The sequence below is a fragment of the Lacerta agilis genome, chromosome 15, assembly GCF_009819535.1.
Source record: "Lacerta agilis isolate rLacAgi1 chromosome 15, rLacAgi1.pri, whole genome shotgun sequence".
In the NCBI taxonomy this organism is placed as follows: Eukaryota; Metazoa; Chordata; class Lepidosauria; order Squamata; family Lacertidae; genus Lacerta; species Lacerta agilis.
In genome coordinates this window covers 11,814,423-11,930,063 of record NC_046326.1, presented here as the reverse complement: position 1 = coordinate 11,930,063, position 115,641 = coordinate 11,814,423, and the positions used below count along the sequence as shown (strand labels likewise).

General features: G+C 44.9%; 4 protein-coding genes across 5 annotated transcripts in view; 2 read left to right on the top strand and 2 right to left on the bottom strand.

Moving 5' to 3' along the window:
* Positions 1-5,835: 5,835 nt before the first annotated feature.
* On the bottom strand, positions 5,836-19,323 carry SIAE (sialic acid acetylesterase). Its single transcript, XM_033172018.1, has 10 exons — positions 19,224-19,323; positions 18,017-18,175; positions 16,040-16,212; positions 13,353-13,491; positions 12,813-12,996; positions 11,253-11,362; positions 10,667-10,800; positions 9,393-9,547; positions 7,432-7,627; positions 5,836-6,245 (listed from the first exon to the last, which is right to left on the bottom strand). The coding sequence occupies exons 1-10, from the start codon at positions 19,267-19,269 to the stop codon at positions 6,009-6,011; spliced, it is 1,533 nt and encodes a 510-aa protein (XP_033027909.1). The 5' UTR covers positions 19,270-19,323; the 3' UTR covers positions 5,836-6,008.
* Positions 19,324-21,317: 1,994 nt separating this feature from the next.
* On the top strand, positions 21,318-33,785 carry SPA17 (sperm autoantigenic protein 17). Of its 2 annotated transcripts, none has more exons than XM_033172212.1 (5): positions 21,318-21,493; positions 25,997-26,176; positions 30,346-30,416; positions 31,068-31,133; positions 33,458-33,785. In XM_033172212.1, the coding sequence occupies exons 2-5, from the start codon at positions 26,023-26,025 to the stop codon at positions 33,668-33,670; spliced, it is 504 nt and encodes a 167-aa protein (XP_033028103.1). In that variant the 5' UTR covers positions 21,318-21,493; positions 25,997-26,022; the 3' UTR covers positions 33,671-33,785. The 2 variants fall into 2 exon arrangements, with proteins under 2 accessions (XP_033028103.1, XP_033028104.1); XM_033172213.1 differs by having other exon boundaries at positions 25,991-26,176.
* A 28,932-nt stretch (positions 33,786-62,717) lies between these two features.
* NRGN (neurogranin) lies at positions 62,718-108,503 on the top strand. The gene is made up of 3 exons (XM_033172211.1): positions 62,718-62,993; positions 83,639-83,842; positions 108,390-108,503. Exons 1-2 carry the CDS (start codon positions 62,979-62,981, stop codon positions 83,837-83,839), a joined length of 216 nt encoding a protein of 71 aa, XP_033028102.1. The 5' UTR covers positions 62,718-62,978; the 3' UTR covers positions 83,840-83,842; positions 108,390-108,503.
* Positions 108,504-114,495: 5,992 nt separating this feature from the next.
* Positions 114,496-115,641, bottom strand: part of VSIG2 (V-set and immunoglobulin domain containing 2) — a 23,862-nt gene continuing 22,716 nt past the window's right edge. The window contains exon 7 of the mRNA XM_033172513.1: positions 114,496-114,876. Within this exon, the coding sequence (XP_033028404.1) occupies positions 114,729-114,876 (148 nt within the window). The 3' untranslated portion in view covers positions 114,496-114,728. The remainder of the gene's footprint in view (positions 114,877-115,641) is intronic.

The window sequence follows — 115,641 nt, the reverse complement described above, 5'->3', positions numbered from 1 at the left end:
CATATTTGCTTGCACGCTATCCTTAAGCTGTGCACCTGTTCCTCCAAACACCTTACTCAGCAGCAGTATTTGCTGAAATCCAATGAACTCAGCAACAAGAGCAAGCTGTTCCTTCTTTTCTGCTCTGGTTAGCACAACAGGAACAGTCACAGTTCTTTGGCGTGCAAAAGGCTGGCTCTGTGCTCCTGTAAAGCAGATATGCAATCAGTTCTACTTCAGTGGTGAAGTCAAGTTTCTCAGGATCAGCTACTGGAGAAACTTCTACAGCTTTTGGCTGCAGCCAGGTCCCCCCCCCCCCACCGTGGTGACAGAAAGGGATGTACATCCTAATGTTCCCTTTTCGAAGATGAAGCCCAGTGACAAATTAGGGTATTGCAATACACAATATAACCCAAAAGGAACAGAGTCACTCTGAACATTTAATGCTTTTTTAAAAATAAATTAAATTCAGTTTTACAAATAATATTTACATTGAAATATCAATCATAATCTTAAACAAAATAGGATTCCCTGAACCCTTAGACTCCCCCCCCATGGGTTCCATCGTTAATCTTTTTCATCTGCATCTTACAATTTCTTCCATTTTTCTTAAAAACTCTTATGTTTGCCAGTGTTCTTGTTACATGACAAGTGTTATAACAATCCTGCCAATGTTTTTAGCTGTTTGCAGTGTTCTCCAAGGTAACTTAATAAGTTTTCCCCATTCCTTATTAAAGTTCTTCTCTTCCTGCTTTCTGATCCTCCCGGTCATTCTCATGCTTTTTCATTGAGAGGTATATGCAGTGCTATTTTTTTTTAGGGAAAATGGTGCCGGAACTCCATGAACACCTCCCTTGTGTTATAATGGCAAAGGCACCCACCTGAGAGGAACCAGAACTGAGTTCCTGTGAGTTCTGGCTAAGAAAAAGCCCGAGGTATGATTTATTGTACCTCTGGAACAAAGGCTGCAAGTCCTCTGAAGTGCCAACTCAGCTCTGTTCCAGAAGCAATGAACAAATGTATTACGTTGCACTACACATGTTTTAGCCCAAAGCCCTAGTTGATGCCTGCCATTTTCTAAATAACATTGTGATCCTGAGAAACAGTCAATATTATGTTGTTGCCAGGATCTCCGTAGCCTCATATGACCAGGGCCGGATTTAGGTTTGACGAGGTACAAAGCTACTGAAGGTAACGGGGCCCTTTTTATGTCCAGCTGTCCTAGGTCAACAACAAATTGTCACCGTTTTGTGCTGAATATATGCTATATGGTAATTTATGGACCTAATAGGTATCTAAAGCCATTTTACTTGTTTTATTATCTTATATTTTGGAAATGTACATCCAGTTTTAAAATTTTTGGGGGCCCCCTGAAGAGAGTGGGGCCCTAAGCTATAGCTTGTTTATACGTAAATCGGGCACTGCATATGACGGCCTGACTCGGTTGCTTTTGCAGCACCATGTGATCGCCATAATAAGAGGCAAAGTGAAGTTTTGCACCTGGGAGAACACAAAATGTCATGACATTCTTGTTAGTAGTTTCTCTGGAATGTTCCTGTGGGGAATGGGCTGATCAATGGTTAGATCCCTCCCCCCCCCCGACTGCATAAATAGCTGCCAGTTTTTATCGGGTTGCCAAGGAAGCCAAGTCTGTTGCTGAAAAGAAGAACGCATCCTCAGACATTTTCTTCTCCCTGAACTGTTTTTAGAGTCTTGAAATCTCTTTCAGGGCATATGCATGCTTCTCTTGTCTTTTTGGAAAACAACAACCCACACCCAGGATGTATCTGTCCCCCCCCCCCCCGATTCTCTGATTGCAGTTGCCTCGGACCTATACTTTAGATTTACTCAGGAGACAAACGAACTTCAACAATCATGATCAAAGAAACAGGGGGGGGGGAGAGATTCTATATATATTTCATAATGAATGCCCAACATTCAGTGGATGTTAACAATCTGAAGAAAGCCTGTCTGAAAACAAACACACATTTCAAAAAGCATTTACTGGTGTCTGAGAGCTTCAAAGTAGCTACTTGCCCTCAAAGATCTCAAAGCCTAAGAAGGCTCATTACAGGGAAATATAGGGGAGGGGGATTATTGCCCCCCCCCCGGTTCTTCTCTTAAATATGTATTTTCTGCTTCTTTCTTGTACTTTTATGTTGTGAACCACACTGAGATCTATGAAGGGCAGTATAATTAATTAATTAGTAAGTAAGTACATAAGTAAGGAATGGGACGTGGGTGGCGCTGTGGGTTAAACCAGAGCCTAGGGATTGCCGATCAGAAGGTCGGTGGTTCAAATCCCCGCGATGGGGTGAGCTCCCGTTGCTCGGGTCCCTGCTCCTGCCAACCTATCAGTTCGAAAGTCACAAAGTGCAAGTAGATAAATAGGTACCGGGCTCACCGGCGAGAAGGTAAACGGCATTTCCATGCGCTGCTCTGGTTCGCCAGAAGCGGCTTAGTCATGCTGGCCACATGACCCAGAAGCTGTACACCGGCTCCCTCAGCCAGTAAAGCGGATGAGCGCCGCAACCCCAAGTCATCCGGCGACTGGACCCTATGTCAGGGGTCCCTTGTATCTTTACCCTTTACACAAGTAAGGTTCTTCAGGGTAGCCCGGCCCTGAGCCATATAGGACTTGGGGTCATTACCAGCACTTTGAATGGTGCCAGGAAATGCGGTAGCCAGTGAAACCATTATAGCAAGTATTTTCTGTCCTTGGAAAACCGGCTTATCAGCTCAGGTAAGTACCTGGACCTAGTGCTTTGTACCTGCCCACCCCGGATGTCGCTGGGTGGAGATAAGACGGACAGAAGTGCAGGGAGCCATTTTGTGAAGTCATCTTCAGGTTGGGCGGGAGAGGGCGAGCGTTCCTGAGCATGGACAGAGTGCCTTGTCCACACGAAGGGGCAGCTAACCCAGGCAGTGGGGAATAAGTGGGTCTATGGCTATTCCTGGCTGTTGGCCCTTCTGGTTTGCGGCTGCTGGGACCTGGAGTCCAGCGACGTTTTGAGGGCCATAGAATTCCCCCCCCCCCGGTGCTTCCACTGTTGCAACTTGGCCGATGGGATTCCGCCTCAAGTGGCCAAGTTCAGGGTGCGCCTTTAAAGTGGATTTAATAAACTTTGTGGGAGTTCTTTGCGCTGAAGAAAGTGAGGGGGAAATGCACTGGATTGAAAAGTACGGGATTAAAATTGCTTCAGGCGACATCCTGTTGCCTCCTTGCAAACAAATCAAGATGCACATTCAGTGAACTGGTTGTGTGGAAGTGACCAGGGGCTGTTGCTCTTGCATCTGAAAGCAGAACATCTGTCTTTTATGCTTGTGTGTGCAGATTCCCAGCAAATGGGAGACCCAGGGCACTTCCAGACGACCTATTTATTGTGCATTTATTCACATTTGTTGGCATGTGATTGCACCCCACCTGAAATTGGTGGCAGTCTGGAACCTTTCTCAGCTCCTCTCATTTCAAGCTCTGTATAAACACTTAAGTATTAGATAACAGAGTTGAAAAACAAGTCACTAATACCTAATGAGACAGTCCTTACAAATACAGTAACCCGTTTTTAATATTGTAGTTTTAAATTGTTGTAATCTGCTCTGGGACCTCACCTGAGTGGCTGGCTAAGAAATCAAGAATAAATAATAACAAAGAATATCGTGCCACTTTGTACACCAACATGTAAACATTAGAGGAACATAACGGGGGTGTGGGGAAATGCTAGGATCAAAGTGTGAAGAACAGTGATATTTCTATGCAGAACCCTGTTAAACAAGTTAAGCAAAGTGCCCACTAAACTACACTGCTCTGGAATCCTATCTATGTTTTAAAAATAAAAGTAATGGTCATTCAGCTTATCTTCTATAAGTTCTGAGCTGGCTGTGCCTTTTGCATTTTGGGGCATTTTGGCTCCACTGCTAACTATTTCATTATTTTGTCACACAACAGAGAGTCAGGATTTGCTGAGGTTAAATCTTCTGCCTGTTTTGTCAATAAGGCTGCCACGTTCACAATATGTGCATATTCACTAGAATAAGTCCCATTGGGTTTAGTGGAGCTTACTCTCAGGATTGCATACAGCAGTTATACCACAATTTTTAATGTTTTCCAATATAAAAGTTAAAAATCGTGTATATTTTATAGTGTGATCCTTTGCTGGTCACCAGAAAGTTCTGATTGCAATCACTATTATATTTATATAAAATGTTTACTGTGAAGTCCCACTATGTTCAGCGGTGCTAACTTTTAGGTAGGGAACATAAGATTGCTATCCTATACACACTTAGCTGAGAGTAAGTCCCGTTCTACTTTCTATGGAGAAATGTATAGGTTAGCAAATGTGTGTGCAAATGTGTAAGATGTGTTAAGTCTTCTGTTTCCAGATCGGAGTACTTACGCCTCTAAACACATCCATTAGGGTAATGAGAAATGCACAAACTCATGTTTGTAACCTCACTCAAGCTGCAAATGTAAACTGTGACTGTATAAAATGGCAAGTGTTAGATTTTAATATAGGTGTAATACACTCAGAATAGAATGAATACGGCTACCTCTAACTCCTAGACTCTGACTTTGTTTGCTGTTAAATTCACAAGTACAACATTACAACAACACACTGTTGGCATTTAATTTCCTAAATTTTATTTTTAAAGGCACAATTGAGGAAACCGAAGTGCTGTATTTCCAACTTTTGAATTGACTCCTTTAAGCTGTGCCTGAAAACAGCTGTTTGAACTGTTGCAATTTGCCAGTGAAAATATTTAACCTCACATGCTGTAAAAAGTTGTGCCCACTTAACAAAATCTTAGTGAGTTAAATGTAAGAGTTTTAATAACATAAGCATGTATGAATATCTGCATATGAGAGGGGGGGGAAGTTCTACCGAAGACTTTATTTGCATTTACATGATGCATTCAAGGATCACAGCAGTCAAAAGGCTGGCTCTCTGTTTCTCTAAAGTAGACATGCAATAAGTTCCACTTAAGTGGTGAAGTCAATCAAGTTTATCACGATCCTCTACTGGAAAAACTTTCATAGTTTCTGGCTGTGGCCAAAGATTTTTTTTATAGTGGTAAGTGAAAGTGATGAACATCCTAGTACTCCCTTTTTTGGGGGGGGGTGCAGGTGGCACCGTGGTCTAACCACTGAGCCTCTTGGGCTTGCCGATCAGAAGGTCGGCGGTCCCGTTGCTCTGTCCTAGCTCCTGCCAACCTAGCAGTTTGAAAGCACGCCAGCACAAGTAGATAAACAGAAAGCTGTCTGTGGACAAACGCCGGCTCCCTCAGCCTGAAAGCGAGATGAGCGCCGCAATCCATAGTCACCTTTGACTGGACTTAACCGTCCAGGGGTCCTTTACCTTTTAACTTTACCTTACTCCCTTTTTCAAAGTATAAGCCTGGTAACAAAATTAGGGTACGGTGGTACCTCAGGTTACATATGCTTCAGGTTAGACTCCGCTAACCCAGAAATAACGCTTCAGGTTAAGAACTTTGCTTCAGGATAAAAACAGAAATCGTATTCTGGCAGCGCAGCGGGAGGCCCCATTAGCTAAAGTGGTGCTTCAGGTTAAGAACAGTTTCAGGTTAAGAACGGAACTCCAGAACGAATTAAGTTCTTAACCTGAGGTAGCAAACACATGTATTATGTCACACTACACCTGTTTTAGTCCAAAGCCGTGGTCTAAATTAGGCCTTTTCCTTTGAACAGCTGCACAGAGAGAATTCTGAGCAGGTTTGCCTTGTTTCACCAAGATGATGCAGTTTCTGCAAAACTTCAGAGCAGGCAGTGAAGAAGGGACCATTAAAGGTTCATGCAGGTGCTAAGTGCAATGAAAGTTCCCAAGCAGCAATGTAATTATTTTCTGAGGAGTAAGCAACCACAACCCCCAATTTTAAGGTTTTTTCTCTCTCTGCCAGAGAGGTTTACTACACTGAGAAACATAATCTGCCACAATTTTTCAGAACTTCATAGGGCAGCCTGTGAGGCCAAAATATAAGATCGTCCACCCATCTTTCTGCTGTCACCCCACTCATGATACATTCCAACCAGAGTTCTTCTGCGAAAATGTGATGAACGGAGGGGCAGGCAATCCTTGTAAGTTGTAAATGGGACATAGCTTGTAGTCACATGGCCACTCATTCCACGCATAGCGGAGGCCGACTGTGCTATTTGGGCACGCTGGGTTGTGCAGATGCACTGTGTGGGAAGTGCTGGTAGCAATGGTTACTGGACTCCAAATGCATGATGACTTTTCAGAGCAGCACACCTGCCAAAGAGAGAGAGAGAGAGCACTTACCCAAACTTGCTCCAGATGAAGCCCTAGGAACTAAAGTCATAGAAAGGTAGTCATTCCACACATGTAGCTCCTTTTCAGCTTGTGGAAGATGTGCTTGGCACCAGACTCTGGGCCAAAGTCCACATTATTCAGTGGAGCCATGATAAAGCATGCTAATGTTTTTCACCACCCCCACCCCCCAAAAGCAGCCACTGGGGAATAGAAATTAGGAGCAGCAGTGCCAGGCAAGAGGCATGTAACCCCTTCCCCACTATGTTGTGTTCCTCATCTAATCCCAGGGTGGGATTTGATTTAAATCAAATCGATTTTAAATCACGATTTAAATCACTAGACAGTAAGACTTGATTTAAATCATTTTTTTTTTACAGAAAGACTCATTCCTTGCTGGTATAATCTTAGTATTTACAAGCAGATGAAGGTTTCATTTTTGGAATAATCAATTTTCAGAGCAGTTTTTACAGTTGCATCAAAAATTACGGATATGGCTATACTATTAGAAATACATAGACAGATAATTATGAGGTTTAATAAGTTAACTGTTTATATTTGGACAACTTTTCTGCTGTGCTTTATTGGAAGGAGAAAATAATCATTTCCTTAATAACAATTTAAACAATTTATTTATAACATATGTACATCATGTTTGTTAACTGATGTGGTTAAACAATTTTTTCAAAATAAAGCTTAAACACACCCTAATTTCCTGATGAATAGCCTTGGACAACAATGTAATTTAAAAAAAACTATCTTTAGAAAGATTTTTCCTCCAGAAGCATTTTATTTTTTAAAAACCCGATTTAAATAAATAAAAATCCATTTTATTTTTATTTTTAAAAAACCATTGGTTTTTATCCACCCTGTCTAATCCTATTCCTCCACTCCTGAAGTTGCTACAAAGCCCACTTAAGGGGAATGATATAATACTGGCATCTAATATTGATATCTGAATTATTAAAACATAAAGGACAGAAATATAGCAGGGTCCACATCTGTTCAGTCTATTCTTTCTTATGGGACACAAGCCAGGCTGGCGCTGCTGGAATCAGGAATGAGTTAACTGAACGAATGAACGGCTTGTCTAATGGGCAGCACAACTCCTTGCTTTTCCCACATGGTACACGGCAGAAAGAGTACCCCTTTCCCCTGTGGTTCTTACCTCAAATGTGTTATTGGTCAAGCGGCGAAGCTGGATATCTCCTTTATAGGAGACATTGATACTTTTGTGGGCTACATCCACCTCCACTCTCTCAGGGTATGGGCCTTGGAAAACGATGGTTTTATCACCGTAAGCTAATGCCAAGGCACCACGGAGCAATCGAGAGGCCACTGTCTGCTTATCTCGAGGATGGATGCTGCAAAGCAAGGGAAAGTAGCAGGGGGAGGGAAGCAAAGAGGGGATTACTACCAGGGTTCTGTTCAGTCCCCAGCCCTGCAGATTTACTGAGTTAAGGTAGGTAATGGGTGCAAAATATGAAACCAACCATTTTTTCCAGTTCTTATAAAAATCCCATTTAGCTCTCATGGATGTAGAGAAAATTTATGCTAGCTGAGAACAATTGTGTTAGTTGAGGTTCATAACAGTTGTCTGAGAAAGGAGGGCAACAGATTGAGGAACGCGCCCCCCCCAGCTCTTATTTGTCCACCTACTGCCACTGTCACTAGTCTTCTTTTTCCTCTCCCCCATCTCTATACAGTCTCCATCCTTTGGCTCTGCCCCTCTCTCCATGCTCTTTGTCATTCCATTCTCCCCCTAAAATCCCAAAGAGATAGCAAGTTATGCAGTACATGCAAGAATACAGCAAAAGTGCTTAATCCAATTTACTAGAGGCTGCCACTTAGCAACCAATCAGCAATCTCTATGAAAAGCTTTTCCATCAAGTCCTTGTTGCAGTCTCTCAGCTGATTGTCTTTTTCTATCTACTGTTAGACAGAAGGAGCATAACTCAGTGTTGTAGCCACTGCAGTGCTAAGTAAGAGTTCCGTGGGCAAGGACTTCTGCTTGCACAATGGGAGCTTCCCCCTCCCCACACATGCCTCCTTAATTTGTTCTGAGTGTTCTCCTTACCCTCCAGAACAGATTTGAGGGTACAGGGTGCTAACAGAACAAGTCCTTTGCACACCACTCAATGGGTTCCATCCTTAGTATTCCCAGGCAGGGTAAGAATAGAGTACTGTCTGATGTTCAGGAGAGCTGCTGCCAGTCACTCGAGAGCTACTACTGAGCTAGATGAACCAATGGTCTGACTCAGTTTAAGGCAGATCCCTATGCTATCTACTCCTACCTTTTCTGCCATGCTTCTCTTATACATTGACCACTTCCCTGTCTTATGTGTAATAAATAATGATAGTATTTATACCCCGCCCATCTGGCAGGGTTTCCCCAGTCACTCTGCATGGCTCACAGCACATATCAGAACATACTAAAACATCAAACATTAAAAACTTCCCGATACAGGGCTGCCTTCAGATGTCTTCTAAAAGTCAGATAGTTGTTTATTTCCTTGACACCTGAAGGGAGGGTGTTCCACAGGGAGGGTGCCACTACCAAGAAGACCCTCTGCCTGGTTCCCTGTAATCTTGCTTCTCACAGGGAGGAAACCAGCAGAAGACCCCCGGAGCTGGACCTCAGTGTCCAGGCTGAACAATGGGAATGGAGATGCTTCTTCAGGTATACTGGGCCAAGGCCGTTTAGGCCTTTAAAGGTGAGCACCAACAATTGTGCTCAGAAACACACTGGGAGCCAATGTGTTATATGGTCCCGGTGGCAACTTCTAGTCACCAGCCTAGCTGCTGCATTCTGCCAACAGCTGGACCACACCCAGCTGGGGCAGCAGCTGTTCTCATGTATGGCAGCAGCTGTACCCCTTTCTCCTTTCACTATTCCTCTCTCTCTCCCCCGCTGCACCATACCTCTGCCTCCCAGGCTACCCATCTCCTCCCTCCACCTGTCTGAAGAGCATTGGTGTAGATTCTAGGTCATCTTAGACTCCTGGCCAACAAGAGGCAAAGGTTTCCATCTCCAGATGCCTTCTGTTATAGAAGAGATTTGGCTACCTGAAAATCTTTATGGATGGTTTGGGTGGTTTTGGACAAAGATAGAAAGTGGGCTTTCTTTACCTTCCATAGGGGGAATCTTCATCACCAAGATCTATAGTCACAGCCATGAAAGTATTGAGCATTTTCTTATTAGGGACAAAGCCATAGTCTGCTGTTTGGTGCCATCTGATACGTGGAAAGTTGTCGTTATGTTCCTCAGAGTGAACTGTACATAACTGCAACACAGAACAACATTTGATATTCTGAGATGAAACCTATCTCCAGCTGTGTATGTCATACCCGGTGCAAAGAATTATTTTTGTTTGTGCTTCCTGACAGCATCCACAGCATACATCTAAAGCATTCGTATACTTCTTTAGCAGCCACAAAGAATTTAGGGTGTTGTAGATAGTTAAGGCTGCTGGGAAATGTGGGTCTGTGATGTAAGCACCCTTAGCAAACTACAGTTCCCAAAATTCTTTAAAGGAGGTCATGCCTGTTGAATCAGAGTAACAACTCTAAGCAAACAGTGTGCATGTTGCCCATCAGGAACATATGGACTGTGGAAAGTAGGACACTTACACATTTTGGGATCAAAGTTATGGCAGTAGTGGGAGAAGCAATACAGGTCAGCAGAAAAGGAACCACAGCTGGAAATATCTCTCACAGCAGACCCAGAACCTGCATTCTGATCCAGGATACAGAGAAGGGAGAGTTTTCTACAGCATGGGTGGTTAGCTTTTCCAGACTTGAGGACCACATCACCACCTTGCCTACCCTGTGGGAGGGGCATGCCAGTGGTGGTGATGCTCACACTGTGAACCATAAACACATCACATACACACCAGATCACAAACGGGCAGGCGACTCGGCTGGCTGCATTAGACCCACAGACTGCTTCTGCGTTACAAACATAGATAAAGGAGTCAACTGTCATACTGCTAAGGAAAGACATTGGAGATGCAAGGCCACACAAAGAATTCATCTGAATTACTCTGTTATCCAAGACTCCAGCCTGCTCCTAAAAATAGCATCCACATTCCAAAGCCTACCACCCTGTCTTCCATCATTTGTAGAACCCCTTAACCACCAGCAGTATTGAAGGGTGTTGAGAAACCCGCAATGTGATCATGTCAGGACATGGAGTGAGTGGTTCTACACAATAAGTATTGGGGAGGGGGCTGAGGTCCAAAGAGATGTGAGCAAATACTTGGTCATGGTTAAAGACGTAGGATATAGCTAGGATGGGAGACAAATTGATACCGCCTCCCGCTGCTTGCACAAAGTGCTGCCTTCCTGCAGTTGTCTCACAGCTGATAGTTCAGGGCTCAAGCCACCACCCTACAGCCACTTACCTGGACGAAGCCAAAGGGAAAGTACCGCTGAGTTTGCCAATCAGACCCTTCGTGGAAGGCTTTCCGCCAGTCTTCTATGAGTGTGGGAAATGTACAGTTGTACAGATTGGTGTCTATAAGGGTGTTCGCTTCACCTGTGGTAGGGCACACAGAGCAGGAAATAGCCCAGATGTGGTAGCCATAGTGACACAATGCCTGCTCAACTCTGTTGTGGGGCCTACCAGTAAACCTGAAGGAGCGTCTCCACCCCCATCGTTCTGCCCGGACACTGAGGTCCAGCGCCAAGGGCCTTCTGGCGATTCCCTCCCTATGAGAAGTGAGGTTACAGGGAACCAGGAAGAGGGCTTTCTCGGTAGTGGTGCCCGCCCGGTGGAACACCCACCAGATGTCAAGGAAAGAAACAATTATCTGACTTTTAGAAGACATCTTAAGGCAGCCCTGTTTAGGGAAGTTTTATCGCATTATTATTATTATTATTATTATTATTATTATTATTATTCTGTTGGGAGCTGCCCAGAGTGGCTGGGGAAACCCAGCCAGATGTGAGGAGTATAAATAATAATTTTATTATTATTAATAATACTACCTTGATACCAAATAACACCTTGGAGGGTCATGTTGAGAAAAGGGTGAATCATGGCATTCCAGAGCACCGATAACCCTTTGGGGCCAGAATCAATGGATAAGGAAGCAGCCCTGTAACATACGAGATCGACCAATTAGAAAAGAATTTACAGCAGGCAGCCAATGCTTGATTTCTGGCTGGTGAAGCACTTTTCTGAACATCTGTGATCAGAGAGTGCTGAAGGATTAAGCACGCGTCTACACAGCTCAGGCTACACTATTGCATTGTTCTGGCTTTTAAATGTAACCCCTAAAAAAAAACGTTTCAATGGTTTTTCATAAAGTAGAATACATTAGCAACATCATTTATTTTGCTATGGTATCTATACACCTCAGAGAAAATATGACCCTCACTGAACTACTCCTATTTGTGCAAATATCTTGTTACATACACCTCTCTCATTACTGCCAGAATAAAACAACAAAACTGTAGAAAAGTTCTCATGCTGATAACATGTTCAAGGACTGAACCCTTTAAACCATGTTAGAACCAAACCAAGAGAAAACACCAGCTTTCCCAGGTCATGGAATATGCTTCCACAATTAAAAGGTAAAGGACCCCTATATGGTTAAGTCCAGTTAAAGGGAACTATGGGGTATGGCGCTCATCTCGCAAGGCAGCCGGTGTTTGTCCACAGATAGCTTTTCCGGGTCATGTGGCCAGCATGACTAAACCACTTCTGGCGCAATGGAACACTGTAATGGAAACCAGAGCACACAGAAACGCTGTTTACCTTTTCGCCCCAGTGGTACCTATTTATCTATTTGCACTGGTGTGCTATCAAACTGCTAGGTTAGCAGGAGCTGGGACAGAGCAATGGGAGCTCACTCCGTCACGGGGATTTGAACCGCTCGCCTTCTGATCGGCAAACCCAAGAGGCTCAGTGGTTTAGACCACAGTGCCACCCACGTCCTGTTTCCACAATATGTGCCAATGGCTTAGACAAATTCATGGAGGATAAGGTTATCAATGGCTTCTAGTCATGAGGGCTACACTGCTGCATTCAGGATCAGAGGCAACATGCTTCTGAATACTAGGTGATGGAAGAAAGCAGTAGAAGGTTATTGTCCCTGTATCCTGCTTGGGGACCTCCTAAAAGTAACTGGCTGGCTTCTGGGCGGGAGAAGTATAATCTTCTTATATTCCTATCATAATGATTGCAGGGTCCAAGGTTATTCATCCAAACTGTAAGAAACTAGGCACAAGTCAGGCACATTGGACTGCCTTTTTGGTGCCAAATGGAATTACACCAGGGGTACGGAAATTTGCAGCCCTCCAGATGTTGTTTGACTCCAACTCCTATCAGCTTAGCCAATGGTTAAGGAAGATGGGAGTTTGAGACCAACACCATCTGCAGGACTTCAGGTGTGGCCACTTGTGTGCTGTTTCCGCACAGGAGGGAGGTTCTGCAAAGCCAGCAAGCACACAAAATTCTGTAATAGTGGAAAGCATTCAGTGTACTGAGGAACCAGCCTAACACGGTTGGAAGGAACAGAGCATACTGTCATTAGCCCGCCTTACTTTTTAGAGTATCCTGAGATTGCACATTCCCGCAGTGCCCTCTTGGAAGACCAGGCTTCTATTGGTGTCCCTCCCCAGGAGGAGTCTATCAGTCCTATGGGATACCTGAGCTCCTCGAACAAATACCGGCCAAAGAGCCAGCACACAGCAGAGAAGTAACTGAAGTCGCCATGGCCAAGGTTCTCTGTTCAATGCAATGTTAAAAGAAACTTTAGAGCATATACAGTACAAACTTGCAAACAAATACAACTAAATGTAATACAACTAAATGTTGTATTACAAAAATAATTTCTGCAGCTGCATTTTCATATATTAGCCATTGTACAGCTGTGATAGATCAGGGAATGGAATACTGAAGAACTACTACATGCTCTGTTGAAGCAGCTAATGTTGGCCACTCTCAGAAACTGTGTAGCAGGCTGTGTGGCTCATCATGTATCTGAGCCAGAATGAAAGTGCCCATTGATTGGCAGAGATATTAAAACCTCTGCTTCAGATGGTTTGCCGGAGGTTTTGCTTAAAAAAAAAAAAGGCTCTTACTGGCTGTTGGAATAGACCATGGCAAGCTGACGCTGGCAAGGTCCTGCAGTTCCACTTCGGACTGGACAAGACCAGCTGCAAACACACGCACGAGTGAGTAATGGGAAGCCTCTGCAAGCTCCTTACTGGCATTGAATATCTAGGAAACAGGGCAGATTCTGCTGAAATAGAATTAAGCAAAGTTCAAAACAATCAAACTGATCTTTTAACTTGGGAGTGAGGATTGTAATGGTGGCCCCTTCACAGGAAGAAGAAGAAGAGTAGAATTTGATATCCCGCTTTATCACTACCCGGAGTCTCAAAGCGGCTAACATTCTCCTTTCCCTTCCTCCCCTACAATAAACACTCTCTGATATGAGTGGGGCTGAGAGACTTCAAAGAAGTGTGACTAGCCCAAGGTCACCCAACAGCTGCATGTGGAGGAGCGGAGACGCGAACCCGGTTCACCAGAATGATTACGAGTCTACCGCTCTTAACCACTACAGCCAGCCTGGGAATTGACTACTATTCATTCTGATTTATTTGTGGGGATACTAGATAAAGTTGCATCAAGCAAGTGTATTCTCACACTCCAGTGCAATTTCCCATTACTTTCTTCACATCATAAAGTCCAGTGTCTTGGGGAGCTGGGCTTGTTTCACAACAGCTCCAAATGTACTTTACTTCCTAGTTAGCTGCTGATCCTGAATTTCCTATTACACAATCGATTCCCGTCCCAAAATTGTGAGTCTGGAAGCATCCACACAGTGTATCCAAGAGGGAGGCAAAGAGGTTCAATGTCAAGCTTGTCAAATTATGCCAGTCAAAGAAGTGCAAAGGCAATGCATACCACTCCTGGTGCTGATCTCTTCTGTGCAGTGGCCTTCAGCTATGCAATGTGCCTGTGTAATATTGCTCCTTTGCTGTTTTGTCCTCAAGCTGAAAGTAGCACGCTAACAACTAGGCCACAGTTTCAAGAAGACAGTTATTTCCTTTGACTGTGTCATTACACCCAGGGCATGAGGGACGCTAAGTAAAGTAACGGAGCAATATATTTTGTTGGGCCAGTATATGTGGATGCACGTTTTGAACACAAATTTTAGGCAAGACAACTGTATATGGTAAGCAGTTTTAACAGAACTGCTTACCTATTTTAAACCCTAAGGTCCCAAGGCAGGCTATAAAAGTTTCAAATAAAACCAAGTTAAAATTATGATTTCAAAAAAACACAATCACAAAAAAATTGTGTGCGGTTTTGTTGCCTAGTGCTCAATGCAGAAACACCTGCTAAATGCTGAGATATTCAAGAGTTCACAGCAGTCATTAATTACAAGCAAGGACATGAAAATTGACAGATAGTGTCTACTAGAGCAGGGATAGGGAACCTGTCTAAATATTGTTGTACTGCTACCCCAATCTATCTTCAATGACCATGCTCCCTGGGCCTAATGTGTGCTGGAGCTCTACAACAGGCATCGCCAAACTTGGCCCTCTAGAGTCTAGATGTTTTGGGACTACAACTCCCATCATCCCTAGTTAGCAGGACCAGTGGTCAGGGATGATGGGAACTGTAGTCCCAAAACATCTGGAGGGCCGAGTTTGAGGATGCCTGCTCTACAACATCTACAAGTTCCTCAAACTTGTACTAGAGGCTTACAAATAAGGCTGGGGTTTCTATATACTGCAAGGGCTACATCTAAAGGTAGATATGAATCTACCTTTACACTTTAGACATCTATGGGGGTCCTGCTACATATCCCCCAGCCAGCAGATGTGTGGTGTATGGCTATGCAGCAGCAAAACTATGCAACTCTCTCCTAAAGAGGCTTGTCGCACTCTGACCGTACTAGACTGGTTGTTTTGCCTTTAGATGGCGTATGAAAATAGTTCTGCTCTGGAGGGCTTGAGAATGTGACTGGGTTAAAATGATCGTGTAGCAGTTATGAGCATGGGCGAAGCTAGGATTTTTGTTAGGGAGGGCAGACCTTTTGTGGGGGGGGGGGCAGAACCTGTTTTCTATGTACTTTTATTGATTTTTATTAATGGGGGGGCCAGCTGCGCCCATGGTTATGGAAAATATTTTGCCTGCTTGAGACCCCAGATATCCACTGACAGTGAGAACAGACAACACAGAACTAAATGGACAAACAGTGTGACAAGGTGGAAGGTGTTATCATATGGCCTTATGAGGTTGTATCCCTCAACATGTGTTGCCTTCTAATCCATATATTTAGCCGTCAGCCTGTAAGCTTATAAAATTTATTCCTATTTGCATGCGCAGCAACCTCCTGAAGCAAAGCAATGGCCCTAACTGCAACCTGTGAATTCAGACATAATAGCAAACCTGAAAGAAAGCCTGAACTCATGGTTCCTGATCTGGATTTGTCAGCAAAAATCAAATCAAAGTTTGGGGGGCAGGCTCAGGTTTAGCTCAAGGGTAGAAACCTCTAGCCCTCCAGATGTTGTTAGACTCCAGTTCTCATCAGCCCCAGCCAGTATGGCCAGAGGTCAGGGATGATGGGAGCTGTTGTTGAGAAACATCTATAGGGTCATTAGTTTCCCACCCCTGCATAAGCAACAGAAATCATGTCTTTGCATATCGTCTGAGCTTGGCCTATATCAGTACTTTTCCTCCCAATGGAGCATATGCTTCAGTTCTTCAAAAGATGCTCAGTGCTTGTGCTGCACTCTATGGTGATGTGGCTTACCTGAGAAACTGTCATCTCCATGTTACTTTGTCCACTACAAAACCATACATCTCCAAAGTAGACATCCTTCAACGTCACATTTGATACCTTTCCCTTCAAATACTGCCGTATGTGTATATTGAAAGGGCCGCCATGGGCCATAGGACTCAGGAGTACTTTCCAGATCCCAGAGCCTTTTTTGGGGGAAAGAATTTACAAAGATATCAGGCTTATTATCATATGGAATCTATTACAAGGAAAGTATACATGTCTAAACCAAGCCTACAGATTGCCAGAATCTCGGACCAACAATTCCTCCATTTTATCAATGCTTAACTTGTCACAATAAACATTCCCTCTTTATGGGATCCCTGTACCCTACTGGTACTCACAGAAGTATGCAATTGAGGCAGAAAGAAGCCAAATAAAGTTGTGCCATTCAGGATTGGGCAGCGGGGGAAGTTTTTTTATACTTTAAGAATGTAAGAACCCAACTGAATCAGACCAGGAGCCATGACCACAGTGGCCTATAGAGGCCTCTGGAAAGCCCACAGGCAGGACATAAGCACAATAGCATTCTCCCACTTGTGATCCACAGCAACTGGTACTCAAGAGACATATTGCCTCCAAAACTGAAGCTAATATTTGTTTATATGAAATATGTTCGTGCCACCTTTAACATCTAAAAATGTTCTCAAGGTGGTTTGTAAAACAAAAACATGGAGCAATAATACCGTATTTTTCGCACCATAAAACGCACCTAACCATAAGGCGCACCTAGTTTTTAGAGGAGGAAAACAAGGGGGAAAAATTCTGGCTCTTCTGTGAACCCCAAGCTAGGGGCGATGGGAGTTGTAGTTCAACAACATCTGGGGACCCACAGGTTGAGAAAGGCTGATATGGTATGTGAGGTGGGGCTTACCGGCCCTTCCTAATATTTTATGCAAGTTGGAAGAGGACAGCTGCATTGCAGGGGGTTGGGCTAGATGACCCTCGAGGTCCCCTCCAACTTGACAATTCTGATTCTATGGCTTCCATTTGCGGGGGGGGGCACACACACATCTGTTTGGCCTCTCTTCCCCCACAAATCATGCTATAGAGTTTATGAATCTCTCCCCTTAAACCAGCTGAGCTGGGGATCTCTTGGCGATGCTTCTCCCCAACCCCAAAAAGCACACAATCTCTTGATCTCTCCCCTTAAACCAGCTGAGCTGGGGATCTCTGGGCGATGCTTCTTCCCCACCCCCAAAGGACATTATCTCTTGATCTCTCCCCTCAAACCAGCTGAACTGGGGATCTCTGGGCGATGCTTCTCCCCCCTCCCCCCCAAAAGGACACAATCTTTCAGTCTCTCCCCTCAAACCAGCTGAGCTGGGGATCTCTGGGCACGCTTTTCCTCCTCCCCTCAAACCAGATGAGCTGGGGATCTCTGGGGGACGCTTCTCCTCCTCTCTTCCCCGCCCCCCCAAACAGCACAGGATCTTTCAATCTCTCTCCTCCAGCTGCAAGCAGGGGGTGGGGAGGAGGTGGAGGCAGCGGCTCTTCTCCAGGGCTAAGCCTGGCTCCTGCGCCTGCCATGCTTACCTGCCTTATCTCCCTCCCGATCAATCACTCAATCAGCTGCTTAGCAGCTTCCTTTTAACACCCTGTTCCTCTTTCTAAAAAAGAAAAGTACAATCTGCTTTTTGCCCTTGGCCAATTTGGCTCCAGGGACCACACATTCGCTCCAAAAGACACACAGACATTTCCCCTTACGTTTTAGGAGGAAAAAAGTGTGTCTTATTGTGCATAAAATACGGTACATAGTTGGATGCAATCCCACGGCTAGTAGCTTTATCCTCCATGAATCTGCTTAATCTCTTTTATAGCCACCCAAGCTGATGGTCATTACCACATCTGCTGGCAACATATCTGAGAAGTTAAGGAAGCAATGTGTAAAAACTACAATTCTGCTTTTTGTTCGCTCTGAATCAGCCACTTGAATCTGCCTTTTTATACCTTTAATGTCTGTCACTTTTTCCATAACGTTGTGATCCTTAGAAACAGTCACTATTATGTTGGCGCCAGGATCCCCATAGCCCCATATGACGGCCTGACTTGGTTGCTTCTGCAGTACCATGTGATCGCCATAATAGGAGGCAAGGCGAAGCGTAGCACCTGGGAGAACACAAAATGTCATGACATTCTTGTTAATAGTTGGGGTTTCTCTGGAATGTTCCTGTGGGAAATGGGCTGCTTTGCAGCTAATCAACAGTTAAGATTTTTTTTCTGATTGCAGAAACAGCTGCCAGTTTGTATCAGGTTGTCAAGGAAGCCAAGTCTGTTAGTGAAAAGAGGAACAGATCCTCAGACATTTTACTTTTCTTCACCCTAAATTGTTCTTAAGATTTCAAGAAAATCTTTCAAATGCAGGCTTCTTTTGCCTTTTTGGAGAACACCTCCCCAGGAGGCTTTTTCTTTCTTTGTGTGTGAAAGTATTTTTTACTGAATTATTAGCCATATAACCCAAATAACAAAATAAAACTTAAGGAGACAAACACATAAAAACTAAACACAACAAAAGCAAGCATGGTAGGGGGCATTACGTTCACATCAAAAAACCCGATGAAGCTGGTTAGCTGGATATCTGCAATATGATACACAGACAAATAAACCTATTATTGAAACCTTGCATGCAACTTTTCCCAGCATCCACAATGGCATCAAAACTATCCCCATTTAATACAGATACATTCTTTCCAGGGAAAATCCAGTAAGTTTAAAACAAAAAAACCTTTTTCCGGTCACTGGTTAGCAACATCTGAACTGTTTTATTAATATTAAGCCCCTGAAATGCTGAAAGCACAGGGTAGTGACAGTTACATTGCGAAAGCTGACTTTTCATTAACAAATGCACTGGTGAGGAAGCAAATATTCTGGATTTTTTATTGTGCTAGGAATCATGGTTCTGGTTGTTGTGCTCCAACGCTTCCCACAAAAAAAACCCTCTCTCTGTCCTTGCTATTAGTTTTCTTTTTTGAAAGAACTGCAATCCCTTCACATACAGGAGATTCAAACAGGAAGGAGGTGAATAAACAAGAAAGGTCTGTGACTAATGTGAATACAGTTCCTACCGTTTCAAATTCCCCCACTAGCCCTTTTGTGTACATGTCTCCTAGAAAAGGATATTTTCCTGTGTGGAGCAGCTCCCACCCTCCGCACTCACCTGCAGTCCAAACCAAAAGCAACACAAGCAGCACCGAAGGAGCCATGGCCCCTCTGACCAAACAAAAGCAGGAAGTAACATCACATGATTCTAGGGCGTGCAGAATTCCAGCAGCCGTTTTTATGTTAAAGAGGCGAGGTTGCATGTGATCTCACAACTGACCTTGGGGCAAAAAAAAAAAAAGTGGCATGATTTCCATTGAAAGCTTAGTACAGAAAAGGCAACACACATTTTAATAAATGCCCTCCACCAGCTGGAATGCTATATAACACGATTTCTGCTTTATTCAGCCATGTGTGGCTTCAAGTCTGTCTGCCACAGATAGGCATAGGTAGCCTTTGCAGTACCGTAGCCTAACATTTCTTACCCCAGCCTCTTACCACCCCTACCAGAAATATATACACGACTCCCCAAATTTGGGCTTCAGGAGTAGCCTCTTGTTGCAGAGCCTTTGAGCACATGTCTAGACCAGTGTTTTTCAACCTTTTTTGGGCAAAGGCACACTTGTTTCATGAAAAAAATCACGAGGCACACCACCATTAGAAAATGTTAAAAAAATTAACTCTGTGCCTATATTGTCTATATATAAAGTAATTCTCTTGAATTTTTCAATTTTTCCCACGGCACACCAGGCAGCATCTCGCGGCACACTAGTGTGCCACGGAACAGTGGTTGAAAAACACTGGTCTAGACTTCTGCTCCTCCTGAAAAATTACCTGGACACATTAGCAAAGAATGATCTGTTGAGCAATGGATTGCAGGAGTACATAGCATTGCAACCACTGACTGTCTACAAATTTCATGTCAAATTGGTAAAATATATTAATATTACTCTTGATTTAACCATGCATTTATATCCCACCTTTCCTCCGTAGAGCTCAAGGTGGTTTTCACAACTTCCAACAACTTTATTCCAGAACCTTCGGAGCCTAAACTAGACTATGGCGAATAATGATTTTGATAATATTTTTTATTAGTTATCAATTACAACAATCCAGTAAGAGCTTCATGATAACAATGCCAAATTATAATACAATTTCTAATACAAATCATTCAAATACCAAATTATATAATTTAGACGGCCCTCCGCGTGCTAGGGTTTCTATAATTTCTATAAAAAGTGAATGATGATTTTGACTCAAGAGTCTGTAGCAGTAGCCCAAAGGGGCCACAATGAATATAATGTGAACCCCAATAAATCATTGAATATGCTATAATAGAAATGCTATGGTAACCTGTTGCTTTAAGGAAACTGATGATTCTTTGCAAGAGACCTTCCCTACTGGGAAAGAAGGACAGCAAATACGTCAATCACATTCATAAAGCTAGTACATAAGTTGACACATAGAACAAAGGCCTAACACAGATTCCCATGCATGCAAACTAACGAAGATGTAACAGATCGGTGAGAACCAAGGTTCAATTAGAAATGCTTATCGCGCATGCGTATTAGATTAGGTAATGTACATGCGTACTAAACTGAAATGATGTAATGAAATATGATTGGTTAATTTGAAATGCTTTGTCTGAAATGTTATAAATACCCCTGCCCAGACCTTTGGGCGGGCTTGCAGGCTTGCGGAAATGATTTGACTGTAACCCTTATTGCTTTGCAATAAAGAAAACAAAATGGACTCCTAGCTCCTCTAGTCTCTGAGTTTTATTGGCGTAGCTCAGAAGGGCCTTTTGCCCAATGCAACAAGTCCTTTATGACAGATGGGGACTTGGGCTCTCCTGGCCTCTTAACTCCTTCGGCCAGAACAATCTCTTTGCATTTTATTTTTATCCGGCCTTTCCTCCCCAAGATCGAAGCAACCTATGGGATTGCTCACAACAACCCTGCGAGGTAGGCTCGGGTGCGCGGCTGGCCCAGAGGAAGCCCGCGGCCTACCAGGGAGTGGCGCCCGAGTCTCCCTTGGGCAGCCCCGGCACCATAACAGGACGCACCGGCCGGCGAGTTTATACCTGCCTGCGCCCTACTGAGCGCCATAGGGCGCAGCTTAGGCCGCGGCCCTGAAACCCCGGATGTTGCCGGGCGGAGGTGGGAGGGGGGCGTCGCGTGACGACGACGCCGTTTGTTGCGTAAGGCCTTCGCGAACCCCTGAGGCGGCTGCCGGCTCCCGCTCTGCCCCGCAGAGTCCAAGTCAATGGGCCCTGACTAGACGCGATAGGAGCGCTGGCTCCCCTGCTTCGGCCAAAAGGCTTGGCCTCAACACCGCCTCCTTCTCTGGCCACGCCGCGAGCTCCCCCTTTCGTAAACGGGCAACCAGGTGAAACCCGAGAGCGGCGCTGAGGCAATTTCAATAAGCGGAGGCCTCGAGTGGGCGGGCCGCCGTGGCGGGGGGGAGGGCAGAAACTTTTGCTTGAAAGGCGTGTCCGTCGTCCAATAGGTGGGCGGCTCCGGGTATCCGAGAGGCGGGCCTTGGTTTGGAGAACGAATCTGGGGCCGCGCGAGAGTGACCGGCCGACCGATTCGCTAACGGTTCGCTCTTGTGTCCCTCCCCGCTTGTCGTCCCGTTTCGGGTTGCCAAGGCAACTAACAACAATCGCAGAGCTTTTCTTTCAGGCGAGTTGAGAAAAAGGGGCGAGAGGTGGGATTTCGTTATCTCTCCCGCCGCTTCCTCTCCCGCTCCTCGCAGTCAAATAGGCTGAGGTGGGATAAGACTGATAGGAGTGCGAGGAGCCGCTTTGTGACTGTATCTTCAGGTGGGGCGAGGCGGGAGAGGGCGAGCGTTCCTGAGCATGGGCAGAGTGCCTTGTCCACACGAAGGGGCGGCTAACCCAGGCAGTGGGGAATAAGTGGATCTACGGCTATTCCTGGCTGTTGGCCCTTCTGGTTTAGGGCTGCTGGGACCTGGAGTCCAGCAACGTCTTGAGGGCCACAGCAACTTGGCCGATGGGATTCCGCCTCAAGCGGCCCAGCTCAGTGTGCGCCTTTAAAGTGGATTTAATAAACTCTGCGGGACTTCTTTGCGCTGAAGAAAGTGAGGGGAAAACGCACTGGATTATTTATTTATTTATTTATTTATTTATAACCCCTCCCATCTGGCTGGGTTTCCCCAGCCACTCTGGGTGGCTTTCAACAGAACATTAATATCAGAATAAAACTTCTAACATTAAAAACTTTCCTAAACAGAGCTGTTATCAGATGTCTTCTAAAAGTCAGATACCGTAGTTGTTTATTTCCTTGACATCTGATGGGATGGCTTTCCACAGGGCGGATGCCACTACCAAGAAGGCCCTCTGCCTGGTTTCCTGTAACTTCTTGCAGGGAGGAAACCAACAGAAGACCCTTGCAGCTGGACCTCAGTGTCCAGGCTGAATGATGGGGGTGGAGACGCAGGCAGTTTAGGGTTTTAAAGGTCAGCACCAACACTTTGAATTGTTCTCAGAAACGTACTGGGAGCCAAGGTAGGTCTTTCAGGACCGGTGTTACATAGTCTTGGTGGCAATTACCAGTCACCAGTTTAGCTGCCACATTCTGGATAAATTGTAATTTCCGGGTCACCTTCAAAGGAAGCCCCACATAGAGTGCATTGCAGTAGTCCAAGCGGGAGATAACTAGAGCATGCACCACTCTGGCGAGACAGTCTGCAGGCAGGTAGGGTCTCAGCCAGTTCGGGATTAAATTTGCTTCATGTGACATCATGTTACCTCCTTGCAAACAAATCAAGATCAAGCTGAACACTCAGTGAATGGGTTGTGTGGAAGTGACCAGGGATTGTTACTCTTGCATCTTAAAGCATAGCACCTGTCTTATGCTTGTGTGTGCAGATTCCCAGCAAATGGGAGACCCAGGGCACTTCCAGACGACCTATTTATTGTGCATTTATTCACATTTGATGGTATGTGATTGAATTCCACCTGAAATTGGTGACAGTCTAGAAGTGGCCCAGCTCCTCTTCTTCCAGGAAGTGCTTTTTTAAAAAGACCATTATAAAATAATGGAACTGGAAAACAGGTCACTAATCCCTAATAATAGGTATAGCTCATTACAAGTAATATTTTAATATATTTTTAGATTGTTGTAACCTGCTCTGGGACCTCATGGTGAAGGGAGGTTAAGAAATTAATCATAAATTAATAATATCAACCATGTTGAATGGTAACATGTTAAAGATAGACAAGAATAAACCGAGCTGGGGGAATTGCTGGGGCAAAAGATGTCTGTGACTTTTCTATGCTGATCTCAAAGATAGAACAAGAAAGCACAGTGACCAGTAAATTGTACGTTGCCCTAGAATCCTAAACAAAATGAAGGGTGCTATATACAGTAAGGGTGCTATATGTGCTTTAAAAATAATGGTCAGTTGTCTAGGGGAGGGCATTCTGCAGGGTGGGCACAACTGCCGAAAAGCCCCTCTGCCTGGTTCCTGTAGCTTCACTTCTCGCAATGAGGAAGCTGCCAGAAGGCCCTCAGAACTGGACCTCAGTGTCCGGGCTAAACAACGAGGGGGAAGATGCTCCTTCAGGTATACAGGACTGAAGCTGTATACTCATTGAGTATAAATCCCACTGAGTTCAGTGGAACTTATTCTCAAGTAAGTGTTCTCAGGACTGCATGCAGCTACAGGCAGTAGTTATACCACAATTTAAAATATTTTCCCAAATAAAAATTACAAATTTATGGAAGTTTTGCATTCTGATCCTTTGCAGGCAGTTCAGAATGCAGAACGTATTGAGGTCAAGGAGACTTAAGTATAGTTTGATTGCAATCACAGTTACCGTATTAGCAGTACATTATTATGTTTACTGAGAAGTAAGTTTCACTGTTGTCAGTGGTGCTTATTTCCAGGTGGTTAGCATAGGATTGCAATCCAATATGCACTTAATTAAGAGAAAGTCCAATTCTGCTTGCTGTGGAGTACTTAGACATGTATAAGATTGCACTGTTGAATGTGTTTGCGAATGTATGAGTTTGTTTCCTGTTTCCAGATCTGAGTACTTGTGCTTCTAATTACATCCATTAGGGTAATGAGAGGTGCACAAACTCATATTTGTAACCTCGCTCAAGCTGTGAAGGTAAACTGTGACTGTATAAAAGGCAACTGAAATTTTAGCAGAGGTGTAATATGTACTGAATAGAATGAATTAAGGCTTCTATCTCTGCTGTAACTCCTGCATTCCCTGACTTTGCTTGCTACTAAATTCATAAGTAGAACTTCACAACAAACTGTTGTCATTTAATATCCTAGAGTTTATTTCTAATGGCAGAAATGAGGAAACAGAGGTGCTGTATAGGATCTCTGACTTTTGTATTGACTGCTTTGCTGTGCTTTTAAACATCTGTTTGAAATGCAATTAGCTAGTGAAAATATGTACTGTACTCCCATGCTGTAAAAAGTAGGGCCCACTTTATCAAAGAGTTAAGTGTATGAACTTCAATCACATAAGCAGATAAATTTGCATATGGGGGGATTCTTACGGAAGATAGCATACTTTTTGTGTTTAGATGATGCATTCAAGCATAGCATATGTACAACAGTGCTTTCTTCTGGGGGGATGCAAGGGGATGCATACCCCTAAACATTTTGTGAATCTTAAGTTTGGCATCATTGAGGGGCAGTATTTCAGTATGAGTAGGAAAGTGAGAGTACCCCTAAACATTTTTTTTTAAAAAAAGCACTGTGTACATACATCAATAATTTTATTTGTATGTCACCTTTCCACAGTTCAAACCATGCTCAAGGTGGCTTACAACATGAAAAGTATACATAATTACAACATAACAAAAGTAGCCATCAACAATAAATAAAACATTAAAAATAAACAACCAAAATGAACAATTTCATAAATCGCAACAAGATACATAATTAATAAATGAACTCTGCTTGAGGAAGGTTGCTTCTCTCTCTTTAGGCTAGCTTCAACACAGACACTCACAGACCCCACTCTCTGCGCTCTATCTAGACACACAAGAGTCATTATCAGTAGTCAAGGGCACATTCCAGCTAGGGGGAAAATATTTACAGATGGTGCAGCTGGGGAGAGTGTGTAGGCTGGGGACATTCTGATGGTTAGCTAGAAATTCTTGAAGGACCACATCTGGCCCAGCCCTGCACTAGGGCCTCCCTACACAGCAGCCCTCTCAGTGTCTGACCATTCACCATGAAGGCAGGAGGTCCCTCCTCTTACAGGAAGATCTGAGGCTGCCTTCCTAGCCTTTCTTCATGCTAGCTGCACCCCCTTTCTTGAAGAAAAGGGGAGTTATTCATGCAAAAAAGATCATGTTAGAAGAGGAATATATCTTGTCTTTCATTTGTGGGCATTTTGCCTTGATATGGCACTTGCCATATAAGTACCTGTATTAAAAATATTTTTTAAATTACTCCCCCCCCCCCAGCATGGTTTCTCTGGTCTCATAGTATGGCAGAGAAGGGAGTGCAGTCTGTGCTCCTGAAAGAAAATTATTTTAAATTAAATACCTTCTCCCTGGTTAAATGAGTGCTTGTTTTGGGTTGATTAAATGTTTTTCATCAACAGATCTCATAAATAAAGCATTGCAACCCCAGAGCAAAGCTGCCGTTGCAGATTTCTGAATATCTGATAGCAAATTGCAGTGATGATTATTGTTATTTTGTGCTCTTTGTGCCTTAAGTATAATGTAGGCACTTGTGTTCATGCTTCATTCAGTAAATGATGCAGTGGGTGGGGAATGTATGAGTTTCATAACTTCAGTTGTAATACCTGTAACACCTGTATGTATTAGACCAACAAAAATTCTGTTTTTCAGATACAAAAATAATGCAATGCTCTTGTTAATGAAACTGCAGGTGGAATAGAAACCTATTGAGAGACAATGTCCATTCCATTCTCCAACACCACTCAACGCATTCCTCCAGGATTTGCAAATCTGCTCGAAGGGCTTGCCAGGGAAGTCTTGAGGAGCCAGCCTGCGGATATACCAAGCTTTGCAGCCAAGTATTTTGAAACTCTTCTCATTGAAAGAGAAAGTGAGCATAAACAGATAATTTCACATATGTTTAACGTATATGTGCACACATTCTTTTCCCTTAGGAAAGATCCAAACCAACCTAATCCTATGCACAGTTACTCAGAAGTCCCACTGTGTTCAGTGGGACTTCCAGGTAACTGTGTACAGGAACCTTTGTCAACTGGTGCCCTCCAGATGTTTTAAACTACAGTTTCTATCACAGTCTTTCAATAGTCAGGGATGATTGAAGCTGTCCATAGCATCTGGAGGGCAGATGTGGAAGTCTACTGTTTGTGGTAGCCACCATAAAACACTACCCAGTACTAGCTTTACACAAACAGAGGCATTTTCTTTAGGTCATGGGAAACCTAGATTGGTGGGATAGGAAGAAGAAAATGCACTGGAAATCTGAGGGTGCAGAGAAGACATGTTCCTCTTTCCCTTCTTGGCCATTTGGTGTGCAAGTACAGAGTACATGGCTTGCTCTATGAACAAGGAGCAAAGATTCCACATCTTTACACTTCTCTTTCCCAAGATAGAAGGTTTCTTACACACTATTGCCTTTTGACCCTCTGCTAAAAAGCAGGTGTAGGACTTTCCTGTCTACTTTATATATAGGTACTATCCAGGAGGGATTGCGGGTGGCGCTGTGGGTTAAACTACAGAGCCTAGCGTTTGCTGATCAGAAGGTCGGCGGTTCGAATCCCCACGAAGGGGTGAGCTCCCGTTGTTCGGTCCCAGCTCCTGCCCACCTAGCAGTTCAAAAGCACGTCAAAGTGCAAGTATAGTGGTGCCTCGCAAGATGAAATTAATTCGTTCCGCGAGTGCTGTCATATAGCGGAAATTTCGTCTTGCGAAGCATGGTCAGAGGAAGCGAGGTTTTACCAACCCCCCCCCCCAAATGCAAAACATTTTCGTTTTGCGAGTCATGGCCATAGGGAACTTCATCTTGCGAGTCACCCTTTCGTTAGCGAATGCCTTTCGTCTAGCGAGTTTTTCGCCTAGCGAGGCATTCGTCTTGTGAGGTACCACTGTAGATAAATAGGTACCGCTCCGGCGGGAAGGTAAACGGCGTTTCTGTGCGCTGCTCTGGTTCACCAGAAGCGGCTTAGTCATGCTGGACACATGACCCGGAAACTGTACACCGGCTCCCTTGGCCAGTAATGCGAGATGAGCGCACGACTGGACCTAATGATCAGGAGTCCCTGGATTGCTGTCAAGTAGCTTCAAATGAAGCCCCTTTCTTCATTTGAAGCTACTTGACAGCAATCCAAGTATGATTAATTTCATGTTGTTGTGGCCTTCTCTTGATAATGTGGGACTCCTAGTTCTCTGGGAGAATTTTTATGAAGCATTTTTTAAAAAAATAGCTGGCTGGAGGAAGCAGTCTCGCTGACTGACCAAGCTACAAACATGTGGTGGTGTTTTTAATTGCAGGATGACTCACAGTGAAGCTCAGAGCTATTTGGCCTCTTTTTTGTTTTTAAAATGTCTACTAAATGACACTTTTGGAGAAGGTTTATAGTGTTATGCAAGGAAAGTTAGTGAGCAGTAAATGTTCTGGGTGCAAGAGAAAGAACCCCTTACCATCTCATATAATTAGTTATTTTTCCTCTTTTCAGTGGCAAGACTCAGTTGTGCCTCAGAGCTACAGGTGGAAGCCTACACTTTTTTGCTTGGAATGATACCCTCCTTTCAAAATACACTGTTCTTTAGCAGACCTTCAGAATGTAATTGGTTCTATAAGTGAAGATGTTGCTAGGCAGACAGACATTCAGGAGGGTTATTTTAATTTTATAGGGCACACAGCACCAGCAGTTTCATAATGGGGTTCTGTGAGTTCTACACCTTATCCACCTGGCCCCGAAACATAAATTGTGAAGCCAGATTTTATTATGCAACTTAAGGACACTGTGCAGATCTGTTTGCATAAGCAGGACAGGAAAAATATTTCCAGACATGGGGAGCCAGGCTAAGCTGCTTACGTTTGCTTTTTAAGAGTCTAAAAAGTCATGTTTAGGACAGGGATGGAGGTAGAGCATGTCACCCTCCAGTTGGTGTTGAACTCCAGTTACCATCAGTTCCAGCCTGCATGACTCATAGGCAGGGATAAAGCAAGGGCCGGTCCAACTGCACATTCCCCATACATACATGGTTAGGGCACTGCCCTACGTAGGACTGGAAAAACATATGTGCCGTAATGACTTTTTCAGCAAGGTATAATAATAATAATAATAATAATAATAATAATAATAATAATAATAATAATGATAGAAACAAACAAACAAATAATTTACTATTTATACCCCGCCCATCTGGCTGGGTTTCCCCAGCCACTCTGGGCAGCTCCCAACAGAATATTAAAAACATGATAAAACATCAAACATTAAAAACTTCCCTAAACAGGGCTGCCTTCAGATGTCTTCTAAAAGTCTGGTAGTTGTTTATTTCCTTGGCATCTGATGGGAGGGCGTTCCACAGGGTGGGCACCATTACCGAGAAGGCCCTCTGCCTGGTTCCCTGTAACCTCACTTCTCTCAGTGAGGAAACCACCAGAAGGCCCTCAGAGTTGGACCTCAAGTGTCCGGGCAGAACAATGGGGATGGAGGTGCTCCTTCAGGTATACTAGGCCGGGGCCGTTTAGGGTTTTTACGGTAGTTACCAGCACTTTGAATTGTGCTTGGAAACATCCTGGGAGCCAATGTAGGTCTTTCAGAACCGGTGTTGTGTGGTCTCGGCGGCCGCACCCAGTCACCAGTCTAGCTGCCACATGAAGACACCATTATATATCTGTTCTTGTGAATCACCTAGACTCTTCCCCTCCCACCACCTTGATTGTGTTGACCCCCCCCCCCCTTTCTTGAGTTCAGTATTTTTTAAAATGGGATTTAATTTCTATCCTACTTTTCCTCCAAATAGTTCAGGGTAGTGCACCCACTTTATCCTTGCAACCTGTAATGTTGCTTTGTAGCTGGGTGGATATTTGAACCGATATCTCCTTGGTCTGAGACAATGAAATATAACATTGTGAGCATTTGTTTTGTTGTTTATGTTTTTAAAAATATCTTACGGTCTCAGAATGGAAACCGTTGAACTATATGAACGTCCTAAGCCTGTTTGTGTATTCCAGCCCAAAAGCAGGCTATGTATCTAAAAAGAAATAAAGAGTTTGGGCCACAGGACACTGAGATTGTTTCCCGCCTGTGATTAATGTACCTGTGGAAGTTGTCTGCTTAGGATGGGTGATGATGAACAGAGTGGAATAAGCAGTTGTACGCAAGATGGGGTTGGTCTTCCAAAGTAGTATGAACCAAGTAGCAGTTCTCAGTTTGTGGGACCTGAAGTAGTTGCTGAAAACAGATTTAGGCTGTAATACTATTGATAATTTCTTGGGAGTAAATGTTTATTTCTCAGGAGACGTGCATAGGATTGCAATGTACTAACTCCTTTTTGCACCATCTGTTACTTAAAATGGTATGAGTAGCCAGTATAGTCACTTCTCATTCTGCCACAAACTGTCCTTGATTACCATTCTACTTCCCACTTATTCATGCAAAATTGGATACCTTAACTCGGTAAGACTAGGCAATTGTTTCACGACATGTATCATTCCAGCTCTTACTCTACATTTCTTTTATTATCAGATCCCATTTCCCTGTCAAAAACAAGATGTTTTAAAGCTTTGTGTTGCTCATTCACTCATTTACTGTAACCCATCATCTTGGTTGTTTCTACTCTTTTCTTGGAAGGAAATACATGAGTTCTGACTTACCATCCTGACTCAACTCCATAGAGAATCTTGCAGTTGCTTCCCCCTTTCTTTTGCACTTGGCTGTATATAAGTACACAGGTGTAAGTATGGGCGGGGTATAAATAAATTGTTGTTGTTGTTGTTAAGAGATTTTTTAAAAGAAAAATGATCCTACAATCCCTAAAGCTGAAAGTGCATAACTAGACCAAGACATGTTGTTTGATACCTGCATTTCATTGCAGCTGCTACTCTAAATACTTGAATGGGTGACTTATTTTGGTTTTGTCCCAACTAAACTGTACTTAGAGTAGTAGACACACAAGAACAATAGACCCAAGTTAGCTATGTCTATTTAATTTTGGTGATTAGCACTGGATACAACCCTTATACCCTTATTTTTGTATATATAAAATAATTCACTGTGTATTTTCTTTTAGAAAGTGGTTATGATCCATGTGAATGGGGAGCAAAAATAGAGGACCGATACTACAATAACCATGCCTTCAATGTAAGTCTTATTTTATGGTGGCCATATATTTTTCAACATGCAGAACTTGGGGCCAAAGACATGACATTAGAGATCAAAGACCGGGGGGGGGGGGGACTAATGGCCCAGAGGGGGTGGGCAGAGAGAGCTTAGTGGCATAGGAAGCACTGTGGTGATTTGGAAGGGCAGATTAAACACCTGTATCCCCCCAATTGTTATGCCTGAACTGAATCAAAAGCTCAGAAATAATTCCAGGTGCTCATTTAACACTTGAATGTGTCAATTGTGTACTATGGAAGGTGGTAGAAAAAAACAAATAAATGTGTTTGTTGATTTGGTCACAGAAGCTGTCAAGGCATGTACATAGTCCACCCCTTCCTAGACAGTGGGTGAGGAACTTGTGACCTTCCAAATGGTGACACACTTCAGTTCCCATCAATCCTGACTCACGTTGTTTGAGGAAATGGGAGTACGACAGCATCTGGAAAACTACAAATTTCCTGCCCCGATCTAGAGAAAACCACACACCCAAATGATTGTGAGCAACTTCCTGACCCTTCTCATCCCACACCTTGATTGGGCCAAGTGATAAAATTAAATATCACCTGTACCACCAGACCTTGGTGCTCTTCTTGCAAGCAAGTGCATTGAAAATAGCCTTTGTTTTTGCAGGAACTTGCACCACCAGGAGGTGGTGATAAAGCAGAGGAGAAGAAGGAAGGATCTGATGCACAGCCAGTAAGCAATCTTCAATGAGTTCACTGTATATTTTTTTTAATCTGAAGACCATTCTCAGCCCTTTGCTAACATAGCTAAATCACGGCTGACCTTGCCATGTCCCAAAGCTTCCATGAGACAGTGTAGAATCAGTGAGGCCAGAGTTAACCTTTGCAGAGAGTGCAGCAACAGTCAATTTGTCAAGATCTTTTCACTTTTCGAAATAATTTCCATTGCTTTTTACAGAGGGAGGCATCCAATCGAAACAACCCACCTCTTCCCACCATGCGCACACTGTGCCTTCCTCAAATATACTCCAGAGGGTTAGGGTAACTGAGAACAGATTGGGGAAGGGGCAGAATCTGTTGCACAAATGGAAATCCTTGTGAACACAGGACTGTGACGTACCAACTTAGCTCTACTTTGGATACAACCCAGAGACTCTTACCAGTGGCAATCTATGGAGTCTCTTCTTCCCTGCATGGATTCCAGTTTCAAATCGCTGGTTGCTGATCCACCCAAAATAATCCTTCACTTGAAGTTAAATGAGGAGAAAGAGCAAGAGAGAGCTTAGTCACATAAGTGAGAGCAGTTAACACATCTCCAAATCTGCTTTGGATAAAGTGGCAGACAGTGGCAATGTGGTGTGGGGAAAATTAAACAGAAAATTTTCCAATGGAAAATTTTCCCATTTCATAAATTAATTAGTAACTGAATGGATGCCAGTTGCAAATGCAATATTAGGTAAGCTTGATGGTGTCAGGTAGAATAAACATTCCAAATCAGCTCCTTCTCACATGCAAGTAGCAGGGTGGTGGTGGGCAGTTGTCTCACTCAAATCAAGTAAAGAAATAAAAATATTTAACTAAGTAACATAAAGCCTGCCCCCCTCCCCAAATAAATCCTGGCTATGCCCATGCCCTCTCCAAGGCACCAGGATATTTTCCTAAGCAAATTGCCTTAATCTGCATAGAAATCTTCTGGAAATCCAACATCATATTTCAGGCATAGACAAACTCCGGCCCTCCAGATGTTTGGGACTACAATTCCCATCATTCCTAGGTAACAGGAGCAGTGGTCAGGGATGATGGGAATTGTAGTCCCAAACATCTGGAGGGCCAGAGTGCCTATGCCTGCCCTATTTCTAACATTTCCCCAAGACACTTGGATGTTTGAGTTGGATCTCTGAACCTGCAATCAAAGGGGGCAGCACAGCACTGAGAGCTGTGTTACACTTTTGTTCAACAAGTTCCATCTGGGAAAATGTAGGCACAGCCCAACCAAATGTTTAAAGTCCCATTGCTTTCTATACAAAAAAGGCTTGCAGTATGAACACCATAGGACTAAGGTGAAACTGCCATGCTTCCTTGTTATTTCTGCTGTTGCTAGAAGGTGTAATGTGGTTAATTTAATCTTGTTATATTGATACTCTAGTATTGAAATACTGCTTTCTGCATGCAGTTATAGTTGCTATTATGTTGTTGTTTTATGATGTTACTGTGAAATTGTTCTTGCAATGTTGATTTTGAGGTGTAGTACTCTTTTCTTTTTGGGACACACACACACACACACACACACAACATGATTTGCAATATATTGGCAGGTCAGAAATTATGAAACTGGTATCATGATATGGACTTAAAGCTGGTTTTGGACAATATATTGGTATATTGCCCAGCCCTGATGATGATGATATGTATATTTAGTCAGAAAGAAGTCCTGCTGTGTTTGTGGGGATTATTTCCAGGTAAGTGTGCAGATATTTGCAGGCTTAAGCTTCTGTTCTATTCACTAATTAAATCACTGGGATTTGAAACTTCTTAACTATGGATGAAGTGTACCCTCTGTATTTTGTAATGCTTGAATGACATTGAAGCCTTTGTCCATTGCAGGCAAACAGATTAGGCAACTGCAGCCTATGGCATTGCTCCCCTCTCTTCTGGTAGGGAATTTTTTCTTCTTGCATCCCAAGGATGAACAGTTGGTAATATCTAAATTCTAAGTGCTAAATTCTCACATTTTTAGCAGACAAAACTTCCTTTGAAAAAATGATGGAAAGTTGCCCAAGTGACATACAGAACATCTAGCACTAAAAATAGTCCTGTGAATATATTGTGGAAAGTACATATTTTAAAAATGACAAAACAAGTTGCATTTTGTTTTCCCACCCACCCTAGGACTCATAAACCACCTTCCAAAAGACCTTTGGAATAATGGAGGTTTGAGTTACTTTTAAAGCTCTCGCTCTCTTTTTCAAAGAGAGGTCTGTATATCTCTTCAAACCCCTCAGTTGGTTAAAGGCAAAGCTTAGACATGTACATTTGTTTTTCTTTTCCATTGTAAAGGAGGGAGGAGTGGAGAAACCAGCAGCAGGTATGAGTGTTATGAGCCTAACTGAAGAAGAGGCTGCTACAAAAATTCAAGCCACATACAGGGGATACAGGACAAGGAGGAACACAAAAGGCACAAAAGAAGAATTGGAAGAAGTGAGGGAGGAGGAGAAGGAACCGGGGAAGGAGGAAAAGCCAAGTGAACCGGAACAGAAAGAGCCACAGTAATGCTACACAGCAACCTGCCAGCAGTCAAGTTTAGAAGTGGTGTAAGGCAAAGCCCCTGGGTCTGCTTTAGGAGCATGTGTCACGTTTATGAAATAAACAATAACCTTCAAAAATGCACCTTGTCATTCTTGTTGCTCATAAGCAGAATGGCAGCCTGAATCTGTTTTAAGGCACAAATAGTGAGTCTCCTACTACATCATCCTTTTGGCTACATTGAGGAGCAAAAGGAGATATATGATCTTATGGCTCTGTTAGTATTTCATTTGCTAAGTGTTGTGGTTCTCTGGATGTAAAATGCAGAGCACTTTCATGAACGTTGTAGCCTGTACAATCAGACCTTGCTCTTGTCGTCTCCTTTTGTGGTTATGTCAGTCTTGGTGCCTCAGGTGGCTGGGCGGGGAATCATTAGTGTGGGTTGGAGATTTTTATTTATATAGTAAGCCCACAACTTGCATGGGGGTTACATTCCGGGGATCGTGCCTAAAGCCAAAATTGAGTATGGTAAAAACCCTTGGGGTTCAGTGGCAGGCAGGATTGCCAAAGTCATTTCCCCCATAATTCTGCACCCTTTGCACCTCCTTTTAATTTTTTAAATACTTCTTGGCATGCTCCTAAAGCTGAATGCACACAAGTTAAATGTATTTAAACCTGTTTGCCAGTTTTGACCCAGGTCTATTTTTTCTTTGAATCTGAACCATGAACAACAGACCAAAAAATGTCATGGATTTTGGTAAGTACTTTAACTTCACATCCAATGGTGGCGATGCTGAGTTTCAGTTTTAACACCAATACTGATTTTCAATTTTAACATGGTTCCTTCCATCCCTAGAACCAGGGGGTGGTTAAAGTTTTAAGTATACATACATATTTGCCACAGCAGTCAAAGGGAAGAGAGGGTGATCCACTCTTTAAGCTTAAAGAGAAATACATACCGGTATATCTTATTTCTGTTTCTCAGTTAATATCCTGGACTCTTGACTTTTACTTCACCAGTCTTAGAAACATAGATCATAGAATCATCAAATTGTAGAGTTGGAGGGGGACCCCCCCAGGGTCATAGTTCAACTCTCTGCAATGCAGGAATCTCAACAGCTGTCCAGCTTCTACTTTAAAACCTCCAAGAAAAGAGAGTCCATCACCTCTCATGGGAGTCTGTTCAATTGTTGAACGGCTCTTATTGTCAGAAAGTTCTTCCTGATATTAAATCGGAATCTCTTTTCTTATAACTTGAATCCATTGGTTTGGGTCCTGGTCTCCGAAGCAGGAGAAAACAAGCTTTCTCCATCCTACATTAGATATTTGAAAATGGCTATCGTTTCTCCTCTCAGTCTCATCTTTTCCACTGAGTAAATGTGTGTTTAAGATTGTAGCTTCAGCCTGATTCACAAGGCCAGTACATATGTGAGGAAATATTTCTGAAAGGTGAGACAAATTTCTTAACTAAATAAAAGAATGTATATATTGAGAGAGCAGACTATACCCTTGGTAAGGTTCTAGTAACAGCCACACTGCTGAAGAACGAACGGAAGACAAGAAGAGAAATGCATGGTTGCATTTCTATCTTACTGATACATATTATAAATAGCAGTTGTTGGGGAGAGGGTAAATGCATTTAGGGACTATAGCATGGGGTTTACCCTCCTCCCTGGAGATGCTATTTACCCTGGGAGGAAAAATATGCATACCACCATGTATCCTACTGGTAAGTTTTCATTGCATGCTTGCCCTGTTTATTAAAAATGCTTTTATTTTTGCCTTGTACTTCTTTCGAGACTAGCTAGCTGCTGTTGATTCCTGTATGCAGTATATAAGCTTGTTCTCTCTTAGTTCCTTTTCTATATCTGAAAATCTGTAGTCAAGCTATTTTGATATTTTTGTGTCAGAACATACTCCCAGATAAAAGATGGAAAATGTAAACATTTTGGCTACCTTGTTAGTGCAGTTAATGAGTGTTCCTGGTTAGAAGCTAGAGGAATACAACACAGTATTTTCACACCAGTAATTACTGGTGTCACAGGTATTAATGTTGCAATATTGTTAATAAAACTACAACCACTAGATGACCCTCAGGGTCCTTCCAACTCTACAATTCTATGATTCTATTATTCTAGTTGGGTAAAACAGCAACACTTCCCTTGCAGTCAACATAACACTGTTGTTTTGGTGTACTATGAAAAAATGTGGGACATTCTATGAATTCTGTGGAGTTCACATTGTGCAACACAGTAAAATACAGCATCAGAAATTCATGGGAAGGGGCGGATTTTTGGAACCATTGTTCTAGAGAGTATCTTTCTAATTGATGGGCAAGGGGGAGGGAAGACATGCTTCAGTCATCCAAGCCTTGTGGAACGTTGTTCTAGACTGGGGATGAGGAACCTGCAGCCCTCCAGCTGTTGTTGGACTACAACTCCCATCATCCCAAACCTTTGACCATGCTGGCTGGGGCTCATGGCAGTCCAACAACATCTGGAGGGCCACAAGTCCCCCAGCCTTGTTCTAAATTTTTGTGTGTGAGGGTGTATCTTATTAAAAAATAATACCGTAGTTATGTTAGGACACAGCCTGCCAAAACAAAAGTGGGGGGTTGTCATTTTTTCTTTGATCGAACACTTCCCTTTCCACTCCTCCTTAACAATATGTCTAAACCAATGATTGAAGAACAAAAGAGTTCCTTGCCTCCTTTGTGTGCTCGTGGGGTGGAAGATTAGCTCATCAGGAATCTTGTTTAATGCAAACTTAATAAATTGTCGCCAATAATTGGATATATCCCCAAGGTCTCTGCAATTATTACATGTGATCACCTGAGAGTTCTTACTCATAGCTCTGTGAAGGGTGTATTAAAAAAATTTTTTAGGGTAAGAACATTTGTGCTGCCCTGCTCCCATGTCTCTTAAGGAGAGAGAAAAGTGATCTACATGTGCTTCTCTCTAGATGATACTTAACGGTTCTAATTTTAGTTCCCCAGCATCCCAGGAGGCTGTCACAACTCCCTTCATGAGGGAGGATGTGGCATCTGCTATTATCACAAGCGTCATGAATATGCAATAGTGAAAAGGAGAATAAAGTGCTATCGTGAGGAGGTCAGAGTAAAAACTCTTGGGCATGTGTCAAGCTGATTTCTTCTAAGCTGGTAACATCCACTGTGTTCCAAATGGATGAAGGGCAAAGGATTTCAAATACAGGTTTTCCTCTGTGATATGGAGTAAAAGGAAAAATTCATCAGATAACCTCTCTAAACTTCTCCCTGAGGAATAGCCATGTTAATTTCTCACTATGACAAATGTCCTTAAAGCAGGAGTGGGGAACCTGCTTTACACTTGATGCCCTGTATGATGTCGGGCAGGGGTTGGCACGGTTTACTTCGCCTGGGCTGGTTCACTCCAGCGGAGATCCCTCTGTGGGCCAGATCGTGTGCATGCCCATGATTTCCAGCATCTGCGTCTGTGCAGACGTGATTTCCAGTACCACAGCAGCAAGCCCCCACACCGCACTGTGCCAGTTTAGCGCAACGTGCAGGGACTCACCAAGTGGGCGGCTCAGTTTGGGGGCGGCTCACGGGCTGGTTAAACAACCTTCGTAGGCCGCTTGTGGCTCATGGGCCTTAGGTTGCCGACCCCTGATGTAGGGTGTGGCACAGGTAAAGACACTGCAGGGCCAAAAACAGATTTGCAGGCACAGCCAATCAGCTGAGGTCAGGTGTTATTTTTTTTAATAACAGTGTAAACAAGCCTGATGCCTTTTGTTATGTATGTGGCTGCTACGCACTTCCTCGTCAAAGACGTAATATAACAACATTTGTGAGGCATGCCTGTTGTTATAAACAAAATCTGCCCTTATTCCCTTACGGGGTACATAAGAGCCCTTATAGAGTCCTTTGTAGGTTTTCCATTGGTAGGAGAAAATAACAGAGGCCAACCAGGGAATATTGAGACGCAAAGCAGCTAGTAAGCCTGATCTTTATTAAAGCTGTTGCAACAGGGTGCTCCCCTCACATGCAGGAGAGAGGAGGAGGACCCAGACCAAAGGTGTGCCTGCCTTTATATAGACATTTTGAAATTCCCTGCCCTGGAGCTCAAGACCACCCCTCCATACATCATACATACATCACAGAAGGGGTGTAGACCAAGACCACCCCCCAGATTCATCATATCTACATCATAGAAAAGGCAGTCTACAACAGAAATTTGAATTTTGTTGTTTTTCCTGTCTGCCAGGTTATCTGATAATGCCTTATCTGATTGCCTTTCCTGGTAGTCTGGCCATTCCTTTGAGATGATAATTACTTAATTCCTGAGACAATGGGAAGGTATCTTTCACCTCCTCCCTTCCTTGCAGAGAAACATTTGTTCAGTTTGGGAGTCAAAATGGTTTCAGGACTGTCTTCCTGTACCGTTTCAGACATGTGGTTTATATATTTATGTACGTGTTTGCTTGGTACATTTATGAACATTTATTATATATCTATAATAAAATTCTTATAACAACACATTTTTGTCTACTTGAAGAAGCCATGGTCCGATCTGAAAAATACAAATATTTAGGTTACAAAACTATAAAAATAAAGAAAAATTAAGTTTGCAGAACAATAATTACCATGTGGTTAGGGTAGATCAACGTGTCAGTGTCCACTTATCCCCAGTGTAAATATGACATATTGGCAAAAGTCAATGTACACGAAAATCGTTTTCAGATTTGAAATCAGCATTGAAAGAACATATAAGAACAGTAGAAAAATCTCATGCAACAGAAATGGAAAAAAATGTTCCCCACTGTTATGCAGGGTGGGGCTCCCCCCCCCCCGTTTTATTCAAGTTAGCACCCCTGGCCACTGGAATTTAATTTTGTTTTGAAACAGTTTAAAAAAAAAAACCCAAAAACAAAACAACCAGGCACCTCACATGCATGCACAACTCTGGAATGAGATAACTAAAGGAATAGTATAAGTAGCTCACTAATTATATCATATAGAATTGATATAAAATGGCATACATCAGTGAGGACCAAACTTGGCCCTCTAGCTGTTTTGGGACTACATTTCCCATCATCCCTGACCACTGTCTTGTTAGCTAGGGATGATGGGAGTTGTAGTCCCAAAACAGCTGGAGGGCCAAGTTTGGCCATCACTGGCATACATGAAGATGTTGCCAGGCAGATTGACAATGAAGAGAGTTATCAGCAGCTTTGTAATGGGGTTCTGCGAATTCTGCACTATATTATCCTTCTGACTTCAAAACCCCAATTCAGCATCCAGACTTTATTATGCAGCTTACGGACAGTGTGCTGCTGTGTCTGTTTGCAGAAGCAGGGCAGGTGAAATATTTCCAAATTTTAGGAACCAGACTAAGAAGTTGCATCTAGCTAAGTTCTACTGAGAGGACCGACTGAAATTAATGAACCTAACTTTCTTATTTCCATTAACTTCAATGGATCTGCTCTGAATAGAACTAGCAATGGATACAGCCCTAAGATGGTTGTGGGTGGTTGTTTTTTAAAGAGGCCAGAAAGCCATGTTTAGGGCAGGGATGTGGAACCTAGAGCCATCCGGCTTCCAACACCCTGGTCAACTCCAACTAGCAAAACCATATAGAGAGCCAAAGCTTCCCCACCAAGTCCTTTTTTGTGACAGTACTCCCTGATGTAGAATTGCACCCCTTTTCCTGATGGCTGTGGCACCCACATCATTTTTATCAAGTCATGCATATTTCATACCAGAAACCTCCATAGGCACCTGGGCTCAAGTGGCATGTGAAAGACTCCCAATGAAAAAAATACAGTAAATGGAAACGACAGTATCGTAATAATCATTTTAAAACAAGAATTCCTTGCTTGCTGCACTTGTTGAATAAGTTTGCACATGATCATAATCGCTCAAGGGTTATTAATCCTTTGCTATGCAGATGGTTGCTTTGGAGACTTCCAATTACGTGATACACACACACACACACACACACACACACACACACACACACACAAAGACACCATTTCACTATATATATATGATTGCAGGGAGCCATTGCCAACAGGTTCAAAATGCTGAAGGGACATAGCTTTGAACATTATCTCTGGTCTAATGCGGATAAATTCTTGGCAGTAATCTGCATCTGTGTTCCCAAGCCTCTTTGTACTGTTGTAAAGGTAAAGGGACCCCTGACCATTAGTGTCCAACTCTGGGGTTGCTCATCTCACGTTACTGGCCGAGGGAGCCAGCGTACAGCTTCCAGGTCATGTGGCCAGCATGACTAAGCCGCTTCTGGTGAACCAGAGCAGCGCATGGGAACGCCATTTGCCTTCCAGCTGGAGTGGTACCTATTTATCTACTTGCACTTTGAGGTGCTTTCGAACTGCTAGGTGGGCAGGAGCTGGGACCAAGCAACAGGAGCTCACCCCGTTGCGGGAATTCGAACCACCAACACAGCAAGCCCTAGGCTCTGTGGGTTAACCCATGGTGCCACCCGCGTCCCTGTTGTATATCCCCATAAAAGATGAAAGTAGGAACAGATCTGACCACACCCCTTCCAACAAAACTGGTGTGGGTTATGGTAGGTGTGGGGCACCTTTGGGCCTCCATAGGTTGCTGAACTACAACTCCCAAAAGCTCTGGGCATTGGCCTTGCTTGCTTGATCTGATGCGAACTGTAGTTCAGCATCTTCTGGAGGGCCAGAAGTTCCCTGCACCTACAGGGTATAGGCACAGTCTAACATTTTAAGGAAGCGGGTTTTTTTTTTGTCTGAGATCAGGCAGCGGCGTAGTTTAGCGAGGGCACTGAGGCAGTTGCCTGAGCTGAAAAATTGCTAGGGGCACAAAATTTTGACACCCGGTGCCACCCTAATACAGCTCTGCACTTCAATCACTGGGCTCTATTGAAAACGGCTTCTCTATGCGAACCAGGAAGTGACGTCTGCAGACAATGGAATGCCTCTCCTTTTCTTATATTTGTAGCTGTGATCTCCTGGGTGATGCAGACACTGTTAGGAAGTTGAATGCGAATGCATATTCCATCCCCCCCCCCCCGTGGCCCTGGGCACTGGCAACCCACGCTATGCCACTAGAATCAGGTATTCCATAGATAGATTAGTGGTTCCTAAACTGTGTCCTGCCTACTGTTGGTGCTCCCTTCTGCCCTATGTCAAAGTGGGCACCAACTGCTGCTGGGAAAGAGTTGCCCTGCCTCTTGCTCCACCCATTACCAATGTGCAGCTCCTGGAAGAATTCCCATGAGGGGACGCAGCCCTTCAATTGGGAATAAAAAATGTCTCCCACCCCTTCCTTAAGTGGGTATTCCAAATCATGACAAGACATAGAGAAAGCAGCTTCCGGCGCGATCGCCATGGCCGGCGGTTGGGAGTCGTCTCGGGTCTGAGGCGGCTCCGGTTTTCTCCGGGGGTAGGAGCTCCGCAACCGCTTAGCGGGGCTCCGAAACCACGGGAAGAGCGTCCCGTGGCAGGGTCTTCCAGCTGGCCCGTTTGGTGCCGTCCGGTTCTTGAGCCTCCCTTGTAAAAGGGGGGAGCGAGTGAACTGGTGTCGGCACCGGGCTGAGGAAGCAGTTCCCCAACCGGAGAAACTAGCGGCAGCCGCCGGCGGCGCTGAGCGATCCGTGCTTCCGTAATTGGCTTTAAAAGAAGAGATCCGTAAGTAATTAAGTTGGATCTAATTTGGATTAAAAAGAACAAAGAATTGGCTTGCGGAGAGGGATGTAAAAGAGGAAGTCCGTCCCTCTCCATCGCGGAAGATAGAAAGTGACACCGGAGTATGCTATTGCTACTTTGAACTGATTTGAAGTTTTCTGGTTGATTCTAATTCTGACCATTTTGAGTGCTGAATAACCTTCCTTTGGAGGGTGAAGTTGGAGTTTGTTCTCTTCCGATGGACAAGGAGTAAAGTCTTAGAAAAATTACCCTCTGGGGAAGGGGAAAATGGCGGCTGAATTGCGAAGGAAGATGGAAAAGTACTGAAACTTTGTTATTTCCTGTTCACCCTCTGCTAATCTACATTTGGTTCCCACGGTCATCCCAGATCCGGCAATGGAAGAAAGAATTTCACAGCAACTAGAACTCTTGCAACAGAATATCACTGGAACATTTATTGGACTTCAAAATATTGTTAAAAACTTGGCTGAGGAAATCAAAGTAACAATGGGAAACTTTAAAGATTTACTTGTAACTAGAGAGGATGGGTCTCCAGAGAATATACTTGAAGAAGAGAAAATACATGCATCAAAAGAAGAGAAGCCTCGATGTGAGAGATCGGAGGTTGGTGGTAATGACATTATAACGGCTTTCTGGGGTGGGAGCCCAGAAATGCAGGACTTTAAATCTGGAGATCGGAAAAAGGATTTGAAGGCTGGACGAATGACATTTGGTAACATTGTAAAGATAGTTGACAAGTGCTCAGCAAAGAAGTTTGACTGTAAAGTTTGGTTTTTTTTGTTCCAAGGGGAATGTGATACTCTGGGGGGAGGAAGATTGGGATTGGGACTGAGAAAATGCTGGTGGGAAGACTGGTGGGAGTTTGTGATGGGAGGTAGGAAGATGGCAAGGAGGGGGGTGGGGTAAGAGAATTTATAAGCATTATTAGGACGGCTAACCATGGCACCGGACCTCAGAGGGAAATGAGTAATTGAGAGAGGAAGGAACTTTTTAGATTTCTTTTTTATGATATAGTTTGGACGATATTTTAAGGTAGGAATTAGAATTAATAAGAGCAATAGCTTTACCAAGTTAAGAGACAAAAAATACTAGAAGTTAAGATTGGGAATAGGGTGTTGAATGTGTTATAAATAAGTTAAAGATGATTTGGGAAATTAGCTACAAAGTCACTAAAGTAAATTAGAATTGAACGCGGAGGGGGGGAACGGGGGAAGTCCCCCTGAGAATGATTTGAAGCAAGATTTTGATTAATAGAATGGTGTGATGCTGTGTTCCTGTGGGTTGTTAGGTATGTATATGTTATTTTCGTTTATTTTTTGTTTGTTTTTGTATTTTGTAGTTTGTAGTTGTTTTTGATATGTCTGATTTGTGTGGAAATACCAATAAATTTTCTTTTTTTAAAAAAAAAGAGAAAGCAGCATACAAATATCACTGAGGTGCTCTAAGGCAACGGTCGGCAACATAATGCCTCCAGAGAAGTTGCTGGACTACAACTGCCATCACACCCACCGTTAGCCATGGTGGGAGCTAAGAATCTAAGAAGATCCATTCTGTTTCAGACCAGCAGATCAGGTGGGACATTTTAAGGGCACCCAGTTTATCTGCAATTAGCTTGTCCCTCTCCAGTCAGCAAATCCAAACAAAGAAAGACTTGTGGTTCTCTGGCAGGGAAAGAAAGCTGGAATCAAGTTAATAGCAGATTTGAAATGGTTTGGATTAGGGGAACAAAAAGGCACTCGTAGGATTTTTCTTTCTCCCTCAGCTCAGTGGGAAGCCATCAAATCATGTAATCGCGATGAGTAATAAGGAAATGCATACTTGGGAACAAGTTCAACATTTGTGTGGTAAAAAAAAAAAGGTAAAGGTTCCCCTGACTGTTAGGTCCAGTCGCGGATGACTCTGGGGTTGCGGCGCTCACCTCGCTCTGTAGGCCGAGGGAGCCGACATTTGCCCTCAGACAGTTTTACTGGGTCATGTGGCGAACCAGAGCAGCGCACGGAAACATCGTTTACCTTCCCACTGGAGCGGTACCTATTTATCTACTTGCACTTTGATATGCTTTTGAACTGCTAGGTGGGCAGGAGCAGGGACCAAGCAACGGGAGCTCACCCTGTCGTGGGGATTCAAACTGTTGACCTTCTGATCAGAAAGCCCTAGGCTCTGGTTTGGACCATAGTGCCACCCGCGTCCCTTGTTTGTGTGGTAGGAAAGCCTTAACATTTGAGTGTCCTTCGCTTTTGACAAAAGTGGCTCCAGTATTTGGAGGGTGGGGCAATATGTCCTGGAAATTTAACAAAGGGTGCCTCCAGACTGTCACTGCTTTGTGGGACGGATTGAAGCACATACCAGGGATTTTAGGGTTGTGCAGTGAAAGTGGGTCAAAGGAAAGTGACCATGAAATGCATTTAAAGGTGTGGAATGAACAAATGATTAACAGGAAGACATATAAAGACCCCCAATCAGAATGAATGCTCATTGTCATATAACCTCCCCGCAAACAAATCAGAATGAATGCTCAATAAAGACTAGATACAATCGAACCTCTGCACAGGTTTTGTGCAAGCAAATTACGATAAATCCTCAATAAGCAGATTGTCTAGAGCAGGGGTAGACAACCTTTTTATACCTGTTGTTGTTGTTTAGTCATTTAGTCGTGTCCAACTCTTCGTGACCCCATGGACCAGAGCACACCAGGCACTCCCATCTTTCACTGCCTCCCGCAGTTTGGTCAGACTCATGTTGGTAGCTTCGAGAACACTGTCCAACCATCTCGTCCTCTGTCGTCCCCTTCTCCTTGTGCCCTCAATCTTTCCCAACATCAGGGTCTTTCCCAAGGAGTCTTCTCTTCTTCTAACCACCACCTACAAATGCATCTTTCTTGATGGTACAATTTCCTTACCGCCCCCCAGTGCTCTAAAGAAGGAGGATTCAGCTTGTGCCATAGACCACCCTACCGCCCACCTAGAATCCTGAAATGCCCAGGTCTAGAGAAACCCTAAGGCTGCAATCCTATATGCACGCTAGCTTTGAAGTAAGGGCATTGGAGAATTCTGACAAAAACTTCAAACAGGAGTAGGAATTGCTGGCGTTTGCTTATTTATCCCATGTCCAGAATGGAAATCAATCCAGTGAATGCAATCAATATCCCCTGCTGTTGTTGCTTTCAGTCTGCAAACAATAGGTAATGATTACGTTTCCTTCCTGCGTCCCAATTTGCACGGTTTCCTTTGCATTGAAACGAATGGGGTAGAATAATGTAGTGACAACCAGACAGGCCAAGTAGTGGGGGTCCAGGAGGCCAAAAAAAGTTCAGTGGCAGCCATGCAGGCTTGTACAGCACAAGCACACCCCACAGCATGCTGACGTCATGCGAACACACTGGGGTGTGCGTGCGTGCATGGCATGGTGATGTTGCACAGCCCCGGGCCCCCTCAATCGCGGGGGCAAGGTGGCACATGTGATGACAATTTACATTCGTAATTTTGTGACAACAGACAGTGAGAAGAATATCACATTTGTTGGTTGAAGACAGACTGCAGTGGAACAGAAACAGTGCTGCGTGCGATGAATACAGGGCAGAATGTGTATTGGGCTCCCGGTTGGGCTGCCTGTCTTCAACCCTGCAATGGGCATCAGCTACAACGGCTAGCTGTTGAATCTTATTTCAGCATTGACCATTAAATCTTACTCCTCCACTGACCCTGAGGACAGTTGGCTGGTTTAACAGAGTCTGAGTGGCACACATTGGAGGTCCTCCAATACCTCACTGCCACTCCCCGACCTCAGCATCTTCTTCAAACTGAAGCAGCTGCCCCACTGATCCACGCTGCCTCTCCCCATCTATGACCAAGCTCACGTTTGCGGCACAACCTCCTCCTTCCAGAAGATTAGTAACGCCAGCAGTTCTGTTTTCTCTGTGGTGGTTTTCTGAGTGGAACGAGCAACACATTAAGTTATCCTTACTTCAAAGCTGTAATTGGTACTAAGGGGGATTAAAAAGCCTCAGATCGATTCGAAACTTGGAAGATCAAACAAGAATACCGCTAAGGGGTTTGAAAACCACCACTGCCTTGAATATTAGCTTTGGGTGAGTCAGCCTGTGTGGATCAAGAAACAAACGTATCTTCCATCACTGGACTTGTGACTCCTTCTGCGTTGCCAATCTACACAAGGTGCTTGCATCGAATGGGTGCTTATTGTGGGTTTTACAGATACATGCTAGGGTTGCTGGGTGTTTTATTCTTTCTTTGCAGCATCCACATGATATTGTTGGCATCAAAATGCCTGCCGGTATTTCCACCCTCCATATTAATAAGTTTTAAAGAAAACTTGTTGCCAACAACCCATAGGTGATATTTCAGTAACCCTTGTTATCTGTTCGCTGAAGTATATTTAGCATTTATTTGAATTGGAACTGGAAAGGGTCACAGCTCTGTGGTAGAACATCTGCTTGGCATGGCAAAGGTCCCCTTTCAATCTCCAACATCTCCAGGTAAGGTAAGGTGGGGTGAGAACTGTGCCTGACATCTTGGAGAGCCACTGCTACTCACTGTGTAGGAATAATAATAATAATAATAATAATAATAATAATAATAATAATAATAATTTATTTATACACCGCCATACTGAGCTAGATGGACTAATGGTCCGACTCAGTATAAGTCAGCTCCCCATGATCCTATCCTAGTTCCAGTTTGATGCTTTAATGTAGGGTTGCCATACGTCCGGATTTTCCTGGACATGTCTGGAATTCCAATGATGGAATCAGTGTTTGGGGGGAATTTTGGGAAATCGTCAAAATGTCCAGGTTTTTGAAACTTTCCCCAGAAAGCTAAACAACAACTTTTCGTTTCAGGATTTTTTACTTCTTGAAATATGGCAACCCTGCTTTAATTAGAAACAGGAAGCAGGGTAAAAGGTAAAAGGTAAAGGACCTCTGGATGGTTAAGTCCAGTCAAAGACGACTATGGGATGCGGCGCTCATCTCACTTTCAGGCCGAGGGAGCCGGCGTTTGTCCACAGACAGCTTTCCGTGTCATGTGGCCAGCATGACTAAACTGCTTCTGGCACAACAGAACACCATGACGGAAACCAGAGCACACAGAAACGTCATTTACCTTCCCGCTGCAGCAGTACCTATTTATCTACGTACCTGCACTGGCATGCTTTTGAACTGCTAGGTTGGCAGGAGCTGGAACAGAGTAATGGGAGCTCACTCCATCACAGGGATTCGAACCGCCGACCTTCTGATTGGCAAGCCCAAGAGGCTCAGTAGTTTAGACCACAGCACTACCCATGTCCTCAGGGTAAAAGGAGAAATCCAGCAGTGAAGATAGGCTGGATAGCAGCAAATCCAGGAGGGGTCCAGAAAGCGACTGAGATACCTTCTGGTTAAGATCAGACAGAAAATTAGTCTCCCGTAGAGGATTACCATCAAGGTTTGAAACACCCACTGAAAGCAATAAAACTCACAAGCACCAAAACCACTTTAGTTTGAGCAGAGTTGGGATCTGAGCCACATAAATGGAAGAGTCTTTATTTAGAAGCTGAAAGATGATTTTAATGCAAATGTTATTGAAAACAGTGGCAAGACAAAAGCTTTCTCCATACCAGCACAAAGGGGGTGGGGGTTGAAAAGCAACATTTGCAGTAGATAGAGCCTTATGTTTGCAAGACAGAGGCACCAAGACAGACGATGAGGACTTGAGAAATGCTATAAAAGCCTCATGTTCCAAAAACAAACTTTCTGGCTGACAAACACGAGAAGGAAAACACACACATTCGTCTCACTTCAAGCAATCTAATTAAAAGCAGTCTTGAACATAATAGCATAAGAAGTGTGGGATAACCAACCTCACATAACCAGCATGCTTAAGTCTAATTGATGCATGAAGGAGTTAATGCCATAGAGTAAGCTGTCCTGCCAGGATTAGCTAGGTCACTCCCCCTCTGAACTCCCTCCATGCAGACTGAAGGTGTAAATTGGTGTATAAACTATATTTCTTAAAGGTACAGCAGTCTCCTCAACGTCTCAGTTCTCCAAAGGACCACCCTGGGTGAGTGGTACCCAACCTTTGTAATAATAAAGTACCATGTCTGCCCAGCTGCTACAGACATGCTCATGGGAGAGCATACAGTAAGAAGAGTCCGGCTGGATCAGAGCAAAGATCCATTTACTCCAGCATTATTTTTCCTACCATGGCCATAAGAGATGCTTCTGGGAGGTTCACAAGCAGGTAAATGAATACATTCTCCTGCTGTTGCCTCCTAGCAGCTGGTATTCAATGGCATAAGTGCCTCTAGACACCAAGGTTCTACATAGCTTTTGTAGCTCATAGCCATTGTCAGGTTCCATCGGTAGTATTGTGCCACTAGAAATAATGATGATGATGATGATGATGATGATGATGATGATAATAATAATAATAATAATAATAATAATAATAAACTTTTATTTGTATCCTGCCCTCCCTGGCTGAAACCATGCCTCCCCCCCAGAGAATATCGAGAAATGTATCTTGATTTGAAATTCATGGCATGCTGTACGTTGAAATAAAATTATATGAAAATGATGTATCGGTGGTACCAAATGCCTAGTAATTTAGCAAAAATGAATAAGACAGGTACAAATATCTGCTGGAAATGTAAAGAAAAAGAAGGCACCTTTTATTACATGTGGTGGAGGTGTAAGGTAATAAAAGCATTTTGGGAAATGATATATAATGAATTGAAAAAAATGTTTAGAATAACTTTTATTTAAAAAAAAAAAAACCCTGAGGCTTTTCTATTAGGAATTGTAGGTGCTGAAATTCCAAGGGAGCAGAAAAGACGTTTTATGTATGTGACGACAGCTGCACGGATGTTGCTAGCCCAGAGATGGAAAGAAGATAAAGTCCCTACCAGAGAAAAATGGCAAATAAAATTGTTGGACTATGCCAAAATGGCAAAACTGACCAGGAAGCTCAGAAACCAGGAAGACCAAAACTTTAATAAGGGAAAAATTACAACTTACTTAGAAGACCACTGAAAAGAGCTGAAAACACTAGCAGGACTGCAATAATGACCGTTCCCCACATCAAATGGGGGGCAACGTTTGCGTGGTCGTGCGCAGCCCCCTGGATTCCAGGGCGACTCCTGGTAGTTCGGGCTGGCATCGCCTTCCCCCAGGCAGGGATACCTGGGGTCTCCACCTACCTCAGTTAACCGCCAATCCCGCCTGTGGAGGTGTTGCCAAAGGATTGGCCAGGTAAGGGGAGGGACCACTCAGCCCACACAATAGAAGGTGTAGCCTACCTGGGAAGCGGCAGTTAGGCTCCAGAGCTTCTCCTACCCTCCACTCCCTCAATTAATGCTTATTTTTGCAGGTTAACCTCTTCTCCACAGGTTCGCAGGCGCTGCCATGTCAAGGCTGCTGTTGAAGGGCCGGAAAGGAATTTCCCTGCACTGGCAGGTTTCGCCTTTCCCGTAGCAAAACGTCACAACCTTGGCGGTTTCAAGCCTTGGGCGGAATCCTTTAGTCATCTTCCTAAATGGGGGGGGGGCGTGGGGCGGTAACTCCACGCCCCCAGTGAGGTGGCGATACCAGGGTTCCCCGTTAAAGGGGTACTGGGGGGAGGCATTGGCCATATGCTGAGAGGTTGTCATTGCTCTCCCCCACCAGTGGCGGTGAATGGGGGGGGCCTCTCTGCTTGAACATATGTTCTCCAGAGCCAGCCCAATCCCCACACATTCTGGATAACCCTGAAGTTTCCGAGATCCCCACACATTCTGGATAACCCCGTGTCATTATTCCACTCAGGGGTCACCTGGGGGTTGGGGGACTCCGCCTGTCCACGCAATACTTGTAATGTAATGAGAACTACGGATATAACGGAGTTACAAAAAAATGGATTATTTAAATAAGATGCAGTAGAACAGGGGTAACAACAGAACCCATGGAGGAGAAGGTGGGAAGTCCAGAGATTTGGAAGAATCTTTAAATTATGAATTTGTTGTGGTATGATTATAATTTTAAATTTGTAAAACCAAATAAAAATTAATTTGGATTTTTTTTTCCAAAAAAGAGAAATGCATCTTGTTCAGGGTGCTGTGGCTTGTTTGGAGGGACCCCTCCCCCTGCATTCCCCTCACAGAGCAACAATTCCCAGAGTTCCCCGGGAAGAGACATTGTTTGCTAGGAAACGTAGCTACCGGTATATGAGGGAAAAAGGGGTCTCCTAACGATTCTCAGCATCCTTAACAAATGACACTTTCCATAGAACGGGCCTTCTCAGCCAAGGGAAGATGCTGCTGTTTACCAGCACAGGTTATTACTGGAGCAATCGGCATTAATCCTTTAAGCATCACCACATTTGCGGCACATCACAGCCTTCAGCGTTATGACATAAATACAACGCGAAACCTGCCAAGTCTTGCCGTCGACATGACAGTAATTGCGCTTGTGTTTATAATGGCTGCGGTGCCGCACATGGTTCGACGGCTTAGCATCGGAGCTGGCGCCAGTTCCCTTCGGAGCAACCTGCCAAGGTGGCAAGCCTCCCAACAGGAGAATTTGCACTCGAAAGCAAACCCTGTTGTATTTGGTCAGCGGGGTTTTCCGTCCAGTATGGACCACAGCCTTAGCTAAAAGAGCAGATCTCATTGTGCTCAATGCGTGTTTATGACAGAGGGCATCTCTCTTGTTATTTTCATTTTTCCAAATAGCAGCAGTGCCAAGAAAGGTGGGGGATGGAATTTCTGGGGAGTGGGAATGGGGAGGGGGGTTAACCCTTTCATCTCAGGCTGTTCTCCACCCCACCCCTCACCCCAGCAAGCTGCTATAAATTGTGAAGGAGAAGAAAATACAGCGGTACCTTGGTTTTTTTAACATAATCTGTTCTGGAAAACAGTTTGAGTTCTGAAACATTTGAAAAGTGAAAACCCAGTAGCCGACAGGTAGGCCTCTGGATCTTGCATTCAGCGGAAGCCGCATGGCATGTTCGACTGAAATGTTCATCAATGGAGACGTTCAAAAACTGAAGTACCACTGTAGCCATATGCAGGGCTGAGTGAAGTCAGGGAATTGGTGGAGGAGAACAAGGCTTAATCTTTCTTCCCACCTTGCAGCCATCCTGATCCGAATTGTCCTTGCCATGCAGCTGCTTTCTAAAAATAAAAACGAAGTTTGACCCGTAAAGTATACTGCGTGTTTAGTAACTTGTTGATAGTAGAACTGATGGTGTCGACTGGAATCATAGAATCATAGAATCCTAGAGTTGGAAGAGACCACAAGGGCCATCCAGTCCAACCCCCTGCCAAGCAGGAATGTTATGTATTGAAGTTCTCACCTTGGCCACCAGGGGTGTGTGTATATAGTTTATTCTGCTGCGGTTTTCACTCAGGTCAGCTTATGCAAATGAAGGATTAGAAACTGACACTCAGGGATTGGTTAGCTGCAGAATGTTGTTGCTGTTACATTGTAGCTGAGCTCTATATAAGCTGGTGGCTGAGGCCTCCAGCTCAGTTCTGTTCCAGCCTGCAAATAAATAAGAGCTGTTTTGGAAATCGCTGTGTTGTCTGTTGTGTCCACCCACAACCTAACACTGGCGACGAAGGTGGGATCATGGACATCAGAACACAGACAGCACACAGCCAGTCAGCGCAAGGGCAAATCACTGAGCTGAATCACTGAGCTGAATCACTGAGCTGAAACGCTGAGCGAAATCACTGAACAGAACCAACTCAGAGCTGCCCGTTCTGGCTAGAGCACTGTGTTCCATCCATCGCCCACCACGTCGGCATCGGAGTCATGGCTACACTAGTGCCTCTACCGCCGTTTGCCCCGGCCTCTGAATCATGGGACTCATATCTCGCTCGGTTCGAATGCTACCTTCAAGCAAACGAGCTAACAGAGGTATCAGAGGAGCGGAAGCGAGGCCTTTTCCTCAGCCTCTGCGGGCCCGATGTGTTTGAGACGGCCAGAGTTTTAGTCGCTCCACTCGCAGTTCACAGAGCACCGTGGGACGCACTACAAGAAAAGCTACGCGGCCACTACGCGCCCAAGCCGTCCAAAATTGCGGCCCGCCACGCCTTTTACCACCGGAACCAGGCAGAGGGGGAGTCGATCAACGACTACGTCGCCGCTCTCCGAAAGGCCGCATTAACCTGCGAGTTCCGAGACTTAGACGATGCCATGATGGATCGGATCGTCTGCGGGGTCTGGGACAACCGTCTGCAACGGCGCCTCCTTGCCAAGCCAGACCTCACGCTGCAGAAGGCCATCGAGGAGGCTGCGGCCTCAGAAGCGGCTGAACTCTCCGCCCAGGAGATCCGCAAGGCCAGCAGCCCACGACCTACAAAAAAGCCAATCGCCGTACACCATGAAGAGGCTAGCAGCGACGAGGCATCAACCAGCGAAGACGATGACGTGCACCAGACGAAGCGGGAACGCGGGAAGTTCAAACAGAAGTCCAAGGGCCAATCAGAATGCGCCGGCTGTGGAGGCGACCACCCCCGCGTCAAATGCCGATTCAGAGACGCCATCTGCCGGCAGTGCTCCAGAAAGGGTCACATCGCCAAGGTCTGCCGATCTACGCCATCAAACACAGCCTCTTCACCATCTCGCAAGTCCAAGTCGTCAACCCGGTCCGCAAACAGTAACTGTTTCGCTCTCACCAACTGTTGCTGCTCATCCGGAACCACGATTGGACAAACCGACTCGCCTACGCGACGCAAACTACACATCACGGTGCTCATCGAAGGAGCTCCGTGTGACATGGAGATCGACACCGGGTCTGCCCTGTCCGTTGTGTCCTGGAGCACTATCAAAAGACTTGTGCCCAAGCTGTCTAAGAGGCAGCTTGACCGACATCGTGTACACCTGAGGGACTACCAGGGGAACGACATTCCCGTGACGGGCGTCGGCCAGTTCCAGGTCAAGTTCAAAAACTTCTCGGGCCCACTCCGACTCGTGGTAGTTGAAGACCCGCGGCCCAGCCTCCTAGGGCTAGAATGGTTTGGCGCCCTCGGTCTGGAAGTCACCGGCATCAACTGCATCTCCAACGCGGAAGTGGAAAAGTTAACTAAAGAATTTGCCGAGGTTTTCGATGGCACCTTGGGCCAATATACAGGCACACCCATCTCCTTTAGCCTTGATCCACAAGTAGCTCCAATCAAGCTAAAGCCACGCCGGGTTCCGTTCGCCCTCAAGGCTAAGGTGGACGAACAACTGGACAAATTAATCGCGCAAGGGGTTTTGGAGCCGGTCGACCATGCCAAGTGGGAAACGCCTATCGTCACACCTGTCAAGCCGGATGGGTCGGTGAGGATATGCGCAGACTACAAGTGCACGATCAACAAGGCGCTTCAGCAGCACGCTTATCCCGTTCCCGTCGTCCAACACCTGCTGCATTCTTTGGGCGAAGGCAAGGTCTTTGCTAAGCTGGACCTTGCCCAAGCCTATCAACAACTGCCTGTTGACGACGCCACCGCTGAAGCTCAGACGATCGTCACCCACCGAGGAGCGTTCCGATGCCGCCGACTACAGTTCGGGGTGAGCGTGGCTCCTGGCATCTTTCAAAGCCTCATGGAGCGCCTTCTGCAGGGACTGCCAGGCGTGGTACCATATTTCGATGATGTACTGGTATCCGCAGACTCAAATCAGCAGCTGTTCGAGCGCCTCCGCGCTGTGCTGACCAGGTTCCAGGAGGCCGGACTCAAGGTAAAGAAAGAAAAGTGTCTGATTGCCGTTCCACAGGTGGAGTTCCTGGGCTACCTCATCAACGCCTCTGGCCTTCACCCAACGGCATCCAAAATCCGGGCCATCCAGGAGGCCCCGATTCCAAAGAACAAGACTGAGTTGCAGGCGTTCCTAGGGCTGCTGAACTTCTACAATATGTTCCTGCCCCACAAGGCAACGCTAGCTGAGCCTCTCCACCGCCTGCTCAGCACGAAGGCGCCATGGTCCTGGGGTCATCGGGAGACAGCGGCCTTCAACGCGGTCAAGTCCCTTCTCTCCTCGGACAGTGTGCTGGTACAGTACAGTGAAGCCAGGCCACTGGTCCTCGCCTGTGACGCCTCGCCCTTTGGCATCGGTGCAGTCCTCAGTCACCGGTTCCCGGATGGGAGGGAAGCACCACTTGCTTACTTCTCTCGGACGCTGTCTCCGGCGGAACGGAATTACAGCCAGCTCGACAAGGAGGCACTGGCGCTTGTGGCTGGAGTGAAGAGGTTCCACGAATATCTCTACGGGAGAACCTTTGACCTCATCACTGACCACAAGCCGCTCCTGGGCCTCCTTGCAGGGGACAGACCAACTCCGCCGATCCTCTCGCCACGCATGCTGCGATGGACTGTTTTTCTGGCAGCATACAGCTATCGGCTCATTCATCGCCCGGGAAAGTCGCTGGGCCATGCTGATGCCCTCAGTCGTTGCCCCCTTCCGGCGTTGGTGGAAGATCCAGCTCCTGCTTCATCGGTACTCCTGCTTGAGGACCTCCCAGCTGCACCAGTGTCGGCTACCGATGTGGCCTCCGCATCTTCCCAGGACCGCACCATCAGACGTGTGCTCAACTGGGTGTGGAGGGGGTGGCCAGAAGGGCCATTCACATCTGAGTTCCAGCCATTTGCGACCAGACAGCATGAGCTCTCGGCTCATCGCGGCTGCCTACTGTGGGGAGACCGAGTCGTGGTTCCCCAAAGACTCCGCCAACGCGTCCTTGAGGCTCTGCACATCGGCCACCCAGGGATCGTTAAAATGAAGGCGTTGGCTCGGTGTTACGTCTGGTGGCCTAACATGGACGAGGCCATCACCTCCTGGGTTGCCTCCTGTCAAGCGTGTCAAGAATCGAGACCTGCACCACCGGCAGCTAAGGGCAACACCTGGGAGACGCCAAAGGCACCCTGGTCGAGGGTGCACATTGACCTTGCTGGCCCTTTTCACGGCCGGACCTTTATGGTAGTGGTGGACGCTTATTCGAAATGGCTGGAGGTGGCTCTGATGCCCTCCACCACTACTGAAGCCATAGTCCGGGTACTGCGGGGCCTATTCGCAACGCATGGATGTCCTGATGTCCTCGTCTCCGACAACGGGCCACAGTTCACATCAGGCGCTTTTGAAAGGTACCTCTTGGGGCTGGGCATCCGCCACGCCCTAACAGCTCCATTCCACCCGGCCAGCAACGGACAGGCAGAACGAATGGTGCGCTCAGCGAAAGAGGCACTGGCACGCCTGGACCAGAAGGACTGGCATGAGCGAGTTACGGAATACTTGCTTGTGCAACACATTACCCCGCATGCAGCCACAGGGCGGAGTCCAGCTGAACTGCTTATGGGCCGTCGCCTCAGATCTCCGCTCGACCGGTTGCATCCAGACTTCGGGGTAGCCGAGCCCCCGGGCGGTGCTAACGCACCAAGGTCTTTTATTCCCGGGGATAAGGTTTTTGCCAGAAACTATGTGGGGGACGTTCCTTGGGTGCCGGCCACGATAGTGGGAGTCACTGGGCCCCGCTCATATCAGGTGGCACTTGAGGACGGGCGGTTGTGGCGCCGGCACATAGACCAACTGAGGCGCCGGGTTGGAACCTTGGACGATACCGCAGTACCCTCAACGGCAGCCTCAGCTCTAGAACCGACACCATTGGAAGGCGAGGCTCCATCTACACCCCCTTCACAAACTGCGGACATGGGGCCAAGCCGAGCCACTGCAGGGGTTTTGCCTGACTCCCTTGAGACGCCGACCACCGCCTTGCCTGAGTGTCCACCAAGTCCGATCGTGACAGGCCTTCCAACAGCAGCGGAGCCGGAGACCTCAGGCCCAACGACACCAGTGGTAGCACAGCAGTCGCAACGGGACTCGGGAAGCCAACCGGGCTCTGATACTGGCCCACGGCGGTCAGGTAGGGTTCCCAAACGCCCAGCATATCTAAAAGACTATGTTACACACAATTTGCACACATAATGCTGCATCGTAATTTGAACTGTTATGCTATGTGTTTTAAATGAATATTGCTGTATATAATGGAACCACTATGCTTGTAACCTAATGCCTTATCTCGGTGGGGAGGGGTGTTATGTATTGAAGTTCTCACCTTGGCCACCAGGGGTGTGTGTATATAGTTTATTCTGCTGCGGTTTTCACTCAGGTCAGCTTATGCAAATGAAGGATTAGAAACTGACACTCAGGGATTGGTTAGCTGCAGAATGTTGTTGCTGTTACATTGTAGCTGAGCTCTATATAAGCTGGTGGCTGAGGCCTCCAGCTCAGTTCTGTTCCAGCCTGCAAATAAATAAGAGCTGTTTTGGAAATCGCTGTGTTGTCTGTTGTGTCCACCCACAACCTAACAAGGAAACACCATCAAAGCATTCCTGACAGATGGCTGTCAAGCCTCTGCTTAAAGACCGCCAAAGAAGGAGACTCCACCACACTCCTTGGCAGCAAATTCCACTGCTGAACAGCTCTCACTGTCAGGAAGTTCTTCCTAATGTTTAGGTGGAATCTTCTTTCTTGTGGTTTGAATCCATTGCCCCGTGTCCACTTCTCTGGAGCAGCAGAAAACAACCTTTCACCCTCCTCTATATGACATCCTTTTATATATTTGAACATGGCTATCATATCACCCCTTAACCTTCTCTTCTCCAGGCTAAACATACCCAGCTCCCTAAGCCGTTCCTCATAAGGCATTGTTTCCAGGCCTTTGACCATTTTGGTTGCCCTCTTCTGGACACGTTCCAGCTTGTCAGCATCCTTCTTGAACTGTGGTGCCCAGAACTGGACACAGTATTCCAGGTGAGGTCTGACCAGAGCAGAATATAGTGGTACTATTATTTCCCTTGATCTAGACGCTATACTCCTATTGATGCAGCTCAGAATTGCATTGACTTTTTTAGCTGCTGCATCACACTGTTGACTCATGTCAAGTTTGTGGTCTAATCTTGGAGGGTATGGAGTTATGTGACCCCCTAGGCAAGGTGATAAGTAACCATACAACCTTTAGAAGGCAGCTCTGTATAGGGAAGTTTTAAAAATGTTTTATTATGTTTTTATATATGTTGGAAGCTGCTCAGAGTGGCGCGGGTCAAAAATATAATGAGAATAAGAATAATGGAATAGGACGTCCCTATTTTCATCAGAGAAATGTTGAGGAGTATGTTCCTCGATGGGCACCATTGCCATTTTAAGAGAACAAGGGAGGCGTCCATGGTGAGTTCCGGCACCTCTTTTTCTAGAAAAACAACAACCAGTGCATAAGATAGCAAGTTAAAAAAGCATAACTATACACAATACTTATATCTAAACATGCCTAAATATGAAGCATAAGGTCAGACAACTAGCTAGCACTACACAGCAGAACACCGTGATTATTATTTTTGCGTCTGATTTTCAGACGAACATGTCAGTACTTAAGAATGGGGGCGGGCAGGGAGGTGTAATAAATTTCAGCACCTGGTAGTGGAAAGATTTTTATTTTTATTTTAGAAATCAGTCCCCGGGCGATAAGAAAAGAGAAGCCACCGAACAGTTGCAAGATAAAGTGGGAGAATTGTAAGGTTGCTTAGCAACATCCAAGCCTTTATTTTTCCGGCAGCAATTTTTTTCCCATGTGGGCAGGGAGCTCAGATGGGAGAGAATACTGTTGAGCCGTGTTAATTCTCACCCTCTCGCTTCGCTTGGGCTCAGACAGGCTCAAAAGTTTCGCCCAGCTTTCTCGGCACGGATTTAATTACAGAGGCACCCACCTCTGCAAAGAGATCTCATAGCGCAGAGATATTTTAGCCTGCTCTCTGCCAAACTCATTGGAGGACGAAAGCTGATTTAAGCCCTGTTGGGAGCTGGTTGGGCTTAAATCTGAATGCTTTGCCTTGATTGGACAGAGGGGCAGGTTACATTTCTGTGAGCTTTTAGGTATAAGCAGCAAAGCTCCCTTCTGACAACGTAAGGACAGAGCCCTGCGTGGACCAGGCCAGCAGCCGGCATCCTGCAGGAAGCCCAGTTTGTGAGTGCAACAGCTGTCTGCTCTGTGATTCCCACCAACTGCATACCCTCCAACATTCCTCAGATGAAAATAGGGACATTTCTCACTCCCCCACAACTGACCCTCCTTGACACCCCCTCTCCATTTTTGTCCCCTTTCCCTGCAGAGCATCTCCTATCAGAAGAAGGGTGAGTGCTGACACCCCAATGGGCCACGGCACACATGCCCTCCGCTGTCCTGAGAAAACCCCTTAATCCCAACCAGAAGCCTTTTTTTAAGGAATTGTAGGTACCTACACCCCAAAGGAGCAGGAAAGACTTTTTTTGTATGTGACAACAGCAGCTCGGATGCTCCGGCACTGGGGGCGGAGAGCAGACGGGGGCATGGTGTGTGTCCTGGGGGCATGGTGCCCGACGTGGTAGGGGGTGCACACTGTGTGTGTCTGGGGGCGGCCGTGATGGTACCCCCTCCCCGCTGGTGCTTTGGGTGGTGTGCTCATCCGCCCCTCCGTTCCTCCACCAGTGCACAGATGAAGACAGAGTCCCTACCTGAGAGGAATGGCAAACCGAGCTGTTAGACTGCACCGAAAGGGCATAACTGACCGGAAAGTTCAGGAACTAAGAAGACAAAAACTTCAAGAAAGAATGGGGGGAAATTATAATTTATTTAGGAGACCAATGTAAGCAGATGAAAACATTGGCAGGATTTTAATTTCACTTGCAATGTAACAAACACTGAGGACAATATGGAAAGACATAAAATATACGGTAGATTATGAAAGAATACGCAGTTGAAAAATGTTGGCAATAGGACCCATGCAGGGGATAGGGGAGAAGTCTCGAGATTCAGAGAAATCTCTTTATGCGGATATAGTTTTGGTATTGTTAAACAATTTCAAAAAGAAGGAAGGAAGAGAAAACCCCTTAATCCCGATTTTATTTTATTCCTTGGTAGATTTACAAAAAGAAATGCACACCACAATAAATAAATTTTAGAAAGGGGTAAGATTAGACGCAGATGCTTCCTCGCAGCCACAGCTGCCATTGCTTGGGCAGATGTGTTTGTGGACTTTCCAGCGCTATGATTTTAAATTTGTGAGCCCTACCCATGTTTCCTAAAGAGGTTTAACGAACTGAAGGACATTGCCCTCTTTCTGTGCTCCTCCCAATAGAAACATGCTGATGGGATTTTTTGTATTAGTGGGACTGGAGGTATAACTGTGTATGTGCAAATAGACTACGGTAGTTATAGTCTCACCTTTATTCTTGTAGATCAGGGGTGGCCAACTCCCAAGAGACTGAGATCTACTCCCAGAGTTAAAGACTGGCAGTGATCTACCCCCTTCTTGGGGGTTCAGGTTGAAGTTGTTTTTTTTAGGGAGGAGCAAAGCCCCGTTTGGGGGGGGGGCAAAAATGTTGAGCTTCTTTGGGGGGAGCTGGTGATCTACCAGTGATCTACCAGTGATCTACCACAGATGTCCAGTGATCTACCGGTAGATCACAATCTAACTGTTTGACATGCCTGTTGTAGATATACCCTTGCTTTAAGTCATTTACTGTACATACTGTCTTCTCTTGTATATTATTTACTACAAAGTTATGTCTTAATTATGCATTCTCAATGTATTTTTAATTTTAATTTTCCTTAGCACCAAACCACTGCTATTCAAAAGTGGACACTCCATTACTGCATTTGCAATTGTTGCAAGATAAAATCTGTTTTGGGAAGAGAAGAAATGAGCATTGAACCACTGATATTACAAGTGAACTCTTTAATTACTGCATTTGCTGTTGTTTAAGATAAAAACTATTTGGGAAAGAAGCTACTTTTGCCATTTTTATGGGCATTTATTGTTTGTTTACAGATAGTTGCCTTGGTGATATTACCTTGTGTCAACCGCAGTAGTCATTGCATCACCAAGCTGTTCATTGTTTTATTGTTGCTTGGGACAGCAAATGCAAAGGAAATAGGGACATTTCAATATCAAATCATAAGCCGGGGTAGCTTTCGTAATTCCGGGACGGTCCCTGGAAAATAGGGACAGTTAGAGGGTATGCAGTTGGCACTCAGTGGCCCACTGTACTTGGTTCAGATCTAAATCCGCCATATGAAAGGCTGCAATCCTGGGCCCATGTATGTCCGAGTAGACACAGAAAAGATTGCACTGTAAGTGGACTTAAGCAAGCGGCTATTTGAAGGTTAGGGCACCTGTGGCCCTCCAACTGCTGTTGGTCTACAGTTCCCATAATCCCCGGGCATCAGCTGTGTTGGCTGGGGCTGATGGGAGTTGGAGTCTAGCAACACCTGTTGGGCCATAGGTTCCCCCATCTCTGCACTAGTCTGAGGTCAGCTACACTTTGTCACAGCCATTATATAATAAAGCCCTAGTTCCACAAGGTTGCTTTGATGTGTGGGCGTATTTGTCTTGGTTTCAAAGGCTTAAAGCAAAAAAGCTATGATCCTTCTTTTTCTTTTTTTAAAGATACCCACAGGTGTCTGTACTATCTCTGTATAATTCCACTTGATATCACAAGTACAGGAAGCGATTATTGGGGCAGATTATTTGCCCATTATTGTCCCATCTGACTGGCACCTGTTTCTCAGGCAGTGGTGCTGGTTCCAGTAATTTCCTATCCGGAATACATTTGCCTAGAATTGAATTTGGGACCTTCTGAATACAGGGCAAGCTCTATACCACAGGGCCACACTCCTTCCCTCCATCCCACCATCCTGGTTATCTGGGGAATAGTACCCCAGGAACAGCATACATTCAGGCATGGTGATCCCTCCTGGATCCAGTTCTCCTGGTGTCCAAACCAAACACCTTCTGGTATTCCTGAAATAGCAAACCTATGTTCTTGCTGCTTTGTTAAAGTGATGGACAATTTGCAGAATGCGTATGAAAACCTTTTACAGTGGTACCTGGGTTCTCAAACTTAATCCGTTCCAGAAGTCTCTTCCTAAACAAAAGCATTCCAAAACCAAGGCGCGCTTTTCCATAGAAGGTAATGCAAAACAGATTAATCTGTTCCAGACTTTTGAAAACAACCCCTAAAACAGCAATTTAACATGAATTCTACTATCTAACGAGAGCATTGATCCATAAAATGAAAGCAATAAACAATGTGCTGCAGTCACACAATCAATTAATCAGCAGCTGAACTGGGTTCCACACAGTCACAGAAACAAAACAAAAAAGCCGCAAAAACAAAAATGCAAAATAAACAGCAAAACCAGGCAGACCTCAGCGTAACACTGAAAACAGAAGCATCGCACTCAAATTGGAAGCATAACACTCAAAGCGTAGCATGTTCGGTTTCCGAAAAGTTCGCAAACTGGAACGCTGTTTGGGTTCCAAGTTGCTTGAGAACCAAGTGTTCCATTGTACTAGGGCTGCAATCTCTAACTAATTGGTTAGGGACATAAGAAGCAACCTTAACGTTGAAACAAAACATCTCTTTCCCACACAGGAGAGGAAGGTACAGGCAGGCTTGAGGGAACCCGAAGGTTTGCAAAAGTACAAAAAAGTCTCTTTAGAAGAAATGCAGCAGGAGGAGGAGGCTCCTAAAAAGTCCTGTATGTACTCAATGGCATGGCATATTTAGGGTCTGAGAGGGAAAACAACAACACATGAGAGCCAGGTGGGGAGTGGAATGGGATGGAGCAGCTGCTAAGGGATCAAAAGACTAACAGAAGATAACAGAGAGAACCACTTCTCTGTCTCCATAGGTCATTTATTGGCTCATGCTGAGAAGCTATTTTCAAACGTTCCCAGGGTTGGAAGTGACAAATGTTAACAAGAAATCAATGGAGATATCCAGTATCATTATGTAGCTGGGGCTAGGCCTTCCCCCCTCAAAAAATGGCTATCCATCTAACAGTGTAACTGAATGCATTTTTCCCCGCATAAATAAGTGCCACTGAGATCAAGGAGCTCCTAGAGAAGCATTCACGAGCCTGCAACCTGCAACAGGTTAGGAAGAGAGAAACTGGAGTGCGATCTCTCCCTGCCAAGCTTCTCTCAAAAGTGGGCATCTGCTTGTCTTGCACACAGGTGGTATAGACCAGGTGCGGGGGATTTCTGACCCTCCGGATTTTGCTGAACTACAACTCCCACAATCCCTAGCCAATGGCCATGCTTCCTGGGGCTGATGGGAGCTACAGTTCTGCAACGTCCATAGGGTCACAGGCTCCCCACACCTGCACTAGACAGCCTCGTTTTGCATTTGATCTCATGTATACATTTCCCCCTCTGCGTTCACCTGGGCAGACACTTCACACACACCTGAAGAGACGGGGCTCTGCTACTCCATAAGAAAGGCAGCGTGGTGCAGTGGTTAGAGGTTTAGGACTACTAGGACATGGGAGATGGGGGTTCAAATCCCCTCTCGGCCATGGCGGTTGTTGGGTGACCTTGAGGCAGTCACTGCCTCTCAACCTCCTAATGCACCTCACAGGGTTGTTGTGAGAATAAAGTGAGGAGGAGGGGAGCCGTGAGCCGTGTATGTCGTATTGAGCTCCTTGGAGCAAAGGTGGGATATAGTAATAATCATAATAATAGCTTATGGCATAATTGATTGCATTTATATCCCTTCTTCCATATCAAACTCAAGGCACTGAACACACAGTTTGCATACCTTCCAACATTTCTCTGGTGAAAATAGGGACATCCTATTCAATAATAATAATAATAATAATAATAATAATAATAATAATAATAATAATTATTATTTTATTATTTATACCCAGCCCATCTGACTGTGTTGCCCAAACCACTCTGGGCAGCTTCCAACATATATAAAAAACATAATTAAACATTAAACATAAAAACCCCTTCCCTGTACAGTGTTGCCTTCAGATGCCTTCTAAGGGTTGTATAGCTACTTATCTCCTTGGCTTAGGGGTTTGCATAACTTCATAACCTCCAACATTTCTCCGATGAAAATAGGGGCGTCCTAAGGAAAAGCGGGACATTCTGGGATCAAATGAGAAACTGGGACGGCTTCTGTAAATCCAGGACTGTCCCTAGAAAACAGGGACCACTGGAGGGTCTGAGTCTGCAGGCCACCTCCCCTCTAAGAGCTTGCCAGATCCATTTTTGCTTAGCTTCAGTAAGGTCGCTGCAGCATCATGTGTCTTCATACTATGCCCTGGGACCAATGCAGCTATTCATATTTGAGGCACTGCCCTCCAGGTTCTTTTTCTGGTGTCTGATCAGGCACTGGCAACCGACAATATAATTTGGGCACTTGCTAGAGACCTGTGGAATTGGCCATTATATGTCGAGCTGGGTACTGTTTGTTCTTGATTGTGTTTCTATGGCACAAAGAGCTCTCTAATGCCAACTGGGCTGCCTGTCTCTTTAAGTATTTAAAGGGTGTTAGAAGCGAGAGGAGTTGATGTAAAACAAGCTGGGGGGGGGGGAGAGAGAGAGAGAGAGAGAGAGAGAGAGAGAGAGAGAGAAATTAAAAAGCAAGAGAAGAACTGGAGCTGCCTGAGTAGGTCTGATAGGCTCCCCAGCTGAGAGTAAGTGGGTTACGTAGGCAATAAGCTCTGCTCAACTTCAGCACCTACGGAAAGATCTGTTCTGGAGGCAGCAGGGGAAAAAGCAAGTTCTCGTAAGTGGAGAAGGAAACGGATCTCTGCCTTCCCAGGGTGTATCTAGCTCCTGTTGGCTGGGGAACTCTTAAATCAGATTTGCATCCACGATGGACTGCTGTAATGTACGTACACACCTGTACATTATTATTATTTTTATTATTATTAATTGGAATGTGCAAGAAATCATACTAGAATGTAATAAGCTGGTGGGAAAAGATTGAAGTTGAGGTGCAGCACTCGGGTTTGCTCGTTTTTATTGCTGAACTATTATGAATGGCAGTCTGTGATCAAGTGCTGAGTTGTCTCTGAATCTACTCTCATATTGATATGGCGGGGGGGGGAGGGGGGGAACACGCCCACCTTTTCTTGTAGGGTCTTTTCTTTAAGGTCTTTTCTTTAGGGTCTGAAAGATCCCTGCTCTGAGATGGTTGTGGACGAGGCAACCAGCCATGGCACACCATGTACCTGAACCCTGTGACATTTTGGAATGACACCCCCCACTCCACCCCACCCCACCCCATCTGATGGATAGGAAATTCTACCAGCTGCCCTGGAGCCTATTTAATAACTTTAAATTAGATGTGGTGCATTGACTTTTTTATTGCAATCTTTTAAATAAAATGAGTCTGCTTTTTGAACCTTTTAAGTTGGCTGCTCTGCGTGGCACAGCGATTTCTAGTTGCCAGAAAGCTGAGCGTGGAAATAGCAATAACAGGACCAGCAGAACTGTTAGTTTATGTGTGGGAGTTTGCTGCTTATTTCTGCTCCTGTACTGGGGAGAAAAAGAGATGAGGGGAAATAATGGCTCATATACATACATACATACATATCTGCTGAGAAAGAAGAACAAACAGCAACCGCTGACTAAAGTCACGGATCAGGATTTTTCTTTTTTCCACCCCTTTGAAAGAAACACACTAAAACAATGAACTTTGGACTGCTGGAAGTCTTAAATCGGATTTGCGCTTTTGGGTGGTGAAAGCATTTGAAGGCTGGCAGCGCTGGGTAGAACATGCATATTTTGCAAGCTTTCCCCCCTGGGTTTCTTTCCATTTTTCAACCTTTGGAGCAAGGGTAGCTAACATTGTTCCCTTCTAATGCTGATTTTCTGGCTCCCTTCAGCTCCAGCCAGCATGACCAGCCATGCAAGTTGTGGTGCAACACTCTGTTGGCTACCCTTGATTTTGAGACTAATCTGCACACAGAAATAAGTACTGTTGGTATGTTCACACGTTCTGTTGGCAAAGGGGCTAAGGTGGCGATGGGGAACATGTGGCCAATCATTGACCGTGTTGGCTGCGGGGGTCACAGGTTCCCTCATCCCTAGGAACTACAAACAATACTGGAAATATGCCCATAATCATTTCCTGCTTATTAGGACTCCTAATACTGTAAGTGCTGCGCTCACATTTTCTGAGTCTGAGTTGGTAGTTGTGCCCCCTTTTCAGGATCCAGGTCCTTGGAGAAGTCTAAGATAACCGAGTGGTTGGGTGAATGCATCTTGATGCCACTAGTTACGTACATCCTGATAAATTCCTGTGCATTGGAACTGTGAAGAAGATACGTCTGGCCACTTCACCAACTGTTGATAACATATTCTAGGGCAATCTTGTGTGGGCAAATATGCTTCTCTGTTATATCTTTAACTGGGAAGGACAAACATGCTCTTGGCTTTTAATTCACCGTATAATAAATGGATATGGCATTTATCTGAGTGGAGAAGGGTGTTCAGCATTTTTTAGCAGTGGGTGATGCCAGTTTGAGGCTTGGGGGGGGGGGGTCTTGAACAAGGTACGTTCCTGTGGGCTTCGTTCCTTCATTGAATCATGGAGCTAAGCAGGACCTCAAAGATCATCTAGGCCAGGAAATCTGCTGCTACGGCTTCTCTGATTGGTGGTAATCCATCACCTCCTTTAAAAAGTCAAAAGTAAGAGATTTCTGATGCAATCTTATTTATTACGTTTATATACCCCTTTTTTTCTTCCAAGTTGCTCCAGGTGGTGTATATAGTTCTCCTCCTCCCCATTTCATCCTCACAACGACCCTGTGAGGTAGGTTAGGCAAAGACATGGTGACTGGCCCAAGGCTGCCCAGTGGGGATTCGAACTCTGCTCTCCCAGGTCCTTAGTCCAACACTCTAACCATTATGCCACACTGGCCCCCAAGGGTGGGGAGCTACAGGGTTGGTACTCTCTATCTGGCCTTTGGTAATCCCCCCAGGCCTACTTCCACCCTTGTTCTCACACTCCTTTGCCAGCCTCGCTTCACACCCTTTTTGGGTGTTTTTACCTGACTGTAATATGCTTCTGAACTCTGGCAATGCTTCTTGCTTGCCTGGATAGAGGAGAGAGGGGTGTGTGTGAAGAAACCAGCCTACTATGCGAAAAGGTGGTAAAACACGCATTTGTTGCTCCACCTGCTTTTGCCTCTGGCCCCGGCCCACACTGCCATGTGGCCCCCGGAAGCTTGCAATGAATGGACTGTGGCCCTCATGCTACGAAATTCTCCCTGTTGTTTCATTGAAATCCCCTTCGTTGTGAAAGGAATGTGCCTGCCTTCTGGATTAATGGAAAATCAATTTGATCTATCATCATGGCAGCCCTTCAAAGTATCTGAAGGGGGCCACCACTAAACCCACCTCTTAGCTGTCTGTTCCCCAGGGAAAACACGTACCCATTCCACCTTAATTCATCACGCTTGGTCTCTAGGTCCCTTCACCATCATTGCCGCTCTTCTGCTATGGACACAATCCAGTCCTTACTACCATCCCCTCCAAGAGAGAGAAATGACAAAGTATATGGCTATCTACATTGGCTCCCAGTACATTTCCGAGCACAATTCAAAGTGTTGGTGCTGACCTTTAAATCCCTAAATGGACTCAGCCCAGTATACCTGAAGGAGCGTCTCTGCCCCCATTGTTCTGCCCAGACACAGGTCCAGCGCCAAGGGCCTTCTGGGGATTCCCTCCCTACGAGAAGTGATGTTACAGGGAACCAGGCAGAGGGCCTTCTCGGTAGTGGCGCCCGCCCGGTGGAAGGCCCTCCCATCAGATGTCAAGGAAAGAAACAATCATCTGACTTTTAGAAGACATCTGAAGGCAGTCCTGTTTAGGGAAGTGTTTAATGTTTGATGTTTTAGCGTATTTTTTATATTCTGTTGGGAGCCACCCAGAGTGGCTGGGGAAACCCAGCCAGATGGGAGGGATATTATTATTATTATTATTATTATTATTATTATTATTATTATTATTATTATTATTATATCCCCTTTTCTATGCTCCTCTTGCTGCTTGCTTGAACAGGGAGGGTGAGAAAGCAGCAACAGGAGAAGTAGCAGCAGGGGGACAGATTGGCAGTGGATGCTCAACCACGCTGATTCCTGGTCTGGGTGTGTGGCTTATGATGAGAACCTTGTTATTAGAATGGGAATGTTGCAAGCATGTCCCCATCGTCACCTGTAAGATGCTAAGGCAGGGATGGGGGACCTATTGTTGAGCTCTCATCAGCCCCAAAGCAGCATGGCCAGTAGTCGGGAATGATGGGAGCTGGAGTCCAAACACATTTAGAGGAGCAAACATTCCCCATCCCTGTTCTGGCAGCATATGCACCTGCATAACCCACAACGCTGCCAAGTATTCACATACCCCTCTCCATGTGGGGCTACCTTTGAAGGTGACCCGGAGCTACAATTAATCCAGAATGCAGCAGCTAGACTAGTGACTGGCCGCCGAGACCATATAACACTGGTCTTGAAAGACCAAATCAAATATCTTTATTGCGGTCAAAGACCAGAAAACTTGAAAGACCTACATTGGCTCCCAGAATGTTGCCAAGCACAATTCAAAGTTTTGGTGCTGACCTTTAAAACCCTAAACGGCCTCGGTCCAGTATACCTGAAGGAGTGTCTGCACCTCCATCATTCTGCCCGGACACTGAGGTCCAGCTTCAAGGGTCTTCTGGCCGTTCCCTCCCTGCGAGAAGTGAGGTTACAGGGAACCAGGCAGAGGGGCTTCTCGGTAGTGGTGCCCGCCCTGCAGAACGCCCTCCCACCAGTTGTCAAGGAAATAAATTAACTTTTAGAAGACACCTGTTTAGGGAAGTTTTTAATGTTTGATGTTTTATCGCATTTAGGGATGTGGAAAACTATAGCAGCCTTCCCCCAAGCTGCTGTGGTTTGGAATCCCTGGTCCCTGGTCCTGTTGGCTGGGGCTTATGGGAGTTGCCTTCCAAGCACACCTGGAGGGCAGCAGCTTGGAAAAGGCTTCTCCAAAGGTTATTGGGCTTGCAAGGTAAAATGAGAGTTGAGTCCCCATCGACTGAAACCCATCAGCGTCAAGAGGAATCCTGGATTTCTTCTAACAGCCTGACCCAGAAATTCTCCCACGTCCGCAGAGCTAGATGGGGGAAAGGACGCAATATGCTCACTTAGAGCTTTTGTTGGAATTTCCCCGTGATCCTATTTGCCAAGCCAGGGGATGTCAGTGCCGGCGTACTGGCAGCTCCCAAGGGACTTGGGTTGGTTTTCAGCAATTTCAATTAGGAGATGGCTGGCGGAGTCGTATTTCGTTGCATTAAGTGGGATGGAAACCAGGCGGCGTCTGCAGAAAGCAGAACTTTGTGCCACCTTCTTTGCTTATTTATATATTTGTCTGCCTGCATTCGCTGGCAGAGTGTGTGGGCTGCCGGGGTGCCTGGGCAGGGCTTTATGCCTTATTTGTGGAGGCAGCCTTCTAGTTTGGAGGGAGCGCAACTACTTTTCTTCAGCACGAATATATTACCAAAAGAAAAGGAGGGGGGGAAGGAATCTTGGGATATGATTTACAATGAACTAAAAAAAAAGTTTAAATTAACCTTCGCCAAAGAACCCCGAAGCCTTTCTCTGAGGTATTATAGGTATAGTTATACCAAAAGATTTGAGGATGTTATTTATGTATGCAACCATGGCCACGAGAATGCTGTTAGCCCAATGCTGGAAAGGAAATAATATACCGACAAAATTGGAATGGCAAACATTGTGATGGCAAGACTAATGGGGAACGTTAGGAATCATGACGACCAAAAATTTATCACAGAATAGGACAAATTCAGACAATTCTTAAAAGATTACTGTAAACATCTGAAATCTTTGGCAGGCCTTGAATGACTCCTGCAATGTGGCATAACTTATGGACATACTGGATAAATATGAGCTAGATTTTATTCAATATGCAGTTAATATAGAATTGTAGAGGACCCACGTTTGGTTGGAGGGAAGTCTTAATACTTTTAAACGTAATTTTATTTCATTTTCAACATTTGAGTATTTTCTTCTTCTTATGTATATCTCTGATGGAGAATGATAATTGTGATGTATACTAAAAAAAATCAACAAAGATTAAATGCAAAAAAAAGGAGGGGGAGAAAGATGGATGGTTAGGGGTTAAGTTCTGATAGAGCCTTTAAGAAGGGACCTCAGAGCAGGACCATTTAACTCAGCTGCTCTCCTCCCCTAAGCACACTGGCCCAGATCCGAATGATGCATTCCAGAATGTGCCACCAGCAGAGGACAGCTGTGAAGGGCTGGTATTGCTGGGATCCTGACAAGGCCCACATCTGAGCAAGTGGGGCCATCTGTTCATCCCCACCCCTCACCTGTAAGCCCTCTGGCCCTGCTGCTGCTCTGCCTTGCCTCTGCTGCCTGTCACTATCTTTGACAGTGATGTCACTGAATATGACACTGAATGCCCACTGTTGGGGGATGGGCTGCAAGCATGGGCAGAGGAAGGGGGTTGCGGTCGGTGCGGTCTGCCCCGGGTGTCACCACTGAGGGGGGTGACAAAATGCCGGGCGGGCACTCACCGCGGGGCCTGCAGCGCGCCTGAGCCACGCGTCTCTCCTGGGAGAGATGCGGTGGCTTGGCCGCACACAGGCTCCACGCTGCCCAAACGATCCGCCTGCTGCCTCCCCCCCCAACTGTAGGGCGGCTGAGTGGGAGAAGGCAGGCAGGCAGGCTCCGGAGGCCCCACAGTGTGCCTCACCCCTATGGCCGACTCACCCTGCCCCTGGGCGTGCTGCCGCCCCAGGCGCCCAAGCGACTTCCTCCACTGGCTGCAAGGAGGGCAGCTCAGGAACTTCCTGGAAGCATCAGCTGAGCTGTGGTGGTCAAGTTGATGCCCAACTGTCTGTCTCTCTTTTGTAGAGGATTGCCAACTGTCCAGGAAAAAACTGTTGTGTCCTGTTCCTGTTCCTTCAAGGGGTTTGCTCTGCATAAATCAGCTGCTATATATCATCAGCCTATTTCTGCACCTACCTCAATATTGGTTTTTTTCCTGACTAGCAGTGACTCTCTCCAGGGTCTGAGGTGAAGACAGAACCTTTCACACCATCTGCCACTTGGTCCTTTTAAACTGGAGGTGCCAGGAATCGAATCGGAGTGTGGCTTTGTCCCTGAGCTGCAGTCCTTTCCCTATAGATGCCACCCATGCATTACAGTTCCTTCCTTATCCTACACGATGATTCCTGTTTTCAGAGTAGATAATCGCAAACAAACAAAATGCATCCGATTGACAGGCAGAGATTTGAAGAAAATGTTCCCAATGTACAGCTTCATTGGCTGGATTTCTTGTTGTCTTGGTTATTAAAGGTAAGGGAGCCTTTCCAGAAAAAAGGAAGCAAAAAAAAAACCCCTGCACACATGTAAAGCACATTTTCTCCCCTCCTGGGAGTTGTAGTTTGTTAAGGGTGCTGGGAACTGTAGCTCTGTGGGGGGAGCTAAACTACAGTTCCCAAAATTCTGTGCTGTTACACAGTGGAGTCAATGCAGTTGAAAGAAGCCATCAGGTGAGACTCAACAAAAGGGCAGATCAACGTGGAGGCATTTAGGGGGATCAGGTGGGAAGATGAGTTTTGTCTTTGAGTTCCGAACAGCAAGTGCTTCTGGCGGGTTGACCTTTCTGCACTGAGACGTGCCCCATGCAATGTAATAGCATTCTCATCCCACTCCATCTGCCCTTATTTTCCTGTAACTCATCATTAGCTGTGACCAGGCAACGGAGTCAGCCTCTGGCTTCCTTGGGCAGCTGCTAGGGGTCCCGACTCCCTGGCAGAGTCCACTGTCGCCAACACCTCTTGCCTGGGTCCGCAAGCCATATTTCTAATTTCCTGGAGTGTCCTTGACATCATGTCTCTCCAGGGCATTAGTGTCATGGAATTCTACTCAATATTGATCCAGAGTAGAACTGCACTGTGTAGTTAGCAGAGTAAAAACTTAAACACATTGCAGGATTCCCAAAAAACAGACCAGAGGCAATTAATATTTCATCCAGCAGAGCTTTACTGCTACTACAGGCAAATGAGCACAATGGTCATGAATCCAATGCATTTGGGATTGGCACTGTCCATAAGAAGTCCAGTTGCAGCAGACTTTACTTAAACTTACAATTAATGTAATTAAAATTATTTATACCCTGTCCATGTGACTGGATTGCCCCAGCCACTCTTGGCAGCTTCCAACACATATAAAAACATAATAAAACTTTAACAAAAACTTCCCTATACAGAGCTGCCTTCAGACGTCTTCTAAAGGTTGTATAGTGACTTATCTCCCTGGCTCAGGGGTTGTGTAACTCCATACCCTCCAACATTTCTCCGCTGAAAAGAGGGACGTCCTAAGGAAAAGTGGGACATTCTGGGATCAAATCAGAAACAGGGATGGCTTCCGTAAATCCATGACTGTACCTGGAAAATAGGGACACTTGGAGGGTCTGTAACACTCGGTCACAATTCCCCACATTTTGTGGAATGGCTCAGTGTGGTGTAGCATCTGCTTTGCACGCAGAAGGTCACAGGTTTAATCCTGGCAAGCCTGGGTTGATTTGGGAAATACTTCCTGTCTGAAATCCAGGAAAGCTGCTCCCGTTCTGTGTGGATAATACTGAGCTAAACGTACCCAACAGTCTGACTTGTTATAAGGTTGCCTCCTGTGCGAGTGTATGGGGACTAATTATCAGTTTGCATTTCTTAGTGCAGAAAGTATTGTTCCGATGTGTAGAAATCTTTCCTATTCTACTTAATTCAAGAGGGTTCTGGAAGCTTCTCTGTGTAAAAGAAACCAACAGAAGGTTCGTGATGTTTGGGTTGTTCCTTCAGAGAAGCTGAGTACAGCTGGTCTAAACTGGTTCTGGTATCTCCTCTTTCGAGGTCATGCTGACTATAATAGGCCAGAAGGAGCCTGGGTTTCACTCTTTCTACCTCTCTATCCTTCTGGTGTGGTGTTCTGTACATAGTATGCTTAGTGTTCAGGTTTAGACTTATTATAAGTAATTATCATAATTATAATTATTATGGAATAGGCTGTCCCTATTGTCACCTGAGAAAGGGTATGGTGTTATAGCCAGCTTTCCTTACTAAGTAAGACCATCACATTTCTGGGTCAAGGGCCTTCAGAGACATGAATGTCAGGGACAATGAAATAATCCAATCTAGAAAGTTTTTCATGAAAGTATGACAGCAGAGGTATATGTGAACACGTACCATTTAAAACCATCTATAAAAAGATTGCCCACAAAGCTTCTGTACGAACAGAGGTCTAAATGCCATCTTTCCATGAATGAGTCTGGCCATGGGCATTCTTAGAAAAAAGTTTGGCATCCATGCCACATTAACCCACCTTGAACTGCCTTGACAGTTTCTGGGTGGGTAAGAAGTGTGCGGAAAATTGAGTGAGGTGGGTGGTCTTGGCAGGGTGGGGGGATACATCAATAAATTAATTTGAGCTGACTAGGGACAATTTGAGAGGCCAACGGATGGGAATAGAATGGCTGTAGAGGAGGATCTGTTGGGAAATTAACCGGGAGTAAATGAATTGAAGAAGAACTGATCTGGGTGGGGTGCAAATTAATTGTAGAATTTATCTGAAGATATGGATGGGAAATTGGTTGGTTTGTCTTCCCTCCTGTGACATTTAAATTCTAGATTTGCATCTGCACATATCAATTAGTCTGTGCAATGTTAATGCAAGTGTCTGTCTCTGGGCTTGTGCGTTGAATCTTTTAAGAACCTAGCAACGCCCCAATTCTGCTTATCAGATTAGTCCAAGAGGGCCCATTCTGTATCAGTTAACTATCAAGTAACATTGCACTGTTGAAAAACAGAGAGAAAGTCTTTAAATTATGTATCAAGGTTATTCTAGGGCAGGGATAGCCAATGCGGCGACTAGGGATTGGGCAGAAAATTGATTCAGTTTGTACCTAAAGGCAAGTTTACTGATTTGCACTTCCTGAAACAAAGCACAAACCGAAACGTAGTCATCCTTTGGGGTGGAGGGTTCTGGGAAATTAAAATGGTAATTAGACCAAGCCCACCACCTTGAGCTGCTCAGATTGCTGTCCCTCAAGTCCACAAGTACTAGCTATCAGAGTGGTGGCAACACCAGTGGCCATTTGCCACAGGGCCCCCTCAAACCTGTTGCTGGTGCTGATCACCACATTTTGCCACAGTGAATGCCATAAGTTAATTACGTGCTCAGAGAGCCAGTGTGGTGTAGTGGTTAAGAGCAGTAGACTCGTAATCTGGGGAACCGGGTTCGTGTCTCCACTCCTCCACATGCAGCTGCTGGGTGACCTTGGGCTAGTCACACTTCTCTGAAGTCTCTCAGCCCCACTCACCTCACAGAGTGTTTGTTGTGGGGGAGGAAGGGAAAGGAGAATGTTAGCCGCTTTGAGACTCCTTCGGGTAGTGAAAAGCGGGATATCAAATCCAAACTCCTCCTCTTCTTCTTCTTCTTCTTCTTCTTCTTCTTCTTCTTCTTCTTCTCTATAGCAGTGTTTTTCAACCACTGTTCCGCGGCACACTAGTGTGCCGCGAGATGTTGCCTGGTGTGCCGTGAGAAAAATTGAAAAATTCAAGAGAATTACTTTATATATAGTCAATATAGGCACAGAGTTAAATTGTTTAACATTTTCTAATGGTGGTGTGCCTCATGATTTTTTTCATGAAACAAGTGTGCCTTTGCCCAAAAAAGGTTGAAAAACACTGCTCTATAGACAGTTACTGTATTGGCCCGAATATAAGCCACACCCACAAATAATCCACACCTTTAAAATTCAGAGGGGGGGGGAGAGAAAAGACAATACCCGAATATAAGCCGCTCCCTTAAAATTGGGTTACAGGCTGAAAGTCGCTGCGGTTCGTGGAATTCTGATTCCGAGCCCGTTTAAGCCTTTGATCTTGCAAGCCCGCAAAAGTTACTGTACAATCGCTAAAATCGCAAATTGCTATTCAATTGCTACGATTCTGCAGGCACTCACACCCGTAAATGGCAAATGTAGAAGAAAATCCTACTACGGGTACTAGAGAGGACCCACAAGTGGGTTAAACACCTGTTCGTAGCACCGTCAATGCAAATGAAAAATCAACACTGCACTGTATAATACGGGGAAAGCGATGAATGACATTAGAATTAATTGCACAAGAGTTTCAAGCTTGCAAATCGGCAATAAAACATTTTTTTTTGTTCTGTTTTACCATATGTCTGTTTCAGAGCGATATCGTAAAAGCCATTTTTTTTAAGGTCACGAAATTAAGCCCCATGTTAACTTTTCACGGTTGGAATTTGGAAAAAAAAAGTGTGGCTTATATTCAGGCCAATACGGCAACTTTTCATCTCTTTTCATGAATCATCTGCTAATCAATAGACCCCCTCCTGTCCCACTTGTCTTGTCTCACCGATGTAGCAAACAATTGGACCGTACATCATTTGCTAGGATAAAAGATAGCAGTTTTACGTGATGTCTGTCCACCTCCTCTCCTGCACAGGCAGAGCAATGTCTGCCAATAATCGGACGAGGCTTTCTGAGCATCGAAAATGGAAGCCCACTCAGGGGTTGTAAATAGCAGGGGTGTTAAGAACAATGGTCACCCCGCCAAAAGGAGATGGGCTTATGCAACCATTCCCAGCGGTGCAATGTTAATGCGCCAAACACATGCTGGAGAAAGATGTGATGCAACACAGCCGGTGCTTACTATGTGGCATGGTTCGTTTTAAGTGCACCTCAAAATAGCTTCCAGAAAAACCAAGCCTTCAACAATTTGATGAGTTTAAAATAAAACCAAAATAAAATAAATGACAGGTTTAAAACATGAGCAGGTTTTAAGGGTGGCGGATCATTTGTGCTGCTACAGTGCCGTCAGAGTAATTGGGCTTACAGTAGTGTATGATCACGTGTACAACATATAGTGCTGATCTGAAGTAGAAGAAGAAGAAGAAGAAGAAGAGTTTGGATTTGATATCCTGCTTTATCACTACCCGAAGGAGTCTCAAAGCGGCTAATATTCTCCTTTCCCTTCCTCCCCCACAACAAACACTCTGTGAGGTGAGTGAGGCTGAGAGACTTCAAAAAAGTGTGACTAGCCCAAGGTCACCCAGCAGCTGCATGTGGAGGAGTGGAGACGCGAACCCGGTTCCCCAGATTACAAGTCCACCACTCTTAACCACTACACCACACTGGCTGTGGTGTTGCATTTTGTATTGCATTCTTTGTTTCTGTGAGTTGCTGTCAGACTAATACAGAACAGTTCTTGGGTGGATGATGAGAAAAAGTATAAATGCTCTAAATGCTTGCGTGTCATGTGTATAATAATAAATAAATAAATAAATAAATAAATAAATAAATAAATAATGTATACCCCACCCATCTGGCTGGGTTTCCCCGGCCACTATGGGCGGCTTCCAACAGGATATTAAAAACACAACAAAAGATCAAACATTAAAAACTTCCCTTAACAGGGCTGCCTTCAGATGTCTTCTAAAAGTCAGATAGTTGTTTATTTCCTTGACATCTGGTGGGTGGGCGTTCCACAGGGCGGGCACCACTCTGCCTGGTTCCCTGTAACCTCACTTCTCGCAGGGAGGGAACCACCAGAAAGCCCTCGGCGCTGGACCTCAGTGTGCAGGCTGAACGATGGGGGGTGGAGATGCTCCTTCAGGTATACTGGGCTGAGGCTGTTTAGGGCTTTAAAGGTCAGCACCAACACTTTGAATTGTGCCCAGAAACGTACTGGGTGCCAATGTAGGTCTTTCACGACCGGTGTTATGTGGTCTTGGCAGCCACTCCTAGTCACCGGTCTAGCTGCCACATTCTGGATTAGTTGTAGTTTCTGGGTCAACTTCAAAGGTAGCCCCACACAGAGCACATTGCAGTAGTCCAAGCAGGAGATAACTAGAGCATGTACCACTCTGGTGAGACAGTCTGCAGGCAGGTAGGGTCTCAGACTGTGTACCAGATGGAGCTGGTAGATAGCTGTGCTGGACACAGAATTGACCTGCACCTCCATGGACAGCTGTGAGTCCAAAATCACTCCCAAACTGTGCACCTTCAGGGGCACAGTTACCCCATTCAGGACCAGGGAGTCCTCCACACCCGTCTGCCCCCTGTCCCTCCTAAACAGTACTTCTGTCTTGTCAGGATTCAACCTCAATCAAGTTGTGCAGCAGTGAGAAGAAGAACACAGGAACATAGGAAGTTGCCTTATAGAGAGCTGAATATTATCTACATAGACTACAGTGGCTCTCCACGACTTTAGACATCCTTCTTGGAGATGTCGGGATTGAACCTGGAAATTTCTATGTGCAAAGCTTTTTCAAAAAGTAGTCCCTTTGATTTCAGTAATAAAAGGAAAACAGTTGAGGAAGATTTCTAACCAGTTGCTTAGCAGCAATCAGTTAATGCTATATTAGTAACACAGATCCAGCAAACTTCTACTCATAGCTGACCTGTTGAAATGAATGGATTCCACCCAGCTGGGAGTGAGGATTTAAGGCAAGGTGGATTTGATTTAAATCAAATTGATTTAAATCACGATTTAAATCACTAGTCAGTAAGACTTGATTTAAATCATTATTTTTTACAGAAAGGCTCATTCTTGCTGGTATAATTTTAATATTTACAACTAGATGAAGGTTTCATTTTTGGAATAATAAATTTTCAGAGTAGTTTTTACAAATATTTTACAACTCAAATATTACTGATTTGGTTATACTATTAGAAATACGTAGGCAGAGCATGACATTGTGAATGGATTAATGGAATTCATTTTCCAAAAAACTTTAAACATTGCATATAAAGCCTCCTGCTACATAATTAAAAACAAATCCTTATTTCCTGACGAATAGCCTTTGGACTATAATGTAACTTAAATAGAAAACTATATTTAGAAACATTTTCCCTCCAAAAGCATGTTCTTTTAGAAAAAAAATCCAATTTAAATAAATAAAAAACCCGATTTTCTTTCTTTTTAAAAAAAAATCATTGATTTTTATCCACCCTGATTTAAGGCAGACTATGATGGACAAATTGTACCCCTTCCTGGAGCTACTGGCTTCAGGCTCTTCTGCAAAAGCCACCAAAATATTTCCAAAAAGTAGGAGTGGTTTATGTGTTGGTGGGACCCGAAGCAGACAAGATGTCTCAAGACTGAGTGGAAGCAATCATAAATGGATAGGACACTGATTTGCTTAAAAACGACACATGCTAATTTATATGTACAGATGCAAATGTAGAATTGATTACAATCATTTGAATAGAAATACACCTTGCTATAGTGGGAAGACTGTGGCCAGGTGTTCTGGGCACCTGCAGAGTTTCTAACTGCAGGGAAGAGAGTTGTAGCTCATTGGCAGAACACATGCCTTGCATGCAAAGCGTTCCAGGTTTGATCCCTGGTATCTCCAGGTAATGTTTGGAAAGACTCCTGCCTCAAACCCCAGAGAGTCAGTGTCAAAATATAGACTGATCTGGCTCTGTATCAGTGACAAATTCAATTCAGTTCACACTTAAAGGTGGAGCTATCTAGTTCATGGATCCCAAAACAACATTCAACCCGAAGCATAGCCATCGTTTGAAATTTGCACTTCCCTGAATTTTGCAGCGCAGTTCTCCAGCCAGCTTATGTGTAGAAAACTTCACATACCAAAGTGTATGTAAAAATGCATGTAATAGTCAAAATAACATTTTAAAATGTGCTATATTAAGGAAGATTGCTTTGTGACACTGTGTATGCTAGGCAAGATTGCAGACAAAAATTCTCCGATGTGTTTTTGTGACAACTTTAAAAAATAAATGTGGGGGGGAATATGCTACTGAGTGAAACCCAAATTAGCATGTTTAGCTGTTTTTTGTTATAAGGCAGCTTCCCAAGTTCCTGCGTTCCTAACGTGTCTTGGTAGATACAGCCATACCTCGGGTTGTGTTCGCTGTGGGTTGTGTTCGGCATGGGTTACGAACGCGCCTAACCCAGAAGTACCGGAACGGGTTACTTCTGAGTTCGGCGCTTCATGCGTGTGCAGATTCAGCGCTTAAGGTTGCGGACCTTTCAGGTTGCGAACGGGGCTCTGGAACAGAGGTACCACTGTAGAGGGATCGGCTCTAAGGATTTAAAGATGGGACTGGGATGATCACAGTCACCTGTGACCCTTGCAGAACTAGAAATTAAGTGGCTTAGGGGAACACCTTGTACACTACATTTATATGATGCCCTTATTTATTATGTTGCTACTGTAGAATTCAGCGAAACCCTAAGAGATGCCATTCAGCTCTGTGTAATTCAGCAGTCTGTTATTAGCCTAGGAAATGAAGACTCTGGAGGTGTTTATGATTCAACACTGTTTGCATGTTGCAATGGAAAGCGTTTTGACGAAGCCATCTATTCCCCTGCTGTGTGTCGACCCCAAGAAATAGATTCCTTAGAGTAGGAGATTCAGTAGATACAAAAGGAAACACATCTTCACACAACACATAGATAAATGATGAAATTTGCTACTGTAAGATATGGCGATGGCCTCCAACTTAGCTTTAAAAGGGGGTGAGCCAAATTGATTGAGAATAAGCCTACCAATGACTACTTGTCATGATGGTTGTTTATTGCCTTCAGGATCAGAGGCGTCCTGCTTCTGATTTTGAATGTTGCTGGGGAACGGCAATAGGGGAGGTCTAATGTCGTCATCTTCTGTTTCTGGGCATCCCAGAAGTGGTTGACCATGGTGGAAGCCTCTATAGCAGCAGCAGGAGCCACCCAGTGATGACTTCCTAGACTTGGTGGCACTGACATTTAGCTGCTTCAACAGCTAGGAGATTCAGCTACAAAATGGCATTTGTTGGAACATTGAGTACAAGGCGGGGGGACCGGGGACGGGACTTATGCACACCTTGTACTGCTGTAATGACATTTGTAACTGAAGAAGTGTGCATGCACACAAAAGCTTATACCAAGAACAAATTTAGTTGGTCTCTAAGGTGCTACTCGACAATTTTTTTAATTTTTTATATATATTTCGACATTTGCATCACTGTCTGTTTAATTGTAAGACACCTCTAGAACTTCAGTTCATAAATGGGGTATAAATATTCATTAATACATTAATAAAATATAGAAAACATTCTGGATTAGTTGTAGTTTTGATCTATTTTTAATCCATTAAAAACTAAAGAAAAAAGAAAAAAAATTGTCTGGGCCATATGATGCCAGGGTGTGACCTGCCCATGCTTGTGGGTCCTGTTCACTTTATAGCTGGGGGTCAGAGACGTAAAACCACTTTGGCAAAGAGGTTAAAACATCATGCTAGATCTCAGGCTCAAATCCTGGCTCACCTTTGACCATTTCCCAGTTAGCTTACCTCACAATGCTGCTGCAAGGATAATGTTAGGGGGAAGGTTGAAAGAAGAAGTTTGGACACAATCTCTTTAAAAAGAGGTTTGGACACTAAAGCTGTAAATAATAATAATAATAATAATGATGATGATGATGATGTTCTGTGCTTCCTTCTGGTGTCTGTGGATAAATGGAAGGTCCAGAAGTTGCAAAGTCTAATTATACGGGCTTCTATTCAACTGATCGCTTGCCAGAATCCTGACAATAATACCGATAAAACAATAATGGCAATTCAATTGTGGGCAGGGAAAAAAGCCTACAATTGTGTTATTGTGTGTAAGAATGGCAGAAATCTAATCTTTTAGAACAGGAAACATTTTTTTCCTATGCAGCTAGGCAACACTCTGTGCATAGAATACATTCCTCCACCACTCAGCCAAAAAGGCAGCTTCGGATCAATTAAATCTTTAGGACAGATTGAAGCCAGCAAGACACTTTTCTTTAAAAAGGCATAGTTCTATTTTAGCACCGTGAGAGCTCTAGGAACAGCACTGGAGGTGTGTTGTGTGTGTGTGTGTGGGGGGGAAGAGTGCCATTTCATAGACAATGCTCAGGTGTATGCAATATATATTCAGCAATGAATATCACATGCGTGCGAGTTAGCATGGCTGGCTGTCAGCAACTCAACTTTGGCAGGTAACCAATTATCCCATTATGGTGTTTTAGCTTCTTTGGCAGAATTGCTTCTTTACCTTCTCTCCCAGATGAGGCGTAACGTGAGTCACAATTTGGGGCGATGAGGCTTTCTAGATGACTACAAAAAGAAAGGAGGGTGGGGAGAGGAGGCTAGGTTTTTTTATTTCTAAAACGCTTTTCTTGTGCAACTCCTCCAATCCAGTGGCAGTAGGGCTAGTGTTACATAATCTGATTCCTGAGACTGGATACAAGGGGAGGCTGGGCTAGGCTGTTCCATATGTCCCACTGTTTCACAGGTGAAAACAGGGAAACAGTTATAAATACAACACGTCACAGCACCCAGTGCTTATATTGTGGTTCGGTACTCAAGGCATATGTTCACACATACATAATTTTACATTGCTAAAGCTTCCCCCTTTGCTTGTTCTACTCGGTCCTGGCTGCCAGTGGTTACTAGCCATGAGGTAATAGGTAAAAGGGGACGCGGGTCTAAACCACTGAGCCTCTTGGGCTTGCCGATCAGGAGGTTGGTGGTTTGAATCCCTGCCACAGGGTAAGCTCCCGTTGCTCTGTCCCAGCTCCTGCCAACTTAGCAGTTCGAAAGCACGCCAGTGCAAGCAGATAAAAAGGTAACGCTGCGGCGGGAAGGTAAACGGCATTTCTGTGCACTCTGGTTTCTGTCACAGTGTTCCATTGCGCCAGAAGCGGCTTAGTCCTGCTGGCCGCAAGACTCGCAAAGCTGTCTGTGGACAAATGCCCGCTCCCTCGGCCTGAAAGCGAGATGAGCGCTGCACCCCATAGTCGCCTTTGACTGGACTTAACCATCCAGGGGTCCTTTACCTTTGCTAGTCATGATGTCTATTTTCTCCCGTAGGCAGTATACAGTATAATACCCTCAAACATTACTCCGATGCAAATAGGGATGACCTACTTTCTTCTTCTTCTTCTTCTTCTTCTTCTTCTTCTTCTTCTTCTTCTTCTTCTTCTTCTTCTTCTTCCTCCTTCTCCTCCTCTGCCACTCTGGGCAGCTTCCAACGTATATAAAAACATAATAAAACATTAACAAAAGCTTCCCTATACAGGGCTGCCTTCAGATGTCTTCTAAAGGTTCTATAATTACTTATCTCCTTGGCTTAGGAATCACATAATTCCAACATTTCTCCAATGGAAGCACATACCTCCTACCATACCCTCCAACATTTCTCAGATGAAAATAGGGACATCCCAAGGAAAAGCGGGACATTCCGGGATCAAATCAGAAACTGGGATGACTTCTGTGAATCTGGGACTGCCCCCGGAACATAGGGACCCTTGGAGGGTCTGCGGCACGCCTCTGAATATCAGTTGATGGGAACCACAGGTGGGGAAAGGGCTGCTGCATTCAGGTCCTGCTTGCGGGCTTCCCAGAGGCATCTAGTTGGCCACTGTGAGAACAGGATGCTGAACTAGATGGGCAAGCACCCTTATCCAGCAGGGTATCTCATCTTCTGTCTGCATCTACTCTGCAGTAGTAACATGTCGTCCAGGGAGGAGTCTGGTGTTCTGGTTGGGCAGTCCCTTAACACATCATCAAAAAGGTGGCACAGATTTGCATGAAATTTGCATAGGTACAGATGCAATGTTAGAAATCACAATGGTATTTAAAATTATATCCAACAATCAGTCAAATCTTTATTACAGTCATAGACCAGCATAAGTAGGGTGGGGTACAATCATTTAAAATATGTAAACCTTTTTGGAAAGCTAAAAAGTATAAAAACAGAAGGTATGTCTAAAAGACTACAAGAATCTAAAAGAAGGGTTTGGAGCATTAAACAGATGTGGAAGAGCATAAAAGGTTAGTATATAAAAAACTATAGCTATCAATTTAGAGAGCACTCTGATATGAGTGTTCATTAAATCTAGTTTGTGGCACAGGTTATCTATCACCCGACAAATTTTGAACACGGCTCTGCAGAATCTGGCAACATTGTACAGTATGTTGTAGCAGCGTTGGTATATGAAAGCAGAAGGGAGGTATAGAATTGTCCGGTGCGCCCTGGGTACTTATGGAGTAGTGGGGAGGTGAGGCTAGTACAAATTTCTCTATAGTGTAAGCACTGGAGAAGCACATGCTCTATTGTTTCTATTTGTCCAGAGTCACAGGGGCATTGTCTCTCCGAGTAAGCCATTGACCTTCAATGACAGCCAAAGGGAGGGTGTGACATCGTGCCAGGATAAAGGCCCTCCGATGTTTAGGGGCTTCGAGTTTAGTTAGAAATGCCATGGGGGAGGCAGAGTACCTGGTGGATTCATTGGTGATAAAAGTTGCGGTCCTGGCTAGATCCAATTGGTGCTCTGTGTCCACTAAGGTAAAGGGACCCCTGACCATTAGGTCCAATTGTGGATGACTCTGGGGTTGCAGCGCTCATCTGGCTTTACTGGCTGAGGGAGCCAGCGTACAGCTTCCGGGTCATGTGGCCAGCATGATTAACCCACTTCTGGCGAACCAGAGCAGTGCACAGTAACAGCGTTTACCTTCCCGCCGGAGCGGTACCTGTTTATCTACTTGCACTTTGACGTGCTTTGGAACTGCTAGGTTGGCAGGAGCTGGGACTGAGCAATGGGAGCTCACCCTGTTGCGGGGATTTGAACTGCCGACCTTCTGATCTGTAAGCCCTAGGCTCTGTGGTTTAACCCACAGCGCCACCCGCATCCCTTCTGTGTCCACTACACATTGTTTAATGAGTACTTTGGCCTGATTGTATCCCATTTTGAGTAGAAGACCTGGAGAGAATTTAAATTATATCTCACCTTAGTGAGGAAGACTATGGCCGGGGACCTGCTGGCTGGCCTGAACAATCTACTGTCCAGTTGTGGATGAGCAGCTCAAAGTCTGCACCCTGTTCTCCCTTTTTATGATATCTTGATCTTTAAACTGGACTTGGACCACAGAGCCATTCAAATGAGAAATGCCTTCTATACAGAGAACTCTTCTCCTTGGTCACCTGTCCTGGGATGAAGTCCTGTACACTAGAATAACAGAATGTCTTTATGAGATATGAACCATTCATAGGAGCACAGTAAGCTGCTTTTTTCCCTTTCCTTTCCTGCTTTTCACCTCAATCTTGGCTGCCTCTTTTGTTTTGAAAGGAGAGAAGAAAATACAATCTCACACTTGTCTGATGAAACCACAACAAAGCCCAGTCATTTCCAACAAACCTATAGCTATTTGCAGTCTGAAGTTATGGTGGGTTGAAGTCAGCACCAAGTTGTAATTAAAGTTAGCACAAACAGCCCTTGATGGGAACTTCAGGGATAAATGAACATTAGTTCATTCCTGGGTTGGTTGGTTTTGCTTTGAATAATATGACAAAAAACAGCCATGGTCCAGACTGACATCAAACCCATATCTTGGAAAGCTGTCAGTTCCTGCTGGCTCCTGAGACCAAGTAGCAGGTTTTTGTCTATGTTTGGACACAACTGGATGAAATTTTGAATCAAGATGGTGGTCTGAACTTTTTTTTTCTTTTTTAATTTTTTAATTGGCCCTCCCCCATAATTGTACCATTTTAACATAACCATTTCAGACATTAAAGTACAAGGTTCTTTTGAACTTTTGCACCTCCTTCCCTCCCTCCACGAGTTCCATGTTTAAGATTCAATTTGCTGCATCTTTTACCATTATACAGCTGTTAAATAACCACAATTACCATAAATAATTCCACATTACAAGTGTCCTTACATCCCTGCCAAAGATTTTAACTGTTTACAGTGGTCTTTTAAATAAATTACAAATTTACTCCAGTCTTTAGAAAATACTTGATCTGCCTGGTTTCGGATGTTCCCCGTCAGTTTCGCCATCTCTGCATACTCCATCAGTTTCACCTGCCATTCTTCTTTTGTTGGTACCGGTACTTCTCCTTCCTTCCATCTCTGGGCTAGTAGCATTCTCACTGCCATTGTACATAAAAAAATATTTTATCTTCTCTTGGTTAACTCTTCACCTATTATACCTAGTAAAAAAGGCATCTGGTTTTTAACGAATTTTTTAAAAACATTTTCTTTAGTTCATTATATATCATTTCCCAGAAAGCCTTTACCAGTGTACATGTCCATCACATGGACCGAACTTTTCAAAACAGCCCTGATTTTGACCACTGATTTCAAAATGGAAACTGATCGTTTTGCTTCTTAGGTTTCCAAAGCGATTCCAGCTATGAGGTTGCTAGTATTGGCGTAAATATGGTAGCGCCTTCATGTGCTATTTCCTGCAGTTGGTTTGCAAACCACTGTTCCAAATCTATATTGTGCTCCTGCTCCTGAGAAGATTCAGGATCAGAGGGGGGGGGGGTTGGCTCCCATCATTCCTCCTCAGTGCAGCCCCCCTCAGCACGGTCCCTGACAAGAATGTACCTGATGGCGTGAAGACCTCCTGTGTTTATTCTGCTTCCATCCCTCTCTCGCAGGAAGGCGCTTGCACCAAGCTGGATGAAGACATCATGGATATTCCCTTGGATGACCCCAGTGCCAATGCGGCTGCCGCCAAGATCCAGGCCAGTTTCCGTGGTCATATGACTAGGAAGAAGATCAAAGGGGGAGAGCGCAAAAACAAGGACCCCGAGTGCACGAGCAGCACTCGCGCGGGGGACCTACGCAATGGAGATTAAGTGGTAAGGATCCTAACGCCCCAGTCCAGCCCAGCTTTCTTGTTTGTTTTGCATGTACCTAGTTTAATTTACCTTCCTACGAAGAGTCTTGTGGTACCTAAAAGATGAAACAATTTATTGTGGCATAAGCTGCTGTGGTCTAGAGCAGGAATGAGGGACCTGTGGGCCTCCAGATGTTGTTAGACAAGAGTTATCATCATCCCTGGACATTGACTAGGCTGGCTGGTGCTGATGGGAGTTGTAGTCCAACAGCACCTGGAAGGCCACAGGTTCCCCATCCCTGCAGTGATCTCTGCCCTTATTCTCTTAACAAAGGGTCAGGGAGCCTGTGACCTTCCAGATATCAATGAATCCCAGCCCCCATTATCCTTGACCATTGTCTATGACCAAGCCATCATGGTCAATGGTAGGAACTGAAGTGTATAATAAATAATATAATATAATATAATATAATATAATATAATATAATATAATATAATATAATATAATATTTATTATTTGTACCCCGCCCATCTGGCTGGGTTTCCCCAGCCACTCTAGGCGGCTTCCAACAGAAATCAAATACAGTAGGTGGGTTCCCACGAGGCAAGACACAGTGATAACAGCAAGAACTTTTATTGAACTACGTAACTAGGAAACAGAGGAAAAGCAATGGCTTATATACATTTCTGAAGGCTTGGGCCACTCCCACTCCCAACGTGATTGGCTGTTTAAACTTCCAAACTGCGAATCACGACTCAGAGTTCAGGGGCCAATGGCAGAGGCCCAAATCCTGAAATGTTCCGTGATTGGACAACATGTATCGGATCAGAACACAGGAGCTCAGAATCCTTAGTCCAGACTCAAGCTCAGGCAAACACAGACCACTGAATACATAACAGGAATGATGGGAGTTGGGGGGTCTAGCAACATGTCAAGGGCCACAGTTTCCACATCTCTGATTTAAATCAAAGACTCAGTCAGTTTCCTGCTGCGTGTAGCTTTGGCATTGTCTGTCCAAAAATTCATGATATGTTATGTCCTCCTACTAACTCCCCAGGGTGTCAAAGATGCCAAATTTGAAGGGGATTGAGCAAAAGCTTCCTATTATTTTAGAGGCAAATTTAAAAAGTGCACATCCTATACGCTCCCCATTGATTTCAGCGAAAGATTCAGGCAGTCTCCCGGGGGGTCTGGTATCATCTTGGGTGCTTTTCATTCCAATGACATGAAATTTGCAGTCATTCTATTATTCCCTCTGGGCACCAGACCTGCCAATTTTCAGATGGATTGGACAAAGGGTTCCCATTTAATAGGCAATTAAACAAGGAGCAACAGACTCAGCCTAACTGCAGTCGAAACTAAACAGAATTTACCACCAATCTGTCAATTTCATGGCTGTCTCTCCTCTTTCCCTGAGACATTTCAGTGTACAGATAAGAAATGCAAACAATTCAGCCTTCCCGATCCTGGCGCCCTTCAGATGCTATGGACTACCACTCCCAGCAGCCTCAGCGGCATTACAGTGCTGACTGGGGCTGATGGGCTTTGTAGTCTAAAACATCTGGAGGACTCTAATACAAGCTCATTCAAAGTGCATGCAAAAAGAAAACAAATGGAATTTCATTTCTGCACACATTCGTTCCCGTTTTTCGTTCGTTTTGAACATTCATTTCTGCAACGCATCCAAAGGACAAAACAAACAGGCTTCGAAAAGCCTTGTTGCAATCACTGCGTTGTAACCAATACTATCATTGTATCATTTTAATGGCCAAGATAACCATTCATTATTCTACACAGCAATTTTGCAGTAATTATGATGAATACGCCCACTATGCCCGCCCTGTAGAAATATCTTACTTTATTAGGCTTTATCTTACTTTATTAGGCTGTCATTGTTGAGAGAATGAAAACATATGCTTTCTATTACTGTTTATGGTCTCCAGAACTGTTCCCTGCCCTTTCCTCATTTTCCCACTTAAGCACATACAGTGGTACCTTGGTTCTCAAACTTAATCCGTTCTGGAAGTCTGTTCCAAAACCAAAGCGTTCCAAAACCAAGGCACGCTTTCCCATAGAAAGTAATGTAAATTGGATTAATCCATTCCAGACTTTTAAAAACAACCCCTAAAAGAGCAATTTAACATGAATTTTACTATCCAACGAGACCATTGATCCATAAAATGAAAGCAATAATCAATGTTCTGTACTATAAAATAAATAAGACAGTATTGTAGATGATAATTTTTTTTTTAAAAAAAAATCTTATGTGCACTGATGATAATCATTGTTTGGATGGGGGGCTTTTATCCATTTATGGAGTCACACAATCAATCAGTCAGCAGCTGAACACTAAGAATCCCGGGAACTGTAGTTTATCCCCCACGGAGCTACAATTCCCAGCACCCTTAACAACCTACATGGATTCTTTGGGCAGAAGTCACGTGTGTTACATATGCTCTAAGTGCACAGTGCGTCTGCAGCCTTGGAGGAAGACACCTTATGCAAGGTGGCCAGAGGTGTGTGGCGGAATCCAGTGCAGCAGCACAGCACGTTCAGCCGGTGCATTTTGCAGAATTTGTTGCTGCAAGACATGGGTATGGCCACTGGCGCAGATGACTTTAAAAGAGCACCAGATAAATTTGTGGCATGGAGGTCCTATTGGCAATGATAGCTAAATGGCATCTTTTATGCTCAGTGGAGCTCTAAATACCGTTTTGCTGAGGTCAGGGGGGGGGGAGGGAGCAATGGAGACACTTCATAGCCTGCTTCTTGGCTTCCTGGAAACATCCGCTTGCCCTTCGTTGGGAAGAGGATGCGGGATTAGATGGACCCTCAGCCTGATGCTTTTTTTGTCCCCTGTTGCGACAACACTAATGACAGGAAGGGAGAAAATGTTGTATGACATGAAACTCCCTGCAAGTATAAAGCAGATAAATAATGTCTGGAAATCCTGTATTTATTTATTTTTAAAAAAGAATATTGAGATCATACTGACCCTTTCTCTTTCTCCATGGTAGTCAGCAGCTTTATAGTGCGTCCACCACAAAAGCAGTCTCCCCTGGTCTATTGTTGCTTTCAGATTTAGCTCCCTACAGTTTGGTGAACTTTCAGTTTGGTGAAGTTTTTCGCAAGGGTGAGCAGCACCGAAACTACATGTGAGATCTGCTGTTGATGCTTTTAAAGACTTCCTGGTTTTGTTGCTGTTGCTTTTCATACACCGCTTATTTGAAGTCATTTTAATGTTTTCTTATAAGCTGCCCTGATAATGTACTGGGTGCAAATCCCTTTCTCCATTATTGGTTCTCCCTCTTTTTAAAACAAAACGTTGAATGCTGCCATGGAAGAAGAAGAGTTTGGATTTGATATCCTGCTTTATCACTACCCGAAGGAGTCTCAAAGCGGCTAACATTCTCCTTTCCCTTCCTCCCCCATAACAAACACTCTGTGAGGTCCGTGGGGCTGAGAGGCTTCAGAGAAGTGTGACTAGCCCAAGGTCACCCAGCAGCTGCAGGTGGAGGAGCGGAGACACGAACCCGGTTCCCCAGATTACGAGCCTACCGCTCTTAACCACTACACCACACTGGTTCTCTGGAAGGGTAGACACAGTCCAGATCAGGGCTGCAACAATGTAGGGTTGTTGTTTTTAAACCTTCATTAATCCTCCAATACATTTTCCCAATCTGAATGGTCACTACCCCGCCCCCTGGAGCTGCTATTTGCCTTTTACGCATGGGAAAAACCATATGCTGTCAGGCGCATCTGGGTCGGTGTGCAACTCCTCTAAGTGGGGAGCCACCAAGCTGCAAATAGCAGCTTCTCTGCAAAGCACCTTCAAGCCCCAGATTGACTCTGCCCGCCCTGGATGGCCATTGGATCCTGTTGGATGGGAAGGAGTATAGAAGACTTTCCTCTTGCAGTTCAGCCTCACTTGAGCAACGTGGCCCTTCTGTGCTCTTGGGCCCTTATAGCCTTGGTTTGTCTTTGGTTCTGACTTCTGGTTTGGCCTAGTCTTCAGTCCTGACTTACCCCCGACTGCTGCCCATGGGCCCAGCCCTGGCACGCAGAGTTGTTTCCTTAACACCTGCCAGCACCTCAGTCCCTTCCTTACCTCCAGCCCCTTTGCTGCTTTTGGCAAGCTCCCATCACTCTGTCTTCTGCCTTCAGGGCCATAGCTCAAGGACAGAACATCTGCTTTCCATGCAAGTCCCAAGGTTCAATCCCTGGGATCTCCAGGTAGGGCTGGGAGATAACACTGCAATGCCTTAGTCTCCTTTGACTGGACTGAACCGTCGAAGATTCCTTTACCTTTTTACCTTTTACAGGGGAGAGAGGACCTGGGGGTGTACAAAGCATAATGAGACCGAAGCAGAAATAGATTGAGAAAAGCAGGCCACATTACGTATCTAGTACACCTTGCCCTTTGAGGCTGTCAGATTGAGGACAAGAAGCAAACAATTTGACCTGCTCTGTTCCAGACGAATGAGTTCAGTGTGGCGCACTTTGCTCTCTTCTCCACCTCCATCTTTATCCTCATAACAAACCTGCCAGGTAAAGTTAGGCCAAAAGTAGCAACTGGCCCATGGTCTCCCCGTGACAGTGGCATAGCGTCGGTTGCTGGCACCCAGGGCATGGGGGAGGCAGGAACACATGGGGCAGGTGGAGGGATGTGTGTAGACCCTTGCTGCTGCTGAAGTGACTCCATCTACACCAGAGTAAAGCGGGGCCACACTGAGCCACCTGCCCGCCTGGGATGAGCCTGGCTGGCTGACATGGTGGGCAGAGAGGAGCACCAGGCTGGGCCAAGTGGGGTCACCTGTGTGGGGGCACCTGGTTTGCACACACTCAAAAAATGTATGCCCAGGGCTGTGGCCCTGTGGCCCCCACACACTGCACCCCTGCCCAGTGAGCTTCATGGCTGAGTGGGGATTTGAACCTGGGTCTCTCTCGGCCAAGTATAACACTCACACCTGGGGACAGGTGTCCTGTTCCCTCCTTCAGAGGTTATTAGGATGCAGTTCCCATTGGCACCAGCCAGCATGCTGAATAGCCAAGGATGATGGGAATTGTAGTCCAACAGCACCTTGAGAACCATAGGTTCCCCATGCCTGCTCTAACCTCTACAGCAGTGTTTTTCAACCACTGTTCCGCGGCACACTAGTGTGCCGCGAGATGTTGCCTGGTGTGCCGTGGGAAAAATTGTGTTTATTTGATTCCTATTCAAGAGAATTACTTTATATATAGTCAATATAGGCACAGAGTTAAATTTTTTAACATTTTCTAATGGTGGTGTGCCTCGTGATTTTTTTCATAAAACAAGTGTGCCCTTGCCCAAAAAAGGTTGAAAAACACTGCTCTACAGCACACAGTCATTCTTTGGTTCCTCACTGTGGTATTCAATTTATATCATAGAATATGATATAAGCGTGTGCTGGGATGGCACATACATTAAGCAAGTGTATAGTAAAACCTGTTGTTGTTGTTGGTTTTGCTACAGTCCTGTTTTTTGCTTGGTTTCTTCCAAGAGCTTTTTAAAAAAATAATAATTATCTTAAAATGCCACATCCCACTTTTCTCTCTCTCGAAAAGAAACGCAGAGTGGATGATAAGAATTAAAATACATCCATTAAAAACAATTTCAAATGCATGCAATAAAAACAAATTCAAAGGCATCCAATAAAAATGAATTCAGAAAATGCACCAAACCACCAACACTCTAAACCAAAAACAACAGATTTCCAAAAATCAACAAAAACAACAACTTGTAAACAAACACCAAAGAGAGAGCAAGGCTGCCTCCAGAAGGGCTAAATTTTACATTTTATATCATCCATCTTTCTGGGTATTTTAAAACCATAAAGCGCTTTGGGTACATTGGCAGAATCAGCCAAGGAAAAGGAAAATAGCCTTCATAGATACATAACAAGGAGAAGAAAGTTTTCAAGCCCTGTGAAAATATTGAAGCAGTTTGTAAGTTGCTTTAGTCACATGGCCCTGGGGAAGCAGAGGGGCATCCATGTTGGATTTCTGCAGCCATATTTTATTCCCTGTTGTAGAGCATCTTCACAACAACCCTGTGAGGTAGGTTCAGCCGAGAGAAGCAGTGAGCAGCCTAAGGTTACCAGTGAATTTAGTGGCTGGGGGAGATTTGAACACAAGCCTTCTACATGTGACCCTCCAGCCACTGAAAAATGGCTTCTATGCACAATTGTGTGTTCTTTGCACTTCAAATTACCTTCAGGGCAGCTTGCAAGTGGCTAATTGAGTGAGGACAAAGTAATTTTGGCGGTAGCTTTGGGGCTTTCAATTGCCCCCCTCCTGGAGATTCCTCCAGCTCCCTCCTTGTTTTCTTTTTGATGGAAGCTGAAAATATTTCCTTTTTTCCCCGGGGGGGGGGATTGTTTGGTTTTTCAAATTAAAATTTTACAGAGATATATCGAACATAAATAATGAAAACAATATTCCAAGAAACCTCCTGGACTTCCATCCTCCCCTTTGTGGATCCTGTTATTAATCATTTCCTCCCGCATATTTTATGATGATCCAAATCTTTTTACATCTCCATTGTGTCCAAATTTCACCCTTAGACTACAAGTGATATTCCAATCCTACTAACGATTTTAACTGCTTACAGTAGTCTTTAAGATAAGTTATAAATTTTCCCCATTCCTTATTAAAATTTCTGACTCTTCCGGTCATTTTAGCCATTTCAGCATAGTCCATCAACTTCATCTGCCATTCTTCTCTAGTAGGGACTTTATCTTCTTTCCATCTCTGGGCCAGTGACATCTGCACAGTTGTGGTCGGATACATAAATCGTCTTTTCTGCTCCCTTGGAATTTTGACACCTAGAATTCCTAAAAGGAAGGCTTCAGGGTTTTTGTTTTTGTCTTTTTAGCAAAGGTTATTCTAAACATTTTTGAAGCTGAAAATATTTCCATTTGAACAGGCTTTTAAAGTTTATCACTGCTGCTGCTTTTAACGTGTAGGAAAAATAAGACGACCTAGCTTAGCGTTTTCTACACTCACGGGAAGCAGTTCTTCAGGAAGAAGTGAGTTTAATGGCTGCTACCTTTAATGATTGCTGTCCATATTTGTGACTTTAATATCGTGTATTTTATTTCTGTTTCTTTTGAAAGGCACTCTGGCTGCCCATTTGAATTGGAGAACTGGCTACTGCTGCTGCTGCTGTTAAATTTTATACCATAAGCTTAGAATTAGACGCCGGGCAAATTTTTCAGCTCCTTCCTTCCTTCTTTCCTTCCTTCCATGTTGCTAGTCCTTATGGCTGCAATGAGAACTGTGAACAATGCCTGTTTAAGCTGATGTGTCGGCATGAGAGCAGGACTTGCACTGGGGGCTTCAGTCCTTGGCACTCTTCCTTGACACACACACCCACGGCCAGCAGAAAATACTAAATGCAAAAAAGAAGCAAATGCATTCAATTTTCATAATTTATTCCAGGTGCCGATTTGGTTCCCCCTCCTGTTTTTTTTTTTTTTTTTTTAAAAAAACTTGTCTCTAGAGTATCTTCCCTGTGTAGTCAGACTAGATGATTCTTGACATCCCTTCCTACTCATTTCGGTGGAAAACAGATGCTACGTGCTGTGCAGACTTGCTGGGAAGATTTCTGGCAGAGAAAAATGATTATTTCCCCGTGCTCCCTGCCCTCAGCTGAGTTGATGTGTACTTCTAATGCTACTCGCTGCATGTTGGGTGTTGTCAACTCAACAGCAAGCTAGCAGCATCGCACAAATTGTGATTATTACGGATAAATGGTAAGGCAGGCTCAAGCTTAGTTCTGTCCCTGGAGCAATTATGATGATCATGCTTATTAGTAGTAGCATTTATATTAATTAGTTGCTTTATTTATAGAAATGACTTACGGACACAGTAGAAATGCTAAAAGCAATTACAGTCGTACCTTGGATCCTGAATGCCTTGCGAGTTGAATGTTTTGGCTCCTGAACGCCACAAACCCAGAAGTGAGTGTTCCGGTTTGCGAACGTTTTTAGGAACCCGAACGGCCATTGCAACTTCCGCGGCTTCCGATTGGCTGAAGGAGCTTCCTGCAGCCAATCAGAAGCAGCTCCTTGGTTTTCGAACGTTTTGGAAGTTGAACGGACTTCCAGAACGGATTCCTGTTCGACCTCCGAGGTACAACTGTACAATGAACAGAATCCATAAAAACCTTTAAAAACAAACAAACAAATTAACACCCAAACAAACCTTAAACATCTATGCAAATAAAACACAGGATTAGCAGAGGGACTAGCACCTTTAAAATCCAAATGTGTTTGTGAATTCGGTACTGCCTAGAGCTGCAATTTCCTATCCTTTTTCATTGACAGCTACATGGCAGGGGGAAATCAATCAGATGCAATTCTCCTGCACTTCTGTACTTGTGTGTGTGTGTGTGTGTGTGTGTGTGTGTGTGTGTAGAAACACCCATGCCAAACCTCTCTCTGCCATTAGCAACTGTGAATCATGGAAAACTTTTAACCACTGTTAAAGGGGGGGGGGGAAACTCTGCTCCTTTTCCCTTATGGGGTATCCAGGAGCCCATATAGAGTCCTTAAGTGGGTTCCCTATTGGTAGGAGAAAATAACAGATGCCAGCCAGAGAATATTGAGAAGCAAAGCGGCTAGGAAGCCTGATCTTTATTAACTGTTGCAACAGAGTCTCCACTCACCACACGCAGGAGGGAGAGAACCCAGAGCAATGGCATGCAAACCCTTATATAGACTTTTGAAACTGCCCACCCTATAGCTCAAGACCACCCCCGAAAACATCATACATACATCACACAGAAGGAGGAGGTCTACAGCAGAAATACATCACAGGAGGTGGTCTACAGCAGAAATTGTGTCTGCCAGGATACCTGACAATGGTCACTGGTTGCTTTACCTGGGCAGCCCGGCCATTCTTTTGCGATGGTAAATACTTTAATTCCTGAATCCAGGTCACAGGCTCACCCTAAAGGTAAAGGGACCCCTGACCGTTAGGTCCAGTTGCGGATGACTCTGGGGTTGCGGTGCTCATCTCGCTCTATAGGCCAAGGGAGCCGGCGTTTGTCCTTAGACAGCTTCTGGGTCATGTGGCCAGCATGACTAAGCTGCTTCTGGCGAACCAGAGCAGCACACGGAAACGCCGTTTACCTTTTTGCCGGAGCGGTACCTATTTATCTACTTGCACTTTGACATGCTTTCGAACTGCTAGTTTGGCAGGAGCAGGGACCGAGCAACGGGAGCTCACCCCGTTGCGGGGATTCAAACCACCGACCTTCTGATCAGCAAGCCCTAGGCTCAGTGGTTTAGACCACAGCGCCACCCGCGTCCCTCACCCTATTCATACACAAATATGCCCTTAAGACAGGTAAGCAAAAGAGAATGGAGAGGCTTCCCCATTTCTTTCCTTCTTGCAGGGAAATATTTGAGGTCAATTTGGGAGAGTCAAAATGGTTTGGGAGAGTCAAAATGACTTCAGGATTGCTCTCCTGTATTATTTTAGACACGTGGTTTATATACTTATGTATGTGTTTGCCTTGTACACTTATGAACATTTATTTTATATTTGGTACCTTAGAATTCTTATAATGTCACCCACTGGCAAACCTAGCTCTCCCCTCTAGAAATGCAAACCCCTGGCCTTTGTTTAGGCAGCACCTCCTGGGCACAATTGTGTGGGTTTTTGAGCCTGTTCACCCCTGCGGTTGTGGGAAGCAACTGAGCAAGGAGAGGAAAATGTGCTTACACATTAGGAGCAATTTGTTTGGAATGGTTATTAGCTCAGCAAGACGCCACTTTTCTCTCCCACCCACCACCCTGGGAAAGCTGTGCTGGCGCACCAGCCGAGAAGGGCAATTAGCAGACCACAAGATGCTACTTTTAAAATCTGGGATCCCTCAAGCACGCAGTTGCGTCAAGACAAGTAAGTTGCATCTGCTTCAGCCAAGAATGCAGTTGCATTCCGCCCCCACCCCCTTTTCTAAAGGACGTTTTAGAACAATCCAAATCTAGCCCAGGCAACCTGTGTGTAATAAACCATCAATCTGCCTGCTCCAATATCTGCTTTCCACTTTTCCTCTGATAAATAAATCACAACACTGTCTGCTAAATCCACTCCACACTCCTGCACTTCTCAATAGAGAAAGTCGCATTTTAAATAACTAAACCTACCTTTCAACCTTGGAAATAATTATGCAGATTTGATTAATTCCCTTTGAGATGAATAAATGAAACTAACTAGCTCATTGTTGTCAACACCATACTGTTTTCTGCATATAAATGGATTCGGCATCTCAAAAAAAGAGCTTTTTTAATTCCTAAAAAAAACACCCCAAAAACTAATTTAACTTTTAAAGTTACAATTACTACATGCCAGGAAGAAGAGAAAAACATGGAGTAGTTGTCTAGCTTGTCTTATTATGAATATTAGAGTTTATTATTGTGCCATCAATGCGTGTGGAAGTTCACAAAGTATAAGAAGTCAGGTCCCTGCACTCAAGGAGCTTCCAAACTACATTTCAAATACAGTGAAATTAATTCGTTCCAGAGGTCCGTTCTTAACCTGAAGTACCACTTTAGCTAATGGGGCCTCCCACTGCCGCCGCTGCGCAATTTCTGTTTTCATCCTGGGGCAAAGTTCTTAACCCAAGGTACTACTTCCGGGTTAGCGGAGTCTGTAACCCAAAGTGCTTGTAACCCAAGGTGTTTGTAACCCGAGGTACCACTGTACAGGGGAAATGACAGAGGAAGGGGAGAGGCAACAAATTCAGCTGATGTTGAAGGGGCTTAGTTCCAGATGATGCTCACCAGATGATTAAGCTACAACTCCCATCAGCCCCTGCCAGTGTAGTATGCTAGCTGGGACTGATGGGACTTATAGTCCAAAATATCTGGAGGACACCAGCTTGGAGAAGGCTTATTTTAGCTATGGATTTCCAGCCTGCAGATGCCATGCTGGGCACCTGGTTTAGCCATCCTTTCAAATCAGGGTGGGGAACCTTAATGTGTCCAAGGGCCACATTCCTTCATGGCCAACTGTCACGCTTCAGGGGCTCAGCTCCCCCCTCTTTTTTGGCTGTAGATAAGCAGAACAAAGCGAAAGGAGTCTCTTACCAGTTAGAAATCTTAATGATCACAGTGAGAGAACAAAGAATCCCTGTCCTAGGAATGGCGGTGCTCCCAATTAAGGGTTCCACCCACTTCCTCCCGAGTCACCCACTTCACTTTCGCGCCTTGCAACCTGATCTTGCAACCACTGTGGTTTCTCTTTTTTAAAAAATTTTTATTACATATTTTATTATAAGACAACAACGAAACACCAAAAAGAAAAAAGAAAACATACAAACACATATATTTCACAGACCATTACATTGACATTTTCCATTGTATGAGGACTTCCCCCAATCCCCTCCTCTGAGCTTCATTGTCCATTTAACTCCAATAGCAGGTTCTTCTTCTAAACTCTCAAATTATAAAATTAATACTTTACAAATCATCAAATTATATAAATTACCGACATCCTAGCTGTACTTCCTTAAGGATATTCTATATATTACACCACTTCTTCAAATACTCTTTAAATTTCTTCAAATCTTCTACTTTCTCCTCTTTCTGGTCACGGATCCTCCCATTCATCTTGGCGAGTTCCATGTATTCAAGCATTTTCATTTGCCAATCACTTATCATGGAAATTTCTTGCATTTTCCAACATTTGGCTATTAATAATCTAGCTGCTGTTGTGGCATACAAAAAGAATGTACCACCTTTCTTTGGGATCTCATCTCCTACTATTCCAAGCAAAAAGGCTTCTGGCTTTTTAACGAAGGTATTTTTGAATACCTTTTTTAGTTCATTATAATTTCCCCCCCAGAAGTCTTTTATCTTGGGGCATGTCCACCACATGTGGAAGATCTTGCAACCGCTGTGCTTTCTGTGCTGCCACCTTATCTGCTGTCTTTGACCTTGGGCTGAGCGGCTGGACGCTGTTAACTCTCTCTCTCCCAGTTCTTCTCCTCCTAGCTGTTCCCCACCCAGTACTTCCCAGCTTCTGCCTTCTGAACTATGTCCCTCTGCAAGCCACTGTTCCAAATCTATACTACTTCCTTGTTCCTGGGAAGATTCAGGATCCTGATCAGGAGCAGGGGGAGGGGGAGCCTCCCACCATTCCTCCTCAGTGCAGCCCTCCTCAGCACGGTCCCTGACGTCAACCTTCCGGTGGCCACATACCAGCGGTGGGCGGGGCCAGATGCAAAGGGGGCAGAGCAAATGGGTGCAACTCTTCTCTGCCATGCAAAAATCAGAGGAAGGAAGCAGCATCGTCACAGTTCCAAGGCACATTCTGGCTGATCAAAAACATTCAAGGGTGTGGCCTGTGGGCGGGTTTGTAACCTGGGGAGAATCGCACACCCTCCAAGTTTTTCTATTTCCCAGTGACAGTCCTGGAATTATGAAAGCTTCCGGCTTCTGATTTGATCCCGGAATGTCCCTATTTCCCCAACCATTGCCACCACCGCCAAGCTGGGAAAGGAGGAGGATGATCTATCACTTGTCCTGAGCTGCGATGGCGGCAGTGGTGGCTGCAAAGGAGCATACTGTTGCCTCCCCGTGGCCTCTCCTTCCCATGGCTGCCACTGCCGGCCTCCTCCCTTGGGCAACACGTAGCAGCTGCTGGGAAACAGTCAAGAAGGCAGCAGGGAGACTGTGGTCACCAAAGCATAGCCGCCGACTCTGTGGGGTTGGCAGAGGGCAGGGCCACTCTGAGTGGGAAGAAAGGGAGAGCAGAGAACAAGGAGTCTTGATTTTAACAACAACAACAACAACAACAACAACAACAGGTAATAGGTAAAGGATCCTGGACGGTTAAATCCAATCAAAGATTATGGGGTTGTGGCGCTCATCTTGCTTTGAGGCTGAGGGAGCCAGCGTTTGTCCACAGACAGCTTTCCGGGTCGTGGCCAGCATGACTAAACCGCTTCTGGCACAACAGAACACTTTGGTGGAAACCAGAGTGCACGGAAACACTGTTTACCTTCCCAACACAGTGATACCTATTTATCTACTTGCACTGGTGTACTTTCAAACTGCTAGCTTAGCAGGAGCTGGGACAGAGTAACAGGAACTCACCCTGTCACGGGGATTCGAACCGCTGACCTTCCGATCGGCAAGCCCAAGAGGCTCAGTGGCTTAGACCACAGCCCCACCCACATCCAATAATAATAGTGATCATCATCATAATTTATTTGTACCCCACCCATCTGACTGGTTGCCCCAGCCACTCTGGGTAGCTTCCAACCTATATAAAAAAAATGATAAAACATTAAACTTTAAACAAAAACTTCCTTATATAGGGTTGTCTTCATATGTCTTCTAAAGTTTGTAGAGTTACTTATCTCCTTGGCTCTGGGGTTGCATAACTCCGTACCTTCCAACATTTCTTTGATGAAAATAGGGGCATCCTAAGTGGAAGTGGGACATTCTGGGATCAAATTAGGAACCGGGACAGCTTTTCTAAATCCGGGACTGTCCCTGGGAAATAGGGACACTTGGACGGCAACCTTTCCCTCCTCTGGATCTCCAACAACTGGCATTCAGAGCCAAACCCCCCAGCTGTGTGAGGTATGCAGGAATATAAAAAGTAGCTCCCTGTGATGTTTTAAACACCCATATCATATACTGGAAGGACTGGAGGCACAATTGCATGTGGAAAGATTTCTTGTGTCTTCAAAAGGCCCTTGGATCTGTGGAATTAAGACTCTCTTTTAGGACATCTGAATTTGCCCTCTCCATTCCAGGCGCACAGTTTTTGCCCTGCACAAATAGGCTTGCATCCTCTTCGACAGCATGACTTCATTAGTCAAATCCATATGGGGATATCGTTGGCATATGCAAAGCTTATAGCTTTCCCCCCGAAAGCATTTGCAGACCAAATGTACAGGTTTGCGGGGGAGGAAAGACGTTAGAAGGGAAATGGAATTTGGCCTTCTGACAAATTAAGATAGTATTTGATGTAAAAAAGCAACGTGGTCTGTTTCCTTTCATCTTTTCTTTTTAAAATTTAAATAAAAACCCTAAAGCCCTGTTTGCTGATGCGTTGTTGCATGTATGCTGCGGAGTGCAAGTCAGATAGATGGAGCGTGTCTGACGCTTGTCAAACGGGGACTGCAAATATTGATGTGAGCTATTGACCAATGAATCTCAGCCTGTTGCCGTGGGGGGGGGGGGAGAGAAGGAAGAGAGAGTGACTGGGCCAGCTTCTAAGTAATGCCAAATAGTTTTTATCACCCAGCCCAGAAGTTCTAAAATTGTGGTCCATGGTGCAATGATCGTCTTTGAGCGCCACTCAACAGCTGGGGATATCTGTACTTAGCTCTGCGTTTGATTATTATTTTTTTACTGATGACAGAGATGGAGGCTGTTTTGACTGGGGCAGAATTAGGGGTGGGTGAATCTGTCAATTTTGGCTTCTCATTTTTCCAGTCCCCAGTTTGCCCCATTTCACATCATTTTACCAATTTTTTAAAAGAAGTGTACATGGAAATCTGCTTGTGTTTTCATACACGTTTCCCTTAATGCCCACAGTTTTTGCAAGTATTTTTGCCCAATGTATATGTTTTTGCAAGAACCCCCCCGCCCCCAAAATTGTACACTTTTGTACATTGTGTACATCTTCAAGGTTTTGCTATTGACATAGGAAACCCTATGCAGCTGAGAATCAGAATACTTGGCAGACTGACTGCCTTAAGAACATTGGAAGCTGTCTTACAATGAGTCCGACCATTTGTCCATCTAGCTCAGTATTGCCTACTCTGACTGACAGTGGCTCTCCATGTTTTCTCTCCCTTTTTTGCAATTTAACCTTTGTTGATTTTAAATATTGAACTCATTCACCACAGAAAACCCAAAGAAAAAACAAATCACATCAAATACACACAAAAAAAATAAAGTTCTTCCATACGTTGAGACTTTGGTCATCCTCAGCATGGGTCCTTTGTTTCCTTGTTGACTGCATATTGTATGACCTTTAACTTATCATAAATTATCTGTAATCTTTGTAGCATATAACACTGCAGAAGTTAATCAAAGCATGTCAAAGATTTCATATGTGAACAATGTTCTTTTAAATATAATCTGTATGTATCCCATTCTTTGTTAAACTTTTGGTTTTTCTGGTTATTAATTTTTCCTGTCATCTTTGCCAATCCTACATAGTCAAATAATTCCGCCTGCCATTCCATTTTAGTTGGTATTTTGTCTCCCTTCCACCATTTGGCTGTCAGCATTCTCACGGCAGTGGTTGCATACATGAATACCTCCCTCAGTTCGGCTCTCCAGGTTTTCAGACAGTATTCTCCCCCAGCCTTACCTGCTGGTGTTGTGGGTTGATCCTGGGGACACTTCCCCATTGGAGGATACCCTGCTGGTCATGCCGTGGTTGGCAGATCACCATCTAGTGACAGCAAGGAACAGCACCCTTTCCATAGCTCCACCAAGCCTCTGGACCACCCTCCCCCATATGATTCGAGAGACGTCAACTAGGACATGTCTTAATTTGTTCAGGCGTTGTCCTGACCATTAAGTTTTGGGTTGCACTGCTCAATATTTTGTTGCAGGATCTTGATCCTGAATTTTTGTAGACGGTATCTATTTTTATTGACAAGTACTATAGGCAAATGGCTCCTGCCCACCTAGCAGTTCGAAAGCACGTCAGAGTGCAAGTAGATAAATAGGTACCACTCTGGCGGGAAAGGAAATGGCGTTTTTGTGCGCTGCTCTGGTTTGCCAGAAGCGGCTTAGTCATGCTGGCCACATGACCCAGAAGCTGTACGCCGGATCCCTCGGCCAGTAAAGTGAGATGAGCGCCGCAACCCCTGAGTCGTCCGCGACTGGACTTAATGGTCAGGGGTCCCTTTACCTTTTTAGGCAAATGGCAGCTCATAGAATATAGAAAGGTCACTTCCTCTGCACCCTATATTTAAAGCACATGGCTTCCCCCCCCCAAGAATTCTGGGAACTGTAGTTTGTGAAAGGTGCTTGGAAATTGTAGCTGCATTAATACCTGCTGCAGATACCAGGGATTAAGCCTGGGCCCTTTTATATAACAAGCTGCATGTCCTCTGCACCCCGTGATAGATCCAAGAGTTGTCTTGCTTGATCTCCCTTTTAGAATAGGTTCGTTTTCCTGTTTTCATTTTAAATGTGTTTATTTCAATTGGGCCTGATTCCTTATGTGTGTATGCATGCACTAGAAATCCAAAACAATCATTGAACCCTGCATGGTTCCTCCATTTCAGCTTGAAAATAAGGAAAGAACCAGTTCCGCTTTTCACGGCGACTCTGGTTTGTTTTTCTTTCTGTTTCTTTTCTGCAAACTTCCCACATGTAGAACCAGCAAAGAGTCACAACTGTATGTCCTAGTTTTTAACATGGCAGGCAGCAATCCTACACGCTGGTAGTTTGCATGGAAACAAGGACTTAACGCCCCAGCGGAGATGAAGGAGCTTGATTTGAATTTGATTTCTTCCTTAGCAACACCAGGCTGAATGCCTCACATCAGCACATGCTATTTTTAAAACCTGGCAGGAAAAAGGTATAGAAAAGTGGAGTAAATCAAGGGCGGATACCGTTTGAGACTCTCGGGACTCTTGTGCCCATCGGTGCCTTGCCATGCAAGAAAGGATGAGTGTGTTTTATCTCTCACAAACACATGATCACTAAGGCTGCAAAATAAAATAAAATAAAATAAACCCTGTCTTCACTTTCCTAAGAAGAAGCCCCAGCCAAATCCAAACTTAAGAGATTTTAAAAGAAAGCAGGAGACAGACATAAGCCAGCTCTCCTTTTAGCAATTAGGCTGAACAGTCGGCGTGGGCGATATCTTCCAAGTGGAGCCTCGTTACTCAACTCCAGGTTTCTAATTGAGATATTTATTAAACGATTCTAAAGGAAAGGGAGTGACAGAAGGAGGAAGAAGAAGAAGAAGAAGAAGAGGAAGAACAACAACAACAACAAAAACAACAACAACAACAACAACAACAAGGCTTAAATAATCCTTACACTTCCTATGGATTCCGAAATCAGTTTTAGGAGGGACAGCCCTTTTATTAGGCAGAGTGAGGAAATAGGGTTGGGCAGCAGATTAGAACAGAACAGAACAACAGGAATTGGAAGGGACCCTGAGGGTCATCTATTACAACCCTAGTGCTCCAGCAATTCCACCTTTTTGGAGGACAGAGCTGCGTATGCTGCATGGATTAGATTGCCCACCCTCCCTACACTAGCCTGGAGCTAGGGATTGGCAAATAGTGATTTCTCAGAAGTTGAATGGAATCCATTCCGGAAGTCCATCCAACTCCCAGAACTGTTCGAAAACCAAAGTGCGGCTTCCGATTTGCTGCAGGACCTTCCTGCAGCCAATCAGAAGCGACAGAAGCTGTGCCGGACATCCGACTTTTGAAAATCTTGAAAACCGGAATGCTTCTGGTTTTTGATCGTTCGGGAGCCAAAAGGTTCGGCAACTAAGCCATTCGAGATCAAAGGTACGACTGTACAGTGGAACCTCGGTTTTCGAACATCTCAGAAGTCGAACGGTTTTCGGAAGCTGAACGTACCACACAGCTTCCGTATTAAGTTTTCCGTAAGTATTTGCTTCTGGAAATGCATGCTTTGGGTTTCAGAAGTCGAATGGTCTTCTGGAACAGATTACGTTTGAAAACCGAGGTTCCCCTGTACAGTCATACCTCATGTTGCGTCAGGTTTGTTTTGCGTCTTTGTAGCTTGTGAACGCAGCAAAGCTGGAAGTGTATACTTCTGGGTTTCGCTTTGCGCATATGCAGAAGTGGTGAGTGCTCTTTGCACATGCGCAGAAGCACTCTATCACCTTCTGCACATGTACACAAGCAGTCAGCGCTCTTTGCACATGCACAGAAGCGCTCTATCTCGTTCCACGCTTGCGCAGAAGCACTACTCTAGTTGCGGACTTTTTTGGGTGCAAACGGCACCCCGGAATGTATTGTGTCCTCAACTAGAGGTACCACTGTATGGCAATTTTGGTTTCTCTCAGTTTCTCATTTTCCAGTCTCGAGTTCAGTTCTGCACATTTTTGCATCATTCTGTGAGGTTTTTTTTTTTTTTTAAAGAAATCATGAAAATTCATTGTCATTTTGTTGTGAATTGCTCCTATCATTACTATTTATTAAATTTGTTAGTATCTTAATTGCTCGATCTTGCCCAAGGCAATCTAAAGCCACTTAAGTTACAACAGGGACTTCCTAAACCCCTGGAGCATTAAAGGGTGGTAAGGGGCTTCTTGCCTGCTTCTTGGCCACATGCCCAGAACATGGGAGGGGGCTGCAGGAAAGATCACCCAAGCTCCGTCCCATTGCCATTCTTGTCCAACTTACAGAAGGCAAACATCTGCAATAGGGATGTTTTGTACCTGTGGAGGCATTTAGACCCCTGGAAAATGAGGGTTCTAAATTGCACAGAGAGCTTTCATTGATGACTCCTTGCTGCAGAAGTTCATCTTCCACAAGCTGGAGGGTGGCAAAAAAATGCTCCAGTGAGCTCATTTCCACTGCCTCCTCATGTGTTTAATTAACAGTTAGACATGAAAGTACAACGAGGACTATGGTGAATAAAACACTTGTGGGAAACGGACTTTGTTTTATATTTTATACCAAACAGTTCCTCTCTATATATTAAATATCAGGCTCTGCAAATGCATCAACAAAAACAAAACAAGAATTCCCCAAGCGTGCAATAAGATTAAAATATTGAGGGTTGTATCAAAATGTGGCATTCAGTTAGTCCCTTAGGGTATCCTTGTTCTTCTGGGGGAAAAAACATTTTGTGCCTGCGGAACATGGCTGTGCTAGACAATGTATACATGGGTTGTGCAAGAGATTGCTGAATCTGTGGCAAAATGTCCAAACTTCCCTTTTGACCCACACTTGCTAGACACAGGTACGGTCTTTAAAGCTCCATGTCTGAGCACTCCCCCCCTGCCCCACTGCTGTGCCCCGGAAAACTCACTCTTTAACACTGAAATCAGTTCCCCCACAGATTGCTGTTTGCTCCGATTCAGCAGCAAAGAGCAGGTTTTTCTGGGGAGAGTGCTGGGGCGAAAAAGAAACCTCATGCGTTGACTAGCACTTGAGCCCTTTCACTAGCAGAAAGGAAACGCTAGACACAAGCCTATGTTTTAAAAGATAAGCAATGCTAGCTCACCTTTCAAGTATCAGTGCAGTTACTGTATAGGCTGCCATTATGGGATAGTTTTGCAGCAGCCCTGTTTGAAATACGAGCCCCCAGAATAGGATGCGGATCCTGCAGACTGTTATGGGATGGAGAGGACATTGCAGCAAATCCGCTGCGAGCTCATTAAACAAAGGCAGCAATGATTAATGTTAAGTGTTGTTTACGATGATCATGATTAGAGTTAATGTTTTTCCTTAGCCAAAAGCATTAAAAAAACATAAAAGATGTGGTACTGACAAATAGAACTGATCTAGAAGCAATCTGAGGCTTACAGACTCCCAGATGCAATTGTATTAAGTGAATCAGGAAGAGACAGAAGTGGGTGGATTCTCCCCCCCCCCCCGAACACTGTAATATTTATTGGTATTCCATAGCTGCCCACCCGCACAACATTGCAATTAGATAATATTCTAGACAATAGTCACTCATTCTTCTTGCTGGGTTCTGTAGGATGCATGACAACTGGAAAATTTGAAAGCTAAAATTAAATATTTTTTAGTGTTGCAGCTTCTACACTTAGGAACCCCCTGACCATTAACACCAGGCAGGTTCCAGCGCTGTACTCTTTTGGGTGCCTGCTTCAAACATTTTTGTTTAGGCAATATCCCATACAGACATGTAGGTGTTGGTGTGTTTTAATCTCTTGTACTGTTGTTTTTAGGGACACAGGTGGCGCTGTGGGTTAAACCACAGAGCCTAGGGCTTGCAGATCAGAAGGTCGGCGGTTCGAATCCCCACAACGGGGTGAGCTCCCGTTGCTCGGTCCCTGCTCCTGCCAACCTAGCACTTCGAAAGCACGTCAAAGTGCAAGTAGATAAATAGGTACCACTCCGGTGGGAAGGTAAACGGCGTTTCCATGTGCTGCTCTGGTTCACCAGAAAGCAGCTTAGTCATGCTGACCACATGACCCGGAAGCTGTCTGTGGACAAATGCTGGCTCCCTTGGCCTATAGAGCGAGATGAGCGCCGCAACCCCAGAGTCATCCATGACTGGACCTAATGGTCAGGGGTCCCTTTACCTTTACTGTTGTTTTTAATTATTTTATGAATTGTTGTAACCTGCCCGTGGAACCTTGGGAGTGAAGAGCAGGTAATAAATATTAGAGCCCCTCCCTAAGACAAATGCCTTGAGGATGGAACTATAAATGGCAATTGGCTATGATGCCCATATGGCAGAACTTTCACGTCCCCAGATAAATGCTACTGAATACAGACTGAATTGCTGCTGGGGTTGGTGGTGCCCCACAGGGGTGGCGGGTGGAGCTATGGTCTAAACCACTGAGCCGCTTGGGCTTGCCAATCGGAAGATTGGCGGTTTGAATCCTCGCGACGGGGTGAGCTCCCGTTGCTCTGTCCCAGCTCCTGCCAGCCTAGCAGTTCAAAAGCACACCAGTGCAAGTAGATAAATAGGTACCACTGTGGCAGGAAGGTAAACGGCGTTTCCGTGTGCTCTGGCTTCCGTCATGGTGTCCCGTTGCGCCAGAAGCGGTTTAGTCATGCTGGCCACACGACCTGGAAAGCTGTCTGCGGACAAACGCCACCTCCCACGGCCTGAAAGCAGGATGAGCGCCGCAACCCCATGGTTGCCTTTGACGGGACTTAACCGTCCAGTGGTCCTTTACTTTTACAGGGGTGGCCTATCCTGAACTTTCTTGGAGGTATCTGCTGAGCTGTATGTGTGTGTTGGGGGGTGGGGAGAACAGCTAGATGCCAAGCAAGATGGACTTTTGATCTGATCCAGGCACCCCCAAACTCGGTGCTCCAGCTGTTTTGGGACTACAGTTCCCATCATCCCCTGACCACTCGTCCTGTTAGCTAGGGGTGATGGGAGTTGTAGTCCCAAAACAGCTGGAGGGCCGATTTTGGGGATACCTGACCTGATCCAACAAGCTTCTTCTCACGGGACCTGTGGTCCTGCAGATGCCGTTGAGTTGAGAGCTCCTATCGGCCAGGATGACCAGCAGTCAAGTTATGACGGGAGGGGTAGGTCGGCAATGTCAGGATGAGCCACGGGGTCCCCCCATTCCCATCCTGTTGAATGTACTAGCAGTGCGAGTCTCAGTAAAGCTACAGAAGCAGAGAAAGGAACCCAGTACCTAAAATGTCAGCTTGTCTCCTGTTTTGAGACACAGGTGCCAGGTTTTGCAGGTGGCGTCAGGCAGCAGTAGACCAACACCCATCAGTAGACCATGGGGATGATTCACACCTCCCCGAGGATGAGAAAGGTGCCAAGGCTATGCACAGTATTGCGGCAATGTGGAAAACAAGAGCCACAGAACGAGAGAGAGAGAGAGGAGTTATCAGCAGCCATCTGGCAGAAAATAGCAGGAGCCAGAGTTGCTCACCACCCACACACCCTCTGCAAGAACTGTTTTCAAGTCACATCCAAAGCCCTCGTCATCCGAATGGAGACGGAGAGTTCTCCGAATGCCTCCTTAAGCTTCCTGAGTGCCCCACTGCTTTCCTGCCTCCTTCCTAAGACCGCTGTGCTTTCCAAACAACGCCCAGAACACCAACTTCCTTTCCACCAGGGATCCGGTGCAGCCAGTCCAGGCCTGGATCATCATCGCAGCATTCATTCAAAGCAGTGGGGGGTGGGGAGAGAGATTCCCGATTGCTCACAAAAGGGAGGAGATGCTTGAGTTGCTTGCAAATTATTAGCCTGCGTCCACGTGAGCTAAGTCCCACTTGAGCATCCCGGCCTGCCCATTCCAGTGTACCTGAAGGAGCGTCTCCACCCCCATCGTTCAGCTGGACACTGAGGTCCAGCTCTGAAGGCCTTCTGGCGGTTCCCTCCCTGTGAGAAGTGAGGTTACAGGTAACCCGGCACAGGGTCTTCTCGGTAATGGCGCCCTCTTTGTAGAACACCTTCCCATCAGATGTCAAGGAAATAAACAACTATCTGACTTTTAGAAGACATCTGAAGGCAGCCCTGTTTAGGGAAGCTTTTCATGTTTGATGTTTTAGCATGTTTTTAATATTACAACAACAACAACAATTTATTCGACCGTCAGTCAGAACACAATTATTATCCATACAAATTTTTAAAAACCTGAGACAACTCAGAGGGGTTTACACTAAAACATACATTAAAAGTAGATTAATCATAAAGACCCATATTGATACTATCGATTTTAACCTTACGTCGTTTAAGGGCCAAAGAAAGAAATTTGGCCACCTCAAAGGTTGTGGTACCAGTAAAATTATTCACCAAAAACGAAACCTGACATTATCTATCTACCAGGCTAAAGGTGGCCTAAGAGTGGAGCTATCCGTTTTTGTCTAAGGTCTACATAAAATGGACAGGTCAGGAGAATGTGTTCGGTTGAGTCAACCATTGTTTTTATTATTCTGTTGGGAGCCGCCCAGAGTGGCTGGGGAAACCCTGGCAGATGGGCGGGGTATAAATGAATTATTATTATTATTATTAGTAGTAGTAGTAGTAGTACAGTGGACTCACCGGATACTAATTTAATTCATCCCGGGGGTCCGTACTTACCCCGAAAAGTCAGTATCCAGACGTGCTACTTCTGTGCACGCATGCGCGGTGAAACCCGGAAGTATACATGTCCAGCTTTACCGTGTTCGTAACTTGAAATTACGTTACCCGAAGGTAACATAACTTGAGGTGCCACCGTAGAATGAATCATAACTTGTGTTTTGGAATCACAGTTTGGGACATAATATATTTGCCAGTCTTTAGTTGCTACAGGACTCTATTGTTTTTGCTGTTATCAGGCTAACAAACCTACCCTTTAAGACAAGGGCGGTGTTTTTGCAGCCCGAGGGCCACATTCTCTACTGTGCAACCTTGTGGGGGCCACATGCTAGTGGTGTGGGCGGAGCCAGTGGCGAATGTGGGCAGAACAACAAGGGCATCATATCCTCCATCCAGGCAAAAAAATAGGAAGGGGAGGAGCAGGATCAGTGAGGAGTGTGGCTTGGGACAGGGGGTTTGGTGTGGAAAAGGTGGGACACAAAGAAGCTTGGAGAGTCACATGTGGCCCCTAGGCCTGCAGCTAGGCACCCCTGCTTTAAGACTTTGCAGCACAACCCTGAAAAGAAGAAATTGGTTATTTCTATACAATTTAGGTAGTTCTGTCCCTATAATTCCCAAAAGAATAGCTGCAGGTTATTTTTAAACTGCAGGTCATTTTCAGGAGCCCAGCAGAGGTGCCCAGGACAGGTGCTAGTGGTGGGCCTTATTGGGATTCTGAAAGTTGTGTGTGTGGGGGAGTTATTATTATTATTACTATTGCTATTGTTATCATCATCATTGTTATCGTTATTATTACAATTTGTATAGTGCCCTATGCCCATAGATCTCAGGGTGGTTCACAACATAAAAATCTAGTCTAGCAAGGTGCCTTAAAGTGGGCCAAACCATTGGACTGTCTAACTCAGTGTTGTCTTCACCAGAGGTAGCTAACATGGCACCATTCAAACATTGTGGATGGCAACTCCCACCAGCCCCAGCAAGTGTGGTGAGCAGTCAGAGATGATGGGAGTTGTAGTCCAAGACATCTGGAGGTTTTGCAAAACCCCATTGGTTGCCCCTGTTCTACACTGGCCGGCAGCAACTTTTAAGGATTTCAGACGGGTCTCTCCCAGCCCTTCCTGAACATGCCAGGGTTACGAAGCAGATGAAAGACCTACATTGGTTCCCAGTACATTTCTGAGCACAATTCAAAGTGTTGGTGCTGACCTTTAAAGCCCTAAACGGCCTTGGCCCAGTATACTTGAAGGAGCGTCTCCACCCCCATCGTTCAGCCTGGACACTGAGGTCCAGTGCCGAGGGCCTTCTGGCTGTTCCCTCACTATGAGAAGTGAAGTTACAGGGAACCAGGCAGAGGGCCTTCTCAGTAGTGGAGCCCACCCTGTGGAACGCCCTCCCACCAGATGTCAAGGAAATAAACAACTATCTGACTTTTAGAAGACATCTGAAGGCAGCCCTGTTTAGGGAAGTTTTTAATGTTTGATGTTTTATCTTGTTTTTAATATTCTGTCAGGAGCTGCCCAGAGTGGCTGGGGAAACCCAGCCAGATGGGCGGGGTATAAATAATAAATTGTTATATTATTATTATTATCCACCACTGAGAATTCATAAATGTTATTTAAAGGAGAACAAGGGCAAATTCTACCTCATTGGTGGTTCCATTTTGGAAACAAAACCCTGCAATTCGGAGCTCTGAAACCAACCAAGAAATCTGAAGGGGATGTTTGGAAGCAACCCCTGCATGGGTCAGGAAGGAAGCTGTTGATGCAGGTCTGCAAATGCCAGAGTCATGAAATGTCTCTTTCTATTTACAGTGGCTAAGAAGAAATGGAATGGCACAGAAGCATCCAAGCTGGTTTCCCATTGGTCCTCTCAACAGCACCCTTTCACTTCCAGAAGAACAATCACCACCCCATTGAGTCTGATCACAGAAGAGATGCAATGCTCTCCTGGACCCCCTTTCTTTTTAGAACCGCTATCCCTACTCTTTCTGTTTTAAAAAAATAATAATCATATTGGCACTCCTTGCTTCTTCTTGCACCACAGACCCCTGCATTCCTCCTTTGCACGCTGTCTCTAACCCCTCCCTTTGTACACATCAGTTGTTCTTCAATTCCCCACACCCGAATTATATACATGTGTCTCACACCCACACCTGTGCGATATAGAACGGAGCTTCCTTTTGCAGCGCTCATAACCTGTAAGCTTGCCTCTCCTCCTCCCAGTTTTTGGGGGGCCTTCAGGCATTCGCTACTCAGTCCTGCATTCTCAGCAGTGTGAGCAGCGGCAAAGAGGCTTTTCTTCGTATAGCTCAGCCTTTAAGCCTTTCCATCACTGGCCAGAGTCTGGAGGTGAGGCAGTGGAGCTGCAAGTGGTGTGATGGAATGGCTTGCTCTACAGCACACAAGCATGTATTTTGTCCCACTGTAATATCTGGCTCAATGGGACATAATATTGGCTGCTGTTTTTTAATTAGATCCTTACTGCATACAACAACACCATACACACATAAAATAAAACCACATTAACATCGCCTATAGCTGTGATTGTGAACGCAATGATTTTCTTATATCTCCATTCTCCCATCTTTCATCTTACTAATTAAATAACATTTTTTAAAATAATGGAGTCGGAAATGCATGTTGATGATGTTACAGGTGTCACGTCGAGATGGGTTAACCTGTCAATTTTGGTTTCTCATTTATCCAGTCCACCACATTTCTGCATCAGTTTTGCAATTCCTTTTAAAAAAAAGGATTCTCTTGAAAATTCATCAGAATTTTAGCCTAATGTACAAATTTTTATATGTGTTTTTGCCTAACAGACAAGTGTCCCCCTCATATAATGCATGTATGGTGCTATTTTCACTAATATATGACTTTGTCTGCCTAGTTTCCCCAATATATATATTTTTGTATACTTCATTTGTTTGGAGAACTATATCACAAAATTCAGAGAAAGGCATGCTTCAAATAATAACTGTGCTTCAGTTCATATATTCTCCCTCGTCCCTAACACCAACTCGTATGTGCCCATCACAGCTCTGTGTCCCCCACAACCCCCTGTCCCAACACACAGAAAAATTGCAGCATCGTTCCTTGCTTGCTGAACTTGCGCCAGGCAGAAATCTGTACATAATGTTACTTGTGCAAGGAAGGTCCATTCAAACTATCTCCCCACGACTGAGGCTGCAATCCTGTGCTCACTTACCAGGGAGTAAGTACCATTGAACTTAATGGGGCTTGCTTCTGAGTACCGTAACTATGCCTAGGATTTGCAATACAGTAAGGTGTTTTGTCTGTCCTCACCACAGGCGGCATCGAGCTTTGAAAAACACATCAAAATCCCGCAAAGCTGTTTCTGAAACCTCTCTCTCATACTACCTTTCACACTTTAAATTTAAAATATCTCCAGCTAGAAAGGAAACACCCTTTTCCTTGGCCAGCCAAAGAGAGGTGTTCCCACAAAGCCTTTTCTTGCATGTTGCATGCTGATTTATTCTTTTGCATCTGACAGTTTTAGAAATTCTTCTTGAGGCATTGCGCAACCAAGCTCCATTTTTAATCAGTCTAGCCTTTGTTGAACGTTCCTGTTCAGTTGTGGTTTGAAGGTTGAAATATTAATTCTGTTGGTGTCCTCAATTCTTGTCATGGTGTGGTGAGCCCTTTTTAAACGAACTTATACAGCAGCTGTAGGACAGCCATTGGTTCCCTTTTATTCTTTGGGCCAGTAGATCATGGTGAGTGCTAAGTTGCTCCCAGTTATTAGCCTTCAGGTTCTTCATTTGCACAGACCCAATCTGATAGTCAGTGTGTATCATCCCCCCACCCATGCAAGCTGGTTGTTGTGGCTGCCCTAACCTCCTAGCCCCAAGTTCTGTAGGGCTGGCCCTACCATTGTACAGAGTGAGGCAGTGACTTCAGGGTCACGTGCTGGAGTGCAGCAATGGCAGCCCCTGGGCTGTTGCTCCTGAACTCCTCTTCCCAGCCATTGCCCTCTGTTGGAAGCCAGGACTGCATACACTGCTGAAGTAAGATTCATGTACCAGTCCAGTTGGTTTGGGGAAGAGGGGCACCATTCTGGAATACAGGGGTACCTTGGTTCCCGAACGGCTTAGTTGTTGAACAGATCTGCTCCTGAATGCCGCAAACCCGGAAATAAGTGTTCTGATTTGCATGTGTTTTTGGGAAGGCAAACGCCCGACGTGGCTTCTGCTTGAGTGCAGGAAGCTCCTGCAGCCAATCGGATGCCGTGCCTTGGTTTTCGGACAGTTTTGGGAATCAAATGGACTCCCGGAACAGAATAAGTTTGAGAACCAAGGTACCACTGTAACGGTCCAGCCCTATAGTTTTGGGATCGACCGTGTAGTCCAGTTAAATCATTTTGCCTTCCGCATTTGCTGTTAACCCACCCTTGCAATTAACCACTAGCCCAGAAGCCATTAGCAACCATGAAAGACTTGCAGCTGGTAGAGGAGGAAAGGAGCGTTCCATCCCTCCTTTGCACCCAGGGTAGGAAGGCAGGGCAGAGGAAGGGAAGAGTACTCCACAGGGCAGGCATTGGTGGGCACATGCATGAGTCCGCAAGAGGTGTCCGCCCCCCCTCTCCTGGAACTGTCTGTTCATCAGCTCTTTTTGAGCCTGTAAGCCAGAGCAAGGAGACAAGGACAGCCTCCACCCCTCTCCCCATGCTCAGCTTCAGGGCATTGTGCTGGTTGGGCCCAGAGGGAGGGAGCAAGTGAGAGAAGAGGAAGTCACACAGTGTACCTTGTCATAAGAACATAAGAAGGCCTTGCTGGATCAGGCCAAGGGACCATCTTACAGTGCCCCCACCCCCGATGCCTATGGGTACCCCAAAAGCAGGACCTGAATGCAATAGCACACCAGTTCTGTCCCTCCAATGCTAGCCCACAGCAGGCTAGTAAATATTTTTTTGCAGGCAACCACTTTTTTTTTCTTTTTTGCAAGGCTGCATTAATCTGATCCCCCTTCCCCCAATTGGCTCCCCCGACTCATTAACCCAATTCCGTCATTCTTATTTTCAAACCTCTAGCTTTATGCTCTCTATAGAGCGCAAAGAACAGTCCAAGTTCTCTAACAGGCTTGCAGGTTAGAAAGAAGATGTGATCCTGGCTTTTTATGCTTTCTTCTTCCCTCGCTTCTTACAGGGCTCGGAGCAGGCAGGAGAAGGGCTGACGGGGTGTGCAAGAAGGCCATGGGATAAGCAGATGTGCAAACTCAAGCAGTGACTGTATAATCTGCTTTGAATTTGCTGGGCTTTTAGGAAGATTCTCTAGGTAGCAAGAAGGACTGTAGAGATGATACACCATCCAACCATTCCAAGAAATGTTCAAAAGGCCTTGATAGCATGCAGGAATTTCCTTCCTGCTTATTCAGCTACATTTTACACCACCCTACACTGTTCTTCCATCTGCCTTGTGAACACCCCACATTCCCTCAGCCTCTCTGCACCGTGCCCCACTTTGTAAGTCCCCCCCCCTCTCTCTGTGCATCCATACAGTTTAGGCAGGAGCTGGTGCAGCTGTCTTTCTAAATATCTTTTTAACATTTTGCATGTGATCGCTTCTACCAAGATGGAATGTTAATAAAGGAATGTTGATATGAAAATTTGGATCCTTTTTGTTGTTGCTGCTGCAGCAGCAGCTGCCCGCCATCTTGCCCATTGCGTACCAAGGCACCCGAGCCACAAAGTTCCCAGGAGAACAATAAAACACACTGGTTTGTGGGTTCAAATAGGACACAACTTTATTGGTTACAGATGTGAGGGGTTTGGCTTAGGCATTGGGGTGAAGCCAGGCTATATCTTGACTCCTGCCCGTCTGTAGGGAGTCCACAGAAGGGTAAACCACCAATAGGAGGTGCCCTGTAATTTACATCAGATGGGGCAAGGAGAACAACATGTTAAAAGCTCTTGTTTTGTCCCGGCTGGTGTGTACGCAGCACGACTCTGGAAGTAGCAGCTCCTCTGGCACGCTCTCTAGAACTGATCTTCTCTAGACTAAAACCCAGACCATTCAGATTTCTTTTATCAGCTGACAGATCTAAAAATAAGTAAATTATGCAGAGCAGCCTAATTTGTGCACAGTGGGTGCTGTGTGTGTGTGTGTGTGTGTGTGTGTGAGAGAGAGAGAGAGAGAGAGAGAGAGAGAGAGAGAGAGAGAGAGAGAGAGAGAGAGAGATGTGTTTGGGTTGCCTGGACACATTTTTTGGTGGGGGCACACATTGAAGAAGAGAGATTCTGAGCACTTTCAGGGGAACCCCCCCCAAAAAAACTGGGATACTTTGGGTAGCCGTGTCTAGACTTAAAGCCAAGGATAAAGCCTAGGGTTGTTCAGTCTTATAATGTCTCAACAACAACAACCGATTTGTAAAAATGTTATATGGAAAAATACGAGAGAGACATTGCATTACCTTTGTAAATCAAGAAAATCTTTAATAAAAATATTAAAAAAGAAAGAAAGATGGGACTTAATACAACAAGACACCCATTGTTTATTTTTTGGGGGGGTGGGGCTTGGTTAACTCACTCTTCATGCAACAATCTTCATGGTAAGGAAATGATTAAAAAAAAGAAAGAACACCACAAAATATAGAATCAGAACAATGGTAGTGGAAACACACGATGAGATAAATCAAGAGCCTTGACGCATGAACCTGACCATAAATAGCCTATGAATACAACAAAAACATGTAAACAGTCTGCTTAAAGGAGAAAATTCCTGGATTATCCGGCATCCTGCAACATGAACCTGTTTCAAGTTCCAAAGCTTAGGAGCCATAATTGGAAAAGCCTGATTGGCAGTCATCATCAGTGATGGGAACCACCAGAAGAGTCTCAGTGACTCATCTTAAAGAGCGGGGAGGTACTTACGGGAGAAGGGCACTCTCTCAAAAAGTCTGGACTAAGACCATAAAGCAGGGATGGGGAACCTTCGGTCCAAGGGCCAAAGGCAGACCTCCAGGCCTCTCCATGTGGCCCTTGGAACTCTCTCCAGGCTAACACCCTCCTCTTCATGGCTACATCTTTAATGGCCCTGCTTTGCACCCTCCTTGAAGGCATTCGGCTAGACTGTGCCCTTGAACTCTGATAATGCCTCTTGTTGGCCTGTATGGAGGATAGAGGGGGGTGGTTGGTCCATTAGCATTTATTGCTCCACTCACTTCTGATTCTGGCTCCACCCATCAGCATGTGGCCCCCAAAAAGTTGCCTAGAAGCAATTGCAGCCCTCAGGATGAAAAAAAAGGTTGTTCCCAAAAGAGATGCAGAAGGAACCTGGAAACAAATGGTCAAATACAGAATCAAAGTTTAAATGCTCCCCACATTTCACACTAAAAATAAATCTGGCTCTCGTGTTCCAAAGGAACTGCCGTTTCCAAACAACTTTCGAGCACAGATCAGGTAGTCCAGCTGGAAAGCTACGGCAGATTGCACAGCAATGTAAGGTCACTGTCTCCAAGTCCTGTGAAAATTCACAACACAGGAGCTAAATTCTAAGGGTAGGAAGTCCATATAAAAGCTAGTGTTCAGTGCTACCTAGCAGGGAAGTTTGAGGAGTCATAGTAAACTACACTACAAACTCTGACTGGAGAAGACGGAAACTGAAGTTGAGCCACAGCTCCTGAAGGAAGTAGCTAGAAGTTATTATGAAAATTCACCAGCATTTTAGTGTGAATCATACATATTTTTGTTTGCGATTTTGCCTGGTAGACACATTTTTGCAAGACAACACCCCCCCCCCAAATATGATGCATTTTCATATGTGCTTTTCACAAAGATGTACTTGACCCTGGCATATTCATTTTTGCACACGTTACTTTGCTGGAGAACGACCTTGCAAAATTCAGAGATATGAGAATTTCAAAGGATAGCTGTGTCTCGGTTTGCATATTGGTTTGGAAAGTCAAAATAAGGTAGGCTGAAATGCAAGCTGAATGGAATTTCTCCACCACCTCTATTCTGGAGGAGCTCTCAGAAATCTAATTCAAGTTTTGACAATGCAGCAAGCAAATTAGGGGCAGTTTAGGACACCCTTTGAAGGATGTCCTAAACATCTTCAGAGCAAATGTTCTTCGTGCAGTAAAACAAAATGCTGTAAAGCGGCAACAAAACAACCCCACAGTCACAGAGCAAGCTTAGACAAGAAAATTCTTGAGCTGGGATTTGGTAGTGCTGGTAGTAGATGCAGGCCTGGAAGATATGCTTTCCAGAAGATGGTTTTCCGGCTGGCTTTCCCCTCCCTGCAGAGAGGCCTCAGAGATTCCTGGAGCTGTGGCATCTTCCCTTTGGAAGAGGAGAAGGGAAAAAGGAGAGATGTTGAAGCAGGTAGCATCAGCCAGACTGTCACTATTTTCAAGTGAGATACCAGTGAATTCAGGTTGCACAATTATACTTGACTAAGAAGTTTTGTGGGACGCGGGTGGCACTGTGGGTTAAACCACAGAGCCTAGGGCTTGGTGATCAGAAGGTTGGCGGTTCGTGCATTTTTTCTAGCACAAAAATGGAAACAAGAAGAACTACTGACGGTAGAAGAATGGACAGTGAAATTGACTGAGTATGCAGAAATGGACAAATTGACAGGAAGAATCCGGGAGCAGCGGGACCAGAAGTTCATCAAAGACTGGTCAAAGTTTAAAAGACAATTCACAACTGAATACGTTAATAGGATTTCAAGAAGTTTTGTAGTTAATGTGTAGAGTTATCATTGTAAGTATGACAGTAGTAAGATAATGTAAGCAATGGTTGATTAAAGAAGTATAATGCTAAGTTATAAATTAGAAAGCCATGTGAAGGGGTTGAGGGAAGTCATGGCTTGTCAGCCAATGATAAATGTATGAAATTTTTTGTTTGAATGTAGTATTAATTGTAGTTTAATGTAAAAAATAATAAAAATTATATATATATATATATAGGTTGGCGGTTCGAATTCCCACAACAGGGTGAGCTCCCGTTGCTCGGTCCCAGCTCCTGCCCACCTAGCAGTTCAAAAGCACGTCAAAGTGCAAGTAGATAAATAGGTACCACTCCGGCGGGAACGTAAACGGTGTT

Excerpts from the sequence above, each read along its gene's own strand:
- SIAE (XM_033172018.1), bottom strand. The coding sequence starts at position 19,269 with ATGGCTCCTTCGGTGCTGCTTGTGTTGCTTTTGGTTTGGACTGCAG. Across the intron at positions 10,801-11,252 it reads AGGTGTTATTTGGTATCAAG|GTGAAGCGAACACCCTTATA; the intron begins GTAGTATTATTA and ends GCCCTACCACAG. Across the intron at positions 6,246-7,431 it reads TGACCAATAACACATTTGAG|GTGTGCTGCTCTGAAAAGTC; the intron begins GTAAGAACCACA and ends TCTCTTTGGCAG.
- SPA17 (XM_033172212.1), top strand. The coding sequence starts at position 26,023 with ATGTCCATTCCATTCTCCAACACCACTCAACGCATTCCTCCAGGATTT. Across the intron at positions 26,177-30,345 it reads TCTTCTCATTGAAAGAGAAA|AAAGTGGTTATGATCCATGT; the intron begins GTGAGCATAAAC and ends ATTTTCTTTTAG. Across the intron at positions 30,417-31,067 it reads ACAATAACCATGCCTTCAAT|GAACTTGCACCACCAGGAGG; the intron begins GTAAGTCTTATT and ends TTGTTTTTGCAG.